Raw genomic sequence first — 144,179 nt, 5'->3', positions numbered from 1 at the left:
AAGTCATTTTCTTTTTACAAGTTTCTACATGCTACCTAGAAGCAGATGACCTGAGCAAGTGACCTTTAAATACAGAACTGAATGAAGTTGAGGGAAATTGCCGTATAGTTACCTAGGCAAAGAAAATTATATGAAAGGGAATCGAAAGTGCAAAGACACTTAGGTGTGGGTCTGTTCAGTGTGGTGAAAGAATAAGAAGAAAGCCAGTGTGGCTGGAGTTGGTGAGGGATGACGAGCTGTTGGCGATGAGGCTGGAGAAAGTAGATAGAGACTAATAGGCTCTCATAGGATTTAGTAAGGACTTACCTCTTAATGGGAAATCAGGATTTTGAACTGAGAAATAATACATTTTTCCTTACATTTAACAGGATTACTCTAGCTATTGTGTTGAGTATAAAGTGAAAGACTTCAAGGTCAGAGGCAAGAAAATCAATTTGGAGGCTATTGAAATAATCCAAGTAAGCAGTGATGTTTGTTGGCTTGAATTAGTATGGTGCCCTTACAGATAGTGATAAGTGATTGGATCCTAGATATATTTTGAAGTTAAATTCAACAGATTCCCTGCAAGATTAGATGTGAATTGTGAGAGAGTGAGTGAAGTCAAGGATGACTGAAGAATATTTTGTTCTGAGCAACTTGAAGATTTACTATCCTCTGAAATGAGGAACCCTGCCAAAGAACTTCATTTGAGGGGAATATCAGGGTCTTTGTTTTGGGTATATTAAGTTTAAATGGTCTATTAGACATCCAAGAAGTGATGTTAAGGATGCAGTTTTGATATATGGTTCTAGAGATCAGGAGAGAGCTCTGGAGGTATATGTTTGGAAGTCATAAGCTTGTGGATGGTAAAGACAAGACATTGGATGAGATCATCTGTGGAGTGAGTGGGTGAAAATGCCCAATTCAACTGGGTTCTAGAGAGGATGGGAGGGAAGAGATTGAGCACACATTATACACAGTACTTTCAAATTGTTTTGCTGTGAATGAAAAGGACTAGGGCTGTAAATAGAAGAAAAATGGGCTTGCAATGGGTTTATTTTTATATTGGAGAAATGGTCCTTTTTTTAATGCTAATGAGAATGATCCATTAGAGAGAGCAAATTGTTTCTGTAGAAGAAAGCGGGAATGATTGCTGTAGAGATGTCTCCAGCTTGGCACAGACTGCGCAGGCACACATGTAGGTAGGTGGGTAGATGTGGATGGTAGGAGCATCTGGAAATTCTTTTCTAAACCTTTGACATCCCTGGTGAAATAGGAAGCCAAATTATCGGCTGAGAGTGAGAATTGGAGAGAAGGTGCTGCAAGTTTGAAGAGATGGGAAAAGGTTTGGAGTAGTCGTCTTAAAATGTAGGATAAAGAAGTGACTGCAAAAAGAGTAATAGGATTACTTGAAAGCATTAAGGCCCAATCCAAAACTATTGATTGTAAGTTTAAAGTGATAATTGCCAGTGTAGTTGTTTGTACTCTTCCATGTTCATTTTAGTCATGGAATAGGCATCATGCTGCGTTTAGGCCAGCATGATGAACAGGGTGAGGGATGAAAGAGTGGTATGTACACTGGAAAGATGGTAATGCTTGCTTAATATTTTGATAGAGTAGTTTTATTTTAGGATTGTGAAAGGTACTCAATGTCCTGATTACGGAAATAATGTGAAGTCATTTAATGTGATGCTGAGCACATAAGAGAATATCTGAATTTGGTTTTTCACTAACATCAGGGTGAAATTCAAAGCCCGAAATGTGGATTCACAGCTCTTCATGATGTAGCCCCTGCCTTGAATCACATGCCTTCCCTTTCACCCTAAATTTTAGCTATGATGCCTTAGTCCATTCACCTACCATAACAAATATACCATAGACTGAGTAGCTTATAAGAAACATAAATTTATTTTTTACACTTCTAGAGGCTTGAATTCCAAGATGATGGATGGAATCAGGTGAGGACCCTCTTCTGAGTTGCAGACAGACAACTTCTCCTTGTATCCTTATGAGGTGGACAGTGGAGCAGAGGACACGAGATGTCTCATGACTCTGAAACCAGCACTAACCCCGTTCATGAGGCTCAACATTTATGACCTCATTGAATCCTAATTACTTCCCAAAGGCTTCACCTCCTAATATCACATTGAGAAATAGGGTATCATCCTACTAATTTTGTGGGAAAACAAACATATACTTGTATTTTATGACAGTAACAGACTCCAGAAAAAGTTCATGGCTAGATGTAGGTGGATCTTCCTTTCCTCACTTCTTCAGGAGGCCTAATTTCACTCTTCCTTACATACTCCCCTTGAGCCACCTACTCTGCTAAGCTTTCCCTATTCACCTCTTCCTTAAGTATTCCTCCGTTCCATTTACTCACAGCATAACGAGAGAGGGGGAGTGCATTGTAGTGGAAAGAGTAAGGTCTGTAAAACCAGAGAGATGAATGTAGGCTCTGTAGTTTTTCTATCAACACTGCAGCTACTAGACCTTGAACAAGTCACTTGAGCTCTCTCTCAATTTCCATATTCACACACTTGTGATAATAAAACCTACCTCACAGGGTTGCTGTGGAAATTAAGTAAGATTCACATACATAAATATGCTGGCGCATAATATGCACTCAACAAATACTGTTCAAATGAATTAATACATCTCTGCTATTAATTTATTTTATAAATATAATTGCTCGCCAATCATAAATATTCAGAACAATAAGCAAATTGTAATTTTATGAGTTAAGTCATTGGGAGTTCTATAAAGATACAAAATATATATCCACTTAGGTTGTTTCCATATCCTGGCTATTGTGAATAAGGTGGCAATGAACATGGCAGTACAGCTATCTCAGAGTTATTGATTCCATTTCCTTTGAATATATACCCAAAAGTGAGATTCCTGGAGCATATGGTAGTTCTGTTTTTAAATTTTGGAGTAACTTACATACTATTTTCCATAATGACCGTACCATTCTTCATCTTTAATAAACAAATATGCAATTCAAAAAAATATGCTTTAATTTAAAAATTTATATGTAACCCATCTATGCCATAACATAGACTGATCTGACACTTTTTATAATTTGAGATGGAGAAGGAAAGGAGGTATTGTGATCCCCAGCGTTAGAAAAATTTTTATTTTCAGTCTTCCATGGGAAACAGTCTCAGTAATGCCATTTATCAGAGAAATGTTTGAAATTTGAGAATATATTTAAGAGTTCTCTAGAGATACACATATAAATAAAACAAAATCATCCAACTAGTGGAAATTCTCCCACTGGATCTCATGAATTCTTCAACACGTTACCCCTCATGTAAAGAATTGATGAGGTGGGGCTTCCCTGGTGGCGCAGTGGTTGGGAGTCCGCCTGCCGATGCAGGGGACACGGGTTCGTGCCCCGGTCCGGGAAGATCCCACATGCTGCGAAGCGGCTGGGCCTGTGAGCCATGGCCGCTGAGCCTGCGCGTCCGGAGCCTGTGCTCCGCAACGGGAGAGGCCACAACAGTGAGAGGCCCGCATACCGCAAAAAAAAAAAAAAAAAGAATTGATGAGGCACTTATAAGAATCCACACTGGTAATATACCTGTTCAAGTCACCTTTACATTCCCCTGCATAACTGAGATCAAGAAATATTAGAATATTACCAGAACCCCATGAGATCCCATCCTACACTTCCTAGTCAGTATTCACTAGTCTTCTTCAAAAGTAACCAGTATTATGGTAGTTAATACCATGAACTAGTTTTGCCTGCTTTTGACATTTTGTGTGTGTGTGTCCGTGTGTGTGTATGTATGTGTGTATGTCCATCCAATATTTACTACATATTCATGCAGTATTTACTATTTTGTGTTTACCTTTCTTTGCTCATGCTTATATTCCAGGAATCATCCATATTTTACATGTAGCATCGATTCATTTGTTTTTCATTGTTGTGGTATAGTAATTGATGGAATTCTATACATTTTTTTTTCCCATTTGGGTTTTATCCAGTTTGGAGCTATTACAAAAATGGTTCTGTTCATCTGCTCTCGAGTCTTCTACATGGTGAACAGCAATGATCTTTCAGTAAAGGATTTCAGATGCTCAAAAACATGCTTCTGCATAAACTCTCGTACATGTGCATACATTTCTCTTGGCTGTGTATACTTAGGAGTACAAACAATTGCCAGATCATAGGGTATCTTCAGTAGACCTTAAGAAAAAGTTTTCCAAAGTTACTATTCCAATTAACATGCTTACAGCAGTGCGTGAAACTTCTCCATTTTTTATTTTTTATTTTTTTATTTTTTTGTCTGAGTTGGGTCTTCATTGCTGTGTGCAGGCTTTCTCTAGTTGCGGCCAGCGGGGGCTACTCTTCATTGCCGTGTGCAGGCTTCTCACTGCAGTGGCATCTCTTGTTGCGGAGCATGGGCTCTAGGCGCGCGGGCTCAGTAGTTGTGACTTGCGGGCTCTATAGTTGTGGCGCACAGGCTTAGTTGCTCTGCGGCACGTGGGATCTTCCCGGGCCAGGGCTCGAACCCGTTCCCCTACATTGGCAGGCGGATTCTTAACCACTGAGCCGCCAGGGAAGTCCCTCCCATTGTAGTTTTAATTTGCATTTACTTGGTAACAAATGGTGTTGAGCGGTTTTCCAAATGTTTATTGTCAATCTGAGTATTATCTTTGGTGAAATGCCTTTTCAGTTCATTGCCTATTTTTCTATTGAGTTTAATTTTTTATATGGAGTTGAAAGAGTTATTTATACATTCTATAAACAAATCTTTTGTCAGATATGTGTTGCAAATAACATTTTCAGTGCTATAGCTTACCTTTTCATATTCCTATTGATAATTTTTTTATAAAGTTTAATTTACAAAAATTCTTTTTTTATCAGTAGTGTTTTCTAATCCTAATAAAGAAATCTTTGTGTACCCCAAGGTCAAAATGGTAATTTCCTGTATATATGTATGTGTATATATATTTTTTTCTTATAAGACTTGTTTTAGTCTTCACACTGGAAACTATTTGGAATTGATGTTTGTGTATGGTCTTAGTTAAGGATAAAAAGTTTATTTTTTTCCATGTACATATCAAATTTACCCAGAACTATTCATTTAAAAAATAATAACTTTCCCACTGCTTTGCAATGATATCTTTGTCATAAATGAAATGACTGTGTGTGTGTGTGTGTGTGTGTGTTTCGGTTTCTCCTCTCTGTCCTATTTGTCTGTTTATCTAAGCCAAATGCACATTCTCATAGTGACTCTAGTTTTAAAATATGTCTTTAAAAACAATAAGGTAAGTCCTCCTGTAGTTGTCTTTTAATATCGTGTGGACTATCCTTATCCCTTTGCATTTGAATGTAAATTGTAGAATCAGCTGGTCAGTTTTGCAAACATTTTCAAGGGAACTTTGATTCAAATTGTACTGAAATCTATAGATTAATTTGTAGATAAATGACATTTTCAAAATACTGAGTCTTCAAATCTATAAACCCAATATATATTATTATTCATTTAAGCTTTTAAAAATATTCTCTTGGTAATAGTTCATTGTTTTCTGTGTATAGGTCATTCATATGTTTTGTTAAATTTATTCCTGGATACTTGATTTTTTATGCTGTTTTTAATGGTATTTTATTTAAAAATTATTTTTTGGTCCTAGTATATATAGAAATAAAAATATTTTTATATTAATCTTATATCCAGTAACTTAGCAAAATTTTATTTCTAATAGTTTGATTCATTTGACTTTTCATTGTACATAACCATGACCTCTGACAATAAGGACAGCTTTACTACTTCTATTTCAATTTTTAAGGATTTTTTCTATGCTTTTTCTTTCATATTGCACTGTCCAGAATTCTAGTGGAATGCTGAATAGAAGTGTCAATTACAGGCATTCTTTGCTCATTCCTGATCTCAGGAGGGAACACTTTCAATATTTCATTTATGTATGATGTTTGCTGAAGGACATTATAGATAATTTATTATTTTAAAGATATTTCCTTTTATCCTTAGATTGGTAAGGGTGTTTTTTCCATGAATGAGTGTTGAATTCTAATACATGTTTTTTACTGCATACGTTGATATTATCATATACTTTTCCTTTTTATGTTAAATGTAGTGATTTACATTGATATTCAAATATTAAATGTATTCACCTTCCTAGGATAACTCTACTTTGGTCAAAATGTATCTTACCCTTTCATTTAACACTACATTTCATATGCTACTATTTTATCTAGGATTTTAGCATCTATGTTTATGAGAAGGACAGACCTGTAATTATCTTTTTTTGCCATATGCTTGTAGCAGTGTAATGATGACTTTATTACATAAATATTTCTATTCTCTTGAAGAGTGTATATAATATCCATGTTATGACTTCCATAAAAGTACAGAAAAGTCACTGAACCCATCTTAGCCTGGCATTTTCTGTCTCTTGTTTTGGTTTCTTATGCTTTCCTATATAAATTTAAGATAAATTTCTATATAAATTTAATAAAATTTTTCAAGTTATTTTTCATAGTTATTACTAGTGTATTTTAAATTTTATTTTCTATAGAACCTGTAATGATTTTCCATCTTTTCATTACTGACACGGATAATTCTTGCCTTCTCCATTTTCTTGAGCAGTCTTATTAAGGGTTTATCAATTGTGTTAGTCTTTTCTAGGAATCAATTTTTGATTTTGCTAATTCTTTCTTTATTTTCGTATATCTTCCTATTTCAATGATTATTTTTCTCTTATCTTTATGCTTTCTTTCATTCTACTTTATTTTGTTTTATTTTCCTCTTCTTTATCTTTTTTTTTTTGACATCTTTACTGGAGTAGAATTGCTTTACAATGTTGTGTTAGTTTCTGCTGTATAATAAAGTGAATCAGCTATACATACACATATATCCCCATATCCCCTCCCTCTTGTGTTTCCCTCCCACCCTCCCTATGCCAACCTTCTAGGTGGTCACAAAGCACCGAGTTGATTGCCCTGTGCTATGCAGCTGCTTCCCACTACCTATCTGTTTTACATTTGGTAGTGTATATATGTCCATGCCGCTCTCTCACTTTGTCCCAGCTTACCCTTCCCCCTCCCTGTGTCCTCAAGTCCATTCTCTACCTCTGCAGCTTTACTCCTGTCCTGCCCCTAGGTTCATCAGAACTATTTTTTCTTTTTGATTCCATATATATGGGTTAGCATACAGTATGTGATTTTTTCTTTCTGACTTACTTCGCTGTGTATGACAGACTCTAGGTCCACCCACCTCACTACAAATAACTCAATTTCATTTCCTTTTATGGCTGAGTAATATTCCATTGTATATATGTGCCACATTTTCTTTATCCATTCATCTGTCAATGGACACATAGGTTGCTTCCATGTCCTGGCTATTGTAAATAGTGCTGCCATGAACATTGTGGTACATGTCTCTTTTTGAATTATGGTTTTCTCAGGGTATATGCCCAGTAGTGGGATTGCTGGGTTGTATGGTAGTTCTATTTGTAGTTTTTTAAGGAACCTCCATACTGTTCTCCATAGTGGCTGTATCAATTTACATTCCCACCAACAGTGCAAGAGAGTTCCCTTTTCTCCACACCCTCTCCAGCATTTATTGATTGTAGATTTTTTGATGATGGCCATTCTGACTAGTGTAAGGTGATACCTCATTGTAGTTTTGATTTGCATTACTCCAATGATTAGTGATGTTGAACATCCTTTCATCTGTTTGTTGGCAATCTGTATATCTTTGGAGAAATGTCTATTTAGGCCTTCTGCCCATTTTTGGATTGGGTTGTTTGTTTTTTGGATATTGAGCTGAATGAACTACTTGTATATTGTGGAGGTTAAAACTTTGTCAGTTGCTTCATTGCAAATATTTTCTCCCATTCTGAGGGTTGTCTTTTCTTTTTGTTTATGGTTTCCTTTGCTGTGCAAAGGCTTTTAAGTTATATTAGGTCCCATTTGTTTATTTTTGTTTTTATTTCCATTCCTCTAGGAAGTGGGTCAAAAAGGATCTTGCTGTGATTTATGTCAAACAGTGTTCTGTCTATGTTTTCCTCTAAGAGTTTGATAGTGTCTAGCCTTACATTTAGGTCTTTAATCCATTTTGAGTTTATTTTTGTGTATGGTGCTAAGAAGTGTTCTAATTTCATTCTTTTACATGGAGCTGTCTAGTTTTCCCAGCACCACTTACTGAAGAAGCTGTCTTTTCTACACTGTATATTCTTGCCTCCTTTATCAAAGATAAGGTGACCGTATGTATGTACGTGGGTTTATCTCTGGGCACTCTATACTGTTCCATTGATTTATATTTCTGTTTTTGTACCAGTACCATACTGTATTGATTACTGTAGCTTTGTAGTATAGTCTGAAGTCAGGCAGCCTGATTCTTCCAGCTCTGTTTTTCTTTCTGAAGCTTGCTTTGGCTATTCGGGGTGTTTTGTTTTCCATACAAATTGTAACACATTTTGTTCTAGTTCTGTGAAAAATGCCATTGATAGTTTGATAGGGATTGCACTGAATCTGTAGATTGCTTTGGGTAGTATAGTCATTTTCAAAATGTTGATTCTTCCAATCCAAGAACATGATATATCTCTCCATCTGTTTGTAACGTCTTTAATTTCTTTCCTCAGTGTCTTATCGTTTTCTGCATACAGGTCTTTGGTCTCCTTAGGTAGGTTTATTCCTAGGTATTTTATTCTTTTTGTTGTGATAGTAAATGGGAGTGTTTCCTTAATTCCTCTTTCAGAGTTTTCATCATTAGTGTATAAGAATCCAAGAGATTTCTGTGCATTAATTTTGTATCCTGCTACTCTACCAAATTCATTGATTAGCTCTAGTAGTTTTGTGGTAGCATCTTTAGGATTCTCTGTGTATGGTATCATGTCATCTGCAAACAGTGACAGTTTTACTGCTTCTTTCCGTTTTGGGTTACTTTTATTTCTTTTTCTTCTCTGATTGCTGTGGCTAAAACTTCCAAAACTATGTTGAATAATAGTGATGAGAGTAAGCAACCTTGTCTTGTTCCTGATTGTAGAGGAAATGCTTTCAGTTTTTCACCATAGAGAACAGTGTTGGCTGGGTGTTTGTCATATATGGCCTTTATTATGTTGAGGTAGGTTCCTTCTATGCCTACTTTCTGGAGAGTTTTTATCATAAATAAGTGTTGAATTTTGTCAAAAGCTTTTATTGCATCTCTTGAGATGATCACATGGTTTTTATTCTTCCATTTTTTAATATAGTGTATCACATTGATTGATTTGCATATCTTGAAGAATCCTTGCATTCCTGGGATAAACCCCAGTTGATCATGGTGTATGATCCTTTTAATGTGCTCTTGGATTCTGTTTGCTAGTATTTTGTTAAGGATTTTTGCATCTATGTTCATCAGTGATACTGGCCTGTAGTTTTCTTTTTTTGTGACATCTTTGTCTGGTTTTGGTATCAGGGTGATGGTGGCCTCATAGAATGGGTTTGGGAGTGCTCCTCCCTCTGCTTTATTTTAGAAGAGTTTGAGAAGGATAGGTGTTAGCTCTTCTCTAAATGTTTGATAGAATTCACCTGTGAAGCCATCTGGTCCTGGACTTTTGTTTGTTGGAAGATTTTAAATCACAGTTTCAATTTCAGTGCTTGTGATTGGTCTGTTCATATTTTCTATTTCTTCCTGGTTCAGTCTCAGAAGGTTATACCTTTCTTAGAATTTGTCCATTTTTTCCAGGCTGTCCATTTTATTGGCATAGAGTTGCTTGTAGTAGTCTCTCATGATCCTTTGTATTTCTGCAATGTCAGTTGTTACTTCTGCTTTTTCATTGCTAATCGTGTTGATTTGTATATTCTCCCTTTTTTTCTTGATGAGTCTAATGGTTTGTCAATTTTGTTTATCTTCTCAAGGAATGAGCTTTTAGTTTTATTGATCTTTTCTATTGTATTCTTCATTTCCTTTTCATTTATTTCTGATCTGATCTTTATGATTTATTTCCTTCTGCTAACCTTGGGTTTTTTTTGTTCTTTTTCTAGTTGCTTTAGGTGTAAGGTTAGGTTGTTTGCAATGTTTGTTTCTTTAGGTAGGATTGTATTGCTATAATGTTCCCTCTTAGAACTGCTTTTGCTGCATTCCATAGGTTTTGGGTAATTGTGTTTTCATTGTCATTTGTTTTAGGTATTTTTTGCTTTCCTGTGTGATTTCTTCAGTGATCTCTTGGTTATTTAGTAGTGTATTGTTTAGCCTCCATGTGTTCTTATTTTTCAAGTTTTTTTCCTATAATTGATATGTAGTCTCACAGTATTGTGGCCAGAAAAGATACTTGATACAATTTCATTTTTCTTAAATTTATCAAGTCTTGATTTGTGACCCAAGATATGATCTATCCTGGAGAATGTTCCATGAGCACTTGAGAAGAAAATGTATTCTGTTGTTTTTGGATGGAATGTCCTATAAATATCAATTAAGTCCATCTTGTTTAATGTGTCATTTAAAGCTTGTGTTTCCCTATTTATTTTCATATTGGATGATCTGTCCATTGATGAAAGTGGGGTGTTAAAGTCCCCTACTATTATTGTGTTCCTGTCGATTTCCTCTTTTATGGCTGTTAGCATTTGCCTTATGTATTGAGGTGCTACCATGTTAGGTGCATAAATATTTTCAATTGTTATATCTTCTTCTTGGATTGATCCCTTGATTATTCTGTAGTGTCCTTCTTTGTCTCTTGTAATAGTCTTTATTTTAGAGTCTATTGTGTCTGATATGAGAATTGCTACTCCAGCTTTCTTTTGGTTTCCATTTGCATGGGATATCTTTTTCCATCCACTCCCTTTCAGCGTGTATGTGTCCCTAGGTCTGAAGTGGGTCTCTTGTAGACAGTGTATAGGTGGGTCTTATTTTTGTATCCATTCAGCCAGTTCGTGTATTTTGGTTGGAGCATTTAGTCAATTTACATTTATGGTAGTTATTGATATGTACGTTCCTATTACCATTTTCTTAATTGTTTTGGGTTTGTTTTTGTATGTCTTTTCCTTCTCTTGTGATTGCTGCCTAGAGAAGTTCCTTTAGCATTTGTTGTAAAGCTGGTTGGGTGGTGCTGAATTCTCTTAGCTTTTGCTTGTCTGTAAAGCTTTTAATTTCTGTCGAATCTGGATGTGATCCTTGGTGGGTAGAGTAATCTTCATTGTAGGTTTTTCCCTTTCATCACTTTAAATATGTCCTGCCATTCCCTTCTGGAGTGCAGAGTTTCTGTTGAAAGATCAGCTGTTCACCTTATGGGGATTTCCTTGTATGTTATTTGTTGCTTTTCCCTTGTTGCTTTTAATATATTTTCTTTGTATTCAGTTTTTGATAGTTTGTTTAATATGTTTCTTAGCATGCTTCTCCTTGGATTTATCCTATATGAGACTCTCTGCACCTCCTGGACTTGATTGACTATTTCCTTTTCCATGTTAGGGAAGTTTTGAAGTATAATCTCTTCAAATATTTTCTCACACCCTTTCTTTTTCTCTTCTTCTTCTGAGACCCCTATAGTTCGGATGTTGGTGTGTTTAATGTTGTCCCAGAGGTCTCTGAGAGTTTCCTCAATTCTTTTCATTCTTTTTTCTTTATTCTGCTCTGCGGTATTTATTTCCACCAGTTTATCTTCCAGGTCACTTATCCGTTCTTCTGCCTCTCTTATTCTGCTATTGATTCTTTTATTGTGTTGTTCATCACTGTTTGCTCTTTCGTTCTTCTAGGTCCTTGTTAACCATTTCTTGTATTTTCTCCATTCTCTTTCCAAGATTTTGGATCATCTTTACTCTCTTACTCTGACTTCTTTTTCAGGTAGATGCCCTATTTCCTCTTCACTTGTTTGGTCTGGTCAGTTTTTATCTTGTTCCTTCATTTGCTGCATATTTCTCTGTCTTCTCATTTTGTTTAGCTTACTGTGCTTACTGTGCTTGGGGTCTCCTTATTGCAGGCTGTAGTTTCATAGTTCCCATTATTTTTGGTACCTGCCCCCAGTGGGTGAAATTGGTTCAGTGGCTTGTGTAGGCTTCCTGGTGGAGGGGACTGTTGCCTGTGTTCTAGTGGGTAGGGCTGGATCTTGTCTTTCTGGTGGGGAGGGCCACGTCCAGTGGTGTCTTTTGGCATGTCTGTGAACTTAGTATGATTTTAGGCAGCCTCTCTGCTAATGGGTGGGTTTGTGTTCCTGTCTTCCTAGTTGTTTGGCATGAGGCATCCAGCACTGGAGTTTGCTAGCCATTGCGTGGAGCTGGGTCTTAGCGTTGAGATGGAGATCTCTGGGAGAGCTCTCGCCAATTGATATTACGTGGAGCCGGGAGGTCTCTGGTGGACCAGTGTCCTGAACTTGGCTCTCCCACCTCAGAGGCTCAGGCCTGACTCCCGGCTGGAGCACCAATACCCTGTCAGCCACACAGCTCCAAACTCCGGAACTCCACACTCTGGAGCCAGCCCTTTGGATGTGCCAAAACCTACAAATTTTATAAGTTGTGCTTTTATGTTTTTCTGTCCTAGGTGTATGGGGAAATGGCAGGGGGTAGACTGGGGAGAACTATCAATGGTTAAGTGTTGAAGTTTGAGCAAATTATGTTCCATTTGGTAGGCTGACCTCTTTGATTACTGTCTTTTCCACTGGTGGCTTTCAAACTTTATTGACCCAGACCTGATGAAGCAGGTTCTCTTTGTATTATATGGTGTCAGTTAGCATGACAGTTTCTTCCTCTTAGCTCATTAAATTCTGGATTCCCTCTGTAAAACTTGGGCTCAGGTGTTTGATCTCCTGTCCAGGCCAAGGGAAAAGTTTTTCTACCAGTCTCCAAAACATCACTAAGGGGGAACAGAAAACTGTTAGAGCCATGTATATTGTTCATTTCAACCACAAAGAAACTCTCCTCGAGGCAGCGAGTGAGTCAACAGAGAATATCCCTTTGCAGCCTCCTTGTCCAATTCAGGCCTCAAAGTGGCTGACCGTGCTGGCTGTGGCTAGGCAACCGTCTGAGTCTTACCTGCCATGTTAGCTTTCTTTATCTTCTTGAGAGTCATACTTTATTCAGTTTAAGCATTCTTTTCTAATATATAAGTTTATTAGATATTAAGAGTTGAGAGAAGAACTTCTACAATAAAAAAATAAAAGATTATCAATGTCACTTGAGGGCAAACACAGTGTGACAGCTGACTCCCATTGACTGAGAGTGTAGTACTGGTTGTCTTGTAATATAAACATAATTGCTGTTGGATAAATGCCAGTAACTCCATGAGCAATAAGGAACCAGCAAAGATTTTGAGAGATTATGATCGGAATCATATTTGGAGAATATAAGTCTAGCCCCTTTGGGAAAGGTGAATAAGCAGTGAGAGAAACAAAAAGAAACAAATAATTCAAGATGTCATTCAGTCATTCAAGGCGAGAAATCACGAGGTAGAGTGGCAATATTATGGAAACATAGGTCGGAAAAATAAAGAGAAACAAATATCTTAAATTACAAATGCAAACTTTGAATGTAGGGTAGGGAGTATATGAGGGGGGTTGTTTTTGTTTTTGTTTTTTTTGAGGCCAGTTTGGATTAGTTTGGCTAGATTTTTTTTTTTTTTAGTTTTAGAGAAACCAAGAAAAGAGGATTCCTTAATGAACAGAGAATGCAATGTACAATATAATCAGAAATCTATTTTAAATTTTAAGGGAATGGACTGGGTTTTATTTCTGCAAAGTATCCACTTTTTCCTGCTTGCAAATGTAATCAGATATGACGAGGATCAAATTATCTGTTAATGTTGAGAGTACAGAATCTGAATAACTTATCCAAAAGATTCATGTTAATTGTGACTGTAAAACATTAAAGTAACTTATTGATGTGAACACTTATGTCACACAACAAGTCACTTAATGGAAAAATCATCATCAAATAACTATGTAAGTCTCGACCAGCACAGTTTGCATGTATTATATTTTAATTTTTCATGAAAACTTTACATCTAAAAATATGAAAAACCGTAAATTAAAATTAGTCATGAAAAGTATCTCTGAATTATCTGCAGCCCCTCTATCATTATCTATACCTATACCCTGACTTGCTTTATGGCATTTATTACAATCTGACATAATATTAATTCCTTTGTTTTCTGTTTGTTTTTCTAGCATATTATCTCTGTCAGGGGAGCAGAGTTGTTTGTATTGTCTTTCCTGTATTCCCACCACATAAAACAGTAACTGACCCACAGTACCTTCAAAATAAATACTGGATGAATGAATGATTGAATGAATGAATGGGATTGTAATTTGTGTCTCTTGCATTATCATCAAAAGTTCCAGGAAGATGAAATGAGTGATTCAGATTCCCAAGGGCTAGGATTTATTTTATGAAGAGCTGTGATACCCTTAATTTTATATTCTTCTTCCATTCTGAAGTGAACAAAAGAACCCTACTTATTATCTACTGTGTTGGGTATCCTAAGAGTAAATTTTACGATTGATTTTGCCCTGTTGAAATGCACAGAGAAACTTAAAATTTCCCAAATCAGCAATCATTTATTAATATTTTCCTCCTTCTGTTTGCTTTGCCTTCTTAATAACTACCTTCTAAATTAAATAAAGAGCAAAAATAACTGAGTATTGATGGAAACTGATATTTCATCTGTGATTGGCTAAAAGACATTCAGTACACATATGCATAATGTCACGGGCTTCGAACACTAAAATGAATGGATTTGGAATGCAGCTTCTACTTCATTCAATATATTAAGGAATTTTACTTGTTTGTGTGTCAACCAAGCTATCCCCTATTGTCCTATTTATATTTCACATTTATCCCTAAAAATGACACTTTCATAGAGGCAGACACCGGGGCACAGAGTCAAAGCAAGTATATTGGTCTTGTGTTGCTGTAACCTGATTCCCCTAGTCAGCATCTTCCTGAGGTGGGCCTTGTGGGGCAGCCATGCATATGGTTCTCTTGTCTCTTGGTTAACACATAGATAAGGTTTTCTTTTGTGGTCATTGTTAAGTTTAATTTTTATTCGCAAATCAGTCTTCAATGGTGTTTCATATTTCCTCTGATTTACAGTGTAATTATCTCTCTCTAACTGGCCTTCTCATTGACAATGAGCATCCTTGCTTTTGACACCTTCCTATGAAGAGATGATTTTTTTTTCTTCTCTAGAATCATTTATCATTTGTTAAAGATACAAGGCAATTGCAAAACATTCAATGTTCATCTAAGTCCCGAATACAAGGTGTCATGAGTCAAGACAGGCGAGGTACCTATCTTGGTACCTTTGCCTCCTTGATCTTCCTCCTCATCCTGGCCTTCATTAACTTACAGTTTGACTATTACAGTTGTCCTTCATGCCTCCTATATCTCTGTCCCATAATTCTCTATGTCTGGCACATAGTGGCTGCTTGGTAAATATTTGGTTAATTTTGTCCAATTAAAACTATTCTTCAGGGACTTCCCTGGTGGTGCAGTGGTTAGAACTCTGCACTCCCAATGCAGGGGTCCTGGGTTTGATTCCTTGTCGGGGAACTAGGTCCCACATGCATGCTGTAGCTAAGAGTTTGCATGCCACAACTAAGGAGCGCACCTGCTGCAACTAAGACCCGATGCAACCAAATAAATAAATAAAATTAAATATGAGAAAAAGCCACTATTCTTCACATATTGCCATATTCACAGCTGAGAGATCATATCTCTGCTATTTATTATTTGATGCTATATTTCTTACTTCCAGCCTTGTTCACGTCACACTTCTTAAGAGACTTCAATCAAATTGGATTACATTCTATTCCATGTACATTTTGGTGCAGTTCTGCCCTCCTTAATATCCAAACACTACACCATCAAAGCCCGGCTAAGTGCTACTTTTTTTTTTTTTTTTTGAAGCCTTCTCGTAGCTCCCTAGCTGGCAGTATTTGTGCCCAAATCTGATTTCTATAGTGTTGTATTTGTGCCTCTATGATGCCCTGTAATGTGAATATTTGTGTACAGATCTGGTTTACACATTAGACTAAGTAAGCTTCCTGAGGGCAGGGCCACATTTGATACTTTATATTCCCTGAAGTAACAGTTCCCTATTACTGAACCTTGAATAATTGTTTGATAATTGAATAAATGGCCTATTAGTATATGAGACACAAATCTTCTCATAATCTTATTTTCTCATACATTTTTTCCTTCTGAATGGTTGTATCAAATTCAGAGCTAAGTAGGCCAACTTATTAAATTCTAATCACTTGGTTGAACAAAAGCTGACTTCATAAATCATAGTTTAATAACTTGACAGTTTCTTTAGGGTTTTGCAGCTGTGTGGTAATGCTTGTTTAGCCAGTTTAATTACTGAAATTATACAGCTGGTAGCAAGGGTAGTAAATGGCCTCTTTGTTTTGGGTCACAAGGACTCATTTCAGGAATTTCTGTGTGGAGATTTCTATGATACCACCATATTTAATGATATTTCCCATGGTCACTGATATCAAAGAAATCATTTGGGAATTTCCTAATCATTAATTTTATATTCAGGCTTATGTTTTGTTGTTCATATAAAAGGAAGGGGTGTGGGTGTATGAGTTTTGTAATGGCCCTCCATAGTTTAGATGTACAATCATATTTCAGATCTTTTTAATCTTTTTCTCATGGATTCACTCAGTTGGCAGAATTTCTAACTCCTGTAAATAATGTGTATCTATTTCTTTATCAGAAGCTGAGATTTTAAATTTAAGGAATGCTTTATTATAAAGTGATAGAAGAGAGCATATAGAGAAAACCATAGGATTTAAAAATAACCACAGGGTTTATTTTATAACCCCAAATTTCTCATTAATAACTTTGAACAGGGCCATATGTCTTTACTGTTTTTTTTTCCCCCTCACTGGACCTTTTTGCTCTAAACTCTTAACAAGGAACCTCTGAGAAAAATCCACATTCTTAGGTCAAGGCCCCTCTAGGTCAAACAAGCAAAAAATGGGTCAAAACTTTCATTCTTTGGGTACTAGAATGTTTCCTGGAGTAGTTAAATCATCCACTCCTTAAATATAAAATTGGTGGATGTGATTTATTCTAATCAAGCAGTTTGAATTCAAGGGATAGAACTATGTACATAATGGAAGTGGGTGGTTGGAATCTAGCATTGAGTTTTTAGAGGTTTGGTGAGCTAATTTTGTCTATGATGTCCCAATCCCTGAGTGTCTGGTCAAGAGATGTGCTTGGAAAATAGAACACCTACAATGTGGTAATAAAGTAGTTTGCCTGTTGTTGCCCCTTCATCCCTTTCCATTCCCAACAAGCAGGCTACACTCAGCTGACTTTGTTAATAGGTGGGACCTCAGTGGCATACTCTCTAATTTACCCTTAGGCAGTAAAATAAGCACACAGCCTATGCTGCTTCTGGTGCAAATGGTCTATACCTGCTACCGGAAGTACTGGCTCTCATTTGGCCAAAGAAGAAAACACCTAGAATTCTTGATAATACATCCCATTTCTCTATTATTAACAAGTACCATATAGTCTGTAGAGAGGAAGCAAATTATAGCCATCCTAATAGATGTGATGTGATATCTCACTGAAATTTTGATTTGCATTTCTCTAATGGCTAATGATCTAGAACATATTTTCATGGGTTTATTGCCCATTTCTTGGGAGAAATGTCTATTCAAATCCTTCTCTTATTGTCTCATTGATTATTTGTAATTTCAATGTCCAGTCATTAGTTCTTTATGTATTCTGGATACTATACACTTATCAGTTGTATCTTTTTCAACTATTTTCACTCATTCTGTAGATTGTTTTTTCACTTTCTTGATAGTGGCCTTGGAAGGGAACATCTTTTTAGCTTTTAAATGTCACTTTATTTGACTTTTTTTTTTGGCTGTGCTTTCAGGATCATACCTAGTAAGTCATTGCCTAATCCATGGTCATGAAGGTTTACACCTATGTTTACTTCTAAGATTACTTTTATAGATTTAGTGCTTATATTAAGTTTTTGATTCATTTTGAGATAAATTTTTGTATATGGTGCGAGGTAAGGGTCCAACTTCATTCTTTTTGATGGGGATATCCATTTGTCACCTCATTATTTGTTGAAGTAATTATTCTTTCCCCATTGAATTATCTTGGAATTGTTGAAAATCAGTTTACCATATATGTGACAGTTTATTTCTGATCAGTAATTTCTATTCCATTGATCTATTTGTATCTATATCTACCTGCCTACCTAGATATAGATGCATCTCCTTACACAAATACCACAGTATCTTGACTACTATAGCCTTGTAGTAAGTTTTGAAATTTGGAAGTATGAGTTCTCTAATATGTTCTTTTTTCAAGATTGTTTTGGCAATTCTGAGTTCCTTCCATTTCCATATGAATTTTATGATCAGCTTGTCACTTTCTATAAAGAATCTACCTTAGATTTTGATAAGGGTTTTGTTAAATCTGTAGATCAGTTGGGGAAGTATTGCTGTCTTAACAGTAGTAAGTCTTCTGATCCATGAACATGGGATGTTTTTCTATTTATGTCTTCATCAATTTCTTTCAGTGATTTATAATTTTCAGTGTTTGCCTTGCACTTATTTTGTTAAATTTTTAAGTATTCTATTTTATACTATTGTAAATGGAATTGTTTTCTGAATTTCATTTTTCAATTTTTTTACTAGTTTTTAGAAATACATTTGATTTTTCTGTATTGAACTTGTTTCTTGCAATCCTGCTGTACTTGTTTATTAGTTTTAACTTTTTTCCCTAAGGATTTTGTATATACAAGTACATGCCATTTGTAAATAAAGATAATTTTAATTACTCCTTTCTAGTATGGATGCCTTTAACTTTTTCTTCCTTAATTTCCCTGGCTATAACCTCCAGTACAATGTTGAATAGAAATGGTGGGCACAAACATTTTTATCTTGTTCCTGATCATAGGGAGAGAGCTTTAATTCTTTCACAATTAGTGTGATGTTATCTTTGTAGATGACCTTTTCTACAGGTCAGGTTGAGGATGTTCTTTTCTATTTCCATCTTGTTTTTATTATGAAAAAGTATTGGGTTTTGTCAAATACTTTTTCTGCATCTGTTTAAATTATATGGTTCTTGTTCTTTCAGTATGCTGTATTATACTGCTTTTGTTATATGGATATTCAAATATTCAATTCCTGAATTAAATCTCACTTCATCATGGTATATAATTCTTTTTAATTGTTGCTGAATTTGGTTTGCTACTATTTAGTTTTTTATTTTTCTTTTTTTTTTAACATATATTCAAAAGGGACATTGGTCTGGAGTTTGGTTTTCTTGTGATGTCTTTGGCTTTTGTATAAGGGTTTTATTGACTAAATGTTACATCTAAAAGTCTTGTATTGAAATATTACCCCCTCATGTGATGGCTTTAAGGAGGTAGAGCCTTTGGGAGATAATTGGGATTAGATGAAGTCATGAGGGTGAAGTCCTCATGAATAGGACTGATGCCCTTGTAAGAGTCACCAGAGACCTTGTTTGGCCTCTCTACTCTGCCAAGTGAGCATATGGTGAGAAGTTGGTGGTCTGTAAGCCAAAGCAGGGATCTCACTAGAAGCAGCCAGCTATGTTGGCACCCTGATCTTGGACTTCCAGCCTCCAGAGCTATGAGAAATTTCTGCTGTATATAATTTACCCAGTCTGTGGTAAATTACATTCCCACCAACAGTGCAAGAGGGTTCCCATTTTCTCCACACCCTCTCCAGCATTTATTGTTTGTAGAGTTTTTGAGGATGGCCATTCTGACTGGTGTGAGGTGATACCTCTTGTAGTTTTGATTTGTATTTCTCTGATAATTAGTGATGTTGAGCAGCTTTTCATGTGTTTGTTGGCCATCTGTATCTTATTGATTTTTTAATGCAATCTTACTGTGGTCATACAGCATATGGTCTATGACATTATTCCTTTAAAATGTAGTCTTGTTTATGGCTTATCTAGTCTAATATTATATTGCTCTTATATAAAGTTTATCTACTCTAGTGCCCAGGTCTCAAATCCTAAAGATTAGATAAAATAAACTTAGTTTCACTCTCTGCAGAGATGTTGCTCTGCTATTACTTTATTATCCAAACACTTAGCTTTTACTTGTTTGAAGCTTTCCATTTTAGAACAGGAACTAGTTTTATTTTTACAAAACTAAAAGGGACATCAACTGTCCCCTCAATCCCAGAACAAAGGGGTTACCTTCTCTCAAAGGTGAATCCATACTACCATTTCTAGAGAAAGAGGAAAGAAACAGTAAAAACATAATGCTATGTCTTTAAAATGGCAATTCTCTTCTAGATTAAAAAAACTAGAATCCTGTCATTCCAAGGCACCATGTTTGATATTCATCTAAGTCATATCATCATGGAATGTTTAGAAAAAGAAGGAATCTTAGAAATATTTAGATAACTGATAATAATTAGATCAACTAATCTTTTTGTTGAATAAATTGAGACTTTTTTTAAATTAACTAATTTACTTATTTATTTATTTTTGGCTGTATTGGGTCTTCGTTTCTCTGCGAGGGCTTTCTCTAGTTGCGGCAGGTGGGGGCCACTCTTCATCGCGGTGCGTGGGCCTCTCAGTATCGCGGCCTCTCTTGTTGTGGAGCACAGGCTCCAGACGTGCAGGCTCAGTAGTTGTGGCTCACAGGCTTAGTTGCTCCACGGCATGTGGGATCTTCCCAGACCAGGGCTTGAACCTATGTCCCCTGTATTGGCAGGCAGACTTTCAACCACTGCGCCACCAGGGAAGCCCATAAATTGAGACTTTTAAGTTAAAAAGTCAAGTGACTTGCCTAAACTTGTGATGAATATCAGGGACTTACTAGAACTCAGGATAGATATACATACTCTGACACTCACCCACATACATTCACACACACACACAGACCCTTGATCCAACATATTGGAGATGTTTGTCCTACTTGAATTACAAAGAGAATTTGATTAATGATGAAAGAAAGAGTGCAAATAACAGAAACCATTTCCTGTTTCCTCAAGCTAACTCTGGGTTTTTTGTTCATCTTAACCTGCTTATTCTTGCCCTTTCAGTTAATGTCTGTTGGTCAAAATTGTATTAAAAGCCATTCTTCCAAAGCTCAATAACTAAAATTCAGCAATACTTATTCAAGCTTTATGCTAAATATAAATCTAAATATTTCACTTGTCATTTAAAATAAATAATCCTTATGCCAACCCTGAGTCCTTAGCAGTGGGGTTATGGATAGTTGTTGCCCCCCCCCCCGCCGCCAACAACTAAGTATTTAACTCCCCACCCTGACTTGAAGGAAAGGTAGTTGGAATGTCTGTACCCACCTGTGTATCAGTGGCCAGTCTGTGAACTGAAATTTTGTATGAACACTGTATTTGTGTCCTTAACCACCATGTAAATAATAAATTCACGACGACTTCTCCCTTAAAAAAAACAAAAAACATGGTTTCCCTGGTGGCGCAGTGGTTGAGAGTCTGCCTGCCAATGCAGGAGACACGGGTTCGAGCCCTGGTCTGGGAAGATGCCACATGCCGCGGAGCAACTAAGCCCGTGAGCCACAATTACTGAGCCTGCGCATCTGGAGCCTGTGCTCTGCAACAAGAGAGGCCACGATAGTGAGAGGCCCGTGCACCGCGATGAAGAGTGGTCCCCGCTTGCCGCAACTGGAGAAAGCCCTCGCACAGAAACGAAGACCCAACACAGCCAAAAAATAAATAAATAAATAATATTGAATACATAACTACTTTAAAAAAAGAAAAGGGGGGGATTATAATCATAACGCCTAGAATAGTTTAAAAAAAATGAAAAACACTTTGAGGTATGCACTATTATTCTTATATTACAAATGAGAAAACTGAGGCCCAGTAAGGCTAAGTAACCTTCCCATGATCATACAGTTAGCATTGGATTGGGGCCCAGATTGGTCTGACCCCAAAGTATATACTGCTTTTTGCTGTAGACCAGGCTGAATATGAGTTTAGAGGCCTGTACCTCATCCTTGACACATTAGTCATCTTTGATTGGAATGTCATGTAAGCATCTAAAAGACTTAATTTTTTTCTTGGACTTTATAATTTTATCTTATCCAACATTAGCTCTGAGTATTTTTATGAAATATTATGGTGATTAATTAAGTTTGTTCCCACACGAAACATTTCTCAATGTACTACTTTGCTAGGGTTAACGAAAAGCATCACAAACTGGATGGCTTAAACAATAGGAATTTATTTTTTGACATTTCTGGAGGCTAGAATTCGAAAATGAGGGTGTGGGCAGGGTTCGTTCCTTCGGAGCCAACTAGAGTTCATATAGTTGATACTGTACTTGTTTGTGGTGACAGCTCCCTTCCTAGAACAGCTCCTCTGTCTACATTTTTCAGGCACTTTAGGGGGAAGGTCAAAGCCTAAAATAATGCTCATGCTAAAGAGACAAAACTTGGGTGACAAATTTTGCTCCCCTGCAGTAGAATCCTAGTTTTTCTCCTGTAAAATGCACTCCAATATGTATATGCCCCTCCGAAAATGCAGAGCTCTGATTTAACCACAGTATACTAGCTGTAATCTTACTAGTCCCAAGAACAGTGAGATTATTAGTTTGGTGATCTGGGACCTGGTTTTCTGTTGTTGTGGATGTTCACATTGAATTTAAATAGAGAACACTATTGGATGTTGTGACTGACTCTGTGATCAGGTAACCTCTCTGGTAGTTTTCAGAAAAGCTGCTGTCAGGCAACGAGTCTCCTCCATTCTGCCTTATTGTAATTGACCAAAAATCTATTTCAGGCAAGCCATCTAAATGTAAGACTTTCATTTATCTTTCTTAGAGTTTATCTGTTGATTTTATTCAGCCTTGCATTCTGGGGAGTCAGGATCCCTGGGGATCTTGATTGTGTCATCACTCTATCCAGCAAGCCATTATGGCATCTCTGTGGAATAATAAGTGCCTTTTTAATATCATTTTCTCAGTCAAAATATGTAAACTCACTGTATTTGACTTACTCAACTTTATTTCTCAGTATATTTTACCCCACTGCTCAAGGCAGACTTATACTTGGAATACCCACCCTTTTCCCCCTCTGCACAGTCAAAACATGAACTCCTAGTCTTGTTACCAAGGCTCTTGCCCCAGAATCATACCCCTTCCCCTCCCTGGAATGGAAACCAACTGCTCTTATGTAAGTTTCAGGACGAAGCAGCAACTAATTTGGTAACAGTCCTATTTTCACCAGCTAATAAAGACTATCCTTATTTTTCTTTATGCATTCTAAATGGAGGCATGATTTCATACAATTTAACTTTTAGCTCTTATTTTAGTCTGGCATACCAAGGTTGTCTGTAACCAGTCGAAGGACAAGGGCTAAGTCTTACGATTGTGGATGGACCCATGGCACCAAGTATACTTCTTGCTAGATTGTAGGTGGCTTGAATATTTCTGGTTTAAGGTTCTAGGATGTCTGGGACTGTAAGCAAAGTTTTCCTTTGCAATTGTATCCTCAATGCTGAATACAGTGCCTGGCAAATAGTAAGCAGTCAGTACATGTTCAGTGAATGAATGCATGCAGGTAGGATGAACAGCATGGGTGAAAACCCTAATCAGAGTCAGCTACTAAGAGCCAGAATTCAGGTACACATTCATCCAATCATCCACCAAACATTTACTGGGTGTCTACATGCCAGGTACTATTCTTTTTTTTTTTTTTTTTTTTTTTGCGGTATGCAGGCCTCTCACTGCTGTGGCCTCTCCCGTTGCGGAGCACAGGCTCCGGACGCGCAGGCTCAGTGGCCATGGCTCATGGGCCCAGCCACTCCGCGGCATGTGGGATCTTCCCGGACCGGGGCACGAACCCGTGTCCCCTGCATCGGCAGGTGGACTCTCAACCACTGCACCACCAGGGAAGCCCTGGGTACTATTCTTGGTACTGGGTTTATATTGGAAATTAGAGCGACAAGTTCCCTGCCTTTAGAGGACTTACATTCTGTTGGAGAGACAGAAAACAATGAACTAATAATCAGATAAATTATTTCAGATAAAGACATGTGCCCAAGAAGGAAATAGTGTTTGCAGAGTGATGATCTTAATGTGACAGAAATGACCTGGGACTACTCACCAGCCAGTTTCATTTGCAAACAAGGCTATGTGTGAAATGACAGCTTGGCCTTCAAGCCCACTCCTTGGCCTTCCAAGTGCTATACAAATCCTCAGCTTGAGATTCTTCTCTCTAATCATCTGAAGTAACTGCTTGTAGTGGGTTGAATAGTGTCCTTCAAAGATACGTTCACCTGGAACTTCAGAACCTGACCTTGTTTGGAAATAGGATCTTTGCACGTGTAATTAAGGTGAGGTCACACTGGATTAGGGTGCTTCTAGTCCAATGACTGGTATCTTTTTTAAGAAGAGGGACATTTGGACACAGACACACGCAGAGGAGACCACCCTATGAAGACACAGACACACAGGCGGAAAGCTAGGTGACAACTAAGGCAGAGATGGGAGTGCTGCAAGCCAAGGAATGCCAGTTTGACTGGTGGCAGTCATGAGAGCAAGGAAGAGGCAGGAATACTTCTTCCCTAGAGCCTTCAGAGAGAGCAAGACACTGCTCGTGTGTTGACTTCTGACGTCCAGCCCTCAAAACTATGAGAGAATGATCTTCTATTGTTTCAGACAACCTAGTCGGTGGTAGTACTTTGTTAGGGCAGCCTAGAAAACTCCTACATGGCCCAGGTCCAGGACATGTCTTCCTTTGAAGTGTTTTCCTGTTGTCACACTAATTACTAGGCTGGTTTAGAAAAATAGGGAGAGTGGCTGTCATTCTCATGTGTAAGAGTTTCTGTAGGAGGTGATACTCTTCAAAATTCTGTGTCCCAGGCCTTCCACCAATTCTATTGAAAAACTCCTGTGGATAAAAGTTGGAAAGTTCAAATAAACCTAGGTCAAATCTTAGATCAGAAGGCATTAAAGGACCTAAGAATGTTATTTTGCAGGTTTATACCTTTACAGTCAAGAAGGGCTAGGAATTTTAGCATAAATTAACACAATTACATAGAGCCCACTTGAGAATCTTTCAGCTGCACGGAAATGAGGAGGTAGCAACATGATACCGTGGCTTTGGAGCTAAGAAACCTGGCTTGAACCTGGAATATCAGTTCCTCTCCCTTCTCACTGTGTGATCTAGGCCAAGGCACATAATGGCTCTGAGTCTCCATTTACTCAGCTACAGAACAGGAGTAATGACGCTGCTCCTGGGGGTTTTATGAAGAGTTGAGATAATGTAACACAGTACTTAGCCACGTGCCCGGCAGATCTTTACACCCTCCATCAACAGCTGTTATTACACTAGGTTAAACGAAAATCCACAAGTATAGACATATCTGTTTCAGAAAGATCAATTTGGGAAATAATTCAGGCTGTAAAGGGCAAAGGCAGGACTAATTCTCATCCGTCTTCGTTTAATGCCATCTACAAAGTTAGACTTTGAAGAGTTTCTTCCTCAGGTCTTTAAATTTCTTATAACATTCCTTGTTGGAATTGCTCCCAGTAGCTCTGTTGAATGTTTAATATACAGAGTTTCATGTTCATTTTCTCCAATTTTGTTTCGAATCTAGTCTGTTCACCAAACCCCTTAGAGAGTTGACCGCTCATTTTCAGTTCCCTGGCGTTGGTATCTGCCACGAGCATCTATTTGTGCGGTTTGAGGCGGAATCTACCACTAAGCTAAAAGTGGGGGTTAGCTCCATCTCTGTTCTAATTTTGAAGGTCAGAGTTCTCTCTTCAACCTGGCCCCATGGCAGGGGACCAGAGCATTGAGGCAAAGGGCGGCGGGAGAGGCTGATCCTGGCATCACTGCCGGCTGTAGTGCTCATTTCCTTTCCTGCTTACCAGTGACACTGCGTCCCAGTGCACGAGCATCTGGGCATTTTACACAAACGTCTCAAGCTGCCTTGCTATCTTGTCCCTGCATATGCTCTCCTCACAGTGTTCCCTTTGAAGTCAGGCGGCCAGCAATCTTCAGCAGAGAGGGAGCAAGCAAATTGCAGCAGTTGGGACAGTTTGTCTTGCATCCTGTGTGCTCATTGTGGGAGCTTTTAGATCTCAGAGGCCGTGAAAGAAGGTCTGCATTCGAATACCTCACCACTGACTTGGGGAGGAACGTAGCAGTCGTTGCCTTGGAGCCGAAACTGGAATCTTAGCACAATTACTATGACGCCGGCATCAAACATTCATAGCAAGGGGCAGGATATCATAGGGCATTGATTTTCCAATTGTGGTCAAGAGACCCCTGGGAGCCCCTGAAGTCTTTTTAGGGTGTCAGCAAAGTAAAACTTTTTCATAACACTAAAATCTTCTGGCTTTTGCATCCTCTTTCCTTCATGAGCATAGAGTGTGGAGTATTCCAAAGGCTACATGACAGGTGATTTTGCAATGGGCTGAATGCAGAAGCAGATATAGAAGTCCACCCTTAAAGAGATTTCTAGTACTGTAAAGCCCTGCTACCCTCCTCATGAACTTATTTTATAAAAAATGTTATTTATGTTTGTATGTAATGGTTTCATTATTACTCTTTCAATTAAGCTTTTTACTTTTATATAATTTATTATATATTCACACGCAGTAGTAAGAAATAATACAGAGAGATCATGTATATTCTTTGCCCAGTTTAACCCAAGGGCAACATCTTGTAAAACTGCTGTACCATAGCACAGTCAGGTATTGACCTTGATCCAATCGAGAACAGATGGAACAATTCCATCCTCTTGAGGATATGACCCTTTATTAGCCACACCCACTCCTCCCCGCCACCATAGCACCTGGCAACCAGGGACCTGTTCTCAATTTCTATAATTCTGTTATTTAAATGAAATAATACATAAATACCTTGACTTTTTATCAGTTTTGCTCCTTATACAGAACATTTTGATAGGTATAACTCACAATAACAAAAGGTCTTTGGGACGTGCAGTAATTTTTAAGAGTATAAAAAGATACTAAGACCAAAATGTTTGAGAGACACCAGGGTCATGGATAGGATCACCAGCTTCTAGCTGTGAGTTGGACAAGTACTAAGCCTCTATGTCTATCAGTTTCTTCATCTGTAAAATGGGGAAAGCCTCATCAGAACATTAGGATTCAGTGAGTTCATGCCTATAAAGCACCTTGAGCAATGCGTGGCACATAGTGATTACTATATAAGAGTTCGGGGTTATTTTTGTCGGGTGCCTACGTCTAGCCTTGGTTGTGGATGAAAAGGGCTAACTGAGGACACAAGCAGCTCTGGCCGTTGACCCCACGTTTGGAATATTATTTGCCCCTATTCTCTCTCCACGTCTAGATCCCACCTCTCGTCAGTGACAGGTCAAATTCTACCTCTTCCACTCAGCGTTTCTTGAACACCTTTGCACTCTCTGAAAACCTGGGTCACTCATTTGTGGCCCTTACACCTGCTTGCATTTAATCACACGCTGTATTAGCTGAGTCTCTGTTACAGCATGAGTCTCTGTTATATAGTGTGTCTTGACAGCACATCGGGATTGTGAGAGTCTGAGACTGTCTTTTAGGGTCTCCTCTATTCTTAATGCTCTGCACATAAGGGATGCTTAGGATATGCCTTTTTGAATGAGTGAGCTATATGCCAAAATATAAGAACTGTATTAATCCTATGCCTAAACATTATATTTGATAAAGTTTTTCCAGATTGAGGAATCCACCAAACTCTCTGTATTCTGTTTTTTGTTTTCTTTTAATTACTTGAGGTATTTTTATTTTTAATTTGATATTGGAGTATAGTTGATTAACAGTGTTGTGTTAGTTTCAGGTGTACAGTGAAGTGATTCAGTTATGCATATACATGTATCTATTCTTTTTCAAATTCTTTTCCCATTTAGATTATTACAGACTATTGAGCAGAGTTCCCTGTGCTATACAGTAGGTCCTTGTTGGTTATCTATTTTAAAAGAGATAACTCTGTACTTTTTAAGATAACCTGTGAAAGTACTTACTACCAAGCAAGGTCTAAGAATGACAGATTGATGAAAAAAATTACAGATTCATAGTGATTTCAACTCATTTATTGATCTCAGTTGGAAATAAGGATATTCTTTTTATTCTTTCATAACCGCACATTTATTTCACAAAACCCTTGCAAAGTACGTTTACCTTATTTCTGTATTTGGGAATTCTTCACACCCGAAATGTGGAAATTTGAAACAGTTGTGTGGAACACAACGTAAATATACAGTGACAAAAAATGTCTGATGCAGCAACAGCCCTAAGTAGTAAAGGGTTGGCATGTGCCGAGACCCTGGGTTATGAGAGGCTTCTGGGCTTGGTGCCAGGGTTAAACCTGAGATCAAGGGTGATTGTGTGGTCTGATAGCCCATTTTAGTTGGTCTCTAAATACCACAGACCTCCCGACTCCAGTGCTTCCAAAGTTAAACTACAATAACAGCACAATGGTCTATAACATCAGTTATATTTAGAAAATCAGAATCAAGTGACAGTCATGTTTGCATTGCCCTGCTATCCAAACCATGAGAACAAAATTCTTGGAAACTTGCTAAAATGGCATACTTGCACCCAATGTTGATAAAATAATGTTATATTTCTCTATTTTCTCCTCTTTCTACTCATTCAGTGATACGTGGGTATTTTCTCCCTGTGCTCTCTCACCCAGCACCTGCCATAAATCTTTATAATAGCATGTGTCACACTGCTGTACTTACTAGTTTCCGTGTTTTCTTTTCCCAGGACTGAGTTCTTAACCTTATTTTGTGTCAGGTAAACTTTAAAAAATCTGATTAAAGCTCTGGATTCAAGCCACAGGAAGTGTAGCAGCATATAGTGGTAGTTTACGCATATAGACTCTGGAGACACACTGCCTGAGTTTGAATCACAGCTCTGCCACTTTGTGGCTGTGTGACCTTGGAAAAGTTGCTTAACCTCTCTGTGCCTCAGTTCCCTCATTGGCAATATGTGCATGATAATAATAGGAAATAAATACTCGGTAGAGTTTTTGTCAGTTTGAAATGAGTTAATATAAATCACTTAGAACAGGGCCTAACCAATAGTGGGAATGAATGAATGAATGAATGAATGGACGAATACTTATGAATGCAGAATTTTGCCTGCAATTTCCAAGTGTTGGTTGACCCCTGCCTCCCCAACTATGGATCCTGGATCCCAAATAATCTGCCTTTGCTTTTGACTGAGTGCCTTTAGGAAAGGAGATGTGACTTATCCATGAGTATCTTCTGCATTGAACCTGGAACACAGGAGACTTTCAATAAGTTCCAAATATAAATGCAGCATATTCTTTTCCTTCGCTCTAAGTCTCATAGTTCAGGGGGCCTGTTACCTATCACATGAAAGGATATTGGCCAAATGCTGAGGCTTCCTAGCATTCTCAAACACAGTGCTCTACAGGAAGCTAAGCCCCCGTCTAGTGTTAATTATTACTGTTACTAGTAGTATAACTGTTGGTAGTAATTGGATCAATAATAAGAACGACTAAATAGTACATGCTTACCTCATGCCATCCATGTACTAGGTACTATATAGACATGGATTTTAATAATTTTACATACTAATATAGTAATTACTCTCTGAGCACTTACATTGTGCCTGGATTATATTTTTTAATCCACACAAGGAGGTGTCATTGGTATTCCATTTTGAGTGTTTACAACCTTTTTTTTTTTTTTTTTTTTTTTTTTTGCTGTTGTAAAGTTATTTGCAATTTACAAATGAGAAACAGGCTGGGAGATTTTGAGTAAGTTGTCTGAGGTCACAGCATGGAGCCAAAATCAGGTCTCACTGACTTCAAAGGTTCTTAGCAACTCTGCTGTTCTCAGGCTGATAAACAGAGGGAAACACCAGGGAACCCATTTGCCTCAGGGTTAAAAACTACCAGTTTCACTTTCCCCAGCTCTCGAGCTTTCTGGGGATTCCTCTTGGGTGCATTGGCCAAGAACAGTTGGTTTAGTTCTTAAAAGGTGATACAGATATTTGTGGACTTCAGCATTTCTAACTCCCAAAGTAAGAGTCAGGAAAGAGTTAGAAAATAAGTATTTTTGTTGTGGTTAGCATCAGATTTGGGCCTAGAATGCCTATCGGCTAATTCAGGTGAAGCTCCAACCATACTTATTTGCTCTTTTCAAGTGAAAGATTATTCATATTTACAGGAAAAATACAACATGCTTGGATGGTATGTGTCTATAGCTTCATGCTTGCATTCCCAGATGTCCTAATAAAACGGCTATGAAAACCCCACCAATGGTTCACTGTGAGTTTTGTGAATTAAGTTCCATCATTAGAATCATAATAACTATAAAGCTTAGTGAGACTTGGCAGTGTGACTCCTAGAGGCTGTCTTTAGGAATGCAGTACGCTGGAAATAATGGCAGTTCTTGCGCTTAATCTTTTCACCATTCCTCCAACCTTTCACTCTGTTCCCTCCCCACTCTTTGTCACCATGGTAACCTTTCTAAAACAAATTAGGATATTACCTCCTTGCTTAGAAAGCTTCACTGTCTCCCCTCATTGTCAAGCCTTGTTGTGCTTTGGAACCACTTTGGGTACTTGATGATAAGCAGATGCATCACAAAGACTCCGAATCTGAAGACCTAGAGTGAAAATGAGGAATCTGCATGTCTTATAAGTACCATGGTGATGTTTTTAAATTGAGTTTTATTGGAGTATAGTTGATTCACAATGCTGTGTTTGTTTCAGGTACACAGCAAAGTGAATCAGTTACCCATGTACATAAATTCACTCTTCTTTAGATTCTTTTCCCACATTACAGGGTATTGAGTAGAGTTCCCTGTGCTATGCAGTAGGTCCTTATTAGTTATCTGTTTTATAGTTCCCAGGTGATCTTTGATGCTGGTGGTTTAAAAACTACAGGTTTGAAAACACTGATCTTCAGGATTTATGTCCACCTCTCTAATTTGGCTTTTAAGGCCTTGCTTGATTTGGTTCTGTGTACCAATTATGGAAAGGTGTTTTTCAGTCATTAATGGATATTGCATTTTATGGAGTACCATTTAGATGGGATTTGTTAATGTTGCTCAGGTAGGTTTCCTAATATCTCTCCAAACCCACCCACCTCTTCTTCCCTTCTCCACAGTCACTACCCTTACTTTGTCATCACTGTCTCAGTTGTGGCCTATTGCCCCGGCCTCTGGTCTTACACACTTTTAATCTGGCTTTCATACCGTGGTCAAACAAGTCTTTCAAAACGCTAAAAATATATTTAGCTACAATTTCTGTGAGCGTTTACTAAGTTCCAGACACTGCTTTTAACAGTTTTATCCACTGTCGCATTCTGTTATCCCCCAAACCCTGTGAGATACATACGATTACTCTCCCTGTTTTAAAGCAGAGTGTTTGCAGTAGAAAGTAGTGGAACCAGGATGAAAAGCTGATCGTTTTAGCCCTCTGTTTAAAATCCCTCAGTGGGACCCCTTTACCTGTATGACAAAAATCTGTGCTTCAAATATGACCCCAAACCTGCTCTGCCAGCTTTGTCTCCTTCCTCACACACTGCTCTACTATGCCAGCCTAATAGCTCTTCCTGAAATGCATTATATGTTTTAAAACCACTAAAGTATTATGCATTATATATAACACATTATGCAGAAGGCTTCACAAGGCTTTTGTCTGAATAAGAAAAATGCACTCTCCCTAGTCTGACAAACTAGGAAAAAGATGTCACATGCTGGGCAGATCCAGCCCCAAAGGAGCGTCCGTGGTGAGCAGAACACAGGCTGGATTTCGGCTTCCCCTCCCCCCACCTCAGCTGCGTGCCTTTGTTTGATGCACAAATTGTGTTGGGCCTCAAGGCCACGGTCATTGTATGTGCTGACCCCAGGGGCAAGAATGCCCTGTTGCTCTGTCTGGTGAACCATCCTTTATCACTGGGCTCAAATCTTTCTTCCTTTCTTCTCTCCCTCCCTCTCTCTCCCTTTCTTCCTTCCTCCCTTCCTTTCTTCCTATATTTCAACAAGATATTTACAGATGCCTACTATATAGAGGGATACCATGGGATAAACATGGTCTCATCCTTTATGGGGTGAGCAGACTAGCAGAGAGGAATCCTTATCCTCCTGGAAATGTTCCAGAGATCCTCCAGGTGAGCTGATCAGCCCACCATTCCTGCTTTTATGGCATTATATGCACGTGACCCATATGCACGTGACCCATCTGATCTACGTGACTCAGTTTCTTCAACTATGAAGTGACGATAATGAAAAGCTCTCACTGTGTTAATATATCAGTGTTGGTTTTCAAAATCACCGAAAGTGCAGTCAGTGCAGAGAGTCTATAGTACTTATTATACTAGAAAGTCACTGAGGTACATCCTTTCATCTTCTAGAGAGAGTACTAATTAGAATTACCTTGCTGTTTGGTGAGGTTGGTTTCAGTAATGGGAGGGTGGAGGTGGGAACAGGGAGGGATGGGGCTGGGATAGAAATATGGAGAAAGTTTTCTATCTTAGAGCCTGTATGAATATCTATTCTGTGGACTTGCTATTTTTCCATGCATGTATGTTTAGTATACTCTTCATTTATTGGAAAATTAACTTTGGAGTGTTTAAATACAAATAACAGTAGTCATGGCAGATTTAATCAAGAGATAATGAACTGTGTCTTGACACATACTTTAAGTAAATGTGGCTTAATAGTTCAGATTGTCAATTTGATCAACGATTTTCAATAGAATCTGCAGGGGAAAGGCTAAATGTTTTCAGAGCAACCTACTAAAATATGATCCATCATTATTTAATGTTCAACAGATCAAAAACATGGCTTGGTTTAAATACTTAGATATAACATGACACTGAAGAAAATAATCTAGGGAAAAGTGAAGTTACAAAGTATAATCATGAAAGGTGTTCTCAAACTTAAATTATACTGTGGTTGCCTCACTGGCTGGTCCTGGTCTCTCTTTCCTATGTTCTGTTTTCACTCATTGTACCTACAATTATATTTTTTTCTTTCTAAAGAAGAAGTGAATTGAAAATCAGTGCCTTATCTAGTTACTCACAGGGCTTCCATAAGTTTCCGTGATATTTGAGTAACGACTTGATGAATAAAATACTGATAAGTGAGTGTTACTTAAGTTGTGGCTTCTGTGAAAGGCATTATAACTCTGAAAGGCAGAGAGGAACACAGCACTGTTAGTTTTGCTGTATTCCTGGAGCAGTCTGCTAGTTACCCCTGCCACCTACCTAAATTTATTCTCCCCTTCTTCCTGTATATATTATATCCCACCTAGGAACAATATTTCCCGGCCTCTATTGAAACTAGGTGTGTAATTTGCCTGAGTTCTTTCTTTTCCTTTCCCTTGGGCCAGAACACAGAATCATGGCTTCACCCAGGCATGACCAGACAAACACATTACTCTCAGGCAGTGTTTTTCAATCAGTTTGCCCTCCAGGGGACATTTTTGATTGTCACAACTGAGGGGTGAAACGCTACTGGCATCTAGTAGGTAGAGACCAGAGCTGCAGCTCAACATCTTCCAATGCACAAGATAGCCCTCTCCCCTATGACAAAGAATTACCCCTCCCCGGTATGCCAGCATTGATGAAGTTAAGGAACCGTGGTCTAGTGGACACTGGACATTAGAAAAAGTTTTGGGAATCTGGGTTCCTGAATAGTCTTGTGGACCAGAGATACTCCATCAGCCTTGGATGGCCATAGAAATAAACAAGAGAGAGAAATATACTTCTGTTTTATCTAAGCTACTGTAATTTTGGCCTCTTCTTTGTCCTCTGAAGTAGGAAGTAATATTCCTAATTTTACAGATGATGAAGCTAAGATTTATTGAGATCAAATGACTTGTCCAAGATCACATACAGGTAGTAGATAACCAACCGGATGTTCAAAGGCAGATGTGTCTGATTTCAAACCCTATTATCTCTATACTCTACCACACTGCCCCACTTCAGCACTTGACTCCAAGGCTCTGTCCTTGACCTAATGAATGAATGAAACTTCCCCTAAGGGTTGGATATAAGCATCTACCTGTATTCTTAAAAATCTCACAGATAATTCTGATAAGCTATCAAAGTCACTGCTGTTAAAAAAATATATAGAATTAAGTACCATTTAAAAATATTTAATCAATAAAACCTCTCTGTGATTTTTGTTTGGCTTTCTTTAGCTTTTAATTCTCAATTTTTAGTTATTAGAAATATTAGTATTTCAAACCTACATTTCCCCTTACATCTCCTTCTCTGGTGTAGCTTGCTAGAGCATGATTTGTTGTGGAATTACTGGTAGTGGTATAGCTTCTCTACTGCCTTTTTGGCTTTTGCTCTTCTCTCCTATGAGCTGGGAGATTATGGCTAAGGCCTACGTGTGAGCAACCTACAAGGTGTGATAGCCTCAAGTTAGGGGCCAAAGGACTTAGTGGCTGATCCAATTTAAGAAAGATCTCTGAGGCAGACTGGAGTCTTGGCCATGTAAGCAGGATTCAAGACAGAATCAAGTAGAACAGAAAGATTTGAACTAAGATCTTTACCAATAACTAGGCAAGTCCCTGGAAACCTTACATCTTAAATAGTACGTGCTGGTTGCTCAGGAATTCTCTAGTCTGCTCTATCTAAAGGCCAGGCCAGTACCGGTCCTGGTCCCTAGCACAGGAGGATGACACATATTATATCTAAAACCCCTGGGGACTGTGATCGTAGACTCATGTCCTCCATCTGGTTACCAGATGGGCGTTTTGGAATTTTGGTAAACTTGGCAGAGTTTGAGGCTCTTTCTCATTACAGCAAACACAGGGGTCCTGGGATCAGAAACGTTCTAATTGTTCTTTCCACTGAGACTTGATGTAAGAGAGGTCCTTGTGAAGAGATCAGGTTATGAGATGCATTATTTAGCATGAAGACATTGTTATGGCATCAATCTCTACATAATGCTCCCTTCACTAAAATAAGTGTCGATCTTAGAGATGTTTGAGTAAAAGCACATTCAACTGCAAACTGGATTCAAGTTCAAGAGACAGGAATGCATCAGAAAGAAATAAAGTAGATAGCAGATAAGAGGACAAAATAAACTGAGACGTAAAATCTAGGCAGTCACGAATGTTAACATCCATAAGAGCTGAAGAGGCAGAGAAATGTGGGGATTTAGCTATCCAGTCAAATATTCAGGAATGGGTAGGAAACGCCTGCAGACTGAATATTCAGCACTGAGAAACAACAAAGTTCTAAGATCAAGAGCATTTATATGATTCTCATTTAGGAAGAAATCCATTTCCCTGGAGTTTCCCCATACTCCCTGTGGAGAGAATGTAGGTAATTGAGAGCATCTGATTGATGTTAAAAGTTATGGCATTGACTGGAAGAAATGGATTTGTACAGATATTAAAATTACAATTTATTCATTTTAATTGGCATTTATTGAGCCCTGTTTTGGGTAGGTCTCATTCTAGTTGATGGGGAAGGAGGTATGAATAAATCATGGATGCTCTTCTTTAGTAATTCACTGTCTTTTAAGGAGACACAGAAGACTGCCATTAACAGATGGACTACAATAGAATATGAGAAGTGACATGATGGTAAATATTGTACAGGTTGTTGAGGGAGACCAGAGAAGGATGGAGGGATCAGAGAAGACTTCCTGGGAAAGATGGGACCTGGGCTGGTTATTGAAGAGTAAGTAAGAATTAGGTAACGAAGTGGATGGAGTCAAAGCATAACATAGGCTGAGGGAAAAGTACAAAGGTGTGGGAACATGAGAGATCTTGGTGTTTTGGGATTCATACAATGAATATTTATAGAGCACAAAAATTTTACCAGGAATGGATTTAGGTATTGGGATATATTATGATGGAGGCAAACAAGATCCTTAAGCTCATGATTCTTGCAGTCTGTTGAGAGAGGCAAATACCTAAATGGAAATTTAATAGACTGTGGTAAGTGCTTTGAAGGGGGCAATAACAGAGCACTGAAGAGGGAGCACAGGAGGAGGACGTTTATCCCAGCATGGTAGAGGAAGAGGGAAGGGGCCAGTATGTCTGAGAAAGCATCCCTTCAATTGGAACTTGAAGAATGAGTATGGGTTAACCAGGGAAAGAATTTGGGAAAGTACCAACACTGAAAATAGGAAACACAAAGGCAACGAGGCAAAGGAAAACCTGGCATCTTCAGGAAACCAAGTTTTTCTGGAAGTTGAAGGTACTGGTAAGATATTTATTGGAATGATTGATCATGGATGCTAGGTTGGAGAGAGGAAGTAGTACATTGAGGCATTATCTGTAGATTGGGAGAAAATGGGAATGAAAAATGACAGGAAGTTTCTCGGAAATTGAAGAGCAAGTGTAGGGATAATAAGGGAGTGACAGAGCTGGAAGGATGGGTGATGGGGATTAGTATGGGGAGTATATATTTGTGATATAAAAGGTAGTAGAATTCTGGCTAATGACAAGGTCCTGACTCTGACAATGGAAGTATCGAGGAGGTATAAGTCACTGGTGATGAAATAAGTGCGTCGGATAAGTTAGGCACATAGATGCGGAAATCACCCAAGATAGTGACAGGCTGTACAGGAGTCAGTGTACAGGAGTGGCCATGGCAACTGTAGATGAGAGTGACACTGAAGAACAGAATGTGGTGTATCTTGCTGGCACGAGATTTTCACAGTGGTCCAAGCTCTATTTCTAGAGCTGGACGCAGATCTTCCCTGGTGTCCTAGTGGCACTTGATGCTGTTGAACCTGCAGGTGGACTCAATGGCCACATGAGTTTCAGTTAAGGCGGAAGATAAAGGAAATACACAATTAAGAGGTTAAACCTGTAGTGGAATCTTTCAAGAGCACAGAGGAATGGTTTTGGAGAAAACAAAGCTAAAGTCAGGTAGAGGGGGTGGAAGGACACTGCGGGGCCAGGAGAAGAGGACGCGATAGCCACAGGCCTTGCCTTCAGAGCAGGGCGTGGCTTGGCAAAGATGAGGGGCCTGGTGGGTTTAGGTGGGTTTCAAGTTCCAAAGGGACAGCTGTGTGTGTCTGGGTCAGACCCTGTGCAGACAGACAGCGGGGGTCATTGCCACAGCAGCACTTGGAATCTGTTGACATTGGTCTAGGGCAGCACCGTGCCATCCCTCTTTCCTTTCCTGTTGGCCTCCCCTTCCTGCCTGACAAGTTCAGGCCAGGTGAATATAGTTGGGTCTTCTTCTAAACCTCATTGCTTCTGAAAGGTCCCTTTGATAGACGGCCATCAGGCAGCTTCTCACAACACCTGCTGTGCCAGTCCTCTTCGGCATCAACTCTATGCAAAATCCCCAGCTCACACTGCTTCACAACTCCTCAATCCTTGGCCAGAGTGACTAGCAGCTGAGGCCCGAGCCACTTGAAACACATCTCTGTCCCGCACACGTTTCTCTGTCTCAGTGGGAGCTTTGTCTCAAGTGGGACATCCAGCTTTCTTGCAGGGAAGCCCACAAAACCCAAGAGTCCAAAATTGGGAGCACATCTTGAGTTTCCAAACAGCGAGGCTCTCCTGATTGATTGTGTACCTCACATTTCTCGAGTCCCTTATCTTTCATCAGGATCCTTGGATACCTTTATAATATATACAATTGATGTTTAAATTTCAGCCTGAACTTACTGAACAATGCCTGAGATAGATGTTTATATGCATTCATTTTTCATGTTTCACTTTGTAGTGATCCTAATAACACTTTGCATTTATAGAGCATTCTTTTTTTTGGGGGGGCGGGTACGCGGGCCTCTCCCGTTGCTGAGCACAGGCTCCGGACGCGCAGGCTCAGCGGCCATGGCTCACGGGCCCAGCCGCTCCGCGGCACGTGGGATCTTCCCAGACTGAGGCACGAACCCGTGTCCCCTGCATCGGCAGGCAGACTCCCAACCACTGCGCCACTAGGGAAGCCCTATAGAGCATTCTTATTCCTAAAAACTTAGAGCACTTAAGAAACTAACAACCTCTCCACATCCCTGGAAGACAGACATATGATACATCATTGCGGAAACCTCTAAAATGCATTTTCACTTGGAACAACTTTTATTGAAAACAATATCTGAGGAGCTATCAGCTGAACTTTCTGAATTTAAGTAATTTAACCCCTATCTCTAAATCAGCAGCATACCCTCCACCTCCACAATGACGTTATTTATGAGTTGGGAGCTTGGTTTGGACCATCTTTTTAAATTAAAGAATCTTATCCTTTCTATATCCGATGTTGACCACAGAACCAGAGCACATGTTCAAAACCCAGAGGTGACATAACAGGGGTTTTAGGAGCTACGGTAGAAAAAGTGTCTTGTGGTATGGTAGAAAGAACATGGTCCCATGCACCAAAAAATTGGCTGATTTAATTTCATAACTATGTATTTAGTGTCTCTATCAGGAAGGATTAAGTTGACTGCAAGTAATAGGCAAACCCAAAAGACCAGTGTGATAAATGCTATCGAACTTTGTTTCTATGTAAAATTCCACTGGCCAGGCAGGCCTGGCTTGATCTGGCAGCTCTGCTCCATGAGGTCCTCAGGAACTTAGTCTTCATCCAGCTCAGTACCCTTCCTTTCTGAGTCTTTGTAGGTAAAAATGATCCATTTACATTCCAGGGAACAGGAAAGAATGAGAAACCAAGGAAGACAAAGTTGTCTCTTATAGGAAGTTCTTAGAAGCGGCCACAAGATAGGACGTTTGAACATACTGACTTTTGTCCAGAACTTCATCATCCAACTGTAAGAGAGGTTGGAAAATTTAGTTTCTGAGTGGCCATGTTCTCAGAAAAAAATTCTGTTACTATTGAAAAAGAGAGAACAGATACCAGGGGAAGCCTAATAGTAGCTCTTTGCAGTAGGTGCAAGTCACTGCTGTCAGAGGTCTGGCTTTTTTATGAAGTTCCTGTTTGACCTTGGGCAAGCCAATTTTATGTTTGGACCTTAATTCCCCTGACTGCAAAATGAAGGGGGATCATACTGGATGCTCTTCAGTGGCCCTCCTATTTCTAAAAGTCTGAGGATAAATGAATGAATGGCCAGATGAATGAATCAATGACAGCAGAATGGCTTAGGGATTTTCATAAGAGTTCAGTGGGCTTGAGAAGGTTGCTAAATCCATGCTCTTGGACTCTGAATTAGTTACAGTGAATATGAGCAGATCATAAGACTATGGGCATAGCCTTTTCTGATCAACACGTATTATTTAAATGTTTAATTATACAATATGATATATATTCAGAAACATATAAACATAAATGTGTACTTCAATAAATAGCTATTAAATAAACACCCATATAGCCTTAATTCAGGACAAAAAAGAAGTAGCACATTGCCAGCAGCTCAGAGGTCCCTCATGTTTTCCTACCAGTTCACAAGCCCCTCTTTCCCCTTAAGATCTAAATTGTACAGATAATTGTATCATGACTTTTGTGATAAGATTCTTTGTTTTACAGTTCTGCTACTTATGCTTGTATCCCTAAATACTATGATTTAGCATTTCCTACTTTTGGATTTCAAGAATTAGCTCATTCTGTATGTAGTATCTTGTGACATGGATCCAATTTTGAAATTATGTTTGGGAGATTCATTATACAGCTGTACTTTGTGCATTTTTATTGCTACGTGGTACGTCATTATCTGGTATATCCTACAATTCATCTTTTCAACTCTTGATGACATTTGAATTGTTTCAGATTTTTGACTCATATGAACAATGCTGCTTTTCAGGTACCTGTGTTCTTCTCGTGGTGGGTGTATGTACATATTTCTCTAGAGTAGACATTTCTCTAGAGTAGACACCCATGGGAGTTGCTCGGTAATAAGATCATAAAACTGTCCTACAATTTTGAAAGTAGTTGTACCCATTTACACCCCAGTCAGCAGTGCATGAGAGTTTTTTCTGGCTCCCCATTCTCTTCAGCGTTTGATATCGATAGATTTCTTAATATAGGTTTTGCTTCTCTAAATGTTAGGTTTATGAACTAGGACAGTCCTGAATACAGGAGAGACGTTACTAGTGTAAGGAGTCTTAAGGAGTATGGAAGCGAAGGAGAAGACTACTATTTGTACAGTAGGGATTGTCAAATTTTATGTGTAAAACATGGTATCAGTCTGTTCATTCACTCATTCATGCAGTCAACAAATATTGATTGAGCACCTACTGTGTGGGAGGTACCATGACAGCTTTCATGGAGCTGAGAGCCTCAATGGGGAGAGAGACATAAATCAGTGAAAGAATGTACTTCTACAAGAGTGTGTGAGGGAGGGACCAACTTACACTGGGAGGTGAGGAAAGAAACTACAGCTGAGAACTGCAGGATAGGCAGAGGTCACAGTTGCAGATTGGAGCCTTCTAGATGGGGATAGGAGCATGGACAAAGAGCTTGGTCAGGAGACCACTGTATATCTACTACTGAGTGAGGAAGAAAGATGGAGGTAGACGTGTAGGCAGGGGTCAGGTCAGACAGTTCACTGAAGGCCATATGAAGAAGTTTAGTCTAAATGATAGCCTCATTTTGAAGCCCTGCAGTGTTTGAAGCAGGGGTTCATGTGATTGGACTTCCTTTTGAAAAGACAACCCACAGTAGTGGAGAAAGGAGGTCATCGTAGTTTGGTCTAGAATTGTGGTGGTGGAAGGTGGCAGAAGATAGGTAGGAAGTTGGCAGACACACAAGTTGATAGATTCTCTAGCTACTTAGCAGGTGAAATCTAAAGGCTTTGGTGTTAGATTAGTTATTGAGGCAGAGTGAAAACATCCAAGTCGACAGCTACCTATCTGGCCTTCACAACGGTATTGGAGGAGGCAACATTCACAGAGATGGGGCCCTGGAAGAGGGCAGGAGGTGGGGAGGGGAGACCATGTTTGGTTTTTGACCTGTTGGTTTTAAAGTGCCTTTGAGATACTCGCATGGCGCTCTGCCGCCCACTGTGCACCTTTGAATCCTGACACAGCCCCTTGTGGGGCCCAGGGGCAATGATTTAGCATTGTTGTGCCTCACTTTCCTCGTCTGTAAAATGTGAATAGTATTAGTAACCGCCTTGTATAGTTCTTGTGAGGAATATATACAAAATGCTTAGAAGAGATATGGTGCTTGTTAAGAACTCAATAAATGTTAGTTATTTTTATTTCTGTTTACTATTATTATCTAAGAGGAGATGCAAATCAAGCAGTTGGATTTAGGGGTGTTGAGCTGAGAAAAGCATTATTGAGCTAAAGATATCATGTTATGAAAATTTCCAAAAATCTTTAAAAGTAGGAAGAACAGTGTAATCAAACCCCATGTGTGCGTGCTGCATTTTTGACAGTGATCAGTTCATGGTCAATCCTGTTTCACTTATACCCTTCATCTAGATGCACTATATCCCTATCTTGGATCATTTGGAAGCAAATCACACATGTACGCTGGTACATTGACAGTTCAGATCGTATATGGAGATAGAAATTCAAGAGTCATCTGCATATAGGAGGTCACTGAAATCCAGGGTGAGAAGAATATCAAGTCTTAAGACATGCCAACATTGGATGGCTGAATAGAAGGGAGTAGGCCTACAAAATAGCCAGAGGAACAGTGTCAGAGAGGTAAGACAAAACCCAAGAGCTTATGGTATCCCCCAAAACCAGGTGAGAGAGTGTTTTAAAGAGAGTACTCAATAGTGTCAAATATTGCCAAGAAGTCAAGCAAGATGGGCAGGCAAAAGTGTCCATTGGCTTAGGCAACATGAATGGCATTCGTTTTTCAGTAGAGTAACGGAAGAAACCAAATTGTTGTAAGTTAAGTTGGGAATAACAGGTGAGGAATGGAGACAGTGGGTTTAGATGATTATTGCAAGTAAGGAATGAGATTAGTCTATTGCTGGAGGGGGACATGGATATGAGCAAAGGCTTTTTAAAGTCCTCATGGGAAGAATCTAGTTGAAAGAAAGAAATTTATGATTGAGGGGAGAGAAGGGATAGTTAACAGTGGCAAGTTCCTGAGAACAGGGAAAAGATTCAGAGCACAGGATTAGCCTTGGAAAGAACAAAGGATCCCTCATTGAACATTGATTTCAAATACAGATTCCTGAGCTTCGCATCCAGAGATTCTGATTCAGTAGTTCTGGGTTGAAGCCCAGGAATCTGCAATTTAAAAAGTACCCGAAGTATTTCAGGAACAAGTGGTTCAACATATATAAATAGCTCATACAACTCAACATAAAAAAAAAACGGGCAGAAGAAATGAATAAACACTTTTTCAAAGAGAAAATGCAGATGGCCAACAAGCACATGAAAAGATGCTCAACACTGCTAATCAGAAGGGAAATGCAAATCAAAACCACAATGTGATAGCACCTCACACCTGTCAGAATGGCTCTTATCACCAAGTCCACAAATAACAAAGTTGGTGAGAATATGGAGAAAAGGGAACCCTCGTACACTGTTGGTGGGAATGTAAATTGGTGGAGCCACTGTGGAAAACAGTATGGAGGTTTCTCAAAAAACTAAAAAATATAACTACCATATGACCCAACAATTCCACTCCTGGATATATACTTGAAAAAAAAAACCAAACACTAATTTGAAGATACATGCACCCCAATGTTCATAGCAGCATTATTTACAATAGCCAAGGCATGTAAACAACCTAAGTGTCCAACAGATGAATGGATTAAAAAAGATGTGCTATATATACACAATGGAATACTACCCGGCCATAAAAAAGCATGAAATAGTGCCATTTGCAGCAACATGGTTGGACCTAGAGATGATCATATTAAGGTGAAGTAAGCCAGACAGAGAAAGACAACTATCATATGATATCACTTATATGTGGAATCTAAAAACTAAACTAGTGAATAAAACAAAAAAAGAAGCAGACTCACAGGTACAGACAACAAACTAGTGGTTACCAGTGGTGAGAAGGAAGGGGGCAGTGGCAGTATAGGGAGAAAAAGGGGTTATTATGAAATTATATGAAATCATGTGTATGGAACTTTTGAAAATTGTAAAGCACTATAGAATTTAAAGAAGCCTTCATTCAATCAAAAAAATTTTTAAATAAAAAGTAGCCAGAATATTTCAGATACAAGTCAAGGACTATCTTTGATAAACATTGACCTGCAAGTTAACCTAAAATGCTTGCTGTGTAGGCACTACTTTAACGTCTTCAAGTAGGTATAGCATTCTTTGAGAGCGTTTTGATTTGTTTTCCTTAAAATATACTTTGGTCATTTTTTTTTCATTATACAAGTAAAAGAGCTCGGTATAGCAAAGTGTAAGGAAAATGAAGTATAATCCCACCCCTCAAAATAGTCACTGATCACATTTGGGCATATTTCCTTCAAAACTTTCATTTTTCTATTTTGTCGCCATATTTATGTTCCTATAGCTTGTTTGATTTTGTGTCCTCTTCCACTCAACATTAGAGTGTTCACAGTTTCCATGTTATCACACACTGTTTACAAACATTTTATGGGTGACCGTTTCCATGGTCGGTTTTTTCAATTACCTGCTTTTCTGGAATGCACATAAGCGAGGCTGTTGTCCCACACACATGCCCCCATAAGTATACCCCAGGTTATAGCCTACTCTGGCTGGTTAGCTCTAAATTCACACCTTTCTCTCTTATTCTAGAAAGCAATCACACTGTACTTCCCTGGACAATTCACTCTCCCCTACTTCTATATGACTGTTTCATACCTTTTTCTCTGTACTCATACCTTCCTCTTCTACCACCTTGAGCTTGAATTGAACATTTATCAGGGCTAAAATCTTGGCTTGCACCCCTGCAGTGCTACTCCCATTGTCCTTTATATCTCAACAGATGGCAAGTCCATTCTTCTAGTAGCTCAGGCCACATACATGGAGGCCATCCTTGACTCCTCTCTTTGTGTCATGCCCCATATCCCATTCATTAACAGGGGTCCCCAACCCCTGAGCTGTGGACCAGTATTGCTCCTCGGCCTGTTAGGAAGCGGGCTGCACAGCAGGAGGTGAGCGGCGGGCAAGTGAGCGAAGCTTCATCTGCCGCTCCCCATCACTCCCCATCACTCGCGTTATCGCCTGAACCATCCCCACCCCACCCACCCCATCCGTGGAAAAATTGTCTTCCCCAAAACTGGTCTCTGGTGCCAAAAAGGGTGGGGACTGCTGCATTAGTATATCTTGCTGGCTCTACCTTCACATATATCCAAAATTATACCCCTTCTCACCATCTCCACTGTTACTGCCCTTATCCACAGAACCATTACCTCTCAGCAGAATCACTGGACTCCCAACTGCTGACAGCAGAGTCAAGAGAGGGGAGCACCTCTACCTCAAGCCCAGGCTCTAGATAAGGCTCTAGGCTGGAACGTGGGATTGCAGTTGAGTAAATATCATATTTAGGGAACGCTGTGTTGAAAGTTCCAAACGTGTGCTCAGGGTAGGGATGGCTGCTGTAAAGGTTGCTGCTTTAATACACTGATGAACAGAGATGAAAACATCTAGCCCCTGATTGATCCAGGCAGGGCATTCCAACTGATAGGGCTTCAGAAGGATGAGTCAGAGCCCATGATGAATGACAGGAATGGAGTCTGAGAGAGGGGTGCCCTATTTGGGGGTAGGGAGCATGTATGCTTGAGGAGAGGTGCCTCCGCCAGCCTAGGAATTCCTGTGCAGAAACGAGTAGTAATATTGTGTTGGCATTGCTGGTGACTCAGGAAGGGCAAGGCAGGAGTGAAGACTCTCCCATGCGTAACTGGGGGAGCGATAGGGATGCTCTGTGAGGCTAGACGTAGGTCATTTTGAACCAGCTCTGGAGGCCTCCCTTTAAGGTTGTGCCCGTCTTTGCAGCTGGCCACCAGGATCACACTCAGAAACCTGTCATCTGACATCCCGTGGGTATCTTTAAACATAGCCCAAGAGGACACGAAGACCAAGGAAGGGGGGGTTGATGCCTTTGAGAGTCATTTCTTTCCTTCATTTAAACTACAGTCGGTCTCCTTACAGAATGACTAATGCAGCTCTCTTTGTGGCCAACTTTGAGAGTGTGTGGATTCTGAGACCAAATATGGCCCTTCAGGTCTTAATGAGCCCATAGAGTGAAGACAAGGCATCTGGCTTACAAAACGTGTTTTTACAGGCGTTAGGAGCCACCTTTGGATGCTGCATTGATGTCTTTTCCCAAGTAGAGTCTATCATGACAGATTTCTCCATTAAATTATGGCTTGAGGCACAGAACAATGCCTGCCGTGCTGGAATGTTCCAGGAGCACCCACTGAGAGCACTAGGAATGAACAAGCAGTGGTGTTTGGGCCAGTTCTGTTGTACTCTGTAGGCAGTCACAAGGATAAAGTTGTCTTGTTGGCATTTTGACTGAGTATAGGGAGTGATTCAAAGTATTTTCTTACAATTAAGATTCACAGAAAGTCATTATCAATTTAAATATCTTCTCTAATAGCCAAACTAATGCAAAGTGGGTCTTATCTTTTATATTATGGATTAGTCATTCCAAGTAAGATAATGAGACTGTTGATGACATTTACAGATAATTCTATCAGCAGTGAGAAGAAAAATAATATCTATTCTTCAAAACCCAGTAGGAGTAAACAAATTTGATCACAAATGTTAGCGTGCTTGCATTTTGCATATTTCTAAAAATGTCTTTACATGATATGCAATTTGCAGAGAAATGTATTTTTACTGTCCAACAAGCATATTTCATTTATATACTAAACATCATTCTTTCCTTTTAGCTTTTTACTAAAACGTTTTTACCACTATACTAGTTTTATAAAATCAATAAATTATAAATAAGGAAAGAAAGAGAAAAGGAAAAAATCATACACCAGTTAATGAAGCTGTACAGGCAGTGTGTTCCTTCTTATGAAACTGGTTTTGTTATAATACACTTTCTCATAATTAAGGGATTAATTAGATTCGTAATACCCTTTTGAGGCAGTCAGCATTAAACCCATTTTATAGCTAGAAGAATTGAGGTATGAAGAAACGGATTTTTCTCAAGGTCACAACAAATTTAAAGTTGTAGTTTCAAGAATTGAACGTCAGGATATTGATATCTTGCTTACATATAGCAATACACCATGGCGTGTGTGTGTGTGTGTGTGTGCGTGCATTGGAGGTCTATTTTCTCATATAAGCCATATAACTAAAGTAAGCCTCCAGGGAAAGGAAAGATAATGTCCCATCTCAGTTTAAATTCTGGGAACAGATATGTGGCTACAGGTATGGTAAGAATAGGAAGTCCCATAAGATGTTGGCAAAAGACCCTGGGAAATAGTCGTTCCAAGTATCTCCTTAAGGCCAGGGTCCAGCACTTCCTCAAGGGAGCAGTGTATCCAGATAAATCTCATTGGACTGATTATCTTAAGTCTTAGTCCCAGGGCTCATATCCCAGCTGTGTCGACAAGTTGCTGTGTGACTTTGGTAACTGACTGAATCTCTAGGGTCTCTTTTAGCCCTAAAATCAGAGAATGTGCAGATTCTATGCAATGCACAGTGATGTTACACAGTGCTGGCTTGAAGGTGTGCTGACAGTTAATCTGGATAATTAGTTTTATTCTAACAGCTCTGGGAACTTAAACCAACACACGTTCCCCCCTCTGCCTTGCCATTTCCCCCTCTGCCTTGCTGTTTCCCCTCATACAAGTGTTTTTAGAGAACCTCAGGGTTCTTGACCCTAACTTTCCTGATCAGTCTAGAAATATTTACTTGTATTTCTTCAGCCATGGTATTAACCTTTTTTGGTACCTTGCAGTTAGTAGTGCTTCTTCCTATGGTTGATAATATTGTTGCCACAGATAATAGCATTGACAGAGAGTTGGAAGAAAGCCCAGTGATTTAGTCCACTTGAATCCATTATCAAGGGTTTTTAGGGGTTATATAACCCAGTTCCTCCTTGTTATATTCCCCTGTTAAAAATTAACCATCTGGCTTGGTAGAAGCTGCCTTCTAACTGTTTTTTATAACAGAGGCCCTTGTGCCAAGTGTTGGTTTCCATGGAAATGATTTAAAACATGCATTAAAATCTGGGAATGGCTGTGTTTTCCCCATCTAATGGCTTCCATTGTCTTCTAGAACACCAAATTTCTATTTTATGGACTCTTACATAAATGTCACCTGTTGGGACACTACCGGAATAGGGTCTGGGGTTCAGGGGCATGGATCTACTATCTCCCAGGGTTATAAATGTTGGATAATTGTGGAGAAAACACATAGAACCAGATATCTTAAGTCTGTTACATAAATGAGTAAATGATTCAGAAACTGTTAATAAAACACCATATTAAATGCTTTAGGGTAAATTCTAAAGACTTAAACCCCTCTACTCTTGGAAAACTTATTTGACTAGAGCTATTAAAGGTTAAAGAAACTATTTTTTATGGACCAAAATAGACTTTTCAAACTGTCATGCTACACTTTGTCTCCTGAGCTTTCTGAGTACTAGGTTTTAGTACTCTAGTACCCTTTAGCGCACTAACCCTTTTAAACAGTTAGTTTTCTGGGCAAAGTGTATGTGAATCGTAATGGAGGGCATCAGAATCTTTTCCACTCTCAACTCATGAGTAGCTTTTCAGCCCAAACTGGTAAAAGTCCCTGATAAACTAAGAGCCAGCCTATCACTTCTACTATAATACCAACATCTGCTTTCAGGAAAGTTACTGGACTGAAAAAGCAAACATTTAAATACTAATAGAAGTTGAAAGGAAATTCCCTTTGGTGTAATTAAATGATTCACAAATGAAAAGTAAAGAGAGAAAAAAGTGAAAGTGTTCAGAGGGATGAACATGGCTTGTTTTGGGATTTGGACCTGTTTCGGGTAATTTAATGCACACACATGAGGGAGAGCACCTCATTTGTGCAGAATTTGGGGGATAAAAACTAGCCTGTACAGGCATTTTCCATAAAAGTGAAGCCATATCTTTAATCATAACAACATTAGCATTTTGTTCTCTTACTATGAGGTACTGTGGCAAAGATCATCCATACTTATTTATTCCTTATAACAGACCTGTGCGATAGGTAATGTCACTCTCCCCATTTTACAGATTAGGAAACTGAGGCACAGAGTGTTTAGATCTCTTCTTCACTGTCTCTTGTCCAGCTTTTAAGTGTCAGAGTTGAATCTGTGTGCAGCTTTTTTCCATGCTGCACTGCCTCTCATAGAAGTATATCTCTATGTGTAACCATTTTGGATGGACCCAGAACGTGTTTCTTAACCTTCCTTAAGAGCGTACAGCAGACATAATTTATCTTTTCTTTGATGGCTTAGAAATGACTTCCTATAAGAGACCTTCTGGACTAATCCCATCATTCCCCTAATCCCTGTTTACTTCACTCACCAACAGATGATGCCCAAATTGCCCAGACACTTATCTTCGCATAGCATTCTAATCTGACCCCATTGCTCATCCTTCATTGACCTTCCAGAATGCTCTTTTGTGCTCTCCGGAACACACAGTCCTCAGCAAATCCCTCAATATCATCAACCTCTTTCAATATTTCCTGCATGTTCAGGGTCCAGCTGAAAGCTGGCATTCAGCTGCTGATACAGACTTTTCCACAGCCTTCTGAAATGGGTAGTTGAGTTTTGCTTTCTATGTGTCACTTGCTTCCATGCTGTCGATTTCAACACTCTAATTTCTGGGGGGGTTTGTCCACCACTTCTCCTGTCAGCATTCTTAGTCCCTCTTATCGAGGGTCTATGCAGTGGTATTTTCTTCCATCCCACTCCAGTTGCCCATCACGAGACACACTCCAGACCTTGTCATTAACAATAAGAGCGTCACAGTCCAAATCTCTCTTTGGGGGCACCACTTTCTGAACAATGTGACCTGTGTAGTGAGCTCACTTGGAGTACCTCCAACGCCAATTCTTTTACCCATCATGACCTGTTAGGAATTGATTGTACCACATTTTTACTGTTCATTCTCAGCCTCACGCCATTATTTTCCTTCTTACTGGTTTACATCCCATGCTCCACTTATAAATATATATATATATTTTTTTAATTTTTAAATTATTATTATTTTTTTGCGGTACGTGGGCCTCTCACTGCTGTGGCCTCTCCCATCGCGGAGCACAGGCTCCGAACGCGCAGGCTCAGCGGCCATGGCTCACGGGCCCAGCCTCTCCGTGGCATGTGGGATCTTCCCGGACTGGGGCACGAACTCGTGTCCCCTGCATCGGCAGGCGGACTCTCAACCACTGCACCACCAGGGAAGCCCCCATGCTCCACTTTTAAAATCACTCCCTTGTGTGCTCTCACAGCTCCCTGGCCCCCCACCCTCTCCTGTCCTACTTGCCAGTCTCCCATAGACTCTGCCCCTGAGCAAGCTCCCTGTTGCTACAGGAAAACCCGTGACTGCACACTCAGTGCTGCCTGGCAGTCTTGTTACATTTCCCAATATTTTCATTTCCAGACTCTTCAAGAAGACTGCTTCAAACTTTTCCTGTCTTACCAAACCTCCCATACCATTCCCCACGTCTAATTTTGAACTGCAAGCCTCACATTTTACTTCACTGAGAAACTAGAAGCAGTCAGATGAGAGTTAGGTCTCATTTTTTCCCATTACCAAGGCTAGAGACCTAACATCTGTACCCATGTATTCTATTCTTTGAAATTGTTGTACCAGATTAATTGTCCCTACTGAAATGTCTCTGCTTGGACCTCAGATCTGCATCTCTATGGCATACTCAAGAGAAATATGCATTCCTCCCAACTTATGCTCAAGTTCTCCCTCTTTACTAGATCATTCCCATGAACAAAATAGCTTGCTATACTAGTTTCCATCTTAACAAAAATTTTTGAAAGCCTAAGCCCTCTCTTAGAACTCACATCTTCTTTCTCACTAGATGTGGTGTACTCCCCTTATTTCTGTACTTGCCTTGCTAATCAAAGCTCCTGTCTTACTACCCATGACCTCCACGTGTTCTTCTTAACCACTCCACTGAAACAACACCTATCAAGGTCACCAACCGCCTCCATCTTTCCCAACAGCCTCTCCTCACGTGACTCATTGTTTCAGCAGCAGTAGACACAGTTGGCTACACCTTCATTCTGAAAATGTCTTCTCTATACTTTGAGGCCCCACAATTGCCTTGTTTGCCATTCAACTTCCATGCTGTGTCATCTCATTCTCTCTTGCTGTCTTTCCTCCTCCAGTTTCTAAATACTAGAACATATTCAGTGAACCATCCTCCTTCCTTTTCTTTTCTGTGTATTTACACTCTTTCTCAGTAATCTCACACTTTACCATGGTTTCTTATACAATTTGTGTTCTGGTGACTTTTGATATCCAGACTCAGCATCCAACAGCACACACAATATCTCCACTTGGAAATCTAAGAGATGCCTTGCTTTTAACATGTCCAAGAGACAACTACAGCCATCATCCAGTCCTACGCTTCTCCCCGATCTTTTCCATCTTTGTCATTTTCCCATTGTACATGGACTTGATGCCAATCTGTCTCACTTCCCATCCTGGAAATTCTGCCGGCTCTGCCTTCAATATGTATTCTGAGTTTGGAAACCCCATAATGTCTCTTCAGTGCTACAGCCAATGGGATCTTGTTCAAAGTTAAGATAGATCTCAGTAAAAGCCAACCTACAAATAAGGCCCTATAATTCCTTTCATATTCTGGCCTCCTTTGTCTCTCTGAAGTGCAGTCCTGCCACTCTCCCCTTAGCTCCTGTTACCTGCTCTTTCTCAGACAGACCTCAGACCCTTTGCACTTACTCTTTGCTCTGCTGGGGATGCTCTCCTTGGCCCTGCTCATCACAGTTACCTTCCCCAGCTGCTGCTGTCTTCCTGACACCTATTTTTACAAGAAATTGTATTTTAAAAAATTTCTGTTTATTATTATTTTCTCTCACACTGGAATGTCAGCCCAAAGAGGACAGATAACTTACCTGTTTTGTTCATTCCTATGTGTCCAGGAAGTTGTTCAATAATTGTCTGTGGAATGAAATATCCTCTCCTTCTTGTTTTGGCTCAGACACTCTCTCTCCCCCAGCCCTCCCTACCTGGGGGTGACTTGAATAGAAATTTGACACTGCAATTCCTGTCATTTGTCTTACAATGTTAGTATTCAGCTTGCAGTGGACCAGGGACACATAAATGACTAAAGGACCCTTTATAATTATGGACAGATTTTAGGAGAAAGAAAATATCCCAGACACCCCAAATATTATGCCCACTATCTCTTCATTACTTAACAGCTTTTACAATGAAAAAAAAAACTTTTTATTCAAATTCAACTAACATGTTGAAAATGTTAGGTACATTTATGTCCCTAATCTGATTTGAAACTCAAAATAATGTTAGGAGCAACGTAGGATTCCTATTTTACAGATGAGAAACTAGAACCCAGTGACATTATAACTTGCCTAATGAGTTCCACATCATAAGTGACATAGACCTGACTTCAGTCCATGTCCTGAATACTCTCTACTAAGTCACGGTGGTGGTGTTTATTTGTTTTATTTTGTGAGTTTTTATGCATCGAAGGCAAGGTTAACAGAGCAAAAGCTGGGAGAGTTTATACATTGGTGTGAATGAATTTCAAAATATGTGATATCAGAACTGATCACTGCTAGGCTGAGTGGGAGTTAAATACCAGAAGGGCAGAAGGGCACTAGGAACAAAGTGTTCTGGAAGAGTGCACAAGCTACAGCAAAGTTTGCTTATTTTACGATCATAATAAAATGTGTGTGTGTGTGTGTGTGTGTGTGTGTGTTTGCTATAGGAGAGAATACTATAAATCTGTGCAAAGATAAAGCTGAGCATAAAATTATTTTGTGAATCTATCATTATGAATATCAATGAATATCAATAGTATATAATATCTTCAGACTGAGTTTGGCTGGGCTATTTGTTCACGTTAAGTAACCTCAGACTACCTTTTTCCCCCAGTTCTTATATTTTATTTTTTAAAAATTGCTTTTTGTGAAAGTTTCTACCTCCACTCCTCCTATCTAATCTGTTAAATAATTCATTCCAGATATTCTCATTCTTACCCAGAATGATATATGTGTATGCATATGTATACACATACGCAAGAAAATGGTGTGTGCTATAGATTTTGTAACTTATCTTTTCCTCTTAATATATTACAGTGATAGCTCTAGGCTAAGTACATATAGATATAAATTGTGTTTCTTTTTTAAACACGTGCATGGCATTTAATTGTGTGACTATACGATATTTTATCTAATTTTCTTCTGATGAGTATTCAGGTCTGGTCTTTATATTTTTACTTCCTTTTTTGCTATTGCAAATGGTGTTGTAATGAAAATCATTGTAATGATAGTTTTAAGGACTCACAATTTTGTTTCTGAAGGATAGATTCCTAGAATTCGAAATGTTGGGTCATAAAACATTCACATTTCCATTTTTAAGAGATACTGAAAAATTACCCTCCAAAAATTTGTACTACTTTATACTCCAAAAAAATAAATGCTTGCTTCCTTATACTTTCAGAAAAAATTGGATGTTCCAAATCTTTCCAGAAAAATGTGTCAGGTGCAAAATGATCTTTCTTCATTGTATTAATTTTTTCCTTTAACTATTAGTGAGGTTTGCTGGCAATTTATATCTCTTCTATCTATTTCCACTGTATCACTCAAGGTTCTGGCCAGTAACATATGACATACTCAACTGAGGCAAATTTAGGAGGGTTAAATAAAAGGGACCATTTATAAAGGGGAATACAGTGATTATCAAACTTTTTGGACTCCATACCACTTTATACTCTCAAAAATTGTAAGGACCTCAATGTACTTTTTATTTATGTGTGTTATCTATCTGTGCTTAATGTATTAAACTTCAAAATTATGTATTTTAATAATATCAATTTCATTTAAAAATATTAATAAACCTATTATAATTTAATATATAAACATAATTTATGGAAAAGAACTATATTTTCCAAAACATATTTAGTGAGAAGAGTTGCACTGTTTCATGGTTTTACAAATCTCTTTAATGTCTGGTTTAATAGAATATAGCTGTATATTTACTTGTGCATTCCATCTGTTGCGGAAAAGGTAAATAATGTCTTATCATCATCTTGAATGATGATAAATTTGACTCATACAATCTCTGAAAGTGGTGCAGGGCCCCAGGGGGGTCTCTGAAGCACACTTGGATGACCTCTGTTTTAAGAAAACAAGGGCTAATGCAGTACCCCAGAGGGAGCAACAGCAGGGAGCTCTTAACACCACTAGGCCTGACTGGCAAAGGTGGCCTACCAAAGGGGAGGAGTGCCTGACAGGAGCTATGTTCTTTGATGGAGAGACACAGCCAACCCATAATGACCTGTCAGGAACAAAACTGGGGGGAAAAGAACCCTCCCTGATTCTTCCCCTTCCCTCACCTCCTTACAGTACCTCCCATTGGCCAAACCCCACCAGGAGCTAAGGGGCAATGGATCCAATTGATGTAATTCATAGGGGTCAACATCCCCACATATAGAGCCATAGGAAGAACAGGGAGTGGATGAGGGAGGGCAAACGGGAGATACCTAGCACATCCATTTCTTTTGCCATTTGGATTGTTTTTCTATTGGATTATGGAAGCTGTTTTTAATGTTGAGATGGATCAATACTATTTTAACTAAGTAGCATTTTCTCCAGGTTGGCAACCTGCATTTGAACTATTGTTGACAATGCCTTTCATAATATTGACTTGTTTTTATGTTTTATTTGCTCAAAAACAATTTTTTCTTGGTTCACTGCCCTCCATTCCACATTTATATATGTGGGATTTCTGGAAACATTCTTCCAATAATTTAATATTTTAAGTCTCTGAAATACATTTATTTTATATGAATAAACAAATGAGTTTCATTTTATTCCAAAAATGTTCCAGAGTAATTGAATTAAAATTCATAATGGTAGATTTGACATGCTACCATTATGATATATTCAGTTTATAGGTAGACTTGAGGCTATTTCAGAATATTTTTTTCCTTTCTGATCTAGTTGTCATGCCTTGTTCAATATCTATCCCATTTTACTTATAAGTTTATCATATATAATATATAAAACATTATACATTAATTAATATATAACAACATACATTAAAATTCTTTTGTACACATATACATACATTCCTCAGCTTGTTGACTTTGTTTAAATCGTAAAACATAGCCTCTGGAGAAGAACCAGATGTCTCCTCCTGTGTGTGCAGGGATGGTGGAAAGGGGGAATGTGTCTCCTTCTGTGTGTGAACTTTTGTGATCTATAGCTGCAAGGCCTTGTTTTGCTGACCTCTATGTCATCAGTTGGATTTTAGGAAGTTCAAGTTGACACAGATAAATCGACTTCCCAAGAAGTCTGTATGTGTCAGTGAAAATATATATATTACAGTAGAAACATGTGACATTCTTACTCTACTTTTAAGGAGGAAGAAACTTTGTGGTTCTGAATTATCCCTTGTTGTGCTGAGCAGCATAATTTTTTGAGATGCAAAATTGAAAAATCTTAGAGAATGAGAATGTTCCCAATAAAATGTACATGGAGAGAGGTTGAGAAAAATAAAAGATCCAGGAAGCAAGATGGTGAAGTGATAACTACCCAAGTAAAAGAGCGAGGTTTGAAGGGAGAGAAAGAAAAGAGTAGTCTTGGTTGAGTATGGAATTTAGAATTTATCATGAAGGGATGGGTGAAACAAAATTCAGGAAGTTTGGCTTTGCGATCACTGCTAATTACTTTCTTTGTACCCTCATGAAACCATCTATAAAGATGTGTATTGCTCTTAAGGGAGTTTTGGAGTCCAATGTGAGTTTCACCATGCTGAAAAAGGCTTTAAAGTGGGAATGAAAATGCTCAGTTTTATCTGGATTAGGACCTTGGCTCTTGGCTATTTTCATTGCCTTCCCCAATTTCCTTCCTAGAGCTACAGTTACGGTAGATTAGGACTTCAATTAACATTAAAGGAGGAAAATATTTGATGTGAGATTTGAATGTGTTAGACTTGCTACTTATTTCCTGTTCCAGGAAAATCTTCAGGGTGGAAATGTGTCAACATTGTTGAGTTTTTAATGGATTTCCTTATGGGACTCATCTTTATCATCATTAGATGTAATTGTGAGTTTACCAAAGCACTTGTACATTATCTCATTTCCTCTTCACTCTTCTGTGAGATAACAAAGACAGAACTCTGTGGGGGGGGGGAAGAGAGAGAGACTTGTTATGTACATTTCATGTTTTTCTTTACCAATTGAGCAGATTACTGCTTTAACACATGTAAATTTTCTGGTCTAATCAAAGTTTCACCTTCATGCAGTATACAGTCATAAAATGGATTTTTATACACTGATGCAACCAATAATTATGTTAGATCTTTTCCTGACTAGTTCTATTTTAGTTTTGACACCTGTGCGTTTTACAAAGCTTCAAGCAATATGCTTTCTCTTTCCTATTGGTTACCACAGCGGTAATAATTTTTAGAATTCAGTCTTCACGGGAAGATTAGTTTACTAATTTTAAATGGGGGATGGCTGTGATAATACAAATGAATCCTCAGATTGCTTCTTGAGTCTAACTTGTCAAATGAAGTGTCATGGCAATGTTTCTTTTTGTTTCTTTTGTTTTTTTTTTTTTTTTTTTTTTTTTGCGGTACGTGGGCCTCTCACTGCCGTGGCCTCTGCCCTTGCGGAGCACAGGCTCCGGACGCGCAGGCTCAGCGGCCATGGCTCACGGGCCCAGCCGCTCCGCGGCATGTGGGATCTTCCCGGACCGGGGCACAAACCCGTGTCCCCTGCATCGGCAGGCGGACTCTCAACCACTGCGCCACCAGGGAAGACCAATGGCAATGTTTTGAATGCAAAATTTTGAATTAAGTAAAAACTTACATCGATTGTACAAAGGCCAGTAAACATTGGACTAGTATCATTACCTAAATGTGAGCAGTGTAAGACACGTACATTCCTCTTCTTTACTATGTTATCATTGCTATATGATTTCAAGTTTCCCTTTTTGTACCATTTTGCCTAATGGTCCTCGCTAGTGCCTAATACTTGAAAGAGGAGAAGAATTTGCTTTCTGAGATTTGTATGAAATCATATAGTTAAACTGAATACAGGTGTACCTCGTTTTATTGCACTTCGCTTTATTGTGCTTTGCAGATATTGTTTTTTTGTTTGTTTTACAAATTGAAGGTATGTGGCAACCCTGCATCCAGCAAATGTATTGGCACCATTTTTCCAACAGCGCTATTTTTCTTTTCTTTTTATTGAACTATGGTTGATTTACAATGTTGTGTTACAGCACTATTTTTCAATTAAGGTATGTAAATAGATTATTTTTTAGACATAATGCTGTTGCAGACTTAATAGACCACATTATAGTGTCAACGTAAGTTTTATATATGCACTGGGAAACCAAAAAAAAATATCATGTGACTCACTTTATTGTGATATTTACATTATTGTGATGGTCTGGAACTGAACACACTATCTACTCATTTGAATTTATATAGAACATTGGAACTCTTAAATAAGAACATATTAAATGTTGAAACTTTTACTGTGGACATGCTGGATGCAAGTAATGTACAATGGACGTCCGGCGGTAAGCTGCTCTAACTGGAAAGGCAGGATCTCACAGCTGCGTATTGCTCTTCTATATGCAATGTTCTCGTCTCATATCTTCATGCCCAGGTCATTACCACCATTAGCAATTTTTTTTTTACTAGGAAACCTTACCCAATTGCCCCAGCCAGAAATAGATCTTCCCCCTTTTTTTTTTTTTTTTTTTTTCAGAACCATTTTTTCTCTACCTCTCTTCTGGCATATGTCACTGTATATTTTTCTTTATTTGAATGTCTATCATAGATTTCATACTAGATTATAAATTCCTGGGGAGGAGAATCTGCATCCAATTTTTCTTTCCAGATCACACCCTCCTCCCCTTGCTACATACATAGCCATATTAGTTTTCTGGGGCTGCTGTAACAAGTTACCAGAAACTTGGTGGCTTCAAGTGACAGAAGTGTATTCTTTCACAGTTATGGAGGTCAGAAGTCCAAAATCAAGGTGTCAGTAGTGCCACACACCCTGTGAAGGCTCTAGGGGAGGATCTTTTCCTGCCTCGTTGAGTTCTGGTTGTCCCAGGTGCTCCTTGTCTTTTGTGGGTGCATTGCTCCAATCTCTGCCTCCATCTCCCCATCACTTTCCCCTCTCTGTGTCCCTCTGGCTCTCAAATCTCCACCTCCTGTCTCTTATAAAGATACCAGTCATTGAATTTAGGGTTTATCCTAAATCTAGGATGATCTAATCTCAAGATCCTTAATTTAATTATAACCTAATTAAATTATACCTATAAAGGTCCTTCTCCCAAATAAGGTCATATTCATAGGTTCCAGGGGTGAACACATGGAAATACTGATATATATGCTTATTCATCCACACACATATGCATATATAATTTTGGGAAAAGAACACTGCACATTTTCCTTGAGGAATATCATGCTCAGCTTTACAAATTCCCACAAACTTTATTGCTTAAACAACCGTTTACGATTTCACAGTTTTTGTAGATCAGGACTCTGGCCTCAACTTAGCTAGATCTGTGCTCAGGGTTTACACTTAGGTGTTGGCCAGGGCTGAGGTCTCATGTGAGGCTCAGCGTTCATTTCCAAGCTCACATAGTTGTTGTCACAATTCACTTCCTTGCAGCTGTGTAATTCACAGTGGTGTGGTGCTATGTGGCTGACAGGAGAGCATCTCTGATCTCAAGGGAAGGCCTAGACTCTTTTTTAAAGGGCTTCCAGCTGTTAAGACAGGCCCACTCAAGAATATCTCCTTCTTGTGTAAAGTCAACTTATTTGGGTCCATAATTATATCTGAAAATCCCTTCATCCTTGCTACATGCTGTAACCTAATCCTGGGAATAACCCCAGGAAGTATAGACTAATGTGTACCACAGGTATATATACTTTTTATTTGACCAAGATGTTGTCCTGATTTAATGGGAAATGATTTTAAATTCCATATACTAGCTATTTCCATAGATTCTTAGATATATTTGACTGTTCTTTTACTCTAGGGCAAAGCACCAGGCCCAACGTGTTATGCCAGTGTCCAAACTCTGATTCTAAAGATTCTAAGTAAAAAAAAAAAAAAAAAGTGGGGAAAAAAATGAATGAAAATACCACGTTCAAATGAGGCAGCAGATAGGCTTGGATAGTAACCATGGCCACTGCCTGGATTGTGAGATAGGATGGCAGCCTGGCCCTGATAATACAGAATCTGTAAAAGAAATCACAAGTGGATCAGCCAGTATAGAAAGAGGAAGTTGTATATGCTTCAATTAGAGGAGGTAGTAGAGACAGTAAAGGCAATGGTATTGTATTGCAGCAAATGAGAGGAAATGGGAGGAAGTTGTGAGTCCTTGCCTCCTGCAATTAAGTTCTCTTTTCCTCATACTTGGTTGTTTGATCCACATCAGTTGATGATAAATTTCCTACATATTAGAGCAAGGATGTCAGTAGGTTTCATCATGAAGAAACTGATTGCAAGTATGGTCACCTGGAGCACTGGGTTGAGATGAACTCTAAGACCATGCCTGAACTTACTTTAACACAGGATCCATTATGTGGAACAGCTTCCTCGAGCACTGCAGGGAGGAATAGAAGCAGTAATTATACCACACAGTTACTATCCCTTCCAGATATCCTGTCTTCACCTTGATTGTGAGTTCAGAACACTGGATTACTACCTTATTCACCTGTCTCTGAGTTCCTGAATTCCTTCACGGTTAACCCACCAAACACTCTGGTACATTTAGACTTACTTTTTTCTTGTTAACTCCTCTTGTGTGTTTCCCACCCCCTCCATTTGAGCCCTGCCCCTTAATTTAGTACAGGGCTCAGAGTTTGGCTTTGACTGAAAAAGATGTTCATTGAAAACAGGTGGCATTAAAGTTCAGTTAATGTGAAGTTAATGTGCTTTGTCCTGGGAGTTCCCTGTGTCAGTTTTGATTAGAAGCATATAAGAGAGAAAAATAGTCAGTCACCCATTCTGCACTCACAGATTCAACCAACCACAGATCAAGAATATTTATAAAACAAAAAACTCCAGAAAGTCTCAAAAAGAAATCTTGAATTTGTTGGCAACTATTTACATACCATTTATACTGTATTTACAACTATTTACATGGCATTTATATTGTATTAGGTATTATATGTAATCTAGAGATGATTTAAAGTATGTGGGAGTTGAGCATCTTTTTGTGTGCCTGGTGGCCATCTGTGTTTTCTTTGGAAAAATGTCTATTCAGGTCTTCTGCCCATTTTTGATTGGGTTGTTTGTGTTTTATTGGTATTGAGTTGTATGAGATGTTTATATATTTTAGATATCAATCCCTTATCCATCATGTAATTTGCAAATATTTTCTCCCATTCTGTGTCTTCTCATTTTTTTCCCTGTGGTTTCCTTTGCTGTGCGAAAGCTTTTAAGTTTAATTAGATTCCATTTATTTATTTATTTATTTTTTTGCAGTACGCAGGCCTCTCACTGTTGTGGCCTCTCCCCATTGTGGAGCACAGGCTCCGGACGCGCAGGCTCAACGGCCATGGCTCACGGGCCCAGCCGCTCCGCGGCACGTGGGATCCTCCCAGACTGGGGCACGAACCCGTGTCCCCTGCATCAGCAGGCGGACTCCCAACCACTGTGCCACCAGGGAAGCCCCATTTATTTATTTTTGCTTTTCTTTCTTGTGTCTTAGACAGATCCAGAAAATATTGCTACGATTTATGTCAAAGAGTGTCCTGCCTATGTTCACTTTTAGGAGTTTTATTATTCCAGTCCTTACGTTTAGGTCTTTAATTCATTTTGAATTTTTTTTTGCATATGGTATGAGGAAATGTTCTAATCTCATTGTTTTACAGTTATCCCTGCATCACTTATTGGAGAGACTGTCTTTTCTCCATTGTGTATTATTGCCTTCTTTGTCATAGGTTAATTGACCATAGGTGCATGGGTTTATTTATGGGCTCTTTATTCCGTTCCACTGATCTATGTGTCTGTTTTTGTGCCAGTACCATGCTGTTCCCCACACCCACCCCAGCTGCATTGGGTCTTCATTGCTGCGTGCAGAATTTCTCTAGTTGCAGAGAGCAGGGTCTACTCTTTGTTGCGGTGCACAGGCTTTCTCTAGTTGAGGCGAGTGGGGACTACTCTTCGTTGTGGTGTGTGGGCTTCTCATTGTGGTGGCTTCTCTTGTTGCGGAGCATGGGCTCTAGCTGCGCAGGCTTCAGTAGTTGTGGTGTGCAGGCTCAGTAGTTGTGGCTCGCGGGCTCTAGAGCACAGGTTCAGTAGTTGTGGCGCGCACGCTTAGTTGCTCCGTGGCATAGCATGCTGTCTTGATTACTGTAGCTTTGTAGTATAGTCTGATGACAGGGAGAGTGATACCTCCAGCTTTGTTCTTTTTTCTCAAGATTGCTTTGGCTGTTTGTGGTCTTTTGTGGTTCCATATGAATTTTTGGATTATTTGTTCTAGTTCTGTGAAAAATGTCATGGGTGTTTTGATAGGGACTGCATTCACTTTAAATCATGAAAAGATGCTCAACATTGCTGATTATTAGAGAAATAAATCAGAACAACGAGCTGTCACCTCACACCTGTCACAATGGCTATCATCAAAAAGTCTACAAATAACATATGTTGAGGATGTGGAGTAAAGGGAGCCCTTGTATATTTTTGGTGTGAATATAAATTGGTGCAACCATTATGGAAAACAGTATGGAGGTTCTTCAAAAAACAAAAATAGAGCTACCATATGATCCAGTAATTTCACTCCTGGATATATACCCAGAAAAAATTAAAACATTAGTTTGAAAAGATACACATGCTCCAATGTTCATAGCAGCACTATTTACAATAACCAAGATGTGGAAGCATCCCAAGTGTCCATCAACAGATGAATGGATAAAGAAGATGTGGTGTATATATATATAAGATGAATATGTGTGTGTGTATATATATATATATGTATATATATATGTGTGCATATATGTACACATGTACACACACAGTGGAATATTACTCAACCACGAAAAAGAAGGGAATATTGCAACTTGTAACAACATGGATGGACCTAGAGAATATTATGCTTAGTGAAATAAGTCAGAGAAAGAAATATCATATGATATTGCTTATATGCGGAATCTAAAAAATAACACAAATGTATATACAAAACAGACTCACAGATATAGAGAACAAGCTAGTGGTTATCAAAATGGAGAAGGAAGAAGAAAGGGACAAATTAGGAGTGTGGGATTAACAGATATAAACTAGTATGTATAAAATAGATAAGTAACAAGGATATATTGTATAGCACAGGGAATTATAGCCATTATCTTGTAATAACTTTGAATGGTGTATAATCTGTAAAAGTTCTGAATCACTGTGCTGTACACCTGAAATGAATATAATATTATAAATCAACTGTAATTAAAAAAAGGAAAGTATATGGGAGAATGTGTGTAGTTTATGTGCAAATACTACACCATTTTATATAAGAGAATTGAACATCCCATGGATTTTGGTATCCGCGTGAGTCCTGCAACCAATCCCCTGCAGTACTGAGGGATGACTGTCAGTGGCTCATATAAGATGTCCAGTGTTAATATATAAATGATCTAAAGTCCTTAGGGATTGAGAGTCCTTTAGTGATGATGAGCAAGTGTGACTGAAGTACAGAGGGTGAGGAAGAAAGTTAAAAGATTTGAGATTATTGGCTGCTTTGAAAAGGGGAGTGACATGATCATATCTGGATTTTTTAAGATTGCTCTGGTTACTGCAGGGTAAGGGACAAAGTAGGGAGCAGAGAGACAACTTAAAAAGATATTGCAGCAATATTGGCGAAAGAGACATGTTCTACCATGAGACGTGCAGGGTAAAAACTGCTATGACAAAGTACTATGAAAGGTCAGAAGCAGGCACATGGACAGATGCTTTCTGTGAACTGGGAAAGGAAGAAGGGAGCGCTTTGCATGGGAGCAGATGTTTATGCTACTCAGACTACTTACATTGGGGGAGGCAGTCTTGTTGTGAGTAGAGGAAATGCATGAGTAATGATACAAAGACCAGAAAGTACATGGTTCCTTTGTAGTATAATGAATCATCTACTGAGGCGGGAACAATGGTTATGTGGAGAGTTGCGATCAAATAGTGAGAAGTCTTGCATGCCAGGATAAGACATTTGGACTTTGTTTTGAAAGCAATATGAGCCATCCCAAGGTCATGTGCTCATCTAATTTAATATGAATTTCATTCCATATTTCACGTTTACTTATACTGACAGTGTCAAAATGGCATCAGATAGGGTAAAAGGTTTGAATACTATTAAGTTGCTGTTTAAATGTAAGGTGCTGTTGTTATTATCATTTATTTTTATTCTTAGATGTATCATTGTACTTTCACTATTGTCTATTTGAGTTTGAAGAACATTTTGGTGGGCGAGAAAAACAAGTGTAGTAAAGTTTTAGTTTGAGTGGGTTTACTTTAATTTCAAAGCATACAAAGAAGATGATGCATAAAAATGATTTGTTTAAAATGAAAAACACAAAAGCCATTGTGTGGTCTCAAAGCAACTCTAATTACTAGAAAACACAAATTGTTTCTTATTAGCTTAATAGGCCAAAAATCTGTGCTTATGAGAACTCCATTCATTTTAGAAATTGCACAAAGATTTTCTCCACATTGCAAACATGAATAAATAATGATTAATGATTGTGCTTTGTTTTCATTTTTAAATCAAATTCACATTTGAGGAAGATGGAAGACTTGCAGTTCCTCAATCCTCGTGATGTATTTGAGTTCTTCAAAAAGTTTGCTGAGCTCCTTTTTTTTTTTTTTTTTTTTTTTTTTTTTTTTTTTTTTTTTTTTTTGCTGTACACGGGCCTCTCACTGTTGTGGCCTCTCCCGTTGCGGAGCACAGGCTCCGGACGCACAGGCTCAGCGGCCATGGCTCACGGGCCCAGCCGCTCCGCGGCATACGGGATCCTCCCAGACCGGGGCACGAACCCGTATCCCCTGCATCGGCAGGCGGACTCTCAACCACTGCGCCACCAGGGAGGCCCTGAGCTCCTTTTTACATTTGAATTATATGGTGTACTTGGGGCAGGAATGGTCAGTCTAGCATGAAAAATATGGTTGCAGTAATGACCCCAGGAGAATATTGAGGAGAGATTGCATAAATAAAATCCCTCCAAAACCAATAATCATGAAAGACCATGAAAACACATAAAGACAAAGTCTATTATGTTTTCCGGGTAGGCTGTGTATTTTGAAGGTGGTATTTAAGTTCTGGCAGGAGTTAAGAGATGATCTCAAGAGTGTTGCATGAACCATTTAACAGTTGACCGTACATATAGAAAGGGAAAGAAAATTACCATCTGTTATATTCCAACTATGTTTAAGCACTATGCTAGGTCATTTTCATGCTTTGTCTTATATCATCTCTATATTACTAAGATATCCTTATTTTACAGACATAGGGCCTAAAGTTCATGGATGTTAAGATGTCTGATGTTTCACAGCTAGTAAGTTGTAGACCAGTACATATAACCTACCAGTATTTGATTTCAAATTTCATGCACTTATTATTATACCAGACTATCTCTTTCCAGAAAGGATGGCCTATCTTTCCCTATGACAGAAAAGAATAAAATACATGGCTTGGTTGTACCAATGAGCCTTTTGAAATGTAACCCAGCTTTATTTAAATTTTATTTATTTTTGTAAAACTTTCTCACATTGAAATTCTCATATTACATTTTTGGATCTTTATTCTTCCAACAACTCTGGAATGCCTCTTTGGGCCTAAGTATTTAGAATAGGCTGCCTCACATATTCATTTATCAAACTTAGTTGGTACCCTGAAGGATTAATATCTGTATTGTACTGTATAAAGCAGCCAGCATCTTTGTGTACTATGTGTCTAAGTGCCAGTGTAATAGACCCTTGGAATTAGTTTACCCAGAATTTTGGATCTTATATTTACATCTAATTTTGTGTATTTGACAGGTGTATTTTTTGTGGTTAGTTGTTAATTCATAAAATTGGTATCTTCTTTGTGAATTGTTAATCATTAAAAGTATAAAAAGATCTCAAGTTGTTATTTTAAACTTAGTCTTGATCATAAGTAAGCAGAAGTAGGGGAGGTAAATAGATTTTAATCTAATCTAAGTAGCAAATTATTGCTTTGACAAAGATGAAATAACTCAATGATTATGAAATACCTCAAACAATTATGTTTATTGAAAATAAAAATTGAAAAACATGTCTCTACATGTTTAAATATATAGCTTCTTCAAAATAGCAATGAATTTTCTTTCTTAAATTGTAGTAGATATTTTAAGGGAAACACCTGGTTAGACATCTGATTGATAGGTGTTAGTGAGGTATTCTTTTCTGATTAAAATGATTCTAAAGAAAAGTGCTCTAATAAATACTTATTTTATCACAGAAATAGCAAAGGTTAAGACAAGGTCTGTTTTCAGTCTGGAGTAATGGATGGCTTTATTTATTTATATATGTATATTTTGAAGGATTCATTGATTTTTTTTTTACCTATTTTAATATTAATTTTGTGGAACATAAGGACTATCAGCTATATGTATTTAAATATGTATTAACTATTTTAATATGATCCTTGAAATTCAATATATTAGCTACTGAAATGCCTTGTTTAGTACTCAATTACCATCAGGGTTTCATAAAGTACCTCCTTTATGTTTCAGTATTAGATTACCATGGTGAATGGGTGCAGTTTACCCAAAGGTACCAAGGTATATACGATGAACAGAACTTCATGAGAAATCAAGATGCCTTTTTAGGATCGTTTTCTACAAGTAATTAATTTAGTGCTAGCTTTAGTACTTGCTTTTGGTCCATGACAAAACCAACTATAACTCTGCAGTCAGAATTCACTGAATGATATGCTTGTGGCCTGAGAGAGACAGTGTGCTTCTGACTGTGTATTATTGGAAATCAGAGGACAGTCCCCGGGCAGAGCGAAGCTCTGGATTATGGACTTAATTTCCGTAGGCAAAAGCCATTCACAGTGGAGGATGCCTGAGTCTGAATTAAATTCAGGGAACAGTTACTCTGTACCTATTAAATATAATACACTGTGTTAGGCACCAAGAGATTTTTAAAAAATGAGTTTCACATATTCTCTGCTCTTAAATATCTTTCCTTTCCATTAATTGAGAGTCATGGCAATTCTGAGAATGAAGAAATTATCCACTAACATACTCCTCTTGCAAACCTCTGAAAACTGGAAATAATCATGGAAGAAACACCTCAAGTGATACCTTTAAAATATATGTACAAACTTAAAAAATTATATCAGTATTTATTGCACCTTAAAATCAATGTCACAGAAAATGCTCTCAGTTGCAAGAGATTTTCAGCCAAACTATTTTTTTTAAAGATGTCAGTCTTCCTCAGTCACTAGTATTGACTAGAAATCAATACTCCAGTAATAATTTTAGGCTTCGCATTAATATAATATATAACTATAAGTCAGTGTTACATAACAGAAGTAATTTATAAAATTCTACTTCAGGTCATTGTTTCACTGCCCTACGCCTGACTCCATTCAAGATTTATGGAGGCATGCTGTTTCTCATGTTGTATGGCTCTGTATCCTTCATGAAAATTTAGTAGGGATTTCAAAGGGTGTCACATGAAATTCATAGTGTGGTACATGAAGGATATTTCAGATTATGAGTATGGAATTGAGAAAATCATGCATCATAAGAAAGATATTAGAGGTTTAAGAGAATTTAGATCGATTATTTCAGCTATTATTTCAGTCATTTCCTGGAGAAAATTCTAGAAAAGAACTGTATCTTACCTTAAATATAAAGCCCAGACTTCCTTTTCAGATACCGGGAACCAGAGATGTTAAGCTCGCAGGGTAATAAATTGGATTTAAAAATCAACATTAAATTAAGAAAAAGACTTGATGTTTGTAGAAGGCTGTAGCTAGAGAATAACAAGAATCATCTACCCTAATTATTTTTAAACACATGTCATAGTATTATTAATTTGTCTTTAGAGGTTCTTTTTCTGTCTTTACCAGTATCACTAATTGGTTTCTGTGCATACTGAATGTTGTGAATCATAGGTTCAGGTATTCACTTTTTGCCCCTCATATTTTTATCTGATGTTTTCTGGATGAATAGAAAGTATGAACTAAGCCTAAATATCAAAGTCATTTTAAAATTTAAAGCATAGGCACGGCCAAATTTAAAGCTTATCTGTTTCTACCTGTGAGTGCATTTTTAGATGATAGAAGTTATTGATATTTTTTGTATTTTAAGAGAAGCTATATTGAGATACAGGAATTTTAAAGTTATCAAATGTAATTTCCATATCAAGATAAAATATTAGATTTTATATTTCTAGAGGTTGTGGTTAGAGCCATGTTTAGGGTCATTTCATTATATTATGAGTACTAATGTCGCCACTACTAATACTGTTTTTAGTGCTACCATTTACTGAACACCATTCAATTCTAGCACTGTCCTAGACATATTGATACATTTTAGAATTGTCACAACTCTAAGAGATAGGTGGTGTTATTTTCATTTTTCAGATGAAGCGATTTTCACTCAGGAAATTGTCCCAAATCATACAGCAACAAAATAGCAGAACCAGTCTTCAAACCTAAATCTCTCATCTCCTCTCTAGGGAATTTTCACAAATGTTTGGAAAATGCTTATCGTTCTAAGAGCAAATGTTGAGGAGTGATATTTACAAAACTTTTCAGAGTACTGGAAAATGTACAAAAGTGGGCTTTCAGAAGTTTGTGAGGTTATTCATGATGTGTCTTTGGCCAAGGGCTAGGATATGCACATGTAAGGGAAGCACACACAAGGCTTAATATAATTGCCTAATGTATAGATAGGAGTTGAATGGTGATACTAGAGTTAATACAGTGTTGGGAGATATTGGAGCTAACTGTCTGCAAGTCAAAACTCAGTATCCTTTAAATAAGACAACATATTTCAGACTCCTTACAGTGTCACTCACAATGTCCTGCATAACAGAAAAATCATGAGACCTATGATGAAGCAGAGAAGTGTGATCCTAATTTAAGAAACAAGGTTAAAAGAAAACAGACCCAGAAATTACCCTGATATTGAAATAAGCAGTTAAGGATGTCAAAGGAAAAGAAGATCATAATGACTAGATGGAGAATCTCAGCAGTGAAAAGGAAAATATACAAAAGAATCAAAGGGAAAGTCTGGAACTGAAAATTACAGTATCTAAAATGCAAAATCCTAACTTAACAACAGATTGAAGACTACAGGAAAAAAGTAAGTGAACCTGAAGACTGAGCAATAGAAATTATCCATTATTAAGAACAGAAAAAGATAAAGATTTGGCTGAAATGGAAACTCAGTGATATGTGGGACAATATTAAATGGTCTAAAGTATGTATAATTGAGCCAAAAAGAATATTTGAATAAATACTGGCCAGAAGTTTTCAAAATTTGTTAAAAACAAATCAGTCTGTGATAAAGAAACACATTACATACACTGGAATACAATATGAATGATGGCTGACTTGTCACCAGAAAAAACAGAGGCCACAAGACAATGGAATAAAAACTTTAAATACTGAGGAGGGGTGAAAGAGATTTCCCGTCAAGCCAAAATTCTTTATGCATTGAAAATGCCCTTCAAAAATGAGGGCTAAATAGAAATACTTTCAGATAAATAAAATTTTAGATAGATGTTAAAGGAAGTGGTAGTACAGGAAGGAATGAAGGTCACCATAAAACATAAATATATAAGGATATAGAAAGGGCAGTTTGAAAGTTTTTTTCTTTAATTTCTTTGTAAGACAACCCTTCAAAGCAAAAATAACCTCATATTGTGGAGTTTATTCCATGTGCAATGTAAATATATGACAACAGTAGCACCAAAAATGGGGAAAATGGAATTCTTTGACATTCTAACATGCATATGAATTTGAACAATATGAGCTGTAAGAAGACTATGATATATTAAGTATGCTTATTCTAATAGAGAAAGCACTTGAAAACAACACGAGTTATAGTTTAAGATGAAATCAAATAATTAAAATAAAATGCTAAAAATATTTGATTAATCCAAAGTATAGCACAAAAGGAGGAATAAAGAAAGAGGACAGCTAGAAAACAAATAGCAAGTTACTATACTTAAACCCATGCAGATCAACAATTGCATCAAATATGAAACAACTAAGAAAACCAGTTAAAGGCAGAGGGTGTATAATGTAAGAAACATCTGTTATATAAATGAGCTAAGGATGGACCTGTATCTTGGCCCACAGATTGTTTATTCCTTCACAGCAGCCTGAGATCTTTTAGTTCAAAAGACTACTAGTGCAAAACTCAAGTTTTTACACATCCACTTATTTTCAAAATGGCCCAGACAAATATTTTGTTAGGGCCTTTGTGTTTTGCATACTCAGGCAAAATCTCACCTGGTAGCTGTTACCCATTAATACAGAACTTTGTATTAGTTATAAGACCCTAAACTGCTGTGGTCCCTCAGAGCTCTCTGAGCCAAAGACTCCTTGCTATGCTGCTGAATGACATCACCTAGACATGTAAGGCCCCTCTCTGATCCCTTTCTCCCCTGGGAGTTCCCTTGCCCTCTCCCCCTTCTGGATGGTTGCCCCCATGCCATTGCCTCTGGATCATCTCATGCTGAGAGAGGCTTCCCTCTCATACAACCTTGTCCAAGTGCCATACAATAAAGCTGATTGTGTATTACTGCCTTTGGTGGTCATCTTTTTCCTTGATAGTTGCCAGAGCCGTCAAACCTCCTGTAACACACACCACTATGCTCTCTACAAGAGATGTCCTTTCTTCGTATTTTAACTGAATTGAATTTTTATTTCTTTTTGTTTTCGTTTTGAAATAATTTTAAAAATAAATGTTGCAAGACCATGACAAAAAACTCCCATGTACCCTTCACACAAATACCTCCATTTCCCCCATTTTTCAACATTGTACAGTATTTGTTCCATCTCTCTCTCACTGTATGTATTTATTGAATTTGAATATACACACACAACTTTGAGAAATAATTTGATCTCTCATTTCAAAATTTGAGAATAAATAGCAACCAGTAAAATGTTTAATGTGCATTTCTCCTGAGCAAACACGCTCTCTAACATACCCCATTATAGCCATTCAAATTAAGATGTTAAAAATTATATCATACTCAGACCTCATTCAGAATTTGCCAGCTTCCCCAACAATGTCTTTCTTACTTTCTGATCTAGATTATAATATCTTATAATGCATTTAGTTGTCACATACTTTTAAACTTCTTCAATCTGGAACAGTTCCTCACTCTTGTACCATTTTTCACTATCTTGACAGTTTTTTCTTTTTTCAATAAATTTATTTATTTATTTTATTTTTGGCTGCGTTGGGTCTTCGTTGCTGCATGCGGGCTTTCTCTAGTTGCAGTGAGTGGGGGCTGCTCTTTGTTGTGGAGCATGGGCTCTAGGCGTGCAGGCTTCAGTAGTTGTGGCGCATGGGCTCAGTAGTTGTGGCTCACAGGCTCTAGAGCGCAGGCTCAGTAGTTGTGGTGCACGAGCTTAGTTGCTCCGCGGCATGTGGGATCTTCCCAGACCAGGGCTCGAGCCCACGTCCCCTGTATTGGCAGGCAGATTCTTAACCACTGTGCCACAAGGGAAGCCCCTTGACAGTCTTTTAAAAAGAGTTCAGGTCTTAAAATTCTGTAAGATGTCTTTTGACCTTGGTCTATCCAACGTTTAATCACATTAAGACTAAGGACATCCATTTTTGGCAGAAATGATAGTATAGTTTTTTGTGTATTACATCATTAAAACATTTATTCATAAATTTATTAATGTAAGCATGGAAATATGGATTAATATCTTGTTCTGTGGGCCATATCTATTAATATCATTATTTGATTTTACTTGTAAATTCCTACCAACCTGGCTAGCAGGAGTCCTGTCAGACTGAATTCTACTGAGCACTTCTCTTACTTTGGGATATTCCAAGTTCATCTTATAGTTTCTTTGCCTTAGGTCTGGAATCAGCTATTTCTCCAAGGATCTCTTTTTTTTCTTGTGGAGTATAGTATCAGAAAACTGAGACCTGGGTATTAGATGTGCTGATTACTACTGAAGTGTCACTTCTTCTAGACCCTGTCTGTAGACAGAGCTAGGAAATATATATGTGTATACATACAAACAGACATACATGTGAAACATGCATCTACATTTTTAAATGCTAAATCAATCAAGTTAGTTAATCATAGTAACAGATCAGATTAAAATGATATGATCATCTCATTATATGCAAAACAAAACCACTTGTATAATTAACACATATTCATGATAAAAAGTATAGGCAAAATATGAGTAGGAGGGAACAATCTCAATTTAATTAATTGGAACTATAAAAAACCCTGCAGCTAGCATATAGAACATTTCCCCCTAAATTTGGTGACAACACTAGGATTTCTACTCTCATCTTTTTTTTTAAAACTTTGTTCTGGAGGCCCTAGCCGATGTAGTAAGATAAGAAAGGGGATAAAAGACATACATATTAGAATGGAAAAATAAAAATCTTTCTAAAGATGCCAGGATTGCTTACCTTAAAAAAAAAAAAACAAAAAAACAAAAAACCTCTAAGGGATGTACCATAAATAAAAAGGACTGAAACTAGTATTTGTCAGGATGGCAACATACAGGGTCAATGTAGAAAGCCAATTGTATTTACATATGCTAGCAACAAACAATTGGAAAATGAAATTTAAGAAATTACATTCCACATACAGTAGCATAAAAAACATAAAATACTTAGGAACAAACTCAAAAAACATAAAGTATTATATACGAAGATTCCTATCTTATTTCTGAGAGAAAGAAGATCTAAATTAATAGAGAATTGTACTGTGTTCATGGAAAAAAACAGTCAAATTTAAGATGCTAACTTTTCCTGGAAATTAAATCTGTAGATTCAATGAAATTCCAGTCAAAATCTCAAATACCTTTCAGGTAGATTTTGACAAGTGGATTTTAACATGTATATGGAAATGAAAGATGGAGAATAGTCAAAGTAATCTTTAAAAAATTGTGCAGTTTGTAGACTCACACTACCTAATTTCAAGATCAGTGGAACAAATCAGAGTCCAGAAAACATTCATGTATGCAGTTAATTGATTTTTGATAAATTAAGGCAATTCACTGGGGAAGATGCCAAGGGACTGAAGATTTATAGAGAAAAATGTGAAACTTGACCACTATATTATACTAACAAAATTTTGTCTTAAAATGGATCATAGATCTAAATACAAAAGGTAAAACTACAGAAATCGTAGAAGAAAATGTAGGTATTCAACTTAATCTGCATTTGTATTAATCTTCACAGAGTTGGTGTTGATTAATATTTCTTAGATGTGCCTCGGAGTACATTAGCCATAAAAGAAAAATTGATAAATTGGACTTCATCAACATTAAAAACTTTTGCTCATGAAAAGACAATAGATGAAAAGGCACACTATAGCCTGGAGCAAAATATCTGTATTATCTGGAGCAATAGATGCATTTGACAAAGGATATATATCCATAATGTATAAAGAACTTCAAAAACTCAGTAATAAAACACCTTGATAAAAAATTGACAAAAGGCTTGAAGTGAAACTTCACTAAAGAAAATATATATATGACAAATAAGTACATGCAAATGTGCTAAACATCATTAGCCATTAGAGAAATGCAAATGAAAACAACAGTGAGATATGACCTCATGCCCTTTAAAATCACAAATAATAAAGAGATGGACCATACCAAGTGTTGGCAAGCATGTGGAGATATTGGACTGCTCTGTATTGTTTATGGGAGTATAGGATAGAACAGCTGTTTTGAAAAACTTTTTGGTAGTTCCTAATAAGATTAAGCATGTAACTACTTTATGACCCAGGAATGACACTTCTAGGTACTCATCCAAGGGAAATGAAAACATGTGTCTGTAAGAGAATACTTTTGCAGAAAGTTTATAGGTGAACATTTAAAATGACCAAAATGTCCATTTGGTTCATAAATAACCAGATTGTTATATAGTCAAACAGTGGACTGCCATTTGCTAAGAAAAACACTGGATGCATCTTAAAAACATTTTCTTGAACAGCAGAGTAGCCAGAAACAAAATAGTACCTACTGTAGGTTCACCTTTATGTGAAGTTCAAGAACAGACCAATCTCATCTATGGGATAGAAATCAGAACAGTGTGTATGAAGGGTATCTTGATTGTGGTATTAGATTTATGGGAGTGTGCATTTGCCAACACTTTTCAAATGTGCATTTTAATGTATGCAAATTTTAGCTTGATAAAATACATTATGAAGCACAGTATAAGACAGAGTTTTGGTAGTAAACAGCACAACCAAATTAAGATTATTCAAAGAGATTTTAATAAAGGGATTTTTACAAAGTGTGTGCAGGGCTACAAAAACCACCAAAGGATAGTGTAGTACCCCAGGGCTGCAGTGGGGATCATGACTACCTATGAGCAGTAACCCAGGAGAAAGGGCATGAGAGCTGTTTGGGTGAGGGACACAGCCAGTCTGAAGTGACTCTATGTGGAGGAAATCAGAGGAATAATATTTCTAACTCAGTATCCTTTCTGCCCTCTGATCTGCCAGTGCTTGCCAGCCAAGCCAATCCAAACCAAAAGCCAGAGTGCAAGGGAGCATGTTGAAGCAGTCTCTATAGGTTAGTTTCCTGGGGTTCAGAGCAAAATAAAGAGAATAATAAAGAGTAGATATGGGGCTTCCCTGGTGGCACAGTGGTTGAGAATCCGCCTGCCGGTGCGGGGGACACGGGTTCGTGCCCCGGTCCGGGAGGGTCCCGCATGCCGCGGAGTGGCTGGGCCCATGGACCATGGCCGCTGAGCCTGCGCGTCCGGAGCCTGTGCTCCGCAATGGGAGAGGCCACAACAGTGAGAGGCCCACGTACAGCAAAAAAAAAAAAAAAAAAAAAGAGTAGATATGGATGGGCAAACAGAAATTATCCTGTATCCTGTATGGGTAGAGATGGAGAGAGAGAGGCATTTAAATTAGAATGGTTTCACTCATTTGTCCAAAAATCTAAAAGAAGAATTGACTGCTAGAAAATTAGGATGTTTGTTTGGTGGGGATAATTGTGGGATTCGGAGGATATATCCTCTGTTTGTGTACAAAGACTAACAACTGCCTTAGCTCTAGGTGTAGTCTGGTAGGTGGGGCTAGTAAAGTATTGCCTACTGATCAAGGATTTGGATATTCTGAAAGCTGTATTTGAAACATTCTACCAACATGAGTAGAAATTATCCTGGAGAAAACGTGGTTGTGAAGATTCATAATGGCTTTTATCTTTATAGCCTTAAAATAAATATCTTAGATATATTTTAGTAGTATTTGTGATCACAAAATGTTTCTGCTGGGTGACTTGGCAACGATAAATTCAGTTTTTCAATTGTATCTCATTCAGAAAATATTGCAAAATATTTTTTCAACCTGAAGTACTTTGTCAAACAGTCTTGATTTGTGAAATATAGATGCTTTATTGTCATATATTCTTTTATTTATTACAAGGTACCTCGTTCACAATGATAGAATCTCCTTTCTGCATCCTTCACTCTGAGCAGCTAATGCTGTTTATAGCTATGTTTATGCTGTTTACAAAACATACAGATGCCCCTTTTTTCCTTTTTACAATTCTATCTTTTTTGGTATGTCATTTGTATCATGACACATATGACTTACTATGAAGCTGTGGTGAATAATAGGACAGGATTCAAAGACAGATGCACATTAAAGTGAAAGAATTGCCTGGACAATATCATATTGTTGATAGTCGCCTCACCATGTAAATGTTTTCTGCCAGACACAGGAAGCTGTGGTCCAGTAATTATCCAACTATGTGACCGATTCCAAGTGTTATTCTGTTTTCTCTAAGGATTATAATGTAGTTCTGTAACTATTTGATTCTGAAATAATAGTGATAATTAACAACTGTAGACCATTTTACCATGTTCTTAACATACATTTTAATTGGTCCTCATAGAAACATTATTAGATTATTTTTAGGTAGACATTGTCATATACATTTTCCCCAAGGAAACCAGAATTAGTGGAGGATTTTTTATACAAGGTCAAAAAGATAATCATAGAATTGTGCCTGTCTGACTCTGTTATGTTACATTATTTCTTGATCAGTAGACTACAGTCTTTTCTCTTTGGAGAAGTGCCTTTATGTTTTCTTGAGTCTTTGATATCTCTAGGGCTGAGTGACAGGAAATCAACCAGGGTCTAGGATGATGGAGAATAGTATTTAAGAGGAATTTGCTTCCAGTTGTGGGCCCACCTACTAGGAGAACCATATAGAGAGTGACTTGACCATTTTATCATTGACCTGAAATGCAGGGGGTATGCCACAACTAACACCCAATGCAGCAAAAATAAATAAATAGATAGAAACTTGCACACAGTTGTTTATAGCAGCTTCATTTGTGATTGCCAAAACTTGGAAGCAATCAAGATACCCTTGAGTAGGTGAATTGATAAATACACCATGATACATCCAGACAATGGGATCTTATTCAGAGCTAAAAATAAATGAGCTCATATTATGTGGAAAAGTATGGAATTAAATCACTAATATTCCATTTGGTTAACAAAAGTTAAAGTCATCCAGGATATGGAGCAAAAGGAAATTTAACATGCTGTTGTTAAGATGATAAATCACTCCAACGACTTTGGAAGATTATTTAGCATTGTCTACTAAAATTCAAGGTACACGTACACTATGACCAGAAATTCCACTCCTAGTTATAGGTCTTAGATAATTTAATACATGTATGTGTCAGGATATATGTATAAGAATGTTTATATCAGTGTTATTTTTAGAAGTTGCAAACAGGAAAATAACCTAAAGATACACAAACAGTAGAATGTACTGGGTGTACTCTATAATTGGAGCACTGTACGGCAACGAAAATAAATGACCTAGCTTGGTGGCTCGTAACACGCTTAACAGACACTTTGGGTATTTATAGTATAATTCCACTAATTTCATTTGTATAAAGTTCAAAATCAAACTAAACCGTACATATTTTTAAGGGCTGCACATATTTTAAGATATGGATGGGATATACATGTTAGGTGTCTGGGTCCTGTCAATATTTTATCTCTTAACTCAGGTGTCCTCTTTATAATTATTATATTGCATATATTTATGTTTTTTTCTGTATGTGGTCATGTTCCGTGATTTTAACATTGAGTATTTAACAATTAGACTTCTTTAAAACCATTAAATGATTTGAGACGTTATTCTCTTAACTTTTATTCCACGTCATACATAAGCATTTGCTCACAGAAACAGATTTGATAAGGTCAGATAAAAGTCAGATTAACATATTTAAAAAACAAGTACAGTTTTCTGTTTCTCAGTCGTGACTGTTAAAATAATCAAACCCACCAATTACCTCCTACAATTAAATAAGTGCAAATCGTTTGACATCCAAGGGAACCAAAAGTAAGAGCGGTAGCTGAAATTACCAGTAACTTTGCAGATGGTGCAGGTAATAAGGCTATCCAATAAACTTCATTTTCATAATAGTGTGTGTGTGTGTGTCAGAAGGAAGCCTTATTTTCAAGTTAGTGGCTTTTATTTATTTTATTTTATTTATTTTTTTTGCGGTACACAGGCCTCTCACTGTTGTGGCCTCTCCCGTTGCGGGGCACAGGCTCTGGACGCACAGGCTCAGTGGCCATGGCTCACGGGCCCAGCTGCTCCGCGGCATGTGGGATCTTCCCGGCCCGGGGCACGAACCCGTGTCCCCTGCATCGGCAGGCGGACTCTCAACCACTGCGCCACCAGGGAAGCCCCAAGTTAGTGGCTTTTAAAAAAATGTTAACATGAAATATACCTGGGGCTTTGAATATGATTTGAAAGTAAAACATAACATATCTACCCCAAAGGAAAAATATGTGTATGTAAACACACACACACACACACACACACACACACACCCCTACACCTGAAAATAGCCATTAGATTTTCTTGGCCCATAGAAAAGCAAACTTAATGCTCGTACTGGCACACTACCAGGAATTTAAGCCATCTGACTATTTCAAGACTATGCAACTGTGATGATAACACTGACAATAGAACAGAAATTGTACTTCGTTGGGAAAAAGTTGCATTCAATTTAAAAATTTTGCACAAAGGTGTTTTAATGAGAATGAATGTACTGTCCCATATACAGGCTTACAAATCAGTTATTTAGGAATGGGCTGGTATCAGCGTCTGCCAAACCTCTTCTCAGGTTCGGAGTGAACTAATGGTAAATGAAAGCCCATTAAATCTATTGCTGGACCTTGTCTTCCTAATTTACAAACGCAACCCTATATTCTTTAAAAACTTCCAGTGACATTACAGAGGAGAGATATATCTCCAGGAAAAATAAATAAATAAGGTTCTTTTGCAAATTCTCTCATGACCACAGTAAGGAAGGCCAGAGAGAGAATGGTAGCAGCCTACAGCTATAATATAGAAAATTAGTTTTAGCCAAAAGCGGAACTAGGCACTGCTACCTTAGCCATTGAGAATGAGTAGCACGCTGGTATATAACCTGGGTAAAAAGGAGTTTCGGTTCCTGATGTGTGTGATCTCTCCTCATGGTCCCTCAAAAGAAAGTTGACCTTTCCTAATTCCTGGTAGGAGGGAGAATGCCTCTGGGGTTGCACACTCTGAAAACATTGATGGCATTTTAAAAGAACTGAATATTTTAAGGCATGAGCACTTCATGTAATTGAGGCAATCTTTAATTTCAAAACAGTCACCTGCTTGCTAAAAATAGGGGCTCCCAACAAGAGAGCGTCGCATCAAATATAATTTCTATTGGTGTATTTTTAGTACACTGTATGATAAGTTGACTAATGGTGAACTTTAAAGGTGTATTTTAATGATGGGAAAATTTCAAGTCTTTAATTCTGAGAAGAATTCAAGCATTATGCTATTAGGTAGGCAAAATCCAAGTATAGCTCACCCCAAAAGAAGCTTTTGAAGGATTTCATTCAACATATCTTACCTTTTATTGAACAAAGTGTTACTGGTTTCATTATTTCTATATCTGGGATTGGGAATCCACATTAAAGAGAAAGCAGTGGAAAAAGAGAAGCTGTCAATTTTCTATATTTAGCTCTAGTTACCTACTACAAGTTCAATAACATCTTTCCAAAAAGATACTTTAGGGGCATTTGCAAAATTGCTTAAGGTAATTAATTCAAGTTCAAATAAGAAAATGAACCCATCAGGGACATTATTTCTCAGGGAAGAATTCCTTCAGAGTACATCCTGTCTGAGAGCAGATATTTCGGGATTGCACTTGATTGGATACTCTTAGAAATATAAAGTAACACATGTTTATGCATATATTTATATAAACTATCCTTCTCTCATTTGCCGAAGAAGTTTCTTCTTTCCCTCTACCTCCTGATTATACCACTTGAACTTAGTATTACAATTACCTAATTGAATTAAATATTATATTTACCGATGAAATATATACTTGAAAAAAGTCGTGTTTCTATTAAAAACAAGGTGAATATCTTGAAAAGACACTAATGGTGAATCTTTAAAAAAACATGTCAAATCAGCTGTGAGAGGACTAAAGTATAAAACATTGGGAAAAATTACAAAACCATTGAAGTATTCTCTCCAGCTTGCTACATGATTCTCTAGGTTTTCTTTAAAGAAGCAGAAACTGAAAATGGTAGTCTTTTTGCATTACAGCTGAGATGTATGCAACAAGGCATGAGACTTGATGTCATTTCCAAAAGGACCCTTAGCCTACATCAAATGTTTGGCAAGTTAATAAGCATTTATATGTTTTATTTTTTCAATGTTTGACATACGTACATATCAGTTTTTAAAAAAACAGTGCTGTTTCAATCAACTTTCAATTAACCAAATAACTACTGGTCACAGTTGGAATAAAGGACAGGTAAAGAAATAAAACTTTGCATCTCTTTCCCTCACCCATTCACCACTGAGTTATTTTCAGTTCATTTGTATAATGAAGTAGAATTTGTTGGAATATAATTTTAGCAGGAAAATGAGTTCAGAAAGACCATGTGACAGAGTAGATGTATACTGAAGCCAGTTTAGAAGAGGGATAAAGTATACAAGAGGGCAAAAACATTCCTCTCGGTGTCTGGTAATCAAACTTAGCACCTAGTAAAAGCACAAATACGCATAGAATTATGCTAAGAAATATATTTATATTTCTCTCACCAGAGACCTGAAGAGAAAAAGTAATAGACAATTCTGTCTTTGATTTGCTACATAAGCTTTGTCACATCTCTTTCTTTTCCTAGACATAATTTTTGAGATCTTTTCTCACATTCAAGACATATAGAAGGAGCACACATAATAGCAGCACTGAATTATACATGAATGGGCAAACTAATATTTTATTTGTCAAGACCAAGTAGTTTTGGGAGGTGAAGAGACCAGACAGAAAGCAAAATGTTTTTTGATCAATCCAGGAAGGCTCCATAATGAAGATGGAACTTATTGTACAATTTAAAGTGGGAATAACCAGTCCGGGTGAGAGAAGAGAGGTACAGTACAGTTTCATATTCAGTTAGGAAACAACATTTTTATTTGTTTTAAATGAAGACAAACCACTATACTTTTTTGTTCCCTCTCAGCAAAGTCAGGAAAAAATGCCTAAAGATTCATAGGAAATTTGGATCATTAAACAAGCAAAGAGTATGTTTTCATGGAATGCTCCTTTAAAATTTTTTTTTTTCTCACAGTGGAAATCTATAAGGAAAAACTGATATAAGAAGATTCTAAAAGTAGAGGAAAAAAAAGATTTCTACTTGTAATTCCAGATACTTCTAAAATGTGACCAATTACCAATCATGAAACAGAATGTAAAATAGTCACTTTAGGTAGAACCTTTTCTTTACTTAGAAATGAAATGAGTTTAAGCAGTGTCTACTGTGGATATTCCATGAATTACAGTGTTTGGCTTCTTCAACAGCTTTAATATTTGTGAGTTTCTAATGCAGTGGGCCCTTGGAAGTAGGCTGATTCTGGGATAAAAATAATCATATTTCTGCTTTTGTAGTTTACCACTGAATTCTTATTTTCCAATAAACTTGTCTATATTGCTGTGTTTAACGGAAACATATTGCTGTGACCACACAGGTATGCATCCACCAATTATTCAAACCCACTCAGTTATGTAATTCCCCAAACACAGCATGATTTCATCTAGAACAAGAAAATCAGAAGTAGAATTAAGGGCCCCCAAAGACAGTCCTACTTGTATATTTTACTATCAATCTTAATGTCATTGGTGTGCACATGTCCACATAAAAAATGATCAGCAAGACACAGATGATAGTTGATAAATTTCAAACAATATTGGGTGCAAAAATGTAGTATAATAAAGGAATTTGGACAGTCCCTTTAAATCTATTATGATTGGATTTGGTTGAATGTTGACATTTATCACTAGTTTCAGAATATTGGTGTGATTTTTGTCCCTATCATCTATCACCTAAGACATGCTCATACCTATACAAAAAACAGCCAACTTATTTAAATCATACGTCATGTTTTCATTGCATTATCTAAGAGAATAAAGTTGTTTAAGTGGCAAAATTGTCTCAGTTCTATGAGCCTCTACCATATGAGAGAAGATGTGGGAAGCTACATGCTATTGTGGAAAGATTCCCAGGATTATAGCCGATCAAATTGGGTCTGAATGTCAAAGCTGTATCTATTCAATGTGGAAAATCACATCTCTTTTCTGACAATGACTTCCCTCTATAAAGATATGTTTATGATTAAAATGTATTACTACTTGAGAAAGGGTAAGCTGTTGTGGCAGGATAATTGACTGAAATGTTTATTTTCATCCTGATACTACATAAGATTGGGGGGGAAATGGGAATTGCCTTGCCTTGCCTATCCCTAACACTTCTGTGTTAAGAATCTGGACTTCTTATGTCTTTGGAGGACCTTGATTTTCTTTTCTGTTGCTGAGCCAAAACCAAATTGTGATAAATGCAGTGTGGTATCCTGGATTGGGTCCCAGAACAGAGAAAGGAAGTTAGTGGAAAAATTGGTGAAATCTGAATGAAGTCTGGAGTTTACTTACTAAAATTAAATGTTGGCTTCTTAATTTTGACAGATGTACTAAGATAAATATATTAACATTAGGGGAATCTGGATTAGAGGTCTACAGAAACTATTATTTTCAAAACTTTACTGTTAATCTATAATTATTTCAAAGCTATAAATATTTTAATATTTTTAATATTAAAGCATGTAAATTACCAGAAGAAAAAGCCCTCCCAAGGCTTTTGTTAGGGGAATATAAGGGATGAACGGAGCCATGCACAGGAGTGAGGGTCAGAACAGTTTCTGCCTTTGAGGAAAAAGAGATTGGGTTCTATAAGTGCTGGAGACCTGCACCCCACTACCATGCAGCATCCTGGTAATTGACAGCAACTCTGATTCGTAGGTGCGCTGGGGTAATTGAATACCAGTAACTAGTAGTGTGGCCGTGGGATTCGTGGTGAAAGAACCCTGTACCCACTCTTAACCTGGAGGGATTGAAGTTCCCAGAAGACTTTGACAGTATGAACTTCAGCAGTTTATGTGACATGTTAAAGATTAGAGACCCTTTCCCAGAGTTTTGTGCATCAGGTACTCCTCCCTATTCTTGAACGCCCTGGAGAGGCCCCCCCAAAACAGGATTGCTTTTATCACCATTCTGGCAAAGAAAAGTCATCTGAGATTTTCTTGCCTCTCCACCAAGTGTGGTGGAATATATGCAAACCTATTACCGTAAAAGTCATGAAATATAAATAAGAATCATTATTTGAGCAGGGGGAGGATTTCTGCTTTGAAGAACCCTCCATCTAGCACACAGCCACCCGCAGGATGAAAGCACTTCTCATGGCAATGCAAAGGCTGATCAAAGGTAGGTATTGGCACTTGCAGACTGAACAATGAAAGTTATATGACACAATACAGGATAGGAAGTAAGACATGTTCTAAGCATAGAAAATTGAGTGGGATTAAAATTCTTCTATTGGATGCATTATTTTCCAACAGAATTTGGTATGTAGGAATATAATGAGTCTTAGTGAACTAATTATTTCGTCAATTGGTAAAATTTCAGTTTTTATATATGATATGGCAATGAACGTGAGTGCAAAAGACTTCAACTTGATTTTGTTACAATCATTTAAAAGAAGAAAATCAGCCTGTTTTTATGTAGGTAAATCAATATCTAAGTGACAAACTTATTCCAAAATATACTTAACATACAACAGCTGGATGTTAAATGAATCTTTCTAAATAAAATAATAAATTGGCTGCCACCAGGAACATAAACTTTTATTGTATGAAACGTTTTTATTTCGTAGTGTAAAATTGGCAACTTTGATGATTCATTGTTCATGGAACAGCTTGAGATCACTGCTAAAATGTCGATTATTTTGTTTTAATAGTCTAAGCTTTCTAAACAACTGCAGATGTTTTATTCTGAGTGTAATGGGAGGGCGAAAAAGAACCTAAATGAATTTTTAAAGAACTGAAGCTCCATTTGCATCATCTTCCAGAAATTGAGAATAATTTGTGAAAAAGTAATTCATCTCAGTTGCATGGGTTTGATCAATTTAAACATTTTTAATTTCATCAGTTTCATAGAGCTGCTATACTTGGAGAGATAGAGAAGTGAACTGTTATTAAGTGGTTACTGGATGAAGAAATGTATTTAAATCAGTTTCTGAGGATATTATATATGTCAGGTTGATGGCAAATAAATTATAGTCCAGCTCTGTGGAGGTAGTCACAGTGGACTCTAGTTTCAAAGAGGTAAGGAGTGTAATTACAAACAGAGTGCAAGATATGGAAATAAAGATTGAGTTTTGAGGAAATTTCCCCAATATAGCTCCCTACTCTTTCTGAGTTTGCAGATGTAGATATTCTTCATTTTTAGTTTCTTGAATGATTTGCAGATTTGCATTTTTCAATTAACAGGCACTTATTTAAATCCACTAATGTGGATTTAAACATTACACTCATTTAGTCTTCCTAACAATGCTGTGACAGGTAATTTTCTATTGTGGTGTAACAAATTACTATAAACTTAGTGGCTTAAAATAAATCACATTTAGTATCACACAGTTTCCATGGGTCAGGAGTCTAGACACAGCTTAGATGGTTCTCTGCTCAGGGTCTGGAGCCTTTAGGGCTGAGATCCCCTTTTTCTTGGTGGCTGTGGACTGGGGACAGCTGTCAGTTCCCAGAAACTTTTCTCAGGTTCTTACCACGTGGCCCGTCTATAGGCAATCCCCATCAAGGTTGTTTGCTTCTCCAAAGTCAGCAGGAAAATCTCTCTCAATTCAAATTTCTATCTTCAATCTGCTCAGGCAGAGTCTTATATAGCTTAATTACTAGAGTGACTATCCCATTGTATTTACATGTCCCACTCACTGAGGCATGGAAACGTCTGGTAAAATGCTTGAAGTCATAGCTAGCAAGTAGCAAGGCCAAAATTTGAACGTGGGAGTTGCACTATCAGTGTCTGTGTGGTAAACTCTACACTGTCCTACTTGTTTTCTAACTTTCCTACTAGAAAGCTCTTTGGATACACTCTTCCAAGGCACTATTTCTAATTAGATAACAAAATAATGAAATGAAGCTACACTGTAGAAAGTATTATTATGATAGTGTCATTATTTTATAATTTAGAATATAGAAATAACAACCATCCAACCTCCAGGAATAACTATATCTACCTTTCCATATGCAAGGCATAGGATATGCATGCTGTCTGCCAGTTCACTTAGTCATCAGAGAAAACATAATGCTCGTTAATTCCATCCCTCTATTATAGGAGGTAAAACAATAAATACATGTTCTAAAGCACTTAGACTAGGTAGCCAAAATTCATTTGAGTGTAGCAAAAACATGCTAGAGACTAGTAGGCAAGTGCCTCCGTTCTGCCAGGGGTGGAAAAATGCCAGCTTCTGATGCATGAGGAAATAATTTATAAGGTGTAAAGCACTATCTTCTTAAAAAAGTGCAACAATATATGCTTTTAAAAATTTATTTAATAAACAATTGCTCAGGACTTCCCTGGTGGTCCAGTGGTTAAGACTCCACCTTCCAATGCAGGGAGTGCGGGTTCAATCCCTGGTCGGGGAGCTAAGATCCCACATGCCTGGCCGCCAAAAAAAACCAAAGCATATAACAGAAGGAACATTGTAACAAATTCAATAAAGACTTAAAAAAACCCCACAACTGCTCAACATCTATTATAAATCAGATATTCTTATATTCACTGTGTATTTATAAATCAATAACAAAATATCCTCTCCTTAAGGAGTTCACTGTCTAGCAGAAAATACTGAGACTAGGATAAATGATTATCATGCATTCTGGCATTTGTTTTGATAAAGGTATACATAGCAGTAACACCATACTGGAAATAGGAATTTTTCAGCTGTAGCTTAATGAGAGAGAGGACTGCATAGATAGATACTGAAGCTGAATATCTAAAGGTGAAGAGTTCCAGCATGATAGAACTGGGGGCATTTCAGGCAGAAGAAACACATGTAATTTGACAAAAGCATGTGAGAAGGTGGAGGGTTAGATGATTTGCAAAAAGACTGGATTTGTAAAAAGAGTATAGGGGATACGTTGGGAATGGTAATTTAGACTAAGATGGTCGGAGTGAACCAGACCATTAATGGCTCTGTAGACCACACTCTTACATTGGTACTTGAAGATGATTTTAATTTCTTAGAAACAGATGGTTTAGTGATGTGTAGGCTTTTTCATTTGAATTAGCACATAAGCTAATTTTTGCTGCCTCTGGATGGCTATTTGAGTGAAAATAATTAAAAAATTTATTTCTCAGCTGAGTTAAGTATATAACCACTACTTTAGAATCCACACAATTATCATCATAGACTTCATGATAGCAGAGATCTTTTATTTCCTGATGTATATCAAGTTCGTAGAGTAATGAGAAAATCATAGTAATGTCTCAGTAACTGTTGAATGATTGTGGGTATTCTCAATAACATGTAAAAAGCAGTTAAACCTGGGTGATTTTTGTCGTCTTCTTTATATACTACAGTATTTTCTAAATCTTCTAAAATAACGTGCAGCTTTCTGTGAGAAAAAAGATTGTAAAACAATATAAATATTTTAATGCACCAATATGATCATATTCTACTTTTTATATTTCTCCAGTTTTCTATAATGGAGATATATTACTTTTACAGTGAAAAATATTTAAATGTGATAATTGTAATTTTCTTACAGAGAATCTAAATGGTGCTTACAGAATACTTTTTTTTCTTATGATTAAAATATCAAGTTTCCCTTGAGGGATATTGCATAGAGTAGTATAAAGAGTACCCATGGGGAGTCATATGAATTAGTTGCTTGTAGCTTTGACATTACCCATCATGTGACTTTGGACAAGTGCCTTCACTTTTTGCATAAACATAAATGACTAGAAGAGTTAACAATCCTGGCTGTACATTGGGATCCCCTAAAGAGTCTTAAAAAGCAATGATACTCCAGCCCTAGTCCAAAGGTTCTGATTTAATTGGACCTGAATTGGGCTTGGGCATCAGTACAGAGAGAGAGAGAGAGAGAGAGACTTTCCAGATAATTCTGTGTACAGGCAGACTTGAGAAACATGTGGCTAGAATTTATCTTAGTGCTCCTTAAAATCCGATATGCTATAATCTACTTGACTAGACCAATTAAACCACAAAAAGAGGCATAATGTTTCATCTGTTTTCTATATTTTTGGCTTATAAGTTTCTACATCGTGTGGAATTTTACTAAATACTCCCTAAATTAATCATGCTGCATATCTCGGTATGTCATATTGGTATCCTAGGTGGTTATTAAAGGGGCAGGATTTTGTTACTCAAATTCCTGAGATTTTCTTCAGTTGTTCAGATACACCTGAAGTTTTCTGGCTCTCCAACAGGCATATCCTTTAATGGCTTAAAGTACTCTCTGCTATAACACAGGGTTTCCGTACATTGAGACTCTGCAGGCTAACCATAGGGTTGATTGAGATTGAGTTGGGGCTCATGTTTTCGAATTGAATTAACTTGAACAATTGTGGATGACAGGGGAGAGGAGGGGGAGGCTGTTCTAGAAGAAGATAAAACAATTCATTTATTAGGAAGACTTAGTCTCATCCAAATGGAGCCCTCTGAAAGCTTTAAGATGATAACTCCTCATAAGGTTGAAAATAGTCGGTGATTTTCTAACAGGTGAGGTACAGTCTGGTTAGAGAGGCGCTCTAAGCAGGAGTGAATTATGAGCCTCATGCCTATCCAAACAACCTCATTTCATTTTCTGTAGGAAGATAAGCTGGGGTGGAGGAGTAAGGTGGATAAAGAATTCGACTGTTCAAGTGCAGAGGTGAAGTAGAATCAGAAACGATAGACCCCTCACTTTCCATAAGCTCCCAGAATATAGGTCTATTAAACTCATATGACTATATTTTCAGTTCAATTTGATAAACGTTTAGGGACTATGCAGTAAGCTGAGCACCGGGATGACAAGGACATTTTAAAAGAGTTTACAATCTAGGGAAGAAGAAATATGTACACGCAGTGTGATAACGAATATGTGCCAAATATTATTGTTAAATGGGGAAGTGGTAGAGGTTCGAAGATACCATCCTATGTCAAGAAACACCTGAATCAATTAACAACATGGCTCCTAATATCTGTCTTTCAAAGGGTCACCAGGATAGTAGTGGAATGAAATCAAGGATCTTGTCTTTCTTCTTATCTTTTCTATGCCCACTGTCTAGACCAGTGCCAGGTAAAGAATTGGTACTCAGTAAATACCTATTTAATGAATAGGTGAATGAATTATTTTACATTAGTTTTACCATGGTTTTCAATAGCTGATCTCCTCTACCCAACAGTATTTATGAGGTGCGAATTCATTGTTATCTGTCATAATCCTTAATTTTTATTGTTGTATTATCTGCATACAATAAAATGTATTAATTTTACCTGTATACTTTTAGTGACTTTTCACAAATATATATAGTTGTGTAGCCACTACCAGAGTCATGATACAAAACATTTCCTTCAATCTACTAAGAACTCTTTTTCACTTTACAGTTAATCACCCCTCCCTGCCTCAGCTCCTGGCAAACACTGACCTGCTTTCTGTATTCTGTTTTGCCTTTTCTCAAATTTCATATAAGTGGACTCGTATATTAAGAAATATTTTTGAGTTTTTTACTTAGCATAAAACTTTTGAGGCTCATCTATGTTGTAAATGTAATAAAGTCATTCTGTAGATGAACCACATTTTGTTTATCCAGTCACTAGTTGATAGGCTCTATTTTGCTTCCAGTTGGTTTCCACTATGAAAAGAGCTACTATGACTATTCAAGTCCAAGTCCTTGTGTGGCTCTATCTGTGTGAATCATTTATCTTGAGTAAATAGCTCAGAATGGGATTGGTAGATCAGGTGGTAGTATCTGCTTAACACTTTACAGAGAACACAAACTGATTTCCAAAGTGGCTCTATCATTTTGCATTTCTACAACATCACCCACACTTAGGGTTATCAGTTTTTATTATTATTAATTTTTTTTAATTTTAGCAGTTCTAATTGGTGTACAGTGGTAGGTAACACATTATGCTTCTAAGCTGCATTTACCTGATACCTAATAATGTTTTCATAAAATGTGCTTATTTAACCTTCTGAATATCTTCTTTGGTGAAATTTATGTTGAAATATGTTACCGTTTATCCATTTGAATATTGGTGCTTCTTGCTGTTGAGCTCTAAGAGTCCTTTATTCTTCTGGATACAAATTCTTCATCATGTATGTACTTTTTTTTTTTTTTTTTTTTTTTTTGCTGTACGCGGGCCTCTCACTGCTGTGGCCTCTCCCATTGTGGAGCACAGGCTCTGGACGCGCAGGCTCAGCGGCCATGGCTCACGGGCCCAGCCGCTCCACGGCATGTGGGATCTTCCCGGACCGGGGCACGAACCCGTGTCCCCTGCATCGGCAGGCGGACTCTCAACCACTGCGCCACCAGGGAAGCCCATGTATGTACTTTTTATGGAGGTAAAATTCATATAACATAAAATTCACTATTTAACCATTTTAAAGTTTACCTTTAAAAAAATCAGATGGGTTTCTTTTTTTTTTTTTGGTTATTAAGTTGTATGAGTTCTTTCTATATTTTGGATATTAACCCCTTATTGGATATATTGTTTGCAAATATCTTCTCCCACTCAGTAGGTTGCCTTTTTGTTTTGTTGATGGTTTCCTTTGCTGTGCAGAAACTTTTTCGTTTGATGTAGTCCCATTTATTTTTGCTTTTGTTGCCCATGCCTTTGGAGTCGTTGAATCACTGTTATACACATGAAACTGGTACAATATGGTATGTATGTCAAATATATGTCAATAAACACACACAAAATAATGTGTGCAGTTCAGTGGCTTTTGATCTATTCAAAATATTGTGCAACCATCACCACTGTCTAAATCTGGAACATTCTCACTGCCCCAAAGGTAGCACTGTACTCATTAAGCAGTCACTTCCCATTCTTTCTCTCACTAACACCTGGAAACCACCAATCTCATTTTTATTTCTATAAATTTACCTGTTCTGAAAATTTCATTTAAATAGAGTCATACAATATGAAGCCTTTTATGTCTGGATTCTTTCACTTAGCATAATGTCTTTAACATTCATTCATTTGTAGCCTGTATTAGTATTTCATTCCTTTTTGTGCCTGAATAATATTCCATCATATGGATGATACTGCATTTTATTTATATGTTCATTAGTTGATGGATAGTTGGGTTATTTCTACATTTGGATATTGTAATTATAAACAATCAGATAGATTGTTTGCAAATATTTTCTCATTCCGTGGGTCACCTTTTCACTTTGTTGATGGTTTCCCTTGCTGTACAGAAGCTTTTGAGTTTGATAAAATATATATGTCTTTTTAGTTTGTATGTTTTTAGTATGTCTATCTTTTTTAATGTCTTTCTACAGTGTTTTATCATTTTCAGAGTACAAATCTTGCACCTACTTGGTGAAAGTTATTCATAAGCATTTCTTCTTGTTTTAATTTCAGCTTTATTTAGATATAATTGACATATAAATATAAGCATATTTTCTTAAAACTATTCAAATTGTTTTCTAATTACATCTTCAGATAGTTCATTCCTATTTCATATAAACAGAACTGATTTTTTTTTCATGTTGGTCTTGCATCTTGTAACTTTGCTGAATTAGTTTTTTTAGTTATAATAGTTTTTTGTTCTATAGAATGGTCTATATATAAGATCATGTCATCCATTGATACACTTTTACCACTTTATTTCCAGCTTAGAAATTTTATTTTTTATTATCTAAGTGCTCTGGCTGAAACTTTTAGTGCAATGTTGAATAGAAGTGGCCAAAGTGGGCATCCTTGTCTTATTCCAGATCACCATTAAATACGATTTCACCTATTGATCTTTCATAGATTCCTTTTATCAGGAGGAGTAAGTTTCCTTATATTTCTAGTTTGTTGAGTAGTTTTATCATTAGATGGTGTTGGATTTTTCAGATGCTTTTCACGCATCAATTTACATGATGAAGTGTCACTTTTTTTTTCATTCATTCTATTATTATAGGGTATTACCTTGCTTAATTTTTTGTGTTGTATTACCTTTGTGTTCCTGGATTAAGTCACTTGGTCATAGTGTGTAATCCTTAAGTATGTTGCTGGATCCAGTTTGTTAGTATTTTGTCAGTAATTTTTACGTTTATGTTCATTAGGGATATTGCTTATGGTTTTCTTTTCTCATCATGTGTTTCTCTGGTTTTGGTAATGTAATAATACTGCCCACATAGAATGAGTTAACAAGTATTCCTTCCTCTTCTAATTTTTGGAAGAATTTTGTAAGGTTTGCTATTAATTCTTCTTTAAATATGTGGTAGACTTCACCAGTAAAACCATCTGGTGCGGCACTTTCCTTTGTTGGGAGGTTTTTTATTACTGATTCAGTCTGTTTACTTGTTATATGTCTCCATATTTCTTTTTCTTCTTTAGTCAATTTGATAGTTTTTATGTTTCTAGTAATTTATGCATTTCATCTGGGTTATCTAATTTGTTCCTAGAGTGTCTTATAATTCTTTCCATTTCTGTAAGGTTGATAGTAATGTCTCCATTTATGATTTCTGATTTTACTAATTTTCATCTTCTCTCTTTTTTTTCATGATCAGTTTACCTAAAGATTTGTCAATTTTGGTGATCTTTTCAAAGAGCCAGCTTTGCTACCTTGATTTACCCTCTTGTTTATTTATTCTCTATTTGATTTATATCTACTCTTTTAAAAAAATTATTTATTTCTTCTAGTGATTAGGGTTTAGTTTCAGCTTCTGGTAGGTTACTGATTTGACATCTTTCTTCTTTTCTATTAGAGGTGTTTATATCTATAAATTTAAGTGGGGTATTGAAATAGCCAACTATTATTGTTCAAATACCTATTCCTCCCTGGAATTCTGTCAGTTTTTGCTTCAAATATGTTGGGGCTTTGCTGTTAGGCACCTATATGTTTATAATTGTTATACCTTCTTGATAGATTGACTGAGCCTTTTATCATTTTTTAATGACCTTCCTTTTTATTGTAATTATTATTGTCAGATAATAGTATAACCACTCAAGCTCTTTTTAGTTGTTTCATGGAATATATTTTTTCATCCTTTCCCATTTAACCTATTTCTGTCTTTGGACATGAAGTGATTTTCTTGTGGTTGGATCAAGTTTGTTTGTTAGCTTTCTATACATTCTTTGAACTTCTAACTTTTAATTGTGTAGTTTAATCCATTTATATTTAATGTATTTACTGACAAGGAGGGACTTACTTCTGCAATTATGCTATTTATCTTATATAAGTCATATTTTTTCACTCAGTTTCTTCACTAATCCCTTCTTTTGTGTTAAATGGATATTTTCTTCTTGTTTATGTTATATCTCAGATAAAAAATGAAGAACATGTTTGAAACTGTAAAAAAAAATCCATCTTATAAAGTGATAGAGAATATGGCTGAATTATATTCTACTCTTTTCTGGAAAGTAGAACTTGTAAGTGATCAACTTGGTTATTTAGCTGAGTAAATTTCAGTGCAAAAAAGAGGAGGAGCTAACAACTAATTCTTTTTTTTTTATTGCCAAACACGTCTCTTTCATTAGAAGTAACTGATGCCTGCAATTCCTGATTCTTTCTGGGGTGCTACAGCACAGATTGGTTTTGTTTGTTGACCTTTTTTCTTGTAGATACTTAAATTTCTTTGGATTGCTAAGTCATTTTCCACTTGTCCATCTGCTTTCCACATTCTAAAATTGTGTTGCATTTCATGTAATCTGTTGTTTCTTCTCTTTCCTTTGACCTCACAGATTTACGGCTTTAAATATATTACTGTCATTTTAGTGGGATTTTGGTTGAGAATAGAGGTTAATATGTGGATTAAATTAAACATGTTGAATGAAATAAATGCCTATGATTGACTCTGAGGAATCTTGGAAGCTTCTCATTCTGACATGATAAAAGTTCTTCCCTTATTGAATAGCCTTACATTGAACATTTGGCCTATACCTTTCTTAAAAAATCTATTTATTTTATTTATTTTATTTTTGGCTGTGTTGGGTCTTCATTGCTGCGTGTGGGCTTTCTCTAGTTGTGGCAATTGGGGGCTACTCTTCATTGTGGTATGCAGGCTTCTGATTGCAGTGGCTTCTCTTGTTGCTGAGCATGGGCTCTAGATGCACGGGCTTCAGTAGTTGCAGCACGCAGGCTCAGTAGTTGTGGCGCATAGGCTTAGTTGCTTGGCGGCATGTGGGATCTTCCCAGACCAGGGACACCAGGGTGTCCCCTGCATTGGCAGGCAGATTCTTAACCACTGTGCCACCAGTGAAGCCCTGGCCTATACCTTTAAGGTGAAGTAAACTCATTTGCTTATTTCTAGTGCATGAGTGAATTTGATCATTTGTATGCTTTCAAATAAAGTGAACGTGTTTTACTCTGCTATGCATAGATTCTTTCCCATCTTTACAATAACCATGTGAATTAAGAATTATTTTTCCTCTTTGAGCAAATTGTGAATCAGAGTACTTGTAAATTTTAGAAGAACACACGACTTAGAAAATGGCAGATTTGGAATTCAAACATACCTCTTTTTCTTAAATGTACTTGTAGCAACATTCCTCATTCTTGTTACTGTATCTGTTCCTGTACATTTGTGAGTTTATTATAATTTCTAAGAATCAAGTGTCTTTCATGTGTTTAGTCTTTGCTACTGTGGCTAAGTCCAATGGAGAATGATGATGAATCCTAGAGTGTGCTTGCCTTTTCAATCTCTATGACTTTTAGGATTGAAGAAAGAAATTACTGGTTTAAGAATGATTCCTGACTTCTTTCCTCTAAATCCTATAGCACTTTACTACCTGGAAGGTCTGCAAAGAAGCTATGTAGGGGGATGAGGTAGGAGGTGAGTGAGATTATATAATTTGGTTCAGAGATGACATAACTTCTCATTTTTCCCACTGTTTGAAGAGAAGGAACAAAGGAGAAGACACGTGGGAGTATAGAAAATGCAAGGTGGAGATATTAATGCTACAGTATAATCTTCCGTGGGTGTTTAGCCTGGGGACTAGAAGACTAAGGGGAGACATGCTAGTTGTCTTGAAATATTTGAAGAGTTGTCATATGGAAGAGGGAGTAGACTTTTCCCTGTAGGCCCAGAGGCATAACTAGCATTAAGAGGTGAAAGTTACAGCAAAGAGAATTTTTTACTCGATATGAGGAAGAACTTTCTAATGTTGCACAGCATCGAAGTAGGCTGCTACATGAAGTCACAGGAAGTGTTCCTTCCAGTGCTGAGTACCTATGAATCAAGGGGACTGTGGAGGAGACCTTAGCAGGGATGGAAGGAAGAAGCAGAATCTAATCTAATCTAGCCTCTTTCTCATAGTATGTGCATTTCTTTCTGTCTTTGTCTCTCTCTGCTCTTTTTTTCTTTCTTTCCTTCTTCCCTCCCTCCCTCCCTTACTTCCTATCCATCATCTGTCTATCATCTCACTTTCAAAGAGACAAGTTTGAGAGAAAGGAAGGTTAAGAGTGAAAAAATTATTCTGTGTGTGTGTGAGTATATGGGGGTGTGTGTGGAGTGTATTTTAGGGTATTTGGTGTTGGGTCTGTTTATATCCCCCATTTATATTTATGAAAAAAGCGGTGATAAGGATAATTCTGTGATATCATACGAAACTTGAGAAGCAGATTCCCGCAGATTCCCATAGCAGGATCAACTTTGTGTGTGTGTGTGTGTGTGTGTGTGTGTGTGTGTGTGTGTGTGTGTGTGTGTTACGTGGGCCTCTCACTGCTGTGGCCTCTCCCGTTGTGGAGCACAGGCTCCGGACGCGCAGGCTCAGGGGCCATGGCTCACGGGCCCAGCCGCTCTGCGGCATGTGGGATCCTCCTGGACTGGGGCACAAACCTGTGTCCCCTGCATCGGCAGGTGGACTCTCAACCACTGCGCCACCAGGGAAGCCCAGGATCAACTTTTGAATCAGATATATCTAGGTTCAAACTCTGACTTTGTTGGTTTTAGCTTTAAGATCTTGGGAAAGCCACTGAACCTTCATGAGCCTCTATTTCTTTACTCTGAACTTAAAGTATCTTAATTATGTGGATTTTGTGAAATTAAATGAGACAAGGCACATAAGGCACACTGCAAACTGTATAGTATGTAGTCAGTAATAGCAAATACTTATTTCGTACATTTCCTTACCTTGCTTTTCATTGTTTGTACAAACCTATCACATCATGCTGATAGAATGTTAATGTTATAATTTGTATTTCCAAGTATCTGAGGTCAACAGAATGCAACTGCCTTTCTGACTTGAGAGAGTTGAACGAATCTGAATTTTTCTTGAGAGCCAACTTTGCCCATCCTGTCCCTCTGTCCATGAAAGGAAAGTATGAGATATGTCGCTCCCACTTTACAAAATTTAAGTATAGGCAGGCCTGTACAAATAGTTCCCTTCAAAATAACACCACTTATTAACTCATTTGTTTATTTTAAAATTTTGACTTGTAAAATAGTTGTACTATATGTTACTAATTTACTGTGGTTTCCAAGTCGCCTTATTAAAGAAAACAATTTTGGTGCTATAATTCCCAGAGAATATTTCAGTTCTTAAGTATCTGAAAAAGAGTCTATAGTTTTCTTTTCCACAGCCTACTTAATTCTAGATACTGTTCTTTGCATCCGTGTGGGAAAGTTGTAGATCCTTACTTTACTTCAGAGTTAAAAATAGAACTACAAGATACAATCAAATTTTATACTTCTGATTAAGCTATAATGAAATGCTTAAGAAGTTCCTTTAATGCAGGCAATAACTATGTATTCAAATGTACTAGACAAACTTGATGTGTGTGTGATGTGTGTATGATTCCACAATTAATCATGACAAATATACGAAGTGTGCACATATTACACCATTCATGCCTGATTAATTAATGAAAGATGTGTGTGAGTATATTTATATATGTATATGTGCTTGTCTAAATGATAATGATTTCAAGTATATGAGTACTTCCAGAACACTTCTGGCTAACTGATATGGAATGCTTAAATTTTGCTGCTATATTAATTATTTTTGATTGATTTGCCTGGTTGGACATATGAATTGTGAATTAGATTCTCAGGTTAATATAACCAAAAATATCAACTAATAAATGTTTTCAATTTTGTTGTTTTCTTCACAGTTCCCATCAATATTTCTTTGTTCTTATTAATTTAAAATTGTTTCCATTAAAATGTCATAAAATTGAAAAAAATGAAGAAAATGAAAATAATTCAATATTTTAAAATCTGAACAAATCCAGTGATAAATTTTAATATGCTTTATTCCATTTGTGTGTGTGTGTGTGTATACGTGTGTGTGTGTGTGTGTGTATGTGTTTGTAGCAGATGGAAGAAAATTGCTATGGGAAGTGACATACAAATATGATTGAGACCTAAGTAGGATAGAAGCATTAGAATCGTGGATGTCAGAAAAACACTAGTCTCTAGTAATTGCCTGTAATCTTGAGGAGATCTCTGCATTTCCAGAGTACATGTGAGAGGGATCAATAATTAAAATGGACTTGAGGACATAAGGTGGGGGAAGGGTAAGCTGGGACCAAGTGAGAGAGTGGCATGGACACATATACACTACCAAACGTAAAATAGATAGCTAGTGGGAAATAGCCACATAGCACAGGGAGATCAGCTCGGTGCTTTGTGACCATGTAGAGGGGTGGGGTAAGGAGGGTGGGAGGGAGACGCAAGAGTGAGGAGATACGGGGATATATGTATATGTATAGCTGATTCACTTTGTTATAAAGCAGAAACTAACACACCATTGTAAAGCAATTATACTCCAATAAAGATGTTAAAAAAATAAAATAAAAAATAATGAATTTCTTTTTTTCACTAAAAAGACAGAGTGACCCAGCTGATATATGGTTGTAGATAAAACCATGTACATTTATATAGTTTATACCCTGATGCTTCACATAACATGTATCACAAGCTTTCCTTTCTCCTTGAATAATCATTGAAAATGTGACTTTTTTATGACCACACAATAATATATCTTAAGAATAGACTACAATGTGTTTATTGATTCATGTATTGAACATTTAGTTTCTTTCTATTTTTCTCTTGTATTAGTGCTACAGTGGAGATACACGTACTGAAGTATTTGTCATTCATCTGCTAATTTCCATTAATTATATTCCTTATGCATTTAGTAGATTAAAGCATATTAAAAATTTAAATTCCCTTGATTCTTAGTGCCACATTACTTTCTGAAACATCTGTACCAATCTATAATTCTATTAGGAAGGTGATATGAAAAAAAATTAAAAGTCTCAACTCAGTGGAGAGGATAGTATAAATAAACAGTAGGAAAAGACCTATAGTACATTCGCATAGTGGCATTACCATACAGACTACTCACAGATCAAATTCAGCAATATGTGAAAAGGATACACCATGACCAAATGGAATTTATCCCAGAAATGTAATTTTGGTTTAACATCTGTAAATCATTTAATATATAAAGCACCAAGCCCACAAGAATATCTCAGTAGATGCAGAAAAAGCAGTTGACAAAATTTAGCACCTCTACATGAAAAGAAAATCACTTAACAAGCTATTTGGGTTGGCCAAAAAATTCGTTCAAGATGGCACAGAAAAACCCGAACAAACTGTTTGGCCAACTCAATGGCATTAGAAGGGAACATCCTCAGCGTGTAAGTGGCTTCTGTGAAGAACCCACAGCTAACATCATTATTGGAAGAGACTGTACCTTTTCTCACTAAGGTTTAGAAACAAGAGGAGGTTCACTTCAGCTACTTCTGTTCAACATTTTACTGGAGATTCTTGCCAGGGTAGTTATACAAGAAAATGAAGTAAGTCATGCACATTGGAAAGACGTAAAATTATTTGCAAATGACATGTTTTTCTGTATAAAAATCCTAAGGAATACACATGCATGCATGCACGTATGCAGCTATGAGATACACCACAAAGAGTAAATTCTAATGTAAACTGTGAACTTTAGTTAATAGTATATATCAAAACTAGTTTATTAACTGTGTGGCTCAACAAATGTGACACACTAATGCTAGCTGTTAATAATAGGAGAAAATATGGTGTGCATGAGGGAGGGTGTATATGGGAACTCTGGACTTTCTGTGAAAATTTTCTTTACCCCTGAAACTGCTCTAAAAATGGAGTGAATTAAAAAAATGGGGGGGGGGAGGGTAAGCTGGGACGAAGTGAGAGTGTCATGGACATATATACACTACCAAATGTAAAGTAGATAGCTAGTGGGAAGCAGCTGCATAGTACAGGGAGATCAGCTCGGGGACCACCTAGAGGGATGGGATAGGGAGGGTGGGAGGGAGACGCAAGAGGGAGGAGATATGGGGATGTATGTATATGTATAGCTGATTCACTTTGTTATAAAGCAGAAACTAACACACCATTGTAAAGCAATTGTACTCCAATAAAGATGTTAAAAAATAAATAAAATTCATATGGAATAAGAAAAAAACAAATGGGAAGGCTGATAAATGATTTCAGGATACAAGATCAATATACAAAATTCAGTGACATCTCAGCATGCATGGGATGAACAATCTGAAAATGAAATTCAGAAGGCAGTTACATTTATAAGATTATCAAAAAGAATAAAATCGTATGTATAAATTTAACAAAAGAAGTAAAAATCTTATATTCTGAAAACTACAAACCATTGTTGAAATAGCTTGTTGAAGACCTAAATAAATAGTATGGCATTTCATGTCCAGGGATTGGGGGAAACAAAAAATTTGCCACCTTTGATTAGATGTTGGTTTATTAGATACAACATCAAAAGCACAAGTGATAAAAGAAAAGATGGATAAATTGGCATAAAAAATACAAACTTTTGTTCCCAGTAGGACATCATCATGAAAGTGAAACCCCAGCCTATAAAGGGAGAAAATATTTGCAATTTATACATCTGATAAGGGACTTATATCTAGAATATATATTTTTAAAAAAACTTTTAAAGCTCAATAGTAAAAAGACAATTTGATGAAAATATAGGCAAATATCTGAATAGACATTTCTTCAAAGAATATATTCAAATGGCCAATAAGCAAATGAAAAGATGCTCAAAAGCATTAGCCATCAGGGCAATGCAGGTCAGAAGCACAATGAGATACCACTTCATACTGACTAGGATGGCTGTAATCAAAAAGTTAATAACAAATGTTGGCAACAAGGTACAGAAATTGGAATCTGAGTGAAATATAAAACATATGTCCACACAGATACGTGTACATAAATGTTCACAATAACTTTGTTCATAATAATCAAACAGTAAAAGCATCACAGTTATCCATCAAGTGGAAATTATGGTATATCCATACAGAGGAATATTTCTTGGCAATACAAAGGAATGAAGTACTGATACCTGCTACAACGTGGATTCACTTAGCATAAAGTGAATGAAGCCAGAAACAAAAGACCACACATTGTTTGATTCCATTCATGTGAAATGTCCAGATGTCCAGAATAGGCAAATCCACAGATACAGAAAGTAGAGTGTTGCCAGAGCTTGAGGGAGGAAGAGTGGAATCTGAACAATTAGGAGTGACTGTTAATGAGTAATGCTAATGAGGGTTTCTCTTTGGAGTTATGAAAATGTTCTAAGGTTATTTTTGATCATGACTGCATAACTTTGTGAAGATACTAAAATAAACATTCAGTTGAATTGCATGTATGGTGTGTGAACTATATTTCAGTAAAGCTAAGTAATCATTCCGAGTTCACCATAACCCTATAAAAAGAATTGGATAACCCTATAGGGAGAATAGTATGTGAAGACAGGAAAATATCGGCCTATCTTATGTAACTATTATGAACCAATCATCAATAATATATTTGCAAACAGAAGCAGAGTTCTAAAAAATTGATAAATTGTGATCAGTGTTTGTACCAGTAGTTCAGAGATGTCTCAAAATTAGGAAATTTTCAGATATAAAACACTACATTATCATATAAAAAGAGAAAACCCATACGATTCTTTCATGGATTCTGAAAAGGCTTTTGTTATTATTCTATCTGGACTTCCAGTCCCAATATTGTGGTGAATTAAACTAAAATGCTTGGAAACCCTTTTATTTAAAAAACATGCTGGACAAAATGTGAGAAAACTTTTCAGAGCTTAGCTTGCAAGAGAAAAAAAACCCAAAACACCACGTGCTATAAATAAAGAAGGAACTAAAAGCCAGAGAGATAAGTGTACAAGCTGACACTGCAGATGCTCCCCAAGATGAATGGGGAGGTCTAAGTAAAATGCAGGTCATAGAGATTAAGGGCATTTAGTTTAACATCTATATAGGAAAAGTTTACCAGGCCTTGCCCTTTGCAATGCAGGGCATTAGAAAATTAAATCCCACAATATAGCCAGAACTCTTAAATACCTTTGCCTAAAGTGAAATGATAAAACTAAAGAAAAAGAGTCATTTTTGAGCAACACACAAAATCTGAATTGGGTTATTGAATTTTAAGAAACTGAATTCATAAGAAACCATTTTCCACAAAGAAAACCTGCAGGCCCAAATATTTTCATTGCTAAATTCTGTCAAAACTTTTAGAAATAAATAATATCAATCTTATAATATTTCAGAAAATATAGAAGAGGGAACACTTCTCAGCTCTCAGTAGGAAGCCAGCATTGTCCTGATACCAAAATATGACATAGAAATTACCAGAGAAAACTACAGACAGTATCTATCACAAATACAGATGAAAAAAGCCTACAAAAATTGGCAAAGGGAATCCATCAATGTATAGAAAGTATAAAACATCATGACCAAGTAGATATTTTTTAACATGAAATGCAAGATGGGTTTAACATTTGAAAACCAGTCAATATAATGTATATTAACAGAAGATTAGAGAAGAAACATATTATCTCAACACTCAGAAAACCAGAAGAGAAGGGTTTCTCCTCTACCTGATAAATGACATCGTAGAAAAATCTTGTTTCCATCATACTTAATGGTGAAAAACTGAGCCCTAAGATAGGGAACAAGAAAAGGATATCTGTACTCACCATTTGTAGTCAAAATTTTATTACAGGCCCTAGCAAATCAAACAGTAAAAGAAAAAATATAAAAGGTAAACAGCCTAAAAAGGAAGAATCAAAACTCTCTTCATTTGAATATTAGATAATCGTGAATGTTGAAAATACCAAGGGATACACAGAAAGACTACTAATGCTGGTAAGTGATTTTTGCAAGTTTTCTGGATACAGGATGAATATATGAAAATCAACTGCTGTTCTGCACACTAGCAAAAATGAATTGGAAAAATTTAAATACCATTCACAATAGCATAATAAAACATGAAGTATTTAAGGATAAATTTATCAAAATATATGCAAGACTTAAACACTGAGAACTATAAACTTAGCAGAGAAAAATTTAACAAGTCATGAATTAATTGTAAGATATTTGATATTCATGAGTTTAAAGACTCAGTATTAAGATGTCTGTTCTTCCTAAAAGATAAAATAGGTTTAATATAATCCCACTAAAAATAGCAGGTATTTTTTTTTTGGTGGAAATTTTTAAGCTGATTCTGGGCCATGTATGAAAAAGCAACAGACCTATGATGTCAAAACGATTTAGAAACAGAACACAGTTGTAAGACTTACATTACCAAATTTCAAAGCTCACTATAGAGCTACTGTATATAGTCAGTTGACTTTTTGAATAAATTACCAAGGTAATGCAATGTGCAATGGATTATCGTTCCAAGAAATAGTTTTGGAAAAACTGTATATCTATAGATAAACACTGACCCTTATCTCACACCATATGCAGAAATGAACTCAAAATGAATCATTGACCTGAACATAAAAGTTAACATTTCAGAGTTTCTGGAAGATAATATGGGAACATCTTGCTGACTTTCAGGTAGGCAAAGGGTTGTTAGACATGACACAAAACCCGTTAGTCATAGAAGAGAGAAAATTGATGAATTGAAACCCTTTGAAACACCTGCTCTTTGGGAGACAGTTTTAAAAATGAAAAGTCAAATCACAGAGTGGAAGAAAATATTTTCAATATGTGTAACTGAGAAAGATCTTATTTACAGAGTATATAAAGAACATTTACAACTCAGAAATAAGAAAACAAAAACTCAGTAAAAAAAAAAAAGGGGCAAAACCTTTGAAGAGACAATTTGCAAAAGAACATACATGAATGACCCATAATCCTATTAAAAGTTGCTCAATATCATTAATCACCAGAGAAATGCAAATTAAAACTGCAGCGAGATACTGCTACACACCCACTAGAATTGCTAGGAATGAAAGACTCAATTCCAAGTGTCTTTGACAATGTGGAGCAAGCGGTAGAAATTGCTGCTAGGGATTGTAATGGTACAACTTTGGACAGTAATTTGCCAATTTTGTTACAAAATAAAATAGACACTTAGCCTATGACCAGCAATTTACCTGAGAGATTATTTCCACCAAAAATTTTCTGCAAATGTTCACAGCCTGTTTACTGTATAGCTGGCCACTGGAAATAACTGAGGAAAGGATAAATGAAATAGCTTATGTGTACTGGGATGAACAGTGTCTTCCCAAATTCATATCTACCTAGAACCTCTGAGTATGGCCTTATTTGGAAATAGGGTCTTTGCAGATATAATCTGGTTAAATTGAGGTCATACTGGATTAGGATGAGCCCCAGTCTAATGACTGGTATCCTTTTAAGAACAGGGCATTTTGACAGCGATACACAGAAGGAAGAAGGCCGTGTGAAGACAGAGGCAGAGATTAGAGATACATTGCCACAATCCAAGGAAAAGCAAGAGGCAAGGAGAGATTTTTCCCTAGAGTGCCCTGCCAACATGTTGGTTTGAGACTTCTCGCTTCCTGAACTATGAGACAGAAAAATTCTGTTATTTTAAGCCACCCAGTTTGTGGCAGTTTGTTACAGCAGCTTTAGGAAAGTAATCTACAATAGAGTACTACTCAGGGGAAAAACAATGAGTGAACTACTGATACAGAAACATGGATGCTCTCAAAAACATGCTGAAAGAAAGGAATAAGAAAATTCATTCCATATAATCTCCTTTATATGAAATATTAGAAAGGTAGAAATATAGTGAGATAAAGCCTATTAGTATTTTCTTGGGTCTAGGTTTGTGAGGAGTTTACTGTACATGAGTATGAGGTAACTTTATGGGGTAAAGAAAATATTTTCTTTTTTAATAATTATATATACATTTGTCAATACTAATCAAACTGAACACTTAAAGTGGTTGCATTTTGTGTTATCCAAACTATACGTCAAGAAAGTGTAATTAAAAAGTAAAAGCAATGTACACTCATTGTAGAAAATTTGAAAATAAAGGTCTCATAATTCTATTACTTAGAAGTAAATCTAAATAACAAAGATAATAATAAACTGTTAAATTTTGACATAGTCGAGATCATATTTTACAAAATTCTATTATACCATATCTGTATGATAGTCCCATGCTATGATTATATCATTTCTTTAAATTTTCTAATACTTTAAATATAGTTTTTTTATAGTTTCTTTTTTTTCTTTAATTGTTTAATCCATCTGTGATTTATTTTGATGTGTGGTTTTCAAAATGCAAATAATAGCAATAATGTATTGCAAACAGGTACTGGATTTTGTATTCCATAATTATTTGAAGTAGCCTTTTATCATATAATACATTCATGAATATACTGAGTCTCTTGACCTTATATTCTAATCCATGGCTCTGTGTGTCTAGACTTATGCCAAAACAGCCACTCTAGTTTTCATGTGTTTATTTATATGTTTTAGTAATCACTTGTGCAAGATTTTTTCTCTTGTTTTTCATAACCTTTAAAATTCATCTGCCTTTAGGTAAAACTCAGAATAATTTGTGGTGTTTTAGAAATAATATAGGTGTACTGATTACTTTTGGAGAAATTGATCTGTGTGGGTTCAAGTGATTCCACCCAGGAAGATGGAATTCTGAAAATTCTTTTAAGTTTCTCAATAAAAATTTTTAGATTTCTTAAGATATTATCTTTGTTATTTATATTACTTTCAGTATTATTTTATCATTTTATTGCAATTTTGAATAAGATCTATTTCTATTATATTTTCTCATTTATAAGGGAATTATTGTATTTAGTTTATAATCATCCGTCTTCTGTTGCTTATGCTTGAAATTTGGTAGTTGCGTCTCTTGTACTTTCTAGTTAGGTAATCATATCATCTTAAAATAATTATTAAGTTATCACCAATTTTCCAAAAGTTAAATCACTTATTCTTTCTCTGATAACTTGGGTAAGTCACTAAGACTAGTGTTAAATAATAGTTACGATAGTGGACACCATTTCTTGTCTTTTATTTCAATGGAAATAATGTTGGCTTTTGAATTAAGATAAATACCCTTTGTCATTGAAAGAAAGACAGTGTTGCCCTGTGGCTAACAGTATGTCCTTTGGAGTAGTTCTGCATTTACTAGTTGACTGACTTTTGGTAAATTACTCAACATTCTGAACCTGTGTCTTCATTTGTAACAGAAGTGTTGATGGTGCCGATTTTATAGCGTTATTGGGAGGATTAAATTAAATAACAAATGTAAAATGTTTGCTACAGTGATTGACATATAGTAAGCTCAGTATTAGCAGCAGTAGGTGAAGATGCTAAAGCAAATGTCTTTTAGGATTCTCCTGAGGAGCTTAAACCTTTTTCTCATTCTCCCTATTTATATATACAGAATAAAATATAATTTATTATATTAATATAACATATTAATAGGATTCATCACCTTAAGCCATTTATTAATGGAATAAAAATTTACTCACCTTTAATATACAAATAGATTTGATTTGCTGAGGTGGTATTAAAAATGTTTTTTAACCAGTGTATGTATGATTAGTCTGTTCTTCTTTGTACTGTTTCTATAAGGTTGTGGTATTAGGCTTAAACTAGCTTTGAAAGATATGAATTTTCATACTTTCTGTAGATGATGGAACAGTTTATTTAGCTTATTAACTATCCGTATCTTGAAATTTGAAAAATATTTTCTGTAAAACAATACGAACCTAGTGCTGTATTTGACATAATACATGAGCTTTTTTAGTCTTTTCCATTGTCATTGTCTTACTCAAGATTTCTACCTCAAGAGAATTTGTACTAATATTAAAAAAGCAATGCCAATTTAATACATGAAAATAAGTTTTTATATTATTTTGTCTTCCTTTAGATGTTACCATAGTGTTTTTAAAAAATATGTTTATTGTTTGTAGTGGTTTACTTTCTGTTTCAGAAGTATGTTAAAACAGGTCTTTTTTGGGGGCGGGTTTGCTGTTTTTCACTTTTTGATAATAAATTTCTTTTTCAGTTGCTTCTCTGTCTTCTTTTTGCCATGAAGGCAATCCTAGGCTTCCTTTTTTCAAATGTTTTTTAATGACAATGCAGTTGTGTTTTACCTTTTCTTGGACTGATCATATTCCTAGTTATTGAGAACTTGCTTTTCATAATAAGTGCTAATTGAATTTTATAGGTTCATTGAAAAATTAAGAAAACAACATACTTAGTTTTTTTCTTAGTAAGGTGTCTCAGTCATTTCATTATGATGCCAAAAATATCAAATTGAGCTCTAAATTTGCATTTAAGGGATTGACAAAATTGAACAATAAATATAGAAAACTAGATGTATTACACAGCCTTACATATTGCCTGACTTAATATATGGGCTCCTCAAAAAGTTAAACATGGAATTACCACCTGACTCAGTAATTCTACTCCTAGATCTATACCCAAACGAAATGAAAGCAGATATTCAAACAAATACCTGTATATGAGTGTTCATAGCAGCCTATTCACAATAGCCGAAAGGTGAAAACAGCCCAAATGTCCATCAACTGATAAATGGGTAAACAAAATGTATTTCCATATGGTGGACTATTTCATAGGCATAAGAAGGAATAAAGTACAGATTCATGCTACAGCCTGGATAGATCTTGAAAAATTTGTGATAAATGAAAAGAATCAGACATAATAGATCAAATATTAGGTGATTTTATTTATATGAAATGTCCAGAATGGCTAATCCATACATATAGAAAACAGGTTGGTTGTTTTGTCAAGGTCTGAGGGAAATGATGGCTTACGGGGTGTAATCTTATTTGAGGGTCATGAAAAATTTTTAGAACTAAATAGAGGCAGTGTTTGTACAGAATTGTGAATGTACTAAATTCCACTGAACTGTATACCCTGAAATGACTGATTTTGTGTTATGTTAATTCCACCTTAATAAAAAACAGTGATTTAAATGTGATTGTAGGAAGAACATCAATGAATTTGAAGATATATTTAAAATGAACTCATATGAAGTTAATTCATGTTTCTCTTTTCCTTATTCACCTTACTAAACTCATGTTGTTACTCAATCTCATAAGAATTATGAGAATTGATTTAAGGATTCACTGAATGTAAAATTCTCTCAAGAGGAAAAAAGATACATAGGTCTTTGTTTCAAGAGTAGCTTCTGCTTTGAAAATAAATGTTGATTTCTGACTTCAGTGTCAGGGAATTGATTTTAATTAGGAAAAGACCTTTCTGTCTCTGAGAATCACATGGTTTCTTTTTAAAAAGGCAAAAATTAATTATACATACCAGTGTCATGATAAGTGATATAGCCTATTGACCCTAGAATTTGACTTGTTGGATCTGTTTTATAAATGAACATAATATTATTGCTTAATACTGTTTAATGTGGGAAAAGGGCACTTGGTGTCATAAAGAAAATGCCATAAGATGGTTTCCATCTGCAGTAGAAAGAGACACTGATAGATGGGAATGTGAAAGAGTACTTTTAAAGCCAGTCTTCGGTGCCGTGGACCTCATTTTGCAGTGGTTGTGAGCATGGTTCTGTGAAGGAATTGGTAGATATTTTTGCTTCACTAGAAGGGTCTGTGTGTTCACCTGGAATTCATTCATCCTTTTCCCCCTATTTCTGTTCTTGCCTTGTCAGAGAGCCCAGAGGGATTCTTTAAAATGTATATCAGATCATGTCACCACCACGGCCCTCAAAACAGTGCTTGCTGTTCCTATTGCCTGGAATGTTTTCTAAAGATTTGTGTATAACTCAGTCCCTTAATTTCTTCAAGTCTCTCTTCACATGTGTCCTTACGAGTAACTTCCCCAGCACCTCCTGTTCTTCTTTTCTTCTCCAGCAGTTATCATTGACACACTATGTATTTCACTTATTTCTTCATTTATTTTTTTTTTGTCTCCCTCATTTACACTGTAAGTTCCATAAGGACGGGGATTTTTGTCTGCTTTGTCTGTTCACTGCTGTATTCCCAGCACCCAGAAAAGGCCTGCCCTTAGTAGGCACTCAGTAATTACTGGTTGAGTTAATGAATACAATCTCTTTGGTACATGGTGAATCTGTTGAATCTAAAGACTCATTTCTATCATTATTTACGAGTAATTTCTTTTCCCTTTGGTAACTTCCTCTCTGTCCTTTCTTTCTGGAATTCCTATTAATCAGATTTCTGCAATAAGTTTTTTTTTGTCATTTTACTCTAGTTTTAAGAGATATTCTTGGTAACATCCCTTTTAAGGACTTCTACTTTTAAAAATTGGTGATGTTTAATTTCCATGAATTCTCATTTGTTCTCTTATAGTTGCCTTTATAAAACATCCTGTCCTTATTTTATTGGTGCAACTAGTCATCATCCTAGATATATCTGAAGGGTCTAATTAGATTTTTTGTTCCTTTTCTCTTCCTTGAATTATATCTCTTCCCACCAGTGTAAAATGTTCAGTTTAATCTTTATGTTTCTGTTTTGTACATTTTGTACATTGCTGATGTATATAAATATATGCTTATCTTCAAATATATGCTTATCCTTGATGGTTAATCATTTTTTTTTAAATGCAGGCCTAGGTTGCTTATTGGTAAAATGGATTGTTTCCCTGATAGGTTCCTTCCTTGTCTGAAGAGGAAGAGTTCTGTGTCATTGAATAAGTATTGTAGCCTACTTGATTTTTGCTTTATTGTGCTTTGGAGAATTAGTTAATAACCGGTCCACCCTGATCCCTACCAAGCCACAAGTGGTCTGGTGTGCAAAACCCCTCCAAGAAAAGGCCAGCTCTTCCAGGCCATTCTTTTCAACATCCCTTTAAATACTCACCTTCTTTTCTGTTTTGCTCCCACCTGCATACCTTCCAACTTGGAAGGTGTGGCATTTCCAAAGCTATACTAGGAAGGTTGGCTCCCACCCCAATTGTAGCTTTCCTCGTGTGTCTTCTGACTGTTACATCCCCCTCTTTGTTCTACGCATAAGTGGGCTGACATCCACTTTTTTTCTTTATTTTACAGAATTTTATGAGTAATTTTTATCTTCTAAGTATGATCTCTCATTACCCCTCATTTTCCTCAGTGTTGTATGTTTACTCCCTTGTGTGTATATTTACAATAATTTAAATGGGATTCTGGAAGGTAGGGGCAGTACATGCATGTACTCAGTTTATCATCTTGATCCAAAGCCAATAAATATTACTTTGAGTTTTATAGTCATTTTTAAGTGAAGGAAAACTGTTACTCTTCACACATTTCTTCCTCACTAACACCCCTGTTGTGGACTGAATTCTTGGTTCTCAACTTCATAGGTTGAAGCCCTAATCCACATTGTGGCTGTATGTGGACATAGGACTTTTAGGAGGTAATTAAAGTTAAATGAGGTCATAAGGATGGGGTTGTAATCTGATAGCATTGGTAACCTTACACACGCATGTACCAAGGAAAGGTCCTATGAGCATACAGCAGGAAGATGGCCGTCTTTAAACCAGGAAGAGAGCTGTCACTAGAATCTGACCATGTTGTCACCCTGAACTTGGACATTCAGCCTCCAGTACTGTGAAAAATAAATTTCTGTTATTTAAGCCACTGAGTCTGTAGTGTTTTCTTAGGGCAGTCTGAGCTGACTAAGGTGACCCCTAATCAGATATTGATAATTGTCTGTTCCCTCTTTGGGGACCTAGGTTGCCTCCTTTGAGATTCCCTTCTGCCTAGCTGACTTCCTGGCAAAGACATATACTTCTATTTTGCTTGCTGTCACCCAGCATCTTCCCTTCCCACTGAGTGCCTAGCCTCTGTTACCAGTCTTGTGTACTGTTTTTCTTCATCTAAAGCAAAGTCCTTAATACCTTTTGGAAAAAAGTGATTTGGCCCAGGTAAAAGTCTGAAAGTGCTGTAATTTTAGAATACTCTGCAATTTCCTTCCGAGTTAAGCTTTTAAGACCTTACTTATCAAGTCACGTTTTTCCTTGCAAATGTTACACATTCTCCTACTGGCCTAACATTTCACCTCAGGTTTAGCTTCTAAAAATGTCAGTAAGCGTATTAGTAATTGATTTTCTTTGCAAAGGAGTTTTAATGCACTCAGGAAACTGAAATGTACTCTGGTGGCAGGTGGATGTGCTTTATAATTTTTGGTTTTAACTAAAAGGACTAGCAGTATTTAGAAATAATCAAATGAAATTTCCTTAAGGTAAAAAAGATAATCCGAAAATGGGAAGGAATGGGACTTCAGCTTGTGGAGTCCACATGTTTCCTTTTATTGGTATGAAAACTGAGACTTAAAAATGCTATTACACACATTATAAGGAGTGTAATTAAGACATAAATTTTATGTTTTAGGATTTTTGTCACTATTCTCTTTTGCTATGAGGTTTTTATTTTAGTATTTTAATAATTAATACACTTTATTTTTGAGCAGTTTTAGATTTATAGAAAATCTAATCAGAAAGTACAGAGAGTTCCCATATACCCTCTCATCAATACTCAATGTCCCCACTCAATGTCACCTCTTGCATTGGTGTGATACATTTGTTAACATTCATACGTTATTTTTAACTAAAGTCCATGTTTTTTTAATGAATTTATTTATTTTATTTTGTTAATTTTATTTTTGGCTACGTTGGGTCTTCGTTGCTGCACACAGGCTTTTCTCTGGTTGGGGCGAGCAGGGACTACCCTTCGTTGTGGTGTTCAGGCTTCTCATTGTGGTGGCTTCTCTTGTTGGGAGCATGGGCTCTAGGCACATGGGCTTCAGTAGTTGTGGCTCACAGGCTCAGTAGTTGTGGTTTGCGGGATCTAGAGTGCAGGCTCAGTAGTTGTGGCGCACGGGCTTCGTTGCTCTGTGGCGTGTGGGATCTTCCCCAACCAGGCCTCGAACCCGTGTCCCCTGCATTGGCAGGCGGATTCTTAACCACTATGCCACCAGAGAAGCTCCGAAAGTCCGTGTTTTTTTTTTTTTTTTTTTTTTGGTACGCTGGCCTCTCACTGCGGTGGCCTCTCCCGTTGCGGAGCACAGGCTCCGGACGCGCAGGCTCAGCGGCCATGGCTCACGGGCCCAGCCACTCCGCGGCATGTGGGATCCTCCCGGACCAGGGCACGAACCCGTATCCCCTGCATCGGCAGGCGGACTCTCAACCACTGTGCCACCAGGGAAGCCCCCGAAAGCCCATGTTTTACAAGAGGGTTCACTTTTGCTGTTGTACGATATATGGATTTTGATAGATATACAGTGACATATCCACCATTACGATATCCTAAAGGGTAGTTCCCCACCTTAAAAATCCCATGTTCCACCTGTTCATCCTTCCTTCCCCCTGAACCCCTAGCAACCACTGCTCTTTACTGTCTCCATAGTTTTGCCTTTTTTTAGAATGCCTTATAGTTGGAATCATACATTATGTAGCCTTCTTAAACTGACTTCTTTTACTTAGAAATATACATTTAAGTTTTCACCTGGTCTTTTCATGACGTAATAGCTCATTTCTCTTTAGTGCTGAATAATAGACCATTTGTTGGGTGTACCATAGTTTATCTGTTCACTTACTAAAGGGCATCTTGGTTGCTTCCATGTTTTGATAATTATGAATGAGTCTGCTTTAAACATCTGTGTGCAGGTTTTTGCATTGACATAGGTTTTCAGCTCCTTTGGGTAAACACCAAGGACTGTGATTGCTGGATCTTATCTTAAGAGTATGTTTAGTTTTATAAGAAACTGCCAAATTGTCTTCCAAATTGGCTATACCATTTTGCATTTTCACCAGCAAAGAGTGTGAATTCCTGCTGTCTATATCCTATTTTTAATAAATGTGTTTCTAATAGTCTAAGAATATAAAATTTGCCCAGTAGAGAGAAATCAAAAGTTATCTCTAATCCTACTGACAAAACTATTTTCTTCTTCTATTTTCTTCTAATATTTTTGTGTATGTTTTCATGTACACAATAATACAGCACATAGTTTGCTTTGTTTCTTTTCATTTAGACACAAATCTTAAAATGCCATATTGTTACCTACCCTTCAAAACAAAACTTTAATAATTGATTAATTAATACTACCTTGTATGGGTTTGCCATAATTTACATAAACCATTTTCTTAAAGTGGCTTCTAATTATCCTTTATTATAAATAACACTGAAATCAAAAGTTCAGGCATGTTGGAGTATTCTGTCTTCAAATTTGTTAGATTTTGGAATGTGGTTTCATGCTTAACACTTTTAGGCTTTGAAAGCAGAAAATAAATGTTAATTTTTAGGAAGTAAAAAAAGAACAAAAATGATAATGATAGGAAACCCCTATGTAATACCTACCAGAGCCAGGTACTATTCTGAGCATTTTATTGATATTAAGTCAGCTAATGCTCACAACAATCTGAGGAGGTTTGGAGCATTATTAGCTGTATTTTAAAGCTAAGAAACCAAATGTAACTTGCTCAAGGCCTCACATCCAGCAAGCAGTGGGATTGAGCTTTGGAATCCATGCCTGTCTCTAAACAATACTCGTAACAGCTTCACTCCACTATTGAAAGAATATTTGACTTGCATAATTTAAGGTGGAATTCAATCTTTTTAAGGCCGTATAGATTCCATTATGGCCTCTGGTCTTAAGTATGTCCTATCTCCTAGGCATTTGCGTTTGTAGCTCTTGGCAAAGCAGTGAAGTTCTTCCTGTGTTATGGGCTGACTGGTACAGTGTGAGAAAGACCTGCCTCAACAGCATATGTTGCTAATATTTGGAGGACTGATCAATTCTCTTAACACCTCTTCCCTGTAGCTGTATTTTGGCAGATGAGTGATGCTAAACAAATACCGGACAGCTGTGTCGACCAATGGTTATGAAGATTCATCATCCCCAACCCAACCTCAGTTGTGTCTTTATGTACGTAAATCTTTTTACTTTCGCTCCTTTCAAGCAGCTATTCCAAACACTCACTGTCCTCAGTAAGCCCCACAGCAAACAATATTGCTTTGACTATCAGTAAAGGTCTACACAGTGCACTTCCCTATAAGAATTCAGAATGCTACTGAAATTGTCAGTAACAAACTATAAGCTCCTTTTGCTTGTCATTTCCCCGCATCCCTTTTGGAAGGACCTAGGCTTCTAGTCAGGGCAATAGACACTAGGTTTGGAAAGGACAAAAGGGATGATCCATGAACTATCCAAATTAGGAATCCAATTTGAAGCCAAAAGAGAAGAATATAGCTTTACAGATACGTCTGCTTTCTGGGCATGGATACTCTGTAAAAATGTGAATTCTTACAAAAGATGAATTATAATTATTGATACTTTTCATAGTTGTAGATTAGTCAGATTATAGTCATTTTAGATGTTATACACAAATTAAAGTCCACTTTTATAATACAGGTATCTAAATTTTATAAAATATTTAATTAAATGTTTAAATATTAATAATATTTAAACATTTATATGCCTAAAAATGATAATCAAGTCTAGCCTTTCTTTTCCAGTGCTCTTTTTAAGACACCCTGGAGAAATATGCATCTTCCCTTGAAGGAGGTCCCTGTGATGTGTGGCTTTTTAAGAGAACTCTAGCTGTCTTTATGCATATCAATTCCTCCACTGTGCTATGTATTTCTTTTTTTTTTCCTAGTGCCTTGGGTTGGATGTTTGTGGTTTATTTTTCCTTCTTTATTTTTTCAAATATGAAAGTTTCAAAATTATGGATTTTCCTTGGTGTACAACTTTGGTTACATTTCACAGATTTTGATATGTAGTATTCGAATTAGTCACTCTATTAATATTTTCTAGTGACATTTTTAAAATTCCATATTTTCTTGGGAATTACTTAGGGAAATTTTGTTTTTGGAATATTTTGTCTTTAGTTTTAATTCGGTCAGCTTTTCTACATCATCTTTACCTCTTAATTTACAGCTTGTCTGTAGCCAATCATTTGCTCTCATATATTGACCAACTATTTAATGCAGATCTGGGGCCTGACACTGCACTAGATTTTAGTGAAAGAGACACTGTACCTGGTTTTAAGGAAGCTAAAATATTGGGCTAGTTGTATATAAGTAAACAAACAGGAGCAAAACAGTGGTAAATGTATTGTGATTTTGCACTTAAAACTGAGTGTGGTCACAGTTGAAAGATGCTGTCGTCTTGTAACATGGAGATGCCAGACAAAAATCTTCATAGAGGAGATGGCATGTCCGAAGAGTTTTGAGAGGAGAGGTATTTGTCAGGTAGTAATGAGGAAAGATCAACTGTATTCTAAAGTCTAATAACTTTGGAGAGGGATTCTTCCTCTTCTGCATAATCTCTTGTCCTGTGATCTTCATCCTGTCCCATTCTGTATCCCACAAAGATCATTTTTCCCCTTTCTTTCCTTATCTTCAACTTCTTTCTCCCTACTTGTTGCCCCCCAAGTTTATACAGTTATATCCACATGGTACACATTCTAACACACACTTCCACACACGACACCATCATTACCTCTTCACCTAAACTCTTCATCCTTGTCTAGCTGTTAATTTTTTTCATTTTAAAACCAAAACATTTTAATCAATAGTCAGACTTTTCTATCCCCATTTTCTTATTGTTTTGGCTATTCTAGACCACTGTAATACAATTTTCATCCTTACAGACAGCAGGAACTAATTTGGCTAAGGTCACCACTGACTGTCTAACTGCAAAATGTAATGGCCATCTCTCATTACTATTTTATTTTTTGGAGGCACATGACACATGATTTTATATAATATATAAAATTATATAATTATAATTACAGTGTATATATACACACACACACATGACTGTATATATAGTCATGATTGGGATAATTTGTTTGCATGTATCCCCCTTACTGGACTATATAAATGTGAGAGCAAGAGATATAATGCCTTACTCATTTTTGTAGCCTTAGTGCTTATATCAGTGGTAGTATATAGTAGATACTAGAAGGTTTAGTGAACTCAGCTTTACCAGCACTTATTCAGATATTCAGATCTCCTGTTTAGATTTGTACTTGGTGTGTTGACGGATTTAGGCCAAATCTGTCCAATTATCATCATGTCCTATAGTAATTCTTAATATGCTATGTCCTAAATTACTGTATTTTTTGTTTTCTTTGTGATATTACATCTTCACTAAGGAGCTGGTATAAACGTTTGAACCAATTCTTCATTCAAAACGAGTTTTGCCATCTGCTGGGTGGAGATGTTATTTTATGAGAAGGAAATCAAATACTCCACTATTGTGGAAGCTTGGCCCTTCAAGTTATGGTAATTTTCTAATGGAGTGTTTTGAAAATTTCAACAAGCCGTAAATGTTTGATTTGAGGCAAACTCTGATTATAGTTTCCTGACTGTTCTATATTTCTTTTTCTTTCTTACCTTCTCTGTCTCTTGGGAGGAGGGAGTTTTTTTGTTTTTTTTTTTAGTGACAAGTCATTAGTTGTAAAATATGTTTGATGCTGCAAGTGAAATTATTTTCCTAGATACAAAGTTTTCAACTTCCTATGCTAGGCAGGTGGAGTGGGGTCTGTTCACTTTAGTCTGTATATGGACTGCTTTAAATAGGAGCTTCATTGAGCTTTTGGTAAGGCTTGGTAGACTTCTGATTCAACACTGATGCCAGAGTGTGATAACCAGAATCCCTTTCCCTGGCTGGTCCTGAACTTTCATTTTCATCTCTCAGCAAAAAGAAACTACAGAAAACGTTACACCACTTTGCAGAAGACTCGAGCTTAGCTTTTAGCATCCTGCTACTTGTAGCTTCAGAATTTGACAAAGTTCTTGAGTTAAAACCATATGTATGCAAGGACTGGTTTTCTTTTCTTTCCTTCCTTCTTTATTTTTGGCTACGTTGGGCCTTCGTTGCTGCACATGGGCTTTCTCTAGTTTCATTGAGCGGGGGCTACTCTTTGTTCCAGTGCACAGGCTTCTCATTGCAGTGGCTTCTCTTTTTGCGGAGCACGGGCTCTAGGCGCGTGGGCATCGGTAGTTGTGGCGCGTGGGCTCAGTAGTTGTGGCTCGTGGGCTCTAGAGCGCAGGCTCAGTAGTTGTGGTGCATGGGCTTAGTTGCTCTGCGGCATGTGGGATCTTCACGGACCAGGGTTCGAACCCGTGTCCACTGCATTGGCAGGCGGATTCTTAACCACTGCACCGCTAGGGAAGCCCAGGACTGGTTTTCTACTGTGCCCTTCTAATTGGGTTTTTGTGCCATGAAGCTTTGGATTTTCTCTCTAGTTTCCTGATATTCTGTAATAACAAACACTTTGTATCTTTTTTTTCTCAGCAACAACTCTGTGCTGGGCAAAAACCACGTTTTCAGCCTCTTGCCCTGAGCCCATTAATGACAAACCCTCCTAGGGATAAAAGCATAATGCTTGTCTGCTCACCTCTCAGTGCTTCTCCTCTGTCTAGAAACTTGACCCCTTGGGTCCTTGTTTATTCAGTAGCTCCCTGATGCTTTTAAGTAGACATTATTTGCATTTTATATAGCTTTTGTATTTGCTTTTCCCCTGTGTGTTAGTTGGCCTTAAGATACTATATTCTTTTGTCTTGAGTTATTTGTAAAGCACTGAAGCACTGAAACAATGTTACGATCAATTTTGTTTATGGTTGCATCTTACACAAGGCTACTAATATTACATAATGAATTTAGAAGATAAATTAGCTACATTTTTAAATTATAAGTAACAGGCTGCTTCTATGGAGTAAAAAATACGGAAATTTTTATCCTTAAATATGTATAGACATAGTCTATTCTTTTTAAATTAAATTTACATATTCCAAGTGAAATTGAATGGACAAGAGGAAAATTATTTGATTGCAGATCACTGAAGTCATTAACAAAGTTCCTGATTAAATTGCCTTTGCTACTCTGTACACTTGAATACTGATTTATTTTTCTTTTTTTTAAACATCTTTATTGGAGTATAATTGCTTTACAATGGTGTGTTAGTTTCTGCTGTATAACATAGTGAATCAGCTATATGTATACATATATCCCCATATCCCCTCCCTCTTGCTCCTCCCTCCCGCCCTCCCTATCCCACCCCTCTAGGTGGTCACAAAGCCCCAAGCTGAATTCCCTGTGCTATGCGGCTGCTTCCCACTAGCTATCTATTTTACATTTGGTAGTATATATATATATATATATATATATATATATATATATATGTCAATGCCACTTTCTCACTTCGTCCTAGCTTCCCCTCCCCCTGCACCATGTCCTCAAGTCCATTCTCTATGTCTGAATCTTTATTCCTGTCCTGCCCCTAGGTTCATCAGAACCATTTTTTTTAGATTCCATATACATGTGTTAGCATATGGTATTTGTTTTTCTCTTTCTGACTTACTTCACTCTGTATGACACACTCTAGGTCCATCCACCTCACTAAAAATAACTCAGTTTTGTTTCTTTTTATGGCTGAGTAATATTCCATTGAATATATGCACCACATCTTCTTTATCCATTTGTCTGTCGATGGACATTTAGGTTGCTTCCATGTCCTGTCTATTGTAAATAGTGCTGCAGTGAACATCGGGGCGCATGCATCCTTTTGAATTCTGGTGTTTTGCGGATATATGCCTAGGAGTGGGATTGCGGGGCCATATGGTAGCTCTATTTTTAGTTTTTTAAGGAACCTCCATAAGGTTCTCCATAGTGGCTATATCAATAGACATTCCCACCAACAGTGCAGGAGGGTTCCCTTTTCTCCACACCCTCTCCATCTTTTATTGTTTGTAGATTTTTTTGATGATGGTCATTCTGACTGGTGTGAGGTGATACCTCATTGTAGTTTTGATTTGCACTTCTCTAATGATTAGTGATGTTGAGCATCCTTTCATGTGTTTGTTGGCAGTCTGTATATCTTCTTTGGAGAAATGTCTATTTAGGTCTTCCGCCCATTTTTTGATTGGGTTGTTTGTGTTTTGATATTGAGCTGTATGAGCTGTTTGTATATTTTGGAGAATCATCTTTGTCAGTTGCTTCGTTTGCAGATATTTTCTCCCATTCTGAGGGTTGTCTTTTCGTGTTGTTTATAGCTTCCTTTGCTGTGCAAAAGCTTTGAAGTTTCATTAGGTCCCATTTGTTTATTTTTGTTTTTACTTCCATTACTCTAGGAGGTGGGTTAAAAAGGATCTTGCTGTGTTTTATGTCATAAATGTACACTTGAATATTTTATGATAACTTTCCAGCTATTAAATTGCTGTATTATAATGTCATTTTGCATATTATGACACACATTAATATGACTAACATCTTAACATATTTATATATTAAAAATAAACTTCTAAAAACTTATTTCTGGAGTAGTCTGTAGATAATTTTTAAAAATTTCTTTTTGAACATGTTCAAAAAAAAACTAAGCCTTAGAAAAGCAATTGGCAAAAGTTTACATGTGATTCAATAGGTTGGACCTTTCGAATTTTATACTTCCATTTATAGAAGTAAGAATGGGGGGAAATTCCCTGAATAATTCTGACTTTCTGGCCACATTCCCTTTAGTTGTAATGTTTTCTATTCGGGATACATAGACTTCATATTGGGTTTATCCATAAAAAAATACGTGAAAAATAAAAGTTGTATTCAAATAATACAGATTGTGTGTACATACCAAGTAACTGGCTTAACTGTTTTCTCTCTTTATTATTTGGTTATACAGCTAAAGTAGTCATCACAACCATTTATTTTAACGTCCAGCAGAAGGTTACAATGTTGTTGTTATGTGCGATTCAGTTGTCATATTTTTAATATTTTGATGGATGAAATATATAGTTTAAATGTAGCAAGTACTGAAAGTGGTCTGACGTGGAATCTCAGGCTGTGAGAACAAGCTGCATGAAACATGAATAATCTACAGGTTAGAGAAGCTAAGGGGACGAAAGTGAAGTTTTTCTGCAGAGGCACTTAAATAAAATAAATGAGTAAATAATTCATAATCTAAATAATACCTCAAAAGTACATATGCTGTTGTTTTTATTCTGTTTGCTCTTCTTTTGTAAAATCCTATTAGATATGCAGTTAGATAATCTATTTGTGTGTGTGTGTGTGTATATATATATATATATATATATATATATATATTTTGTTGGTTTGCGGTACGTGGGCCTCTCACTGTTGTGGCCTCTCCCGTTGCGGAGCACAGGCTCCAGACGCGCAGGCTCAGCGGCCATGGCTCACGGGCCCAGCAGCTCTGCGGCATGTGGGATCTTCCCGGACCGGGGCACGATCCCGTGTCCCCTGCGTCGGCAGGCGGACTCTCAACCACTGCGCCACCAGAGAAGCCCTATTTGTATATTTTTTAATGAGAGAAATTTAAAAGTAAGTCATAGATCATGAATTTTTAAAAAAACTTATTTATTTATTTACTTTTGTCTGTGTTGGGTCTTTGTTGCTGCACACGGGCTTTCTCTAGTTGTGGCAAGTGGGGGCTACTCTTTGTTGAGGTGTGCAGGCTTCTCACTGCGGTGGCTTCTCTCGTTGCAGAGCAAGGCTCTAGGTGCACAGGCTCAGTAGTTGTGGTGCGCGGGCCCAAGAGCGCAGGCTCAGTAGTTGTGGTGCACGGGCTTAGCTGCTCTGCGGCATGTGGGGATCTTCCCAGACCAGAGATCAAACCCGTGTCCCCTGCACTGGCAGGCAGATTCTTATCCACTTCCACTATGCCACCGGGAAGTCCAATCATGAATTATTTTAACCTCTAAATACACTGGAACACAGAATATGACATTTTGAGCTATACAAATCATATTGTTATAAAAAGTAGAAAGACATTAACTTAAAGCAGATGGATCCAGGGATCTAGAACAGTTTTTAAGAGGATATGTCAACTAGTTCCACTCAGGTACAGAAAAAGTAAGTATCACATGGACCACTGCTAATTATGGACCAGACTTGCAATGGTCATGAAGCCTGATCTCATCCCTTGTGTGATAGAATTCTTTGCAGTTCAACATGATGCAATCAACACCTCTTATTTTTCTACTCAAGTTGTTATTATGTTAGATTTTCAATTTTCTACTTGGTGTATTTGGAAGAATGCACAACAGGAAATTTAATCAACCTATACAATATTTTTTTGAAATTTATTTTATTTATTTATTTTTATACAGCAGGCTCTCATTAGTTATTTATTTTATACATATTAGTGTATACGTGTCAATCCCCATCTCCCAATTCATCCCACCACCACCCCACCCCACCCCACTTTCCCCCCTTGGTGTCCATACGTTTGTGCTCTACATCTGTGTCTATTTCTGCCCTGCAAACTGGTTCATCTGTACCATCTTTCTAGGTTCCACATATAGGCGTTAATATACAATATTTATTTTTCTCTTTCTGACTTACTTCACTCTGTATGACAGCCTCTAGGTCCATCCACGTCTCTGCAAATGACCCAATTTTGTTCCTTTTTATGGCTGAATAATATTCCATTGTATATATGTACCACATCTTCTTTATCTATTTGTCTGTTATTGGGCATTTAGGTTGCTTCCATGACCTGGCTATTGTAAATAGTGCTGCAATGAACATTGGGGTGCATGTGTCTTTCTGAATAATGGTTTTCTCTGGGTATATGCCCAGTAGTGGGATTGCTGGGTCATATGGTAGTTCTCTTTTTAGTTTTTAAAGGAACCTCCATACTGTTCTCCATAGTGGCTGTATCAATTTACATTCCTACCAATAGTGCAAGAGGGTTCCCTTTTCTCCACACCCTCTGCAGTGTTTGTTTGTTGTTTGTCGATTTTCTGATGATGCCCATTCTAATTGGTGTGAGGTGACACCTCATTGTAGTTTTGATTTGCATTTCTCTAATAATTAGTGATGTTGAGCAGCTTTTCATGTGCTTATTGGCCATCTGTATGTCTTCTTTGGAGAGATGTCTATTTAGGTCTTCTGCCCATTTTTGGATTGGGTTATTTGTTTTTTAATATTGAGCTGCATGAGCTGTTTATATATTTTGGAGATTAGTCCTATGTCTGTTGATTCATTTGCAAATATTTTCTCCCATTCTGAGGGTTGTCTTTTCATCTTGTTTACACTTTCCTTTGCTGTGCAAAAGCTTTTAAGTTTCATTAGGTCCCATGTGTTTATTTTTGTTTTTATTTCCATTACTCTAGGAGGTGGGTCAAAAAAATCTTGCTGTGATTTATGTCAAAGAGTGTTCTTCCTGTTTTCCTCTAAGAGTTTTATAGTGTCCAGTCTTACATTTAAGGCTCTAATCCATTTTGAGTTTATTTTTGTGTATGGTGTTAGGAATTGTTCTAATATCATTCTTTTACACAGAGGTGTCTGGTTTTCCCAGCACCACTTATTGAAGAGACTGTCTTTTCTCCATTGTATATCCTTACCTTCTTTGTCATAGATTAGTTGACCCTAGGTGCCTGGGTTTATCTCTGGGCTTTCTATCCTGTTCCATTGATCTATATTACTGCTTTTGTGCCAGTACCATATTGTCTTGATTACTGTAGCTTTGTAGTATAGTCTGAGGTCATGGAGTCTGATTCCTCCAGCTTCGTTTTTTTCCCTCGAGATTGCTTTGGCTGTTCGGGGTCTTTTGTGTCTCAACACATATTTTAAGATTTTTTGTTCTAGTTCTGTAAAAAATACCATTGGTAATTTGATAGGGATTGCATTGAATCTATAGATTGCTTTGGGTAGTATAGTCATTTTCACAATATTGATTCTTCCAATCCAAGAACATGGTATATTCCTTCATCTTTGTCATCTTTGATTTCTTTCATCAGTGTCTTATAATTTTCTGAGTACAGGTATTTTACCTCCTTAGGTAGGTTTATTCCTAGGTGTTTTATTCTTTTTGTTGCAATGGTGAATGCGATTGTTTCCTTAATGTCTTTTTCTGATCTTTCGTCATTACTGTATAGGAATGTGAGAGATTTCTGGGCATTAATTTTGTATCCTGCAACTTTACCAAATTCATTGATTAGCTCTAGTAGTTTTCTGGTGGCATCTTTAAGAATCTCTGTGTATAGTATCATGTCATCTGCAAACAGTGGCAGTTTTACTTCTTCCTTTCCAATTCGTATTCCTTTTATTTCTTTTTCTTCTCTGATTGCCATGGCTAGGACTTCCAAAACTATGTTGAATAATCATGGCAAATAGCGGACATCCTTGTCTTGTTCCTGATTTTAGAGGAAATGCTTTCAGTTTTTCACCCTTGAGAATGATATTTGCTGTGGGTTTTTCATATATGGCCTTTATTATGTTGAAGTAGGTTCCCTCTTTGCCCACTTTCTGGAGATTTTTTTATCATAAATCAGTGCTGAATTTTCTCAAAAGCTTTTCTGCATCTATTGAGATGATCATATGGTTTTTATTCTTCAATTTGTTAACATCGTGTATCACATTGATTGTTTTGCATATATTGAAGAATCCTTGCGTCCCTTGGATAAATCCCCCTTGATCATGGTGTATGATCATTTTACTGTGTTGTTGGATTCTCTTTGCTAGTATTTTGTTGAAGATTGTTGCATCTATGTTCTTTAGATTCTTTTTTTTTTTTTGTAGTATCTCTGTCTCATTTTGGTATCAGGGTGATGGTGGCCTCGTAGAATGAGTTTCGACGTGTTCCTTCCTCAAATTGTTTGGAAGAGTTTGAAAAGGATGGTTGTTAAGCTCTTCTCTAAATGTTTGATAGAATTCACTTGTGAAGCCATCTGGTCCTGGACTTCTGTTTGTTGGAAGATTTTTAATCACAGTTTCAATTTCATTACTTGTGATTGGTCTGTTCATATTATATATTTCTTCCTGGTTCAGTCTTGGAAGGTTATACCTTTCTCAGAATGTGTCCATTTCTTCCAGGTTGTCCATTTTATTGGCATAGAGTTGCTTGTAGTAGTCTCTTATGATGCTTTGTATTTCTGCAGTGTCCATTTTAACTTCTCCTACTTCATTTCTAATTTTATTGATTTGAGTCCTCTCCATTTTTCGCTTGATGAATCTGGCTAAAGGTTTATCAGTTTTGTTTATCTTCTCAAAGAACCAACTTTTAATTTTATTGGTCTTTGCTATTGTTTTCTTTCTTTGTATTTCATTTATTTCTGCTGTGATCTTTATGATTTCTTTCCTTCTACTAACTTTGGGTTTTGTTTGTTCTTCTTTCTGTAGTTCCTTTAGGTGTAAGGTTAGATTGGGGTTTTTTGAGATTTTTAATGTTTCTTGAGGTAGGGTTGTATAGCTATAAACTTCCTTCTCAGAACTGCTTTTGCTGCATCCCACAGGTTTTGGATCATCGTGTTTTCATTGTCATTTGTCTCTAGGTATTTTTTGATGTCCTCTGTGATTTCTTCAGTGATCTCTTGGTTATTTAGGAAGGTATTGTTTAGCCTCCATGTGTTTGTGTTTTTTACGGTTTTTCCCTGTAATTGATTTCTAATCCCATAGCGTTGTGGTCAGAAAAGATGCTTGATATAATTTCAGTTTTCTTAAATTTACTGAGGCTTAATTTGTGAACCAAGATATGATCTATCCTGGAGAATGTTCCATGCGCACTTGAGAAGAAAGTGTAGTCTGCTGTTTTTTGATGGAATGTCCTATAAATATCAATGAAATCTGTCTGGTCTATTGTGTCATTTCAAGCTTGTGTTTCCTTATTAATTTTCTGTCTGGATGATTTGTCCATTGGTGTAATTGAGGTGTTAAAGTCCCCCACTATTACTGTGTTGCTGTCAATTTCCTCTTTTATAGCTGTTAGCAGTTGCCTTATGTATTGAGGTGCTCCTATGTTGGGCGCATACATATTTATAATTGTTTTATCTTCTTGGGTTGATCCCTTGATCATTATGAAGTATCCTTCCTTGTCTCTTGTAACAGTCTTTATTGTAAAGTTTATTTTATCTGATATGTGTATTGCTACTCCAGCTTTCTTTTGATTTCCATTTGCATGGAATATCTTTTTCCATCCCCTCATTTTCAGTCTGTATGTGTTCCTAGGTCTGAAGTGGGTCTCTTGTAGACAGCATATATTCGGGTCTTGTTTTTGTATCCATTCAGCGAGCCTGTGTCTTTTCGTTGTAGCATTTAATCCATTCACATTTAAGGTAATTATTGATATGTATGTTCCTATTACCATCTTCTCAATTGTTTTGTGTTTGTTTATGTAGGTCCTTTTCTTCTCTTGTTTTTCCCACTTAGAGAAGTTCCTTTAGCATTTGTTGTAGAGCTGGTTTGGCGCTGCTGAATTCTCTTAGCTTTTGCTTGTCTGTACAGCTTTTGATTTCTCAGTCGTATCTGAATGAGATCCTTGCTGGGTAGAGTAATCTTGGTTGTAGTTTTTTCCCTTTCATCTCTTTAAATATATCATGCCACTCCCCTCTGACTTGTAGAGTTTCTGCTGAGAAATCAGCTGTTAACCTTCTGGGAGTTCCCTTGTATGTTATTTGTCATTTTTCCCTTGTTGCTTTTAATAATTTTTCTTTAATTTTTGTCAGTTTGATTACTATGTGTCTCGGCATGTTTCTCCTTAGGTTTATCCTGCCTGGGACTGTCTGCACTTCCTGGACTTGGGTGGCTATTTCCTTTCCCATGTTAGGGAAGTTTTCGATTATAATCTTTTCAAAAAGTTCTTTCTCTTCTCCTCCTGAGACCCCTATAAAGGGAATGTTGTTGCTTTTAATGTTGTCCCAGAGGTCTCTTCATTTCTTTTCATTCTTTTTTTGTTATTCTGTTCTGTAGCAGTTAATTCCAGCATTCTGTCTTCCAGGTCCCTTATCCATTCTTCTGCCTCAGTTATTCTGCTCTTGATTCCTTCTAGTGTATTTTTCATTTCAGTTATTGTATTGTTCATCTCTGTGTGTTTGTTCTTTAATTCTTCTAGGTCTTTGTTCCTTAATTCTTCTAGGTCTTTGTTAAACATTTCTTGCATCTTCTCAATCTTTTCCTCCACTTTCTTTCCCAGGTCCTGGATGATTTTCACTATCATTTTCACTATCATTATTCTGAATTCTTTTTGTGGAAGGTTTCCTATCTCCACTTCACTTTGTTGTTTTTTGGGGGGTTTTATCTTTGTTGTTTTTTGGGGGTTTTATGTAGGATTGTAATTCTTCTTGCTTCTGCTGTCTGCCCTCTGGTGGATGAGGCTATCTAAGAGGCTTGTGCAAGTTTCCTGATGGGAGGGTCTGGTGGTGGGTAGAACTGGGTGTTGCTCTGGTAGGCAGAGCTCAGTAAAATTTTAATCCTCTTGTCTGCTGATGGGTGGGGCTGGGTTCCCTCCCTGTTGGTTTTTTGGCCTGAGGCGACCCAGCCCTGGAGCCTACCCGACTCTTTGGTGGGGCTAATGGTGTACTTGGGAAGGTCTGACGCCAAGGAGTACTTCCCAGAACTTCTGCTGCCTATGTCCTTGTCCCTGCAGTGAGCCATAGCACCCCCTGCCTCTGCAGGAGACCCTCCAGTACTAGCACGTAGGTCTGGTTCAGTCTCCTATGGGGTCACTGCTCCTTACCCCTGGGTCCTGATGCATGCACTACTTTGTGTGTGCCCTCCAAGAGTGGAGTCTCTGTTTCCCACAGTCCTGTTCAAGTTTTGTAGTCAAATCCCGCTAGCCTTCATAATCTTATTCTCTAGGAATTTTTCCTTCCGTTGCTGGACGCTTCAGGTTGGGAAGCCCGATGTGGGGCTCAGAACCTTCACTCCAGTGGGTGGACTTCTGTAAAGTGTGCTCCAGTTTTTGAGTCACTGACCCAGTGGTTATGGGATTTGATTTTATTGTGATTGTGCCCCTCCTACCATCTCATTGTGGCTTCTCCTTTGTCTTTGGATCCAGTTTTTGTTTTTTGGTGAGTGTCAGTGTCTTCCTGTGGATGATTGTTTAGCAGTTAGTTGTGATTCTGGTGCTCTCGCAAGAGGGAGTGAGCTCACGCCTTTCTACTCCACCATCTTGAACCAATGTTCTATACATTTTTAACGAGCTCCTCTACTTTTATGAAGATACTGTCAGTGTAAATTGAGGTTAATTAGATTTTCTTCCAATTTTCTATGAGGCGTCACCATTCGTAAAATGTAAGATATGTATGAAAGTCAAATAAAAAGTTTGACACTTATAAGGTAAAAAACATTTATATGAATTTTCATCAAAATAAAAGAACAGAAACAAGCATTGCCTTATAATTCACACTCCCCATAAATTATGCACCATCTTAAAATCCTATTTTTGTGTAAATATAGTTGGGACCATTGTACTTAAATCTAAAGTATGATGTGGTTTAAATGAGTATTTTTTTCTTTACTGTAATTCATAGCTATGAAATCTCTTGGACCTTTGGTCATAAGTCCTGGTGGAAGATAGAGATAAAATGATGGCAGAAAGCATGAAAAAGTAGGAAAAAAAAGTTATTCAGTGCTTAGATGTTAAGCTAATTTTACCTTAAGAATACAGTAATAAGTCTCAGTCTCAGAGGGATGAAGCAGTAATTTGGAATGTGACGTCAAGTAATTCATCAAATTCAAAGACTTCATTCAATATTGGTAACATTCTTTGTTTACTTTGGGGATCAGATACAGACAATTTGTATGATTGATAAAGGTCTTCCTTGGCACAAGAAAAATAAATTGCTTCCTTTGATTAAAAGACTTATAAATAGTGGAATATGGTAAATATATAGAAATATGTTTCTTTTTTGTCCTTTGCCTTAAGTTCATATGGAAGGTTATGGCTTGGTTATTAGAAGATGCCCCATAATAAGAAAATGTATGTAAGTCAGAATTTTCAAAAATAGTCCTGATTTCCAGTTGTCTGTCTATTACCATTAAAATATATTACAAATTTTTATATTTGCTAACCTTAACTATATATCTATGCACCATATTTTCATGGTGCCCTGAAGGAGATTTGACCAGTGTTGAGGCAGGTATGGGTTAGTAGAATATGTTCCAAAGATTATTTTCAGGCTGCCTCTGATATTCAGTCTGTATGTTCTGTGACCGGAAAAGGATTATCAACAGATTCTACAACCATAACACTAGGAATATTACTTTATGGTGCTCAAATCATCAGTTGTTACTGGGACAGAGAAGCCAGTCATTAGAAGGAAGCATCAAAAAAAATAAAAATAAAAGCTCTTTGGTAGCCATATTTTATCAATCTGCATCTCTGTGAGGAATTTTAAATAACAGTTCATATAATTATGGCAACCTCATAGATCATCTGGATTAAGCATGCATCCAGTATGAAATTATGCCATACAGCATCTCAGACAGATGGCTGGTCACAAATTCAGTCTCTTATTAAACATGGCGACTTAAAGGGTTCTAATTCCTGAGTCAGCCTGGTTTACTGTTGGACAGATCTACTTGGAGGACCTAAGAGGGAGTGAGAAGTATAGAAGAAGGCACATTCTTCATCTGAGCTAAACATAAAATCTGCCTTCTTATAGCTCCCACCCATTGACAGTAGATGGATATAACTGTGATGATAGCAAAAGAACTAGTAGGAAAATTGTAAGAAACCCTCCGTGGTCCAGGACCTCCGTTAGATGGTATATTATTTTTGCAACCACAAGAATCCAAACAGGCTGTGAATGTGCAGTCAAGGTAATGGCAGTGCCTTAATATCTTAACACTATACTACTAATAGGCTTTAAAACACCTGCAAATTTTTAGTTTATTTCTTTCTTCTCACATTTACCAACAAATCCATGTCTTAGGAAAATGAAGTCATGTTGAATACACTGTCCTTCCATAGGAACTAAATCGGAAAAGCAATCTAATAGTTTCTTCTCTTTTCTTCCCAGTCATTTTATAGTTTAAATGTAAGAATATGGTTTTGTGCTGAGAAATTTCACAGTCTGACCCCAAAGTGCCACATTGTACTTTAATTATAATGTTGTTCACTAGTATGGGGGTGAAACTGACTTACTGCAACAGCTCTATATTTTAATTGCACAAACTTCTACTTGTTTAGAATGAACCATATGATTCATTCTCATTCTAAAAATTTAATACACATCTAATTAAATACATTATTCAATGAGATTAATTGTGTGAATTAATTTGTGGAAAAATGAATATCCAAGGGTAAAGCATTACATTGCTAATGGCAAAAAAAATTAAAAACTGAATTTATAGGGAATTATGATGCCATCAAAAGAGACATAGATCTGTCCATTTAGTCACAGGCATGTATTTCTTTTGATGGAAACCTTCTTAGGCTGCATCAATGGGTTGTGAAAAACAAATTTTATCAATTTAATCAAACATGCTAATTGGTTGAATAAACCCATCACATAATTTCTTTTGGAATCCCGTAGATGAAACAAACTATTCGTTGAAAAGGAAACAATTCAGTAAGTTCTTATAAGGAGACAGCCTAAATTGGAGTCTTCGCTATGCCCAACAGAAAGGTTTATTATTAATCCATGGGTTACCTTTGGGGCGTGCGTGTGCACGCACATGTGTGCGTGTGTGTGTGTGTGTATGGTTGGCTGTGCTGTGGGCATAACCTCCTCCTGAGTAATTATCATCATCATTGTATTCATTAATTCATTTAAAGTAGTAAAATAAAAATATTGAATTAATACTTAATTAATAATTAATAATAATTCATTCAGGGCAGTAAAATAAGAGTAAAAGAGTATTTGCTTAATAGGGTTGTGGTGAAGATTAAATAAGTTCATATGAATAAAGTACTTGGAAGAGATTTTAGCATCCAGTAAAAATTCCTTACTGTTTCTTTTTCCATTTGGTTCATAAATATCAAATGCTTATTATAGGCCAGGTGCTGTGCTAGGCTTGATGATAAAATGTTGAAAAAACAGTTGTGGTTTCTGTTCTCATGGAGTTTATAATCTTGTGGAGGATCCAGGCATTGATCACACATCACTGTAAAATTGTAACTGTGTTAAGTGCTCTGAGGGCCGGTTACATGATGCTTTGGGAGCTTGTTATGAGGGAAAAGTGGTGAAATAGCTATTATTCTGGGCCAATTATTGAAATTGTGAAGTTGAATTATGATAAGAATTCCCGATTTCCTTGGGTTTTTCTCACTTTCTGCAGTGACCATCTTTTTTGGCATGCTTTGATGTGGAGAAGTTCTTTCATTAATCTCCCCATCCTTATGAACAAACATAACGAATATTTATTGAGTTAATACTACGTTCAGGGCACTATTTTACATACTATAGGAGATGTAAAGTTGAATAAGATATGGCTCTTCTCGGAGTTCACAATTTCATGGCAAGAGACAGTCTTACACACGAGTCCTAACATGGTCACGATAGGAAATTTTATCCTTCACTTTTCTTCAGCTATTCCATGACTGCTTAGAAAAGTGTCTGGAACATAATGTGCACTCAATAGTTTTTATTATTATTGATGTCATTATTATCATTGGGCAAGACATTATAGGAACTGATACTGTAGCAATACATCAGGTCCAAATTATAGAAAGATTTGCATGGTCGTCAAAACCCATCACTTCTCACCACAGCTGACACTCCAGCCCTGATCTATCTGCCCTTTTTTATCCATATCTGTCACCTGGACTGTTGTAGTAGTCTCCTCACTGTTCTCCCTGCCTCTTCTTTTGCCCTCTTACATTTTAGAAAAACAGAATTATCCTTAAAATGTAAGACAAATTGTGTGATGCCTCTGCTAAAAATCTCCAGTGGCTTCCAATTTCAATCAAAGTAAAAGCAAAACCACCCCCCCCAAAAAAAAACCCCAAAAAACCTACCTTGGCCTAAAATACTCTACAGATCTGTGTTCCTACCATGTCTGCAATGTCGTCTTTTACTCCTCCCCTCTTCACTCATGTTCCTCCAGTTGCAAAGGCCTCATTGCTGTTCCTTAAATGCAGTACACATGTTCCCATCTCAAGACCTTTGCCCTTGCTATTCCACATCTCTGGAAAATTCTTCTCCTAAACATCAGCATAGCCAATCCTTTCTTTCTTTCAGGACTCTGTGCAAGTCTCTCCTTCTCCCTAGATCTTTCAGTGATCATCCTAGGACACAATATTTATCATTACCTCAAATAATGTAGTTCAGTGCATTTTTAAAAACTCTCTGACAGAAACCATAACCATCTAATTCACTGCTATATTCTCAGCAGTACAACAGCGACCAGTTATTGAATTTTCAATAAATATAAGTTGAATTAATAATATAATGAATTACCCCAACTGTATAACTCACGTTTAAGGAATCTTAAAATTCTAGTCCAATCCCAAACCAAATTGATGTTTCGGTTGTCATTTAAGTCCTCCAAAAATGGGCATTAATTGTTTCATCAGGCAGTCAATTAGTACAATTTTGACTAGGTTAATATTCTATTTTGTAATTACTTGGTTTTGTGTGTGTACATTACATACTTAGATTATACCAGAAATACTAGATTATACATAACTGTATGTAAGTGGTCGTGACTTACTCTTTTATAATCTCCAACCATCTTTTGTGTATACAAAAAAGCTCATAAATGTGAGTTTTCCAACACCCCTTTAATGAAGGGCACTAGGCTTTGTGTTTTAGGTCTGCACTTCTCAAATTAACTGTACTGTTAGGACAGGTTTTTTTTTTCCTAATGCATATGGATTAACAACTTTTTAAAATCCAATAAAGCACATTAATATGAAAATGATGTATAAAAACAAGTGATCCAAGCCTAATTTTTAAATTATTATTAGTTTCAAGAGACGTAAACTTTATCATGAATGGTTTTTTAACACTTCCTCTCAATTTCTGTACTCATCACAGACCAGAATCAAATGGTTCCTGGACCAGCATTTGTATTCGTAGTTCAATTCGAATGGCACTGCTTTAGTTGTTAATTTCCATCACAGCTCTACATGTAAGTGTTTGCAGTCCAACTTTTTGAAAAGTACAAGTTCACTCTCAGAGGTATCTAGTGAAGACCATTTAGATAGTAAGCAAATGACCTCAGATTTTAAATCAGGCTGGTCTATTTGCAGTGCATGAATATTTTATTCCTTTCTCCTACGTGTTCAACCTCTCCCTGTATACAGGATCCTTCCCATCAGCATTTCAATATATAGTAGTATTTTACAACATTAAAAAGTTATTATTTGACCAGTCCTCTCTACCTACTACCTACCACCCCTTCAGCTTACTACCCAGCCCTAAATTTCTGAAAGAGTTGCTTATACTTTATCTGCTATTGCATGACCCATTTCTCTTCAACCCACTCAGATCTGGCTGCTGTCTCACTGCTCGACTAAGGTCACCCGTAAACTCCATAATTCAAACTCAAATGCATTTTTAAATGTACTCATCCTGTTTCATCTTTCACAACATTTGATGAAGTCGAGCATGCCCCTCTTTTCAAAACATTCTCTTACTCTGGATTCCATGACACCATACCCTTCTGATTTTCTTCTTACCTCTCTGCTTTCTTCTTCTCTGTGTCCCTTCAATTCCCCTTTATCATCCTTCATAGTTGGAGTTCCTTTGGGATATGTCCTGAGCTCTCACCTTTTTTGTATCTAAATACTCTTCCGAAGTCTTCCATGGCTTCAATTGCAAGCCTCAAGCCTCAAGCCACTGACTAAAAATTTCTATCTGAATCCCTGATCTCTCCTCACATCTTCAAATGTGAGTATCTTTATTGTACTAGTCATATTTTTTATTTTCACTTATTTTGTGATCTTTGGACATGTTAAAAATCTTGCTAGCTAAGGAGGGACTGCCCCTCCTGGACTAGCCCATTCTTCAGGTTACCAAAGGCTGGGAGCAAAATCAACCAAGGCTGAGGCTATAGCCCCAGCTACCTCCTTCTTTAACTCACACACACCAAGCTCATAGTAGTTCTCTTTCCCTAACTCATCTCAGTGCCAGCCAGGGTCCCCTGGAATTGTTCACATTTGACAGTTCTAAGCTGTTTCTTCTACCCTGCCTTGACTTTCCCAAGGAAACCCCAATAAAGGCTCTGGCCTAGACTTTCCCCGCATTCTTGTCTTCTGCCACCTAACTAAACCTCGTGTTTCCCCTTTGGTCCTATGTGGCATTCGGTGATCCCGCATCTCTGGGACCTGTGAGTATAATAAACTTCTTCCTTCCAAGACTCATTCTCATTTCCTCCTGTGGCCACAGTGACTTTCCCACACAACATCCAACATTTATAGTCGTATAACTTATGTATACTAAGATGCTTCACATGCGTATATAATGCAATATGTCCAATCCTGAAATGGCCATTTTTCCCTCCAAACTTTTTCCTTCTGCCAGTATTTCCCATCAGTAAATGGAAACATGTGATTACAATATGCATAACGGAGAAACTTCAATCTTTTCTTAGCTTCTTTTCCCCATTCATCACTCACTGTTCAACTCATCTGTAATACAGTCTCCAAACTCTCTCAAATACATTCACTTTTCTACCATTTCTACAAGTATCAGCATAGTCCTGGCCACCGTCATCTCTACAGTGGACTCCTAACTAGTTTTCCTCTTTCCACTCTTACTCCTACCATTCCAATCTATTCTCCACCCAACAGCCACATAATCTATTTTTTTATCTTGTTTTTCCTGAAATGGATCCAATTTTAATCTGTTATCTCAGATTATGATGAATGGGACTCCTTCCTTTCTATTAAGTGGGACAGTATGTATAATATATCTGTACCTTACCTAATATTCATAACATAATTTATTGAGCCATGACAAAGTTATTGGTTCCAGAATTAATTTCTCTTCTATAAAAAAACTAAAAAACTAGAGAAACACATTAAATAAGTTTTCAGACAGACAGTGGAAAGCAGGCAGTTAAGGAGTGTAATCACTGAGAAAAGAGAAATCAATGAGATGAGTACTGTGATCCCCCAGGATTTCTCCCTGGAGGCGATTTCAGGGCTGTCGTGCAGGGAGAGGCAATCCCATCATATCCCAGTAGTCTTCTTGAGATGAGAAGACTGAATTCAGAAAGGCTCACCAACTGGAAACTGTGGGAAAGAATAATAAAGGAGGGCTACCTAGAAAAAGGGCTCCAGGAAACATACATATTGATCCCCTTGCATCTTTGACTGAATGAACATTTTATAGGGTAAATTTCCATGAGACCGAGACCGAGACAGAGAACAACTGCCAGGAAGCTGTATGCTGAACAATTCCCAGAACTCACGCAGGTCTGAGAGCTATTTTCAGCAGCTAGAGTAGAAAGAACTCTTTGAGCACCCAGAGCATTCAGTAAAGACACCAGAATGGTCAGGCCTCAGGAGTGGACCAAAAATAGCCTCAAAGTAAAAGATACTTTTGGCCCACTTTAACCACACTTAAAAATAAGCCTCAAAAGGATCAGGCTGATGCACAGATACTTGGGAAAATATCAAGTCTTTGTGAAGGAATAAAGCAAAATCCATACAGCCAATAATATAACATTACATTGTTCAGCAACCAATCAAAACGTCATGAATGTGTGATGAAGCGGTTTAATGTAACACATAACCGAGAGGAAAGTCACACAAAAGAAACAGACACCGCGATAACAGATATGATGGAATAAGTAGACAGAGACTTTAAAATAGCTATTATGGATAAAATCAAGGATTTTAAGGAAATATGAACATAATAAGGAGAAACCTACAGAATATAAAAACAAAACAAAACAAATGGACTGCTGGAGTAGAAAAATACAATATCTGAAATGAAACAAAAATAAAAAAGATGACTGGGTGGGCTTAGAAAATTCAAAACTACTGGATAAAAGATCAGTAAAATTGAAGATCGAATGAAAGAAACTGCCTTAACTGAAAAAAAGAGAAAAAAACAGCGGAAAAACAGGAATGTCTTAGAGGAGCCTCAGAAAACCTGATGACTAAATGTAATTTGTCTCTAGATGGGATCTGGAACAGAAAAAGCACACTAGGTAAACACTAAGGAAATGTGAATAACATATGGACTTTAAGTAGTAAAAATGTGTCAATAATGGTTCATTACTTAAGACAGACCTATTCTAGTGCAAGATGTTAACAGTGTAAGAAGCGAATGATGTCAGCGCTTGTCACTCCCTGAAACGTCAATTTGAACAACTATCTGTGTACAAAAATACCATCACAAGAGCTAAGGATTCCAGGTGAGAGATGATAGCACCTGAGTGAAGCACAGAAATAAATATATTTAGTCTTTGCCCCTGGTTCCTGGCACAAAGCTCCTCAAACCTTTGGAATTTCCTGTGTGATAGGCCTGTCTTTTGAGCTTATGCTAATGAGGCCACTTAGGGTAGTATCCCTAGATAGTCTCAGGATGGATCTGGTCACCCTCAAGTTCTAAGGTTTCGGGGATTGGAACTTTTGGCCATAACTCCCTGACTTCTGGGAAGGGGTGGGGGATGGGCTGCAGATTAAACTCCAGAAAAACTCAACAAGATTTGAAGAGCATCCATGTTTGTGAATGCATCCACATCCAGGAAGGGTAGTACATCCCAGTTCAGGATATCTCTGGACCTTGCCCTGTGTACCTCTTCATTTAACTGTATCTGTATCCTTTATGATAAACTGGTAAGCATAAGAAAATGTTTCTCTGGGTTCTGTGAGTGGCTCTAACAAATTGATCCAACCCGAGGAGATAACAACCTGGACTTGAGATTGGCTTCTGAAGTAGGGGGGGTGGGGCGGACTGATCTTGTAGGTCTGAGACCTTAACCCGTGGCATCTGATACAATCTCTAGGTAGGTAATGTCAGAATTGAGTTAAGTTGTGGGACACCCCACTGTTGTCGCAGAACTGCTTGATGGTGTTGGGAGGAAGCACACCGTGTACCCTCCAACAAATGCTACCCCTGCTTCTTCCCTTGCCACCCTTCACAGATTATTTTCCACAGTGCAGCTCAAATAATCTTGTTAAGATATAGGTCAGAAGACAGCTCTCCTCTGTTGAAAATTTTCAGTGTTTTCCCACTAAAAAAACAAAAGAAACAAATGAAAAGAAAGAAAAGCACTACTACAACCAAAGAAAGCCTCACAATTTTTACCTCTCTGAGCTCATTTCCTACTAAATTCCTCCTGCTTTGCCTACACTAGCCTCTTTGGTTTATGGTTTTGTTTATTAATATTTTAAGCGTGCTCTACCTCAGAGCCTTTGCACTGGCTGTTCCTTCTGCCTGGAACACTCTTCCCCCAGATATCCTTATGATTTGCTTCCTTACCAAGTTCTCAGTCTTTACTCAAATACCACCTTTTCAGTGAGGCCTTCCCTTCTGGGCACTCTACCAAAAATCTCCCCCCCCCACCCCATCTTCCTCCCCTACTTGTTTTCTAGAGCTTAAATGCTCTAGATAAATCTCATCTAACACACTATATATTATATTTATTTTCTGTCTGCCCTAATCCAGTGTAAGCCCCATAAGTGTTCAGGCTCCATACTTTTGGCACTTTGTTAAGTGACTGACTTACCTCATTAAGTGACTTACATTTCTGTTGAGTAAATCTCCCTAGTCCCCTCCAGTTCTAATATTCTGAGAGCTGCTAATATTATACATGATTGTCTTGTTGATGGAACCACTGTGTTCTGTGTGATTTTAAGTGTATTAATCAGTGGTGTTCTAGTAAATGTTCAACACTTAGTTTTCTGAGAAGAAAGGCCCTGAGGATGCTGACTGGATCTGGCCAAGCACTTGGGATTATTCTCAATTGAATAGTGATTTTCAGTGGTTTGAAGAGAAGCCTAACCAGATCACACAGCCTTGGCCCTCTCCTTGGGAAACTGAGGTATTTTTTAAAGATTCAAAAAAAATGTTTAACGTAGCTTCTTGGCTGACACGTAAAGAATATACATACTACAGATGGTTATAATTTTCCTCACTCTAATATCTTATTTTTATTTCACGTAATTTGTCTAAGGCCTGCAGCATAGCTGAATTTCTTTCAGCATAGGCTCTGGAGTCAATCTTAAGACATATGCAAATTAGATTACTTCCTAGCTCTCTGTGTAGCACTTTCCCTATGTGAAAAATGTCTAAAATAATACCAGTCTCCTCTGGTGATTGGGTCCATTAGATGTGCTAATCCATTTTGTGCTATTTATGGCTTATACCAGCTCATGAGAGGCAGTTGTGAACATTTCATCCAAAGCCCATGTTCATTTTCATCATGGAATTTAGCAAATGCTAAATGCGTGGGCTATCTCTACTTGCGGCGAGCAGGGGCTCTTCATTGTGGTGCACGGGCTTCTCATTGTGGTGGCTTCTCTTGTTGCAGAGCACGGGCTCTAGGCGCGCGGGCTTCAGTAGTTGTGGCACGCAGGCTCAATAGCTGTGGCTCGTGGGCTCTAGGGCGCAGGCTCAGTAGTTGTGGCTCACAGGCTTAGTTGCTCCACGGCATGTGGGATCTTCCCAGACCAGGGCTCGAACCCTTGTCCCCTGCATTGGCAGGCAGATTCTTAACCACTGTGCCACCAGGGAAGTCCCCTATTTTTCAACAGGGAAATAATTCTGAGTTATAATGCAGTAATTCTGTTAGGTACTACATGGTTTTTACATTGTATAGTCATTATAATCAGTCACCAAATCAATGACTCTCATTAGAAAGCAGTCTTTCTTTTATTACCATTAATTTAACCTGTTTGGAAGTCCTCATTAAGAATTCATCTAGTAAAGCCACGACAGTTATATGGATTAGATAAACTTGCTCTACTGCCTCGAGAGCTGAAAATAGATTTTGTTTGTCATATAAGATTAATTAAAAGAAATATTTAATGCAATGTGACCTTTATTCTTACATCATGAAACATTGAGTAACGATACCTATTTACTATGCATATTATGTATAAAGAATGTATTTATAATATCTGTGAACCAAATTGGTTAAATGCAAAGAAATCAAACGCAGTATTGAACAGTTAAGCAACTGAGTTACATTATTTTAGATATTGACCTTTGGAGATGGAAAGAAAGCATTTTGAGGAAGAATCAGTCACCAAATTTTATTTTCAGAGGAATAAGTACTTCTGGACACCATCTGGTCAACCTATGGCATTTAAAATGAAACAATGTTTGGAGTATTGAAATAACACAGAAGAATAGGGAATTGTCATTGGTGTAACTTGCAGGTGTGCTATAATTTTGACTATAGTCTATTGCTGTTATAAAAATTCAGGAGTTGGGCTTCCCTGGTGAAGCAGTGGTTGAGAGTCCGCCTGCCGATGCAGGGGACACGGGTTCGTGCCCCGGTCTGGGAAGATCCCACATGCCGTGGAGCGGCTGGGCCTGTGAGCCATGGCCGCTGAGCCTGCACGTCCGGAGCCTGTGCTCCGCAACAGGAGAGGCCACAGCAGTGAGAGGCCCGCGTACCACACACACACAAAAAAAAATTCGGGAGTTGTAAGTTTTCTTACAGAGGTTTGGACTAGAAAATTGGCTGTAACAGAAACACTTGAATGTACTTCTAAAAACAGATTTCTAGCCCCACCTCATATCTATTCAACCAATATACATAGGCAAGGCCCTCCAAACCTCAGATTCAAGGATTTGATGAGGCTACTATTAAAATCAATGGTGTAAGTCACTTCTCTCACATTATAAGTTAATTTTATTAAGTTTCAAATGGTGTGTGTGTATATATGTATATATTTATTTATTGGAATAGAAATGGAATTAGGGCAACATTTTAGTAGTTTGTGTTTTATTTTTTATTTTTTTTGCGGTACGCGGACCTCTCACTGTTGTGGCCTCTCCCGTTGCGGAGCACAGGCTCCGGACGCTCAGGCTCAGCGGCCATGGCTCACCGGCCTAGCCACTCCATGGCATGTGGGATCTTCCCGGACCGGGGCAGGAACCCGTGTCTCCTGAATCGGCAGGTGGACTCTCAACCACTGCGCCACCAGGGAAGCCCAGTTTGTGTTTTTTTAGAAAGGAAAATATTGTGGAAAAAACATTTAAAACATTGGACATGATAGAGCAATGTTAGACAAAAAAATCGATTGGATCATGGAAGACTCATTTTTGCTTAAAACATAGTTTAAAAAGCATAAGATGGGGTTGTCTTTACAAATTGATTGAAGTCTACACAAATGGAGAGGCCTGAACTGTGATCCAAATTCTCAGTCTAATGCCTTTTATGCATACTTTAGTGAACTTTGACCAGTAAGAGATCAATGTTTGTGAAAAAAAAAGTTTGATCAGAGTATTGGAGCTCTTTTGACAATTTTTGTTTATATATGTTTTGCTTATATTCTAATTATGGTGGGACCTACAATCAGAAAACAATACCGGGGCCACAGCAATCTAGAAAATATGTAATATAGAAAGCAACAAGTGTCCACCAGTGGCATAGTATGTAAAATTTCTGATGGAACTTGTCAAGTAAGTGAACAAAAGGCCTATGGAGAGCTTTAGACAGAAAATCAAATGATAGACTCAATATGAAGCTGAGCATTAGTGTCACTCGACATTCCAAAGACAGTCTACAATGTATTATGAGGCCCTGATTTGACTTTTAATGTGGATAAGGGAGAGAACTAAATTATCATTCATGGAAGTCATTAAAACAAACTTCACCCATGCACTTTTCAGCTAGAATTCATTGTAAAATTGTCATCATGGGACAAAAACCTGGCATATAAGAGTAATGATTTTTGTCATAAGTTGGCACATTTCCCAGGTGAGAAAACAGAGAACCTGTCCCCTACAAACTATGTCCTTCTACCCCTATCAAAGAGTGAACTAATCTTAATCCTTCACATAAAGGAATCAGGACAATTTGAATTTGAATCACAATTCTATATGGGGAACGTTTTATAAGGCTGAGACAAAGAGGTTTTAATTTTCTGTGCCTCAGTTTCTCTAATTACAAAGAGGGAATCAAATTCTGTATTATCCATTATCCTTACACGGGGGCTGTGGGAATTAGCAACGATATGATTGATATGCCCTTCAAATATAGGAGACGTGAGAGCAGTACTTGATGACATGAAAACAATAGTTTATGATTAGTGGGCAAAATCATTACTTTGCCTTTCTGGCACAGAATGCATAATTTGAACATAAAGTCAGAGAGAAAAAATAGTATTTGAGTGGAAGATCTTAAAAATTCGAATGATTTTATATCTGTGTATAAACTTAACTAGAATGTATGTGCATTGAATTGCTTTAAAATACAAATTCTTTTAGGTCAAAAGGGGAATCATTTTTGTGACTGAGTATGTGAAAAATACCTTCTAACAGTGGATGTCACTCCAAAATCCATCTATTGCCTTTTTTCCTTTTTGTTCATTAAATTATATATGCATTCTTGGCATTCAGAGACTCCACACACTACTGTTACTCTGTCTTACCTATACTTTTAACAATATATATTTAAGAATGTTTCTACTGTGATTTCTTAGGACACTTCAGAAAGAATTATGAAAGATGGCACATCTGCCTGCTGGATATGCATATTTGCTGACAATAAGAATTGGTCCACTTAAATTTTTAAGGAGCTAGAACAATCTCAAACGAAATATAAAATCAATAGCTTGTGCATTTTTTATAGAACATACTAGCTAAGCCAAGTATTAGAGATAAAAGTTAGAGATTAAAATAGACACAGTATATGGTGATTTCGCTTTTGGTGTTAGATATCTTTTCCTAAGTGGAAGGGATGTGTTCCAGCCAAGTTTTTTGTAAAATGAATTTATGTTAAGTGAATCTTCCTTTCCAATGGACTTCTAATAGGAAATTAAAAATTTATTCTGCTGGTTATAAAACAACTCTTATTGACTCCTAGATATATTAAAATCATCCTGAGGAATGCAGGAGATGTTTGAAAGTTGCATTTAGATGCAAAATTATTACTTTTTGGTAATGATCAGTGGCTATGTTGTACATATACAGTATCTGAGTTTCTAGGAAGGAAAGAGGCCATTTGAATTTTAATATCTTCCTTTGTAATAATATTTACCCTCGAATCGAGTTTACAATTGTACATACTGGGGAAGACAGAAATAATGCCCGAAATTCAGAATAAGTCTGGAAAAAAAAATACTAAGATTAAAAATAAAATACCGTAAGATGCCAGTGCTTCTGGTAACTTGAGAATCTGTCTCAGACTGCCTCATTCTCTCTATAATGGCTTGTTAATTTACTTCTATTGTGTATGTCATTAGGATATTGCAGTAAATGGTGTCCCAATATCCTGCACAAGTAAGCTCTCAAGACTTAACAGTTGCACAGAGCTCTTTTGCAGGCCCCCATCACCTTAACTGTGTTAATATCACAACACTGACAATTCTTTCTGCATTCTTGATATTCCTTGAACTCATTGACCTCTTTTAAGGTGTCTCGAGATCATCCATGAATTTTTACAGTTGGCTTGGAAGGGAGACAATTGAAGTACTAGAGTGAAATACTAAAATGCTCCCTCCTTGCTGAGCGAGGGAAGTTTAAGAAAGTCCGTGCTGAGTCTAGTAGTTGCCTGGCAACTGTCTGCTTAACCATTAGCATATTAGTGGATGGTGCCTGTGTTGACTACTTTTCTCCCAAAGTAAAGACTTGTTCATTGACTTTCAGTGGTATCTTTAGGACATATTAGCATAATCGTGTTTTTAAGTTTGAAAAAAGATTATCATGATGTTGAAGCTAGCAAAATATTGTAGTATTAGCTAGCTTCAGCAGGTCTGATGTGAAGTCGTATGCATTCACTAGTTAATGCTGCTTTCAGGCAAATTAGTAAAGTTAGATGTTTGTCAGTTGTTAATGTATTATCTTAACTAATGCAAATGACATGACATTACAGCTGGGCATATGCCTCTGAGTAACAGTGAAACCATCAACTAACTTACTGCTTTGACTCTGTGATGTTAAACCATCAATTGAATGTTTTTTCCCTTATGAATGACTTTGTTGGGAAAATTTAGTTGTTGGGAAAATTTAGTTGTCACGTTGTGGCTTCTATTTTTTAGAAATGAATGAAAAACACATTAGTCCCCAGAATAAGTCAATCTCAGATAGCTTTAACAAATCTATTGAAAATAAACACCTTTGTGCAGGTTGAAGTTGGAGGTGGTATTTGATAAACAAATGTGTGAACCTGCTCAGTGAGCCATTACTCTAAATGGAAAAGTTGTAGACCCACTTCTTTATATTCTCCACAATTGCAGATCTGCTCCATGAATGGTAATTCACGTTTTAAAGTATGAGCGACCTTGATTTCGTAGCCCCAGATATATAATGAAACAGAAGGCTAATGCTTGGGCTGATTCTGCCCTAAGTAAAATCCATCTGTTTACTACTCAGGCAGCATGCAATTCAGCTTTGTTTGAGTAGAACAAGATCTATACTTGAGGCTATTCTCTCTCCAGTAATAGAAAGGCATAGGGAAATATCATAGTAAGACTTATGCATTTTGTAAAGATGGGGTTCCCAGCAAACTCCAAGTATATACTGTCTCTCAAATTTGGTCAATGCAGAAATGCCACATGGGATGCTTGCTGATCTTCCCATAAACACTAGCCTATAATCATGTATGTAGAGATCCTGGAGGCACTCAAGAAAGGCAGCTGACTAATTTTTTTTAATTGAAGTAGAGTTGACTTACAATGCTGTGTTAGTTTCTGGTGTATAGCAAACTGATTCAGTTATACATATATGTATTCTTTTTGATATTCTTTTCCATTATGGCTTATCACAGTATATTGAATATAGTTCCCTGTGCTATACAGTAGGTCCTTGTTGTTTATCCATTCTATATATAATAGTTTGCATCTGCTGGCCGCTGACTATTAATTTCATGTAAAAGGAATTGAGATTAGCTAAGGGAAATTTATAGTAGATGTTTGTTTATAAAGGTCTGCAGATTATCTTTTTAGATTATTATGAAAGTGTGAAACAGAACTTTGAACATGCCACTTTTGGAAGTATGGTTCTGACATAGACATCGTTATTTCTGAGTGGACTGCTGTATTCATATTATGTTTGATATTTGAAAAAGGATATTTTGATCAGCCATGGTCACCACATCAGGATTTCCCACCCTGCACCAAAAGACAAATTTATTCTGCCTATACGTACTTCTATATAAAGTCGAGTAAATTTTGAGACCAAGCTCACTTGTGAAACCTTCTGTAACTCCTACTCTTTCCTCTGTATGCCGACAGCACTTTGCTTAAATTTCTAACAGAGCAATTTTTTCCTTCTTGCTTTTTTTAATGGTATACATTTCCCTCAACTCTGTGAGATTGCATACTCCTTGAAAGCAGAGATTATGCAGTAGCCATATTCAGATCCCTCTACAAGACTCACATAGTGGGGATTCCATAAATATCCTGTTGAATTGAATCTTGAAAAGTAATCCATTTCATCCATCAGCAAGGAATTAACAATTCGTATGTCTTGACTGAGGACCATTTGCTTCCTGAAAATGTCCCAGGATAGTAAAATGGAGGAGGCCAAGAGTGTTCCTTATAGTGTGCTAAATATAGCCCTAGCCAAGAGACTCATGGGAATAACAAGCAAGCTCTTGGACACTTAAGGCCAATAATAATAAGCAGACAAACAGAAGATAGGCAGGAAGGTTTAAAACACCTACATTTTGTATTTCTTTGAATTATGGTCTTCAGTTGGTATCTTATAAGTTCCTATCCAGAACGGTATTCATATTCAGGAGTATAATATGTAAAAATGCTTTGCAAAATCCTGAAATTGCGTCCGAATGAGTTCTATCATTGTTACTTTGGAGTATTCTACTCCCTAAAGTCTATGCCGTTTCATGGAAACAGGGTCCTAAAGAGGTAATTAACAATATCCTCATGGGAAAGACTGCAGAAAGATCCCTTTGAAGTGATGGCAAACAGAACAACTAACTTGGTAATTTAGGATTTTTTGTTCTTGTAACAACGTTTTCAGTAAAGTATTTATTAGCTTTTCTCTGTACCTAAAGAGAGGTACCTGCAGTTTTAAGAAAATGTCATCAGAGTTGTGAGTTATAACTGAACTGATGAACTGTTCAACTGTGTTGAAATTGAACTCTAATTTGCACCATAACATTAAGTAAATTTCTTCTGGAAACAAACAAAAAAATCCCTGCACCCCTTTTTGTATATTGCAGTTGCAATAAAATGTGAGATGAAAGCCACTTGATTTACAAGAGCTATTTTTACAAACAAAATCCGTACTGATGCACTATTGCTTCTGCATATTTACAAAGAACAATTTATAAATGTAGTCCACTGAACAAAAATACATTTAAAGCAGCTTATTATTATAAATGTGTTTCAGGACACTTCCTTATAACTTAGAAAACGTAATCATTTGTGAACTAAGCTAAAAAAAAATGAAGAATTGTTTAATTTGGAGGGAAGAGCAGCCCATGTGTGAAGGTAGGAGACCTTGGAGAATCTCACCTTTACCCCAGTGCTGTGCTCTGTTCCTGCGTTTGTGAGCCAAAGCCTGTTAAAATCGCTTCATTGTGAAGTGGGATAATGAGTGAATGGCTCGCCAAGAGGAGAAAATGGAGCTCTGAACAGCCATGGGCAATGCTGAACAGAGCACAGAGGATCAAATATTTTGCCAGTCAGCTACGTCTCTTGTATGCCCAACTTTATATCACCTTCTTGCATTTAACACAAGGAAATGTATCTTGAAAGAAAATAGGCATGTTGTCTTTTGTCAGGCAATGAGAATTATACAACAAAGAGAACCTTCCATTTCAGATATTCCAGGAAAGTCTCAACTTTACAGTTCACCACATTATCAGATGATATGTCCCAATTTTTATTCAGTATATATAATTGATATAACTAAGCATTTCTCCTTTTTCATCTTTTAACTGATAAGAAATGCAGAGTGCTCAAATCAGAGCCCAACTATGGTATTTAATCATTTCATATGACTAATAATATCAATGTCATTGCTTCCATTTAATTGATTTTGTTCTAGCTTTATTTTCAATCCTCCTGTTTTGCATTATGTGTAGCTTTGAAAGCCATAAATCATTTTCTGAAAGGCAGTAGGGCATCGTCATAAATAAATAATTTCCAGAATCCTTTGGAAAATTTTCTGAACTCTTTCGTTCTTGTCTTAGCCTCTTTAATAGGGACTGTGTAGTTTAAGGGAATTCATGTTTTGTATTTTAATTTTTGTTCTAGAATTGGCTTTCTCAGACTTCATGATTCCTGGGAGAGCTGTGAAAAAAAGAGAACCTGTAAGTACACAATGTTATTGTTCTTGTACTTGATGATGATGATTATTTTTTTTTTTAAATAAAGAAGTATTTTCAAAAAGTTACTCATGCCACTGAGATGGGGATAAACTTCTAGGTAGAAAGACAGTGATGCGATTTAAAGGTCACTGGGTAGGAAACTTTTGTGCAAATATATTTCTGTCATTGTTAGTTTAAATTAGCCTACCTCCTTTTAAAAAATGTAACTGCCCCAGTGAGATGGATCGTATCTCTAGCCCAGATGTCTCCTCCTTTTTTTTTGCGGTACGCGGGCCTCTCACTGTTGTGGCCTCTCTCGTTGCGGGGCACAGGCTCCGGACGCGCAGGCTCAGTGGCCATGGCTCACGGGCCCAGCCGCTCTGCGGCATGTGGGATCTTCCCGGACCGGGGCATGAACCCGCGTCCCCTGCATCGGCAGGCGGACTCTCAACCACCGGGCCACCTGGGAAGCCCCCTGAGGGCATGTTTTAATAGCCTATTTAAAATCTCCATGTGGACATGTCCAGATCTCCTCATGCTTACCATTCTAGTCCATTATCATCACGTCTCACATGTTGTACTGCAGCAGCCTCCCAACTACTCAAGCCTCTAATTGCTTTCCAAGCAGCAGCAGGACTGATCTTGTCAAATTGTAAATCTAACCATATCCCATCATCATCCACAACCTTCTCCAATTAAATATCTTCACATCGTTTGGCTAAAAGGAAAAAATAAAAAGCCCTATATCATGACCTATTAAATACCTGAGCCTTGTGGCTTCCACTTAGCAGCATGGATTCATTTTCAACTATGCTCCCCCATGATTTCTACTCTTGCCATGCTGGCCTACTCTCACACCCTTTTGTGTGGAACACTCTTGGCCTCCTCTTCATATTCGGTCTTTAGATATCAACTCAATCATCACACTTCAAAAGTTCACCTTCCCTGAGTTCCAAGACTAGGTCAGATGTACTTATGACATCAGATCCCTCTCTTTGTGATGATTTTATCAACATCTATGTCTCCCTACTAGATTTGAAGCCATCGTGTTGGGAGCTGTGTCTGTTTTTGCTCATTGTTATGCCTCCATTGCCAAGCCCAGTGCCTGTTACATAGGAGGCATTCAGTATAACGTTTGTTGGCTGAATGAATGAGGGCTAGTAGAAGGATGTCAACCATTCATTTTGTAACGAGATTTCATGCAGTCTTATTGCTTTCTTTCCACAACCTAGCTCTCAAAAAATTGACACTAAGATGAATGGGAAGAATATGCTTTAGAAGTATGGGCTTAACCAGGAGATGTGGGCAAAACACTGTGGTAGGCGAGAAGGGGCTTTGCATAATTCCAAGACAGTCTGCTGGGTGCTAGGTAACTTGGAAGTAGAGAAATCCAGAAGCACACTCCATCTTTTTACAACTCCTTGGAGATTCGGCTGCTCTATTGAGGCTTGTATTCTAACTATGTCGTTTAACAGCCATATGGAATGTTTAAACCATTGAGTAATTTGCAGCGGCTTTCTGTATAACTTATTGGTCCCAGTTGTCAGTGGGTAAGGAAAGAACTATGTGCTTCTGTCTTAAAATGTAATTTTAGAAATGAGAGTTCTAGAAACTGAAAGTGTTTTATGAATGCAAATGGAGCCTGGCTGAAGCTCTAAGACAGTGGAACTCTAATTCTCCTTGAAGAGGAATTGCCATTTTCCACAGAGAATTTAAATGCCTGGGATTAAAATATGCTGTGTCATTGGTGGTTAAAGTAATCTTCAACAAAAGTCATCAAAGGAATTAACAATTAAAGATGAAACTGACTAAAGCCAGACCCGTGTCTCACTGAGTGCTCCTTATGAGGATGGTCAAGGTGGGAATGAATTGTGATGCCCAAACAAGAGGTTATACAGACTAGATTAAGAGATTGTGCAGGGGATACTTTTAAATAATAGGGTCTTTCCAAACTTCATTTCTTTTGTGGTAGTTTTACATTCTTTTACAGTATTCTGCTTTAATCTATAATTAGTCCTCAGGTAGCCATTATCATTAATTAAGAGAAATGGCATTATAGTGTCACCAAGTGGGAATTGTGAAGAATTTGCTGATCTTAGAATTGAAAGCAAATATGCACACTCATATTAATTGAATTATATTATGGTTCTCCTTGAGGTAGTAGCATTGATTCCCTCAATGAGGAGAAAAAAGGGACCTAAACCATTTAAGTATTCTGGGACTTCTTAAAGACCGTGAGTTGTTCTGCAGGTTGGTTATATTGATAAAGAAGTTGGTAACACATTTGCAGCTGACTTTGTAGAAATCTTGCAGAAGAGCAGAAGATTCTAATTAAAATGGGGATATGAAGTTGAGGTATAATTATGAAAATTGCTCTTATTAAGGCATTATTATACTTAACACTACACCTTTGTAAAGGATGGTTTTAAATGTTGAAGTGGAAATAATTGCTTTTTATCATGTGAAATATTTTTATTTTTAATTTATTCCTTTACACTGAAACAAATACAGCTCTAACGTGATAAAAATATTTCCTGTCTTTAATTTGATACTGAAGCTTAGATGGTTTTCAGCCTTTTCAGAAGTGTTTCCCTTTTTAACTCTTATTTGTGTAAATGTCTAAGTAGAAAATAGTAGAGAGTATCTTTTAGAATTCTTATTATTGAGTATGAGTTGTGAGACATGGCTAGTAATAGAAATGAACATTATAGGCTATCTGATGTTTTTAAGACAAGACAACCAAAAAAAATTAATAAAATTCTTTTCAAAATAGATAGCAATCACTAAAGTTTAGACTCCGTTAAGGAATAATTCCACTCAAACTTCAAATCTTATGTTGACTAAGTTTGCCTTTATTCTCACTAGAGTGGTCGATGAGGTGCTGACGTGTCATGCTTTGCATAGCAGTGGAAAGCAAAAGGCCCTGAACGCCTTAGGCCAGGATAACAGACTCAGGCCACATTGACCACAGTGGAGCCGGAAACAGGCATAATCATAACTATTTTCTTTTAATATGTACTTTATAAGGGCAGTGCTTTTCCCCAAGAATTGCTTCATAACATACATTACAAATACATTGCAGGCCCATGGGACAGATTTGCAGGTACATGCCTTCTCACACTCAACTTCATTAAGTTTCTTTCTTCTCTCCACACCCCCGCTTCCTTGTATTAAT

The sequence above is a fragment of the Mesoplodon mirus genome, assembly GCF_964341445.2.
Source record: "Mesoplodon mirus genome assembly, chromosome: X".
NCBI classification, from domain to species: Eukaryota; Metazoa; Chordata; class Mammalia; order Artiodactyla; family Ziphiidae; genus Mesoplodon; species Mesoplodon mirus.
The sequence above is the reverse complement of the archived record's forward strand: the minus strand, read 5'-3'. Positions refer to the sequence as shown.